The sequence below is a fragment of the Microtus pennsylvanicus genome, chromosome 1 (genome assembly GCF_037038515.1).
Source record: "Microtus pennsylvanicus isolate mMicPen1 chromosome 1, mMicPen1.hap1, whole genome shotgun sequence".
Taxonomy (NCBI): Eukaryota; Metazoa; Chordata; class Mammalia; order Rodentia; family Cricetidae; genus Microtus; species Microtus pennsylvanicus.
In genome coordinates this window covers 131833745-131956169 of record NC_134579.1, presented here as the reverse complement: position 1 = coordinate 131956169, position 122425 = coordinate 131833745, and the positions used below count along the sequence as shown (strand labels likewise).

Below are 122425 nucleotides of genomic sequence, written 5' to 3'. Positions count from 1 at the left end.
TGCAGAAACCGAAAGTATTCGTTTGGGGAGATGCTTGAGTTTTTCTGTGTTTTCTTGTTCTTGCCATTCTTTCGTAATTATTCCAAAACAGACTTCTTCAGGGAGTGTTAAAGGGGTTGAAAATCGGATAATGAAGCAATGTTGGAGAGACAGCTCCGTGGTTAAGAGCTCTTGTTGAACTTCCAGATGACTGTGGTTGGGTTCCCAGTACCCACATTGGTTCACAACTCAATCACAGGGGATCTGAGACCCTTTTCCGGCTTCCTTGGGCACCAGGTACATGCGTGGCACACATAGACACGTGCAGGCAAAATCCGTGGTGGCACATGCCAGCTCTGCACGTTCTTCAATCCCGTGACCCGGGAAGAGGCAGAAGGAATCTCTGTACGTTTGAGGTTAGGTCCTGCACCACCCCTGAGAGCAAACAGTATGGTGTGGAGCCTCAAAAGACTTAATGAAACGACCATGTAACCCAGGAATTCCATTTCTGGGTACATACTGAAAAGCGTTTAAATGAGGGGCTTGAGTAGAGACCTGTACACCATTACTGATAACTGAGCTATTAACAGTAGCTAAAACATGGACGCAGCCCAAGTATCCGTTGGCAGACGAATGAGCAGATGGGACGTGGCGCACATACTGTGTGACGGGACTTTAGAGAGACGGACATTCTGACCTAAGGTGCCTCACGGATGAACCTTGAGAGCGTTATGGAAGTAAAACAAATCCATCACGAAAGGACAGACTGAATATGACTCCGCTCAAATGGGGAACCTGGAGTAGTCGAAATCACACAGACTGAAAGCCGAGCAGTGGCTGGGAGGAAGAAAAACACCTCTTTACGGGAGGCAGCGTTTCAGTTTGGGAAAATCAAGAGGTCTATAAATGGACAGGGACAGTGGCTGTGTGACAGTATGAATCCATCTACACAGTCTGTTTTGTGGTTTTTAAATGGTTAATGGAGCTATGGGGCTACAGTTCAGTGGCAGAGGCCCTGCCTAGAATCCCCCAGTGAGAGGCTGGGGTGTGGCTCAGTGGTAGAGCCCCTGCCTAGAATCCCTCAGTGAGGGGCTGGGGTGTGGCTCAGTGGTAGAGCCCCTGCCTAGCATGTGTAACCCTGGACTTGATCACCAATACTTTTTATTTTTTATTAAATATTTATTTATTTATTATGTATACAATATTCTGTCTGTATGCCTGAAGGCCAGAAGAGGGCACCAGACCTCTTTACAGATGGTTGTGAGCCACCATGTGGTTGCTTGGAATTGAACTCAGGACCTTTGGAAGAGCATGCCTGCTCTTAACCACTGAGCCATCTCTCCAGCCCCACCAATACTTTTTAAAAAGGAGTTTAAGATGGCAAATGTATTATGTGTCTCTTACCATTACAAAAATAAAATTATTAAAAGCAAACTATCAGGGTACTTACTTGGTTGTAACAATATGAGTTACGGCTGGAGAGATGGCTCAGAGGTTGAGAGCACTGGCTGTTCTTCCAGAGGTCCTGAGTTCAATTCCCAGCAACCACATGGTGGCTCACAACCATCTGTAATGAGATCTGGTGGGTGCTGTCTTCTGGCCTGCAGGCATGCGTGTGGGCAGGGCACTGTATATATAATAAATAAGTAAATCTTTTTTAAAAAGTTTAGTAAATTATCCTGTATGTTTTCCTTGTGGAAAGATGGTGTAAATTTCTTTAATTGGTATAAAAAATATTAACAATATGAGTTACGTGTGAATTCTAGGAGTAGGGTAGCCTTGGGTGGCTGTTGATGACTGCGGTCAGGTTCCCAGTGTCTCTGTCGTCTAAGAGCCTTGGTCTTGCAGGGTGGGGAGGGCAAGGCTCAGAACACAGTTGTGGTTACCATGTGAGGTGCCCTGGCCGTGGTCACCTATCGAGCCCTGCTCCTCTGCAGGAACCTTCATAGCCCAGTGTGTCTAGCCACACTCTTAAAGCCATTGCCATCTGTTTACATCTTTAGCACATTTGTATATTTTGTGTGCATGTCGTGGTGCGCGTGTTGGGGTCAGAGGACAACCGTGTGGGTCATCAGTCTCTTGGTGAGCACCTTTACCCAAGGAGCTGTCTCCCCAGGCACCATTTGTAGTTGGTTGTTTTTTACTCTTTACTCTTTTCGGGGACCTGCCACCCAGCTCCCAAATAAATCAATCCCACACAGAGGCTTATTCTTTCTTATAAATGTCCTGCCTTAGCTGCCTTGCTTCTAGCCAGCTTTCCTAACTTACCCCATCTCTCCTTCGCCTCTGGGCTTGTACCTTTCTCTGTTTCTGTATATCTTTTCTTTCCTTCTTATTCCATGTTTGGCTATGTAGCTGGGTGGCTGGCCCCTGGCTCCTCTCCTCTTTTTCTTGTTCCTTGATCCCCTTTTCTCTCTCTTTCTTCTTCTATTTATTCTCTCTGCCCACCAGAGCCCTGCCTATCCTTTCCCCTGCACCGATGTCTGGGGGCAGCCTCCAGCAGTGCCAGGGCTTTGACAGGAATCCACGGAGTCGGGGAAGCTAATCTTTTCTATCTGAGGGAGGTGAGGGGAAAGACACTTACAACTCTCTTGATGGTTTCCTTCCTTATTCTTCTCTTTATTTTCTTTCTCTCCAGGCAATGCAAGAGTAAGAACAGTTGCATTCCATGTTTTAAGCGAATGATTATAGGTAAAAACATGTTTTTTTTATCTCCTCACATGATTAAACATTTTATGTATTGCAGGTGTAAAACAAATTATCCCAGGAACCCACACACATTCATACCCAAGCAACTTGTTATAGATTAACCATGCGAGCAAACAAGGTGTTCTTGTTGGGTCTTTTACTGGCAGGGTACATTTTGCAGTTACAAAGAAAGGGCCAATTACTTTATTATGTATCTTGAGAGATAATCTTATAAGGAATCTTAAATCATAAACCTAAACTTTTATATATGAAAAGGCTCTACATTAAATCTTTAGGGTACATATCCATTCATTAATAGTTTTTTACATCAGGAGATTGAGGGCATAAATGGGCATAAGGAACTAATCATCTTTGGTCATCAACCAAACCTAGCAAGGAGAGTCCATCAACCAGTAATGACTGGGCTGCTTTGTTCTTGTTCCCTGACCCTAAAGAGTCCCACATCTAACTCTGTGCCTTTCTACAACTTTAGATTGTCTTCTTGGGTTTTTCACCTCAAAGTTATTTAACAAAAACATCTTAGTCTAACTTCATTGTTTTCAAAATTTTGTTTCAGCTTTGATGAACTCTGAGATCTGTGAATATTAAGGTTAAAAGAATTTAAACTAGCTGGGCATTGGGGCACAATTGTTAGTCATTAACTTGAGCTACAATCCATGCAGCTCCTTAGCTGAGACACACAGGCCCTGGCTGTGAAATTTATCCTGGTATTTATTTTTATTCATCAAAATTCTGCATAAGCTGTCATTATTATTATCAAATTAGACAATACAGCTTAGGGAGGGGATGTTTCCAAGAGATAAACACACTACACTACGGTAGTGGGGCTCTCCCTGCGTCCACTCACACCATGCTAGATACCAGAGAAAGAGAGTCGTAGCAAACATGTAAAGGCACAGCAGAAGCAAAAAACATTCTGAGGCCTGTAGTCCCATGGCCTTGCCTAAATGAGATTGGCCCATCAGAGGATTCCCTTCTGGTGAACTGACACCTGAACTTCAATTGCCACTCGCCGCTCCTCTGACATGGCTGACGGCACTCCAGCCTTGCTATTGGCTGTTCAGCTCTTTACTAGACCAATCAGGTGCTTTAGACAGGCAAACTAACACAGCTTCACAGAGTTAAACAAATGCAATATAAAAGAATGCAGTCCTTCTTTGCATCATCAAACAAATATTTCACAACATAAACAAATGTAATACATCCTCAACTAGTATTCTACAATGCTCACTACTATAGACCAGAAGCAATAAAATCAGTTTTCCTTCAATACTGAGCAGTAATTTTTAAAAATAGGCTTGGCTAACGAGAGGAAGTGTATTATAAAAGCACCATTCAGAGACACTCACATACGTGCATGAACACATATGCATGCACATGCACACACATGCACGCACACACAGAGGCCTTTATTGTCATAGAATGTAGGCACCAGCACACCTTGGGCTGTGTAGCCTTCTGAGTGCAGCTCCAGACTCCAATCAAGAACCTCCCGCTAGGCTTGCTGGAGCACTGGGAAGTGTGTTGAAACACTGGTGGCTGAGGTGCTGACTTGGGGCGGGGGAGTCCATCCAAATCCAGTGTACCTGGATTAATGGTGAAGAATCTCCTAGATGAGTTAACCCTGCTGTCTCCATGGGAATGAAGATTGTGTGTGGAGGCAAGGACACAAATAAAGATCCTGGGGAGCTGAGACTGGCAAGATGGGTAAGGGACCTGTGGGGAAAGGCTCCTCCACCTCCTGAATAGGACCCTTTGGCACTTTGGCATGGCTTAATGGTAGAGCACCCACCTAGAGCCCACTAGTGAGGGACTGGGAGCATGGCTCAGTGGCAAAGTGGGGCTTAGCAGAGGCTGTTTGTTACTTGGGTTTAATTCTCAGTACTGAAAAAAAAAAAGCATGTATACCCATGTATGAGTCTTCCATCTTAGCCCGCCCTCTCTTGCTCTCTTCTTGCCCACCCTGAGGAAAGCCACATTGCAAACTGTCTTAAGTCTCTCTGTCTCTGCCTGTCTGCCTGGCTACCTGTTTGTGTCCACCCCTTCGTGTGTGTGTGTGTGTGTGTGTGTGTCCACAAAGGCCAGAAGAGGGTGTCAGACCCCTTGGAGCTGGAGTTTCAAGCATCTGTGAACCACTCACTGTGCGTGGATGCTGGGAACTGAACTCAGGTCCTTTGCAAGAGCAGTCGACACTTTAACGGCTAAGCCATCTCTCCAACTCCATCCATTACTTCTATTTTTTTAAGGCACTAAGCATGGGGGTGCTTTGTTTGGTGTGCAGTGGTAGGCAACTTGTCTATACACGGATGCACTCACACATCAGCCTGGATCTCTCTATCCCCGGTGTTGAATACTGAGCTTTTCCTTGGTCACATCCCCAGTCTCAGAGAAGCCTTAGCTCATGACTCTACTCGAGTCTTTACTCATTCTTTCTTTACACTGCGTGCTATTGGAACCCTCTGCCGGTCAGACGCAGTCTGCGGTCTGGTGGCCCTGGAGGAGAGAACCGGGGCTCTAGCAAACAAGCACACCACGGGCACAGAGAAAGTGCACCGGAGAAAATAAAACTAAAGATATGGGAGTTTGTCCCCCTCCCCCGCCACCACCACCTGGCAACCCTGGGAGAAAAGCCTTTGATAGAGATCCCTGCTCCCGCTGAGAGGTAAATAAAGGGTCTGTCAGTCTCTGCTCCAGCAGGTGGCGCCTGCACCAACCGTGTCTCTCTTTAGAGGTGGAGCCGAAAAGTTGGGAATGCAAAGGTGAGAAGCAGCTGCAGGGAGCTGAGGTGTCCCAGTCCTTGCCAGTGCCCAGCTGGTGCCTGTTTTGCAGTAAAGGCTTCCATCACCACCGCAGAGCCTCTCTCTTCTCCCCCAAATGCGCACATACGTCCCCTGGTGGTCAGTAGCATCACCGTGGGTAGAAATGGCCTCCAGTCGCTTGGGAAGTTAGAATCTACAGGAGTAGGGATCAGGGAAAGGATGGGGATTAGACATTTGCTTCTGAGTTACACTTGCCAGACAGAAATGCTTGGCAGCATCTGGGAGGCAGGTTCCAAACCGAGAAGACACCGGTTTTTGAATTTTAAATGGGGACGGGATACCCACTGATTCTAAGGCTCACAGATTGGCTAGAATGAGCTCGCTGGATATAGAAGTGACATATGTTTGTTGTAAAGTAAACAAAAGGACCACCCAAGAGCAACGCTGTTATTTTTGCTAATTTCAGCAATCCTCTTTTGTTATTTCAGCAATCTTTCCTCTCTCCTATTTAGATGAGTTTTCATCCCGATTTCTAATTTTTTTAGTTGGTATACAAATTGATGGATTACATCATGACATTTCCATATGTGTGTGCCTCTGTACTCTGCTCATAGCCACCGTCTAGTGTTTGTCTCCTGCCCCCACCTCTCACTGATCCCCATTCTCTTTCAAACAACCCTGTATATGTATGTAGATATGAATATATACATATATGTATGTATGTACATATATACATACATTTCAGAGAGAGAATGCGTATGTATGAGAAAACATGCCACGTGTGTTTTTCCTTTTGTGCCATCACCTCCTCTTGTTCTGTTTGCCTCCCCCTCTAGACCTCTTTCTGTCCACCACTCAGTCCCTCTGTCTACCTTCATGCTTCACCTGAAACATACATAGGTACTGGAGAGATGGTTCGTCTGCTGTCATCGTGGACCAGGCTCAGAGGATCTGATGCCGTCCTCTGGCCTCCTTGGGCACTGTGTGCATATGGTGCACATACACACACATGCATACATACATGCGTGCAAACACTCATACCTATAAAGTAAAAATAAATACATCTTTTTAAATCACAGGACTGGAGAAATGGCTCAGTAGTTAAGAACACTTATTTGGGTCCCAGCATCCATGTCAAGTGGCTCACACTGTCTGGAACTCCAGCCCCACAGGATCTGATGTCTCTGGCCTTCTTAAGCACCCGCATCCACAGGCATGTATCCACATGTACACATATACACATAATTGGAAATAATAAAAATTATTTTTAGAAATTTGACCACATTATGAGACGTCTCACCACCATCCACCTCCAGAACTTTCCCTATCTTCTTTAAACTTCTTTTAAACAAGTTATCCCCCCCCTCACTTCCCCTTAGCCCCTGGCACATCCCAGTGTCGGTGGCTCACCTAACTGGAATCATGTGGCATCTGTCCTTCTGGGACTGGCCCGATTGCTTTTGAAAATGCTTATAAACGTATTATTTACAGAAATGGACTCACAGGAAGCAGTTCCATGACTTGATATTTTTGCAGTACCCCTCCACATTCCCATACAAAAGTCGGTAGCCTCAATTTTTAACTTCTGCCCCGCAAGACAGCAATGCATTCATGGACCCAACCCGTTCCTAAAGGTTTCCTTTGAGGGAAAAAAAAAAACCTCACCTTTCAGTACGACACACATCATCAAGATGCGCTTAGAGAGTGGGCCTATTCTCACTCCTCTCACCCCCGGAGCTCAAAGCATTCTTGCTTTCTCAGTGACTTATACCAGCATCACTACAAGAAACTTCAAGCTCCATTGCCCAAACAACGCACTGAAACAGTTATCACGACAAGGCGAGTCACACAGGCTTTCTGGCATGGGGCTGTGTTTCAGTAACTGCAAGAACAGTAGATGTTTAAAATCCGAGGTGCACGCCTTAATCAAACATCACTTTATTGCCGCCACAGACCATATGCACCATTGGGAACATGGCCCTAATAAACTTCCTCACTGCCAGGTTACACAGACCTTCAACTTGGAAAGACCACGGTCATCTACAAAGCACAGTGCGGGGGGCGGGGGGAATGGGATAGAAAGGACAGGGACTAGAAGACTGGTGGCTTATGTGATTTTTAAAAAAAAGCTGGTTCAATTTGCATGTACTTGATTGGGCACATTTCCATATATTTCCACTTGCCTTTCAGTGTGGTTTGGGGAAGAAACAAATCCTTAGAAACTGGAAGAGAACGTGGGGGAACACGTGTACCTTTAACCCCGGGATCTAGTGAGCGGAAAGCAGGTCGGTCTCTATGAGTTTGAGGCCAGCTTGGTCTATATAGAAAGTTCCCTGACAGTCAGGTCTGCATAGCAGAACAATGCCTCAAAAACAAACAAACCACAACAATAACAAACCCCACGGAGGGCTGGAGAGATGGCTCAGAGGGTAAGAGCATTGCCTGCTCTTCCAAAGGTCCTGAGTTCAATTCCCAGCAACCACATGGTGGCTCACAACCATCTGTAATGAGGTCTGGTGCCCTCTTCTGGCCTGCAGGCACACACACAGACAGACTATTGTATACATAATAAATAAATAAATATTTTTTTAAAAAAAAAACAAAACAAAAAACAAACCCCACGGAAACAGAAAGACGTTGTGCCTCCTTAGGGTGTCTTAGAATAGCACGGTTGTCCCCTGGATTGACTCACTCCCTCAGCAAAGGGCTTCCAGGGTATTTTATTTTTCAATTAGTGAATCATTAATATCACAGCAGCTGAAATAATCATGCCAGAAAGCTTCTTGGTGTCCTTCCAGCTCCTAAATCTAAAATAACAACCAAAAAAAAAAAAAAAGGAAAGGTATTCCTCAATGGAGAGGCAAATTTACATTACCATAGACAGCTCATGCCAAGTCCCTGGCGTTGGCCCTGAGGGGACAGAGTGCAGGCCATGGTCACCAAGTCCACCCACTGAGTGTGGACTTCCTTCCTCCTCACTCGAATCCTTCTATCTTTCGTGAATTAAAAATAAACAAACAAAAATCCCAACAACAACAAGGGAGTAAGCCAGGCATGGTGGCTTACTCCTTTAATCCCAGCGTTCTGGAGGCAGAGCCAGATGGATCTCCGTGAGTTCAAAACCAGCCTAGTCAACATAATGAGTTCCAGGACAGTCAGGACTACATAGAGATCCTGCCTTTAAAAAAAAACTGGAGGGAGAGTAATTGTCGCTGTTGTGTATCCATTTCCTCCAAGATTGAAACATCACATTCTGTTGGGAAGCTCCTTAAACAGAAAGGTAAACAACTCAGGTAACTTCAGGAAGTCCCTGAAGCTGACCAGATTCTCTAGGTGGCCCCCATCTTCCCAAGAGTAATAGAGTAATCAAATCAAACTACAAAGAAGACTCTGAGATTACACCTGCTGCCCTGAAGAAGCAGAAACCAGTCCAACTGCCTGGAAGATTCTCAGACCAGCTGAGGTATCTGGAAAGGACACCCTCCAGCCTTGTGAGCTGCCTGCAGGCTGGGCAGTGTACTCCAGGTTCCCAGCTTTTGTGTGCTGGCTAGGATTTGGCGATACAACTGTCTTTGAGTCATTTCTGTTCCTGTAAGTAACCTCTCACTCATATTTCTGTAAGTAACCCCAGTACCAACCCATTGATTCCCCAAGCTGGACTTTGGTGGTATCCACACTTTGGTCTCTCGTAGCTCCCTATCTGGACTGAATAGATGTGTGTTGCATCTCCCCCACAGGAAGTTTTGATGTGTTACAGACCACCCACCTCAACTCCAGACAATGGGCCTTGGACACACTCATCTCCAACATTCATTCATTCAATTCATATTTAGACAGCATCCTGTGCTGTTTACAAAGCGAAGAGAGTTCCCTGTATTTTTCTTTAACGTTTTTTTTTCATTTTTTTTATCACCAAAGAGAAGTAATCCTGTTTATCTTAATTTTGTTGGCAAGAGCCAACGTTTAATTCGATTGTGTGTGATGTATGGCCCAAGGTGGCCATGAAGCTGTAAAGTTCACGTGATGGGCAGAGAATGAGCCCACCAAGAACAATTGTGAGCTCTTGGGACCCAGGCAGAAGGGGGGAGGGGGCTAACAGTTCATTTTCCTGATTCTGAGAAGGCTCACTGATTCTGATATATTTATACATAGAGAGAGATAAAACCCCAAATTCAGAAGCTCTCTGGAGTCTTGTGTCTGCTCTTATGCCATCACTGCGCCTGTCATCCAAGCACCTGCCCAGGTGAGAATCTTACACTGGTGAAATCAAAGAGAATTCCCATAAGCATTAGGGCTCTGAGAGCAAAAGTATCTAAAAGGCTCTATATAGGCCTAAGCATGGCAAACACACCACTGGAAGCCTGCCTCTTTCCCCTTCTTCCCTCTTTCTTGCTAAACTGTTAGATTACATTCCTAAAGCTAGCTGCTAAGGTCTATCCCCTTATTTGGCCACTTCATTGTGTCTGACTAAAATTCCAAAGTCCACCTATCAAAACACCAAGGTCCGGCAATCAAGATTCACTGTCTAACAGGTCCAACCAAAATGTACCAACTCATCCTCACACAGACTCCCCTTCCTTCTTAAAATCCACTTCTTCAGATACACCTGTTGCTGCCCTTGTCAGTTCCAGAGGCAGCCTCACCCCCACCCCCACCCCCAATCCCCACCCTGCTTGTCCCTCCCGGTTGGTTGATAAATCTCCCTTGTGCCAAGAATTTGGTGTCTGGCTGTGCTCTGTGCCAACTCCGAGGCCCCTTACGGTTTCCCTTATGCCAGTGTTACAGCTCTGAAGGGAACAGCATCCTGACAGTTGGGAGTCAAGGAAGACCACAAAGTCACACCATACAAAAAAACCTCACACAAGAGATTTATCGGGAAAGACACAGAGTGGGGCCTTCCGCTCAAGTGAGAAGCAGCAGGGAACTGAGCGGGAGACAGGCTGATACAGAGTTTCTTGGGAGAGGAGCTTTCCAGGGGAAATTTCCAGGGTGGTGAGATTTCAAGGCAAGCCCAGGGATTGGTGGACTTGGTAGGTTTTCAAACCTCAGAGTTGGCTCAGACCTTTTTACTTTACAGTTCCCCTCACCCATCAAAGACCACAGTGAGGACAGTGTGGTTTGCCCCGGCCACAACAGCTTCAACGGTTAGTATCGATTACCTACTGGACAGTGTTGTGGGGTATCCACAAGAGAAGACCACACAGACATTAGGTTAAGCCAGTAGATAGTCTTCATGAGCTGGCTGGCCACTACACTGGGTGTTTAGGATCCCAGTGTAACACTGACCCTTTCCCAGGATGAACTTCTAAACACAAAAACCACGACCTGGGTTGGCACTTGTTGTTAGAACGGTTACTCAGGAGCAGAGCAACAAAAGCCAAAATGCAAGATTAGTTCATTTAGAGACTTTTCTAGAACTATGGACGTTGATGGCTTTGGTTTTTGCAGGTGGTGCTGTCTACACACTGAGTGCTATGGCCTGAATGGAGTCAGTTGTGTTAAGGTCTGGGGGCCTGGAATCACGCTCCTGCCTGGGAAAATTCCTATTTTCTTTAGAAACTCATCTTTAAAGAGATCTGCCGTTCTTCCGTGTCACATGTCACCGCTGTTGGTTGTGACACAGTCTCACTTTGTAGCCCAGGCTAGCCTAGAACTCACTAGCCAGACTGTTTCAGCCTCCTGAGTGATAGAATCAGGAGTGTCCACACCCAGGTGAGTCAGACAGGGCCAGGTGATGGGATTTTAATGGGATGGTCAGTCCAGGCCTGCCTAGGCTGTGGCTTGAATTTTGTATGCAAGGGACAGGTAGCTTATAAAAAAAATGAGATGCTGGACTGGGCATGGTTACTCACACCTGTAAAACCAGCCCTTTAGAAGTGAAGGCAGGAGAATCAGGTGTTCAAGGCCAGCCTTGGCTATAGACTACAGCTTTGAGGCCAGCCTGAACTACATGAAACCCTGTACTAAAAGAGAAAGGAGAGAAAAAAGAAAGGAAGGAAGGAAGGAAGGAAGGAAGGAAGGAAGGAAGGAAGGAAGGAAGGAAGAAAGGAAGGAAAAGAAAAAGACATGAGAAGAAGCAGGTGGGGTGAGGTGGACGGGTAGCTTAGCAGTTAAAAGCACTTCCTATACTTGCAGAGGACCAGAGTCCAGTCCCTGACACCCATGTCACGTAGCTAGCTCCAGGGCATCTGACGCCTCTGACTGCTGTCCACAGTCATATGCACGTCTCTATACATGGACAAACACACACGCACACAACTAATGATAATTGCAACTAAATAAATCAGCTTCCAAGCCCACTTGTTCTGAAGGGGCTGAGCATGAGCCTTGCCGAGCCTCCTGGCGTGTTGCCGAAGGGGTCTGCACGGTGGTCTATGTTTGCATTGTCATTATTTTTGCTTTTTACACAATGCGTATTCGCTACATAGAACAGCCAAGCTCACAGTCAAGAAACAGAAGAGTAACATAGTAGCCGTAAATAGCCCAGCAACCTGCACAGTCCTGGTAGACACACTGTACCTCAGCCCCTTTAATGTCTTCTCCAGCCAGGGCTTTCTCATAGGTGGCATGGGAACCCCATGGGAGGCTTTGGGGAAATATTTAAAGCACAAGCGGGGCTATTGTAGTCCTGGGGCACAGTATGTGCTTAGCATGTGTGAGACCCTACATTTGAACACCAATACCAAAACAAACAAACAAAAACAATGAAAAGAATTGGGACTGGAGAGAAGGCCCACCAGATAAGAGTGGGAACCTGAGGTCGGAACCCAGCAGCCACATTGGAAGGTTCACAGACACTTCATCTCCAGCTCCAGGGGATCTGACATTCTCTTTTGGCCTCTGTGGGCACTTGTACACACTTCCATACACTCACACACATGCTTAGACTTAATAAATCTTTACAAAATTAATCAATTAGACTTAATGATACACTTAAAATATTATTAAAATAGTATCATTTCAACACGTAACCAGTATTTTTCTGAACTAATAATTTAATTTAACATTCTTATAAAAAGCCTCCCAAATCTAGTATTTCCCCTCTGTTCAAATGAGCACAGCTTCACTGTGTAGAACTACACTTGCTAAATATGACATCATAGACTTATAATCTTAGCTCTGGAAAGACTGAGCCAGGAGAGTTTTAAGTTCATGACCAGCCTCAGTTACAGGGTGAGTTCAAGACTACCCTGAGATGCATTGTAGGACCCTGTCTCAAAACACCTGAGCTATAGCTCAGTGGTAGATCCCCTGCCTAGAATCCCCCAGTGAGGGGCTGGGGTATGTGGCTCAGTGGTAGAGCCTCTGCCTAGGATTCTATCTCCAGTACTGCTTGCCCCTACCTAAAAATGTTTGTAAGAAAATGTTTTGTCTCAAACAGATGGACGGGGGGGGGGGGGGGTTGGGGATTGTGGCCCAGCCCTGGGGGTTAATATCACCTGGTTTTCTTAAATTAACTCTTCCCATTTGCCCAGCATTTCTTGCTCACACCGGTAGACTCATAAAGCCCCAGCACTGTACCCCACGCTATCCTATCAGGCTGTGCTTGATCTTAACGGTGGTTTCTGAGCCTAGACGGAAATATCTCTGTGAATTCTTTGTAGCGTTCCCACTTCCTTAGGCAGCCAAACAGGGCCTATGCTGCCTTGAACCTCCACAAAAGTGCCAACAGCCTGAGTGGGGGAGCCCCTGCTTCAACATGCACCTGGCAGCCTGTGTCCAGAAGAGGGCACAAGTGAGCTCAGCTCCGCAGGCCAGGGTATGTGAGCAGCAACAAGATGCTATCTGTGGCATCCAGGGAGGCAATCAAGGGTCAACCTCAGGAGTGCTCACACCCAGAAAGAAGAGTCGAGCCCCGGTACTCCTAGCTGGGATTCTCAGCTGCAGCTGGAGCCTGTTTCATTTCATAACTGACTTCAATCGTTGATATCTGCTGGTAGGTATTTGTATTCCCCAAAATATGACTATAGGCACACACAAACACACACACACACACACACACACACACAGAGAGAGAGAGAGAGAGAGAGAGAGAGAGAGAGAGAGAGAGAGAGAAAGAGAGAGAGAGAGAGAGAGATTATCCCTGTAGTCTGTACTGGTTATAGATGAAACCCAGGACCTTATAGGAACATACTCAGTAAATGCTGTACCACTGAGACACACCCCAGCCCCTCACTGGGGGATTCTAGGCAGGGGCTCTGCCCCTGAGTCACACCCCAGCCAGTCTTCTTTTGAGTACATCTGTAGAACTTGGCTCAGCCCCTGTACATACAGGGACAGAGGGCTGCAGGCAGGGGCTGTTAAACAGGTCCTGGGTTCCACATGTCAACTCCACTCACTCTAGAGAGAGCAGAAGAAAGACATGGTTAATAGGTGTAAAGGAACTTAATGAGAAATTCTGGGTCGGGAAGGAGAGAAGCAAGTACCCTGTCCATCCTCAGAGGCGCTGACATGGGCCTTAGGTTTCAGCAGAGCACGACCAAGAGTAGAGGGTGAGAGGCCCACCCTTTCTTTCTTTATCTCTGTCTGTCTCCCTTACACACACACACTCTCTCTCTCCCTGCTGTCTGAGGAGCAGGATGTAGCTCTCAGTTACTTCTCCAGCACCATGTCTTCATGTCTCCATGTTCTCTGATGATAGGGGTCTAACTTTCTGAGACTATAAGCTCCCAATTAAATGTTTTTTTTAAAAAGTGTTACCATGGTCATGGTGTCTAGACCTGCTTAGAATCCCCCAGTGAGGGGCTGGGGTGTGGCTCAGTGGTAGAGCACCTGCCTAGAATCCCCCAGTGAGGGGCTGGGGTGTGGCTCAGTGGTAGAGCCCCTGCCTAGAATCCCCCAGTGAGGGGCTGGGGTGTGGCTCAATGGTAGAGCCCCTGCCTAGAATCCTCCAGTGAGGGGCTGGGGTGTGACTCAGGGGCAGAGCCCCTGCCTAGAATCCCCCAGTGAGGGGCTGAGGCGTGGCTCAGTCAGTGGTGGAGCCCCTGGGCTATAATGGCCCAGGGATGGTGTGGTTCTGTGACTTCTTATCTAGCATTTGATTCCCAGCAAGGACAGAGTGGGAAAAGATGGTTAAAATAGTAAATTTCATGTTATATGTCTTTTACCACACACACACACACACACACACACACACACACACACACACACACAACAAACAAACAAACAAACAAAAACCACCTAAAATTCTAGATCTTAAAGGGTGGCTGAGAGATGTGCCTGCTGGTTTCCATATGTTCAACCTCCACAGCTCCCGGATCTCTTGGACCATCATGCTGTCGTACTGCTTCCCCTATCCTGGTCCTGACGTCATCTTGAGGATGTACTGAAATGATTATAAAGTCTTGAGACTTTATTTGTCAGAAGTCTATGGTCTAATCGAGAAAATTCCCTCAACCATATCAAAAGGATTATCAACCAATCAGAACAGTTGGTCTCACAATCAGTCCACGGGCACACTAATTCAACGTTCTCACCGCAATCCCCACATGCCTCCAGTACCTTTACTTAGCTGCTTCTTTTAAGACCCTATGAGGTGGTTCAATAAGTAAAGGCATTTGCTACACACTGGCAGAGTGGTGAGCATGTGTATACACACCACACACACACACACACACACACACACACACACACACACACAAATGCAATAAACCCATTTTTTTAAGCCTTTACATCTAAAGAGTGATTTTCAAATGTTTTATTGCAAGTCTTAACGTTTTCTGAGGGGGTGCTGGAAATAGGGCTCAGTAGTTAAGAGCAGCTCCTGCCTTTGGAGGGGATCAGGGTTCCGTTTTCACCACCCACAGGTCAGCTCACAACCATTTATTAATTCCAGTTCCAGGGAACTGGTGCCATCTTCTGGCCTCCATGGGTACTGCATACACATGGTGCACAAACATAATAGGAACATACATAAAAGAAATTTTAAGATTTTTTTTTAATTACTGGGGGCTCCAAGTTACTGTTTATTTCATTTAGATCTTGTGTGTGTGCAGTATTATATGTGTGTGTGTGTGTATTATATATATATAATCTCAACAGTGAAAGCCTAGAAGATAAATCTGAGGAAAAATATCTATCGATTTAAAAAATAATGGTGATTTGCCAATTACATGTTGACACAAATGGCACTTTTCAAAACTATTTACAACATAAAATAAAGCTCAGTGTAAAGAAAAAATGTCGTTTTACATGGTCTCACGGAAGGACTGTCAATAGCTGTTCCCACTCGGTGTGCTGTGCTGTGTTATTTTGGGTGATGGATAGGAAGAGATTCTGTAAAAGGAAGAAGCAATGGGAGCCTGGGAGAGGCTGGGCCAAGGATGGTGCCAGGTGCTCTCCCTTAGAGATGACTCACTGGCACCAGCACACGCCTTTAATCCCAGCACTCAGGAGGCAGAGGCCATCAGACCTCTGTGAGTTCGAGGCCAGCCTGGTCTACAGAGCAAGTTCCGGAACAGCCAGAGATACACAGAGAAACCCTGTCTTGAAAAATCAAAAAACAAAAACAAAGAGAGAGGTGGGGCAGGTGGGAGGGAGGGGGTGGGGAGATGACACACTACCTAAAGTCTCATTGATGACGTGGACTTTTCCCACGGAGGACCCTGGAAACAGCTTCCCACCCACCTACCCCCACTACCACCACACTAAATGCAGAGACCCTGAGGCAGGGGAGGCCTCGGTAGTTTTAAAGGGACAGAAACAGATTGGTTAAAGCAGGCCTGTTCCTCTTCTGGCTTTGCTTACTGCTTGGGGATGCTCACCCAATCAGATGGCTCCCAACTCACAGCTGTCGCTCACAAATGCTTTTCCTCGGAGCTGAGAGCCCCTTCTGAGAGCCCCTCCTAACCCAGACTCCCAAGCCAGCTAGTATTTCCGCCTGGTCCCCTGAATTAGCTAGCTTTCCACTACTGTAGAAAAACACCTGTAATTACTTAAAAAGAGGATTAGGGACACAGTTTCAGCCATTTCAGTCCATGGTTGGCAGGGAGAGGGGAGGAGGAGAGAGAGGGAGAGATAAGGATGAGATCACTTCTGAGGAACTGACACCATCCCCTCAACCAACCCCCACCCATCTGTTGGGCCTCACCTCCCAAAGTCTCTGCAACCTCCCAAAGAGCACCACCAGCGTTATGGTTATTCAAAGAGTAACAGCATCTAAAAGACAGCACCCCAAACCCCAGGACCCAAGATGAGCTAGAACTAAGTCAGCCCTAGAAAGGCTTGAGTGCAGTTTCCAATAAACCTTCACTAATTGGATTCAGCTGAACGCCCCTGTTAGCTCTGCCAAGTTTGGACATATCCCCCACAGTTTCCTTGGCAATGACCAGCCAAAACAACGAAGTTGCAAAGGGCAGGAACTGACCGAAACAAACAAACAAATAAACATAAACTCACACAATAAACCAGACCTGTGGGGAAGCAGAGACAATTGCCTCTGGGACAAGTGAATTTTCTTGTTCATCCCAGCTTACAATAATAATTCAACTCAGTATTGTCAACTTGACCATAGTGCTCAGGTAAAAACTTGTTTTTAAATCTCAGTCTTTTCCCCAGCTACAGAGGTGTCCCGCAATCCCCTCCCAGGAGTCCCACGGCAGCAGCACTGACGTGCTTTTCTGGGCGTTGTGTGTTTTCATATGCTGCCCTGTCTAAGCAAAGGCCCATGCGCTTTTGCTATGTGTGGGTTAACGCAATTACTTTGTCGCTTTTTAACTTATTAATTTATTTGTTGTGGGGGTACACATGAGCTGCAGCATGCGTGTGGACTCACAGACCAGAAGACAATTTTCAGGGGTCAGTTCTCGCCTTTCACCCCGTTAGACCCAGAGATTGAACTCGAGGAATCAGGGTGAGCAGCAAAGCATCTTTACCCACTCAGCCATCTCACCAGACCAGTCCTTAAGACGGTTTAAAATGATTTATGGGGTTGTAACCTCAATTGTCAAAGAAAGAGTATCCGCGTTGGAATAGCATCAGGTCACACTTGCATTTTCTAAAGTTCGCTGGGCCTATCATGCTGGGTTTGTTTGGACTTAAGTGTATCCCCCGTGAACATTCTTTAAACTTCAAACTCTCCCCAACCTCCAAATCTCTGGTCGCAAAGGCTCTCAAAGAAGTTCCATGTGCCTGTGGCATCCTGGTATTTGGCAATCACAGCCCAGGCCTTAGGGTCAGGCCCCACACTAAGGACCTAGAGACATTCGGGACCATCCTCCACCCGTAGTTGTTTTGTTTTGATGTGTTCTGCAGATGCAGATCGACTGGTCGGATCTGATGCCACAAGGGCCACTTTGGGGACTCACTTGGTCTCACCAAACTGTCCTTAGTAAGCAGAGCGCTGGTACCCACTGTGCGGCTGCAGGAAGAAGAAACCAGCATTCTTTGCAAGGTTGAGAAGCCAAAAGACTGCGGAGGATCGCCACCCCTGTGGGAGAACTTCGTGGACAGCTATCTCGCGACCTCCTCAAGAGGGAGGAGCTAGCAGGCAACACGACAACGTCTTCAGCTAAAAGTCTTTCCAGACTCTCTTTCGCTGACAGAGAAGCGGTCCCGTGAGAAGTCTTGCAAAACTGAAAGGTGAGACACAAAAATGGAGGCACCGCTGGGATTCGAACCCAGGATCTCCTGTTTACTAGACAGGCGCTTTAACCAACTAAGCCACGGCGCCACCCGCACGAGCAGTGCGAGAAACCAGTTCCCATTTCTAGTGACCTCACGAGCTTCGCGCATGCGTACGCATTCCTGGGCTGGCAGTGGCGCGCATGCGCCTTGGGATTCCTCGTTTTTTGGCCATCTAAAGGAACTGGGAAAATTGTAATTAGCTTCACCGAGCGAGCAGGAAGGGACGAGCCTAGTTTCCGGGTCTGTCACAGTAGCATCCCTTTTTGTGCTCTATCTTCTGCAGATCGTTTCCTGGGAATCTCAGCGGAGCCCGCAACTGCCCCAGAGAAACCCCAGGACCGGCTGCTTAGTTCCTTGGATGTCAAGTGAGCTGCGACCATCCTTGTCACCCCAGGCCCATAACTTCTGGACCGCTTCTCCTTGAGCCAGACACAGGATCCTGAGCTGACTCCGGGCGATTCGAAGTCCCCACACGATGTGTGTGGGAGTTTCAGTTGTATGACCAAGTCAAGGCCCTCCCCATGCATGCTTCACGGTCTCTCTGGGGTCTCCATGCCAGTCTTACCTTCGGTAACAAAGCCAAGCACTGCTGATGCATCCTGCTGGCCTTACAGCAGTGGGAGGTTCGTTCGCTGAACTGATCTATGCAAAAGTGAATACAATGTGCCCAGAAACGCTTGGCTAGCGTTATTTGCAATAACCTAGGTGCCCATCGTTGGGGATGGTGTGGGTGCGAGCGTTCTAACCAACTCCAGTCTAACGTGATGAATACACTCATCGTGGTTTTCATGATGAAAGCGACGTCAAAACTATCTGGAGGTGGGCTGGAGAGAGAGAGCTCAGTGCCCAGGAGGACCCAGGTTCAATTCCCAGAACCCACAAGGTAGCTCACAGCCGTCTTTTCCAGGGAATCTACCCCGTCTTTTGGGCTCTGTGGGCACTGAATACAAATGAGGCACATACATACGTAGAGGCAAAACACCCATACACACAAGGAGAGAAGCTACTACCTGACAAGTCCCACTGACCCCTTGACACCATTACACAGACTACCAAGCTCCTAGCTCTTGAACCTGGAAGGGAGAAACCATACCCAAACCAAAACAATCACAGGGCCTTGCCATCCTCGTCCACAGAGCGGGCCCCACACATCATAGTCTCCTGACATGTTCAAGACGTGCACACGCCAGTCCCAGGGCCACGTTATGGGGCGGCTCCAGATTCCAGAATATTAGCCCATAAGGTGTTCCAAGAATGAGATGGCTGGACAGTGGGATTCAGAGCTCGGAAGTAGCCAACTGCTTCTCCGCTTTCCCCACACGCTTGTTTTCCAAAGGAATCTAGATTTATTCTATATTCAAACCGAAGTGCTCACTGTTAAACGGTTCTGGGGTGGGGCGGGGTCAAAGAGGCAGCACCATGCTGAGAAGTCTAGTGAGGGCCCGGCCCCTGCCTCAGTTTGATAGGTCCACTCAGCTGGGAGAGGAACTCGGGTCCCCGCAGAATGCCACAAACTTCTTAGCAGGTGCTTTGTGCACGCGCAGCCATCAGCTCTCCTTAATCTCCTCCAATGATGACGACGAAGAAAACTGCCCTAAGTTCTCGTTTCTCCGGCAGAAGAGACACTGGCTGTGTAGTTTAGAAGAGGTGTCACTTTCAAAGACGGGGAAAATCTGGTCACAAGTTTTGCACTGCAGTGGGACATTTTCCAGAAAACAGAAACGTTGTGCAGGTCAGAGCAGAGGAAGCTGTGAGGGCAGAGTCTCGCAACCCACCACCCAGCTAGCCTGGGCTGAGCCAAGGCAAGGCCTGCCTGCCGTTTCCGGAGTCTCTCACCCCATAAACTACCCAGGGGCAGGCTGGGAGCAGAAGACCAGACAGGTTTCTGCCCAACCTTTCCTCTAAAGCTGGGAGGGCAGCGAGGGCTGGCCCTCACACAGCCGCATGCTTAGGAAGAGGAAGACAGGCTTGTGTCCAGTGCTTGTCCAGTGCTCCCTGGCCAAAGTGGTCCAGAGAGAAACTGTGGGACCCAAGGAGTGGCCCGACTCTTTGGTATGCCAGAGATGCTGACTTGCAGAACAGAGTTAGGAGGAAGCAAGGCAACCGCGGAAGGATTTGTTTTTGCTTGTTTTTCCGACAGGAGGAAATAAACCCAGGGCCTTGTGTGTGTTAGGCCACTGAGCTATGTTCCCAGCCCCACCCCCACCGTGTGTGTGTGTGTGTGTGTGTGTGTGTGTGTGTGTGTTTATGTTTGATTTTGAGATGGGGCCTCAATATATATCTCAAGCAGGCCTTAAACATAAATCCTCCTGCCTCAGCCTTCTAAAGAGCTAGTGTTATAGGTACATCCCACCTGGCTAGCATTAGAGATTTCCAAACTAAATAGGGCTTTGATCTATTTGTTTGTTTGTAAAGGGCATCGGGTCCCCCAGAACTGAACCCATCACGTGGGTGACAGAATCGAATCCGGGTCTTCTGTAGGAGCAGCAGGTGCTCTGAGTCACTAGGTCATCTCTCTACACCCTGTTTATTGTTTAGTTCATTTGGAGACAATGCCTCACTGAGTCTCATAGGCTGACCTCCAACAACTAGTGATCTTCCTGCCTCAAACTCCTAAGCATGGGGCTTACAAGAGGCAGCCACCTCATGCAGCTCCAGACAAGGATTTCAACCAACTGAAGTGGGAGCTGAGGCTTCTCCTCCACAAAGATTCTCTTTCTGGCCAAAACACTGCCCTGCAGATACAGATGCTCACCTGTCTCATTTGCTACCCACCATCATCAAACCAGCGATTGAGGTAGTGACTCTCAGCCTACATCAGAGGACTCTCAGGGGATCCCAGCATTCCAATGCATTTGTGTGTGTGCGTGCACACACATACACACACACCTTACACAGAAAAACTAGGGACCACACTTTCAATAGTAGAGTTCAGGAGACTGAAGCAGGGGATCTCTGTAAGTTCAAGGTCAGCCTGGTCTATATTGCAGGGTTGCAATGAGATATCTCAAAACAATGATGATGATGATGATGATGATGATGATGATGATGATGATAGAGTTTCATTTCAATGACAGAGTGCTCACTTAGCCCATGCCATGAAAGGCTCTGTCTCTAACCCTAACCCAATAAATAAACAAACAAATCACAAGCTGTGTGTACACTTACAACCCAGTATTTAGAAGAGTAAGGGAGGAGAATCAAGAGTTCCAGGCTAGCCTAGGATATATATCAAGCATGTGTCTCAGAAAACCAAATGAATATAAATAAATAACAGCCCCAACACACACCCCTTCCCTCCCACGTTACTTTTTCTAAAAGGTACTGCTTACCACGTCGGCAGGTATTTCCCTTGGGTCTGTACTCCTGTCTCACCTTTGGAAATTTAGCACCCGCAAGACTGGGATTCCACTGTTTGTCTATGGTTGTGTCGCCAGGGGTCCAGGAAATGTTTGCTCAGGGAAGAAACTGAATTGGTGAAGGTTAACAGATGACTTCACTGGCCTTAATTTTACCTGATACCAACCTGCTGGACATTGCAGCCCATAGTCCTTTTGTTCTCAATGACCAAAGGGATTGTGTCAATCTCTTCAATATTCCACAGTCTCAAGGAGTTATCCTAGAACAAGTCAAACAGCAGGCCAGGGGTCACAAAAACAAACAAGCAAACAGACAAGCAAGCAAAACCACTACAGAGGCTACGGCTATAGCTCAGCCTTCAGCGGCACATAAAACAACTGTGATGGCCCTGTAATCCCAGCACGTGGGAAGCCGAGGCAGGAGGGCCAGCCTGGGCTACACTAGGACCTGTGGTACAGCCATGCAATGGAATAGCATTCCGTGTTCAGAATAAATGGGTTGTCAATCCCCCGCCCCCGCAAAAGACATAGAGATGGAAAATGCAAAAACACATTTTGTGGAGTGAAAGAAGCCAGTCTGAAGAGGCTACATACAGGCTGCAAATTTCATCTCTCCAGCATTCTAGAAAAACAATTATACAGATTGAGTATGAACACAAGTTCCTGGAGGAAAACAAAGCAAAAACTGCCACCCCTTCCACTAAGCCTGCTGCAAGGCTCATCAACAGATTGGAGCTCAAAGGACGCGGAGAGGCTGGAATGTTGCAAGTCCAAAGCCAGAGTGGCACAAGCCAGCTCTTCTAGCATCTTTAACATTCCTTCACGACCCACCTCTGCTGTCATCTAAGGTCGCTGTGACTGTGAAGTAAGTCCTTTGGGATGTACAGACAGACCCCTCACTTCTGTGGACCAAAAGGCTAAGATAGTACCTGAGGCCTGGAGACGAGCCGTCCCAGGGTATCTGTGACCTTCCACCCATTTATTTGGACCTGACTTTGTTCTGTTATTATGGAAACTGTTGCCATGGTAGAGCATAGAATGTGTGCTGACCTGAATCTGTGCTCCTGTGCCGCGGTCACTCATGTTTGACTTCAGAATAAACAATCTGATGGGAGTTTGAGATGAGAGTTACATTTGAGTGTGTATTGTGTGTTGTGCATGTTATGTGTAATATGCATAGTGTGTTCTGTGTGATATGTGTGCTGTGTTATAGTGTGTGTTCTGTGTGATATGTGTGCTGTGTTATAGTGTGTGTTCTGTGTGATGTGTGTGTTGTGTTATAGTATGTGTTCTGTGTGTTGTATGTGATGTGTGGTATGTGCATGTTGTAAGTGTTGTATGTTGTGTGTTTTGTGTATAGTCTGAGTTGTGTAGAGTAGTGTGTGTTCTGTGTGATGTGTGATATAGGTGATAAGTGTGTGTGATATGTATTCTTTGTGATGTGTGATATGTGTTGTTGTGTGGTATGTGTCCTGTATTGTTTTTCTTTTCTTTTCTTTTTTTTTTTTTGGTTTTTCGAGACAGGGTTTCTCTGTGGTTTTGGAGCCTGTCCTGGAACTAGCTCTTGTAGACCATGCTGGTCTCGAACTCACAGAGATCCGCCTGCCTCTGCCTCCCAAGTGCTGGGATTAAAGGCGTGCGCCACCACCGCCCGGCGATGTGTCCTGTATTGTGTGTGCTGTGTAGGATGTGTGTGTTGTGGGCATTGTGTGTTGTGTATTGTATTGTGTGTAGGATGTGTAGTATGTGTTCTGTGTGATGTGTGCGATGTATGTATGGTATGTGTTCTGTGTGTTGTGTGTGTGCTATGTTTTATGCTGTATTTGTTGTTTGGTGTGTGTGCATGTGTGTAATAACAGACAGTAAAGAAGAAACAGCACTGACAGGGATTCTGGGGCTGAGGAGGCTGAGAGAGTAGAACATGAGGGGTTTTCAGGCAGTAAAACCCTACAGTTAGTTCTGTAGGCTGCTGTAGCGACGGCATGTATTTGACTAATCTCATAGAAGGTACAAAATAACAACAACAACAACAAAAACCCAAGGTGATACACACTAACCCCAGCACCCAGGAGGATGAGGCAGGAGACTTAGAAGCTTCCGGCCAACCTGGCTGAGTGATAAGCAAGCCTGAGGTGGGGAGAAGAGAACATAACATCATGAGCTCTGGACTTTTTTTTTTAAGGTTTATTTATTTATTATGTATACAACATTCTGCCTCCATGTATGCCCGCACGCCAGAGGATGGCGTCAGATCTCATTACAGATGGTTGTGAGCCACCATGTTGTTGCTGGGAATTGAACTCAGGACCTCTGGAAGAGCTGCCAGTGCTCTTAACCACTGAACCATCTCTCCAGCCCCCCCCCCTTTTTTTTAACTAACAAAAATAAATCCCAGGCTGGAGAGATGGCTCAGTGGCTAAGAGCACATGCTGTTCTTGCAGAGGACCTGAGTTCAGTTCCCAGTGCCCACATCAGGCAGCTCGCAACTGCCTGTAACTCCAGCTCCACATGATTTGATTTCCCCCATAAATAATAAATAAAATAAAATTCCAGAAAGAAATGCAATTTTCTTGATTTTACCCCAGCAAGATTTACTTTTGTGGACTGCCATACTTTGGAATTATAAGGTACTGAATTTATATTTGTAAATTGTGTCCATTTATTCATTTATTAACTTTTTTTTTGAGACAGGATTTCTCTGTAGCTTTGAAGCCTGTCCTGGAACTCACTCCGTGGATCAGGCTGACCTTGAACTCACAGAGATCCACCTGCCTCTGCCTCCAAGTGCTGGTATTAAAGGCGCGCGCCACCACCTCCCAACTGTGTCTCTAAAAATCGTATGGAGTATGTTGTGTTCCATTTCCTAATTAGGCAGTTGAGACTACATGTCTTATGAGAGTCAGAAGCTGAAATTCGGGACACAGTCATACTGGTCCCTACACAGGAGAAGCCACAGGCTTTACCAGTAGTCAGTTCCTACCATGCATCAGGAAGTCCTGGCAACATGGCCAGTCCAGGCTACAGGACCCCACAATGAGACCTCTCAGAAAACCAAACACAAGCAAACGTCAGGGCTGGAGGGATGGCTCATTGGTTAAGAGCACTGACTACTCTTGCAGAGGACTGGAGTTCACTTTCCAGCACCCACATGGAACCCATCACCACAGATAACTCCCCTTTCTGGCCTCTGAGGGAGGGCATACACATGATGCCTGTGCATGCGTGCACACACACGGATTATATATATGTCAGCCCTTCAGCATTTAGATACTTTGACTAACACACTGGAGTTTCAAATCCTTTTCTGGCTTCCTGTGAAGATTTTAATAAAAATGCAGGAGACATAAAGCAGACGCTTGCTGGCAGCTAATTCAATCCAGACTTTTTTCTTGTTGTTGTCGGGTTTGGGTTTTTGTTTTGTTTTTCTTTTTGAGGCAGGGTTTTACTGTGCAACCCTAGCTGCTCTGGAACTCACTCTGTAGACCAGGCTGGCCTCGAACTCACAGAGATCCACCTGCCTCTGGCTCCTGAGTGCTGAGATCAAAGGTGTGGGCCAGCACTTCCAGTTGAATGGGGACCGCCACTTTGACATTCCAGAGCTGGGGTTACAGACATAGCACCTTGCTTTTATGTGGGCTCCGGGATCCGAACCTGGGCCCTCACACTTGTCAGATTTATGCTTTGTGGACTGAGCCATCTCTCTAGTTCCTTGATGAATTTTTGCTCTGGAAATGGAAGGTGACATCTTCCTTGAACACGTGTCTACAGGCTGGCTATCACTTCTGGATTTTGAAATGATGCTAAATGTTAGCTTGTCAGAAATTTGTGTTTTTAAGGTATGGGACAAGAGCATCCCTAACTTTATAATGTATTGAGGGTGAGGATGGAAAATGAGCAATAAAGCTGAGCGTGGCAACACACACCTGTAATCCCAGCACACGGGAGGCAGAGGTTGGAGGAGCAGGAGTTCTAGGTCATCCCGAGCTACATACTAAATTTGAGACCAAGTGGGATAGATGAGAGCCTATCTTTAAAAAGCAAAGCAGACAAAATGAATAATAACACCAATTTATATACTGTTTACCCCCAAACTAGTGTCATCTTGCTTGTTTTTTTTGAAAAAAGATCTCCCTGTGCAGCCCAGGCTGGTCTGAATCTCTCCATTTTGCCTGGGCCTCCCAGGACCTGGGATTACAGATATGTTCCACTGTGTCCCATGTGCCCCACTGTGCCTAGCCTTTTGACACAAAAGAAGTTATTAATTTTGATAAAATCCAATTTTTCTATTTTTAGTTGTTTTCTTGCTTTAAATATTTTTAGTTATTCTTACATAAACATGTGTGTGCTTGTGACTTTATACGCATCGTGTGCCTGCAGAAGCCTATGGGGGGCACCAGGTGCCCTGGAACTGGAATTACAGATGGTGGTGACTGCTGCCATGTTAGTGCTGGGAATTGAGCTCAGGATCTCTGGAAGTGCAGCTAATGCTTTTAACCACTGAGCCATCTCTCCAAGTACATGTTTCCCTGTGCTCCTGAACTCACTGCAAACTCAGAGTTATGCAGTTTCTGGCCAACATTTCCTTTATTTTGTACAGTGGTCCCTCAGTGTCTATGAGGAATTGTTCCCAGACCTCCCACTGTGAAGGACACCAACAACAACGAACAACAGAAAATGCTCCGGTCCCCTGCATGAACGGTGTCGTAGTTGCATGTAATTTACATCCATACTCCTGTATTCTTTACGTCATCTCTAAGTTGTATACAATGCGTGAGAGGCTGCAAGTGGATGTTAGACTACTGTTTAGGAAACAAGGTCTGTGTGTGTCGGGTATAGATACAATTATGTTGTGTGTGTGTGTGCACGCGTGTGTGTCAGGTATAGATACAGTTATGTGTGTGTGCATGTGTGTGCGTGTGTGTGCACGTGTGTATGGGTGTGCATGTGCATGTGTACACGTGTATGTGTCAGGTATAGATACAGTTATGTGTGTGCATGTGTGTCGGGGTGTGGGTGTGTGCGTGTGGGTGTGCATGTGTATGTGCATGCGTGTGTGTGCATGTGTGTGTGTGTGGCCAGGCAGTGGTGGCACATACCTTTACTCCCAGCCCTCGGGATTTGTTTTAAGGCAGGGTCTCTCTACTAGCCCAGGCTGTCCTTGAACTCACAGAAATCTGCCAGCCTCTGCCTCCCGAGTGTAGGATTAAAGATGTGCACCACTCTGCCCTATCTCAAGTCCCGACAAACACAATCAACATTTTAAGTCTGCCAAAGCTTGCTCGCTTTTACCTTCGAAGCGGAGAGGATCCATTTCTTGTTGTTGCTAACGGCAACATCCGTCACCCAGTCATCATGGCCCTGAGCAAAAAAAAAAAAAAATAGTTTAACAAAGACCTAGGAGAAATGCTTTATAAAAACGACAGAAACAAAAGTCAGCAAGCCTTTGCTTATAATAACTTGGTTCCATGAACACTGAAGAAGGAATACAAGCCATGAAGATGGGGCCTATGTGCCTCTATCAGGTTACTGTAAATGTGTTTTGTTTTGTTTTGTTTTAAATCATACCACAGGGCTCAGAAGAAGAAGGAAATAAAAGACTATATTCTCCTCTGTCCCAGGTCTTTGCTTGCCCGTGTTGCTCGAGAAAGTGCCTCTTGAAGGCTCTCCCAGGGAGGGACTCTGAGCTTCCAGGGACTGTAGGATCATCCACAGCTACTTAAGCAAATGAGGGGCTGTGTTCCTCAGGTCAAAATAAAGCCTGAGTCAAGCTGGTGGTGGTGGCGGTGTTGGCACACACCTTTGATCCTAGCACTTGGGAAGCAGAGGCGGGTGGATCTCTGTGAGTTGAAGACCAGTCTGGTCGATTTACAGAGTGAGCTTCAGGACAGCCAGGGCAACACAGAGAAACCCTGTCTTGAAAAAACATCGTCATCATCCTAATAATAATAAATAAAATCAGAGGAGACAGGTGTCACTGCTCTGTGACTTCTGTGATGTTTGGCTCTCCCTCAGCATCTTTCTGTCTCTGTGAGGCAGCAGAGTGGCGTAAGAAGAAAAGGAGCAGGAGAGGTTGGGTTGCCGTGCTCAGCAAAAGGGCAAGGGAGCTAGCTGACTCAGTGGGTAAAGCGCTTACCACACAAGCCGGGGGATCCAAGTTCGATTCCTGCAACTTATGTAAAAGTAGGAGGAGAGGGCTCACCCAACAAAGCTCTCCTTGGACCTCCACGTGTGCACTGTGCCATGGGTGTGTCTTCACACACTCCGCAGGTGCACGTGATGATGAAATTGATAAGGGTGGGAGGATAAAAAGCAGAGAAGAGAGGCTGGAACAACCCAAGTGGGGACAATGGCGTTTTAAGCCCAGTAGGGCTAGTGTTCAGCATGGGGCTGTTTGTTTGCGAACATGGAAACTCCCTTTGTCCTGGCACTCTAGAGACATTGGTTTAGACGGCCTAGCCTTAGGTGTATGGGGTATGGGTGGGATGAACATGGGCTACTCAAGAAGTACAGACATAGGGACCCTGGAGACACGGAGGCTGAAAATCAAAGATGACTGGGTGACGGTATCAAGGGTAAGGACTCCAGCACTAGATCCTTGCTGGGTTGGATTACACCCCGCTTACTGTGGAGACCACTGGATGCAGAAGACCACTGGCTGTGGCAAGTCCTCATGGTGGCCTCTGAGTCTCTACACAGGGGTCTCCGGTTCTTCCCTACCTATCCAGTGTCTTTCCCCCAGGTCTCTCTATTGCCATCCAGATCTCAAATCATGAGCTTCCTCTATGTAGCCTGCCCCTCACCCACTGCGGGTTAGTCCCTAAGTCCCTTTCTGTCACATGGCTCGATTATTTCTCTCTCCCCCTCATCACCATTGGTGGTTAATTTGCTGATGTCTTTGTCCTTCCTCACAAAGGTGTCAGGACACTGGGGAAGTGTCTAGGTCTGTCCCATTGCCTGAGCCTCACTACCAGGAGTGACAGACCACACCCATAATCCCAGCACCAGGGAGGCTGAGACAGATCATAAATTTGAGGTTAAGCTGGGCTACATAGCAAGATCCTACCCCTTCCCCCTCCTTTCCCCCACCAAAAAAGAAAATTAGACCTGAGCGATGGTGGCACAGGCCTTTAATCCCTGCACTCAGGAGGCAGAGGCAGGCGGATCTCTGAGTTCAAGGCCAGCCTGGTCAACAAAGTGAGTTTCAGGACAGGCCCCAAAGCTACAGAGAAACCCTGTCTCAAAAATCGAAAAAAGAAAGGAAGGAAGCAAGGAAGGAAGGAAGGAAGGAAGGAGAGAAGGAAGGAAGGAGAGAAGGAAGGAAGGAAGGAAGGAGAGAAGGAAGGAAGGAAGGAGAGAAGGAAGGAAGGAAGGAGAGAAGGAAGGGAGGAAGGAGAGAAGGAAGGAAGGAGAGAAGGAGGGAGGGAGGGAAGGAAGGAAGGAGAGAAGGAAGGAAGGAAGGAAGGAAGGAAGGAGAGAAGGAAGGAAGGAGAGAAGGAAGGAAGGAAGGAAGGAAGGAAGGAAGGAAGGAAAGAGAGAAGGAAGGAAGGAAGGAAGGAAGGAGAGAAGGAAGGAAGGAGGGAAGGAAGGAAGGAGAGAAGGAAGGAAGGAAGGAGAGAAGGAAGGAAGGAAGGAAGGAGAGAAGGAAGGAAGGAAGGAGAGAAGGAAGGAAGGAAGGAGAGAAGGAAGGAAGGAAGGAAGGAAGGGGAGAAGGAAGGAAGGAGAGAAGGAAGGAGAGAAGGAAGGAAGGAAGGAAGGAGGGAGGGAAGGAAGGAGGGAAGGAAGGAGGGAGAGAAGGAAGGAAGGAAGGAGAGAAGGAAGGAAGGAGAGAAGGAAGGAAGGAGAGAAGGAAGGAAGGAAGGAAGGAAGGAAGGAAGGAAGGAGAGAAGGAAGGAAGGAGGGAAGGAAGGAGAGAAGGAAGGAAGGAGGGAAGGAAGGAGAGAAGGAAGGAAGGAGGGAAGGAAGGAGAGAAGGAAGGAAGGAGAGAAGGAAGGAAGGAGGGAAGGAAGGAGAGAAGGAGGGAGGGAGGGAAGGAAGGAAGAAAGGAGAGAAGGAAGGAAGGAGAGAAGGAAGGAAGGAAGAAAGGAGGGAAGGAAGGAGGGAAGGAAGGAGAGAAGGAAGGAAGGAGAGAAGGAAGGAGAAAAAGAAAGGAAGGGAGGGAGGGAGAAAGAAAGCTAGATTCATCGCTGTGCAGGCACGGTACCTTCAGTGACAGCTTCCGGTAGCCATCTCCTACATCCCAAATAGCCACAGTATTGTCAAATCCACCAGAAACGAGAAAAGAGCCTGCAATACAAAAGGAGGGAGTGGGAACAGAGTTGTCTTCCTCCTCCATGCTGTGGTAAGGCTAAAGCAGGCCCCGGTGGCACTGCCGTGGCTCATGCTGAAAACATTGGGGCCCTTTCCTGGCGCTACTCGGTGATGCCCAGTCAGCTATAGCCCTTCCTTTGTTACTCAGGGTAGTCAGCCAACCCCGAGAATCAGCCAGCCACTGAGCGCCCCTGCTCCTAGGAGTTGTGCAGGCTTAAGTTCCTGTCAGTGTGTGCTAATGTTAGATATGGTGGTGAGTGCTTACAATTCCAGTACTTGGAGTTGGGAGGGGGGGTCTGAGGCCAACCTGGGCTACAGAACAGGCCTTGCTTTGTTTCGTTAATTGTTTGTGTGTGTGTGTGTGTGTGTGTGTGTGTGTGTGTGTGTGTGTACATGTTCGCACAGTACCAAAAGACGATTTTTGAGACTCCTTCTCTCTCTCTTATCATATGGGGCTCAGGGATTGAACTCAGGTCATCAGACCTGGCAATAAGTGACTTTACTCATTTCAAATACCCCAAGACCTTATTTTTTAAAAAAAAAACACAAACAGGGCTGGAGAGATGGCTCAGTGGTAAAGAGCATTGCCTGCTCTTCCAAAGGTCCTGAGTTCAATTCCCAGCAACCACATGATGGCTCACAACCATCTGTAATAAGGTCTGGTGCCCTCTTCTGGCCTGCAGGCATACACGCAGACAGAATATTGTATACATAATAAATAAATAAATAAATAAATAAATATTTTTTAAAAAAATCCAAGAGGAAAAGCAACCCCAAAGCAAGCAAACAGACAAAAAACAGGGAGCTGGGGAGACGGCTCAGTGGTTCAAACACTTGCCACACAAGCTTGGGGTCTGGAGCTTGGGTCCCCAGGAACCCATGTAAGTGCTGGGCAAGCATGTCGGCCCGCCTGTAATTCCAGCCCCAGCAGATGAATACAGGCCATCCCTAGAAGAAGGTGGCCAGCAAGACTAACCCCATCCGTGAGCTCTGGGTTTGATTGAGAGACCCTGCCTCAGAAAATGAGACAGAGAGTGATGGAGACCTGAAGCACATGTACACCCACACATTTACACATAAAAGATTGAAAAAGAACAACAATAAAAAAAACCGAGCCTCTTCACAACATCTTCATAAATTGATTGATTGTATTTCCGGGGAAGGCATCCTTTCTAATACATGTTGTTGATGGTCACTATATCTCAGGCCTCAGCGAAACTCAGTATACTGTGTGTTTTCTCCATAAAGCCGACCACAAATGCTCCTGCGTTCAGAGGCATTTAACAGCATTTCACCCCGCGGCTTGAGTTTAAAACAGTAAAAATATCTGCAAAAGTGGGTGAGTATGGAGCTGCAGGAAACAGTCCGGTGGTTAGGCATGCATGGTGCTTTTGCAGAGGACCTGGGTTCAGCAGGCAGCTCACAACTGCCTGTAACTCCAGCTCAGAGGAATAGGATCTCCCTGGCTTCCACAGGCCACACATGTACAAACCCAAACATGCACGCACACAATTTTCTATTTATTTATTTAGAGACAGGATTTTTTGTGCAGTCCTGACTGTCCTGGAACTAGCTCTGTAGACAAGGCTGGCCTTGAGCTCCCATAGATCTGCCTACCTCTGCCTCCCGAGTATTAAGATCAGAGGATTGCACTACCACCGCCTGGCTTGACATGCACATAATGCACATAATTTAAAAGAAAATTATGTGCAGGAGCATACGTGTGTGTGTGTGTGTGTGTGTGTACATGCGTGCGTGCACGCTAAGAATTGGGCACTCCTAAACAGCTGCTTCCCTCAAAGGGCCCTGGCTGCACCTTCATTACTGAAGACGGCTTCTTGTCATTGTTCCCCTTCACCCCCATGTCACTTCACCAGGCAGCAACACCTCAACTTCCTGTAAAGAAAGAGCCCCCTCTTGTTCTCAGTACCTCTGGTTTACAGGGTACTAACCCCCACCTCTAACTCTGGAGGCAGACCCGTCTCCCAATTCTGGCCAATCAGAGCCTGTCATCCACTGCTATGTGATTGGCTCAGAGATGGGTGTGTCCCAAGCTGAGTCAAAGCAAGCCTTCCCTGGGACTTGGTGCTGACATCATCAGGCAGAAAAGCGCTTCTTGAGGAATGCCGCTGGCCAGAACCAGTGTGGCTTGGAAACCCGCGAGGCCATCCTTTCCTCCCAAAGGGGAAAGCTGAATAAGGGAGAAGCAGAAGGGGCCGGAGGAAGAAGACTGGTTGGTGTGCGAGACCGGGGTAGGAAGCATCCTTCCCATAGAGGATATTCCGTACTCAGGATTAAAACCTGACGGAATCGCAGACATTGACAAGTGTTTCCTTTAAGGCAATGGGTCTTGTTATTTATATACACCTGGAGGAGCTTATTAAAATACAGAATCTTGCAGCCCCCCTCCAAGGACTGGAATTCTGTTCGTCTGGTTTGAAAGTCAGATAACTGTATTTCAGCAAGCAAATTGTTTAAAGACCAACCACACTTTGAGAAACACCACTTTAAGGCAATCTGTATAATAGTTTATACTCAAAACATTAAAGGTTTCTTTTGTGGTTTAAGCCACTTTGGGCTGGGGTTCCTGCCACTGGAAAGCATGTGTCCATGAATTCCTCCCCTGGCTTGGGGTGCTTGGGGAGGGATGAGGGGAGCACCACCCTTCCTGCTAGAATCCTCGGAAGTCACCTCTTTTCTGCACCCTGGAAAGTGACTCTGACGGAGCCAGCTGAGTTCCCTCTTCCAGCGTATGTGTGTGTGTGTGGTAAAGGAGGGTGAATCTGGCTTCACTGTACTTCACATTTCCATTCCAACCCTCAGGATGCAACATGCAAGGAAGTGGGGAGGAGAAAGCAAGAAAGCAAAGGGGAGAAAAGAGGGAGAGGTGGGCGAGGTTCCCAGTGCATGCTGGTCACTTACTGTCTCTGGCAATGCAGCAGGAACTCACGCAGCCCTCGTGGCCCTTCATCAGAGTCATGCAGGCGCCACTGTTTCGAAACTCCCCCGTGTGAATATTCCATATTTTTATGTTTTTATCCCAGGAGCTGGTGCATAGGAAGTGGCCACTGAAGGTGAAGCAGCAGTCTGAGATGGTATTGGTGTGCGCCCTGAAACAAAGGTGGGGTGCATGCTAGCATACCATGTCAGGAAACCCAAGAACACTCCTGATGAGACCCTGGGTGGAGAGGGGGATGTCACCTCCCAAAAAAAAAAAAAACCTCTTGAAAACAGCAGGAGATAAATGAAATTCTGCAGAAAGGCACTTGCAATGACTAATTCCTCATCAAAACCCTGGAGGGACTGGGGAGCTGACCCCAGTGGTTGAGAGTGCTGGCTGTACTTCCAAAAGACGTGGGTTCAATTCTTAGCACCCACATGGTGGTGCAAAACTCCTTTCCAGAGACCCTCCTATCCCCCCCCATAGGTGCCAAGCACATAGTGCACACATAAAATAATTAAAAAAAATATTGCTGGGTGGTGATGGCATGTGCCTTTAATCCCAGCAATTGGAAAGCAGAGGTAGGTGGATCTCTGTGAGTTCGAGGCCAGCCTGTTCTACAAAGCTAGTTACAGGTCACCCAGGGCTACAGAGAAACCCTGTCTTGATGAACCAAATTTAAAAAAGAAGAAGAAATCCTGGAGCCAGAAGAAAGTGACCCAACAGTTTATTGTAGAAAAGCACCATCAGCAGTGTGATGCCCCACGCCTGCAATCCCAGTCTCCAAGAGGCAGAGGCAGGAGCCAGCAACGCTGCAACTTTGAAGCCAGACTGGTCTGTGAGCTCGAAGTCAGCATGGGACAACACAGTGAGACCAGACTTTTAAAAAGGGGAGGGGGGAATGTTAACCAAGAAAACACCCAGCCAGGTATACTTCAGAAGTGAAAGATACATCGAGGCTTTGTCAGATGAAAATTCTTCCCATATGGTCTCACTGTGTAGCTCTGACTGCTTTGGGATTTGCTGTGTAGACCAGAGTTGCCTTGAAGATCCTCCTACCTCTGCCTCCTGAGTGCTGGGATGAAATATGGGAGCCACCTAGCCCCCCACGATAGAAGGTATTAAGAATCTATTGCTCTCAAAACAGTGGTGGGCCAGCAAGATACTCGTGAGCAGAGGCTATGGCTCAGCCTCTGAAGGCACTGGTAACCATGGTGGAGGCCATGGCTCAGCCTCTGAAGGTACAGCCATGAATGGAGGCCGTGGCTCAGCCTCTGAAGGTGCAGCCAAACTCCAACAGCCCATGACCTGAGTTTGGTTCCCAGGACTCACATGGAGGGAGGAAAGAACCAACTTCTACATTTCTTTCCTCACTGTGACATGAGTGTAGCACAGGAACACACAACTCTGTGTGTGTGTGTGTGTGTGTGTCTGTGTGTGTCTGTGTGTGTCTGTGTGTGTGTGTGTGTGTCTTCCTACCCCCTTTCTCTCTCCGTCTCTCCTCTCTCTCTCTCATGCACTAAGATAAATAATTGTTTTTTTAAAATGTTTTTGTTTTTTAAATGGCTCAAGAGAAGCCGATTACTGGTGGTGGATCTCTGAGTTCAAGGCCAGCCTGGTCTACAGAGTGAGTTCCAGGACAGCCTGCTACACAGAGAAACACTGTTTTTTTTTTTTTAAAAAAAAAAAGGAAAAAATAAATAAAAAGCTCAAGAGTCTTTTTCTTTCCTTTTTTTTTTTTAAATGATGTATACAGTGTTCTGCCTGTATGTCTGCTTGCACGCCAGAAGAGGACACCAGATCTTGTTACAGATGGTTGTGAGCCACCATATGGTTGCTTGGAATCAAACTCAGGTCCCCTGGAAGAGCAAGCAGCCAGTGCTCTAAACCTGGGTCATCTCTCCAGCCCCTCAAAAGTTGTTTTCTAAGTAGAAATGACTAATGAACACAGAGAACTTAGAACATTAGACAAGAAGCTAGACACGAAAGAAATGACACGCAAATCTAGATTTCCCTTGCCTTGAATTTTCTAGTGACGGTTGATGGCTGCTCATAACTGTCTGTAACTCCAATTCCAGAGGGTCCAACGCCCTCTTATGGCCTCCATAGGCACCACACACTTGGGGTGCACAGAGAGAAGTGCAAATCAAACATCCATTCACATAAAATAGTAAATAAAATTTTAAAAAGATTAAAAGAGCTAAACATAGCATAGTACTGCCATTTGACCCACCATTCCCACTGTTAGCTCTCTTCCAGCAGAGCTGAAAACAGGGACTCAAAACAGATGCATAAAAAACTAATACCCATAGCAAGATATCTGAGAGGCATTTCTGTGAGGACCCAGAGCTGATGAGGCTGATTGGACAAAAGGCTATACTGTGTGACACACCACAGCTCCCAGTGCCACCAGGACCAATGAAGAGGTGTCCAGTGATGGGAAGGATAAAGGAGTGAGGTGGTTTGTTTGTTCTGTTTTGTTTTCAATTAATTTGGGGGGGATTTTCTTTTAATGGAGGATACAGAAGGGGGGAGGCAGATATGGAGTTATGATATATTTTTATATATTTATATATAAAGCAAGAAACCATCAACAAACCAATAAACAAATGGTATATATTAATATCAATATGTATGTGTATGTATGCATATTCATATATATAATGGAGTAATATGCAGTTAGCAAGAAATGAAGGGATGAACCTTGAAGACCTTAAGTGAAAGGAGTCAGTTACTTGAGGACAAATATGATTTCATTTATATAAATATCTGAACTAGGCAAATTTATAGAGGCAGAAAGTGGAATAAAGGCTCCCAGGGGCTTCAGGGAGCGGGAAGTCATTGCTTAACGGATACGGTTTCCCTTTGGTGTGGCGAAACATTTTGGAAATAGATATTGAAGGTTGCAAAACACTGTGAAATGTAATTCATCCACTGCACTGTGCACCAAAAGAATGGTCAAAATTTATGTTGCATGCATTTCGTCATAAATAATGAAAACGCCATCTCCCCCAAACTGCTTGGTTAATTTTTGTTTTTTGTTACATTTATTATTGTGTGTGTGTGTGTGTGTGTGTGTGTGTGTGTGTGTGTGTGTGTATGTGTGTATGAGGGTGTGCATGTGTAACCCAATGAGTGTTGCTGATCAGAGCTCAACTTACAGGACTCGGTCTTCTCCTTCTACTTGTGGGTCCTAGGGATCGAACGCAAATCATTGGTGTTGGCAGCAAGCCCCTCCAGCAGCTGAACCATTTCACTGACCCCTAAATGGATGGGTGGTATAGTGTGACAGATAGGTAAGGAGGGGGTGGGGTAGTAACTGCTGGGGAAGGAAACTGAACGCCTACAAGAGCAGAGACATTCTTCACCGTGCAGCTTCTTCCCTTGTACCTTCCAAACGTGCTGTGTTCTGTCTCACATTCTCATACATTTATACATTTATTTTAAAAAATAAAAAGCCAGCCGGGCGGTGGTGGCGCACGCCTTTAATCCCAGCACTCGGGAGGCAGAGGCAGGCGGATCTCTGTGAGTTCGAGACCAGCCTGGTCTACAGAGCTAGTTCCAGGACAGGCTCCAAAACCACAGAGAAACCCTGTCTCGAAAAACCAAAAAATAAAAAAATAAAAAGCCACATACTCTTGTCAAAAGTTGCTAGGAATTTAGCTACGTCAACAGCAACACGTGAAATTAAGCATAGTCTCTTGCATGACTCCAGAAGCCTCATCCCGGAAAGCAAACCCCAGCGCTGAGATTCTGAGACCCTCACTCACCTCTCCTTTTGCCTGCTAAAAGCTTCACTTCCAGGCCTGCATTTAACCTGGCTTTAAACTACCTGCTGCCTCTGTTGGGTTCATTAGCGCAACTGAGCAAAATGGATCAGAGCTTCCACCCACAGCCTGTTCTCCCGGGCAGCCTTTGTTATCCCATGCCTTTGGTGTCAGCACAGAGTGGCTCTAAGGAGCAGTGGAAGAGGGGAGCACAGCCTCCTGCCTCAGTGTCCCCCTAAACATCCATGCGACATGGCACACGCTGAGGACCGTTCTTCCTCTGCCGTACTTCTGCTCATTTCAAAAGGCGAGGAAACCCAGGTCCATGCTCACAGTCGCTAACCCAGGAAGGAGGAGCTGAGCAGGGCAGGCAGGTTGACAGGTGTGTACATGGTCTGCGATCTGGACACCAGAACCCGCTACAGAGGGCTCCCCCGCTAGACAGTGGCCACCAGCAAGGGTCACCCGGATCCGGGTCTTTCCAGTTTAGAGTCGAGTCTCACTGTGGAGTCTAGACCGATCTTGAATTTTCAGTCCTCCACCTCCCCATCTCTAGTGATGGAATCAGAGGTAGTGCCACTGTGCCCGGCTGAACTCCACTGTGTGGTTGTTTGGAGACAGTGTTTTCACTGTGTAGCTCTGGCTGTCGGGATGTAGACCAGGCTAAACTCTCAAACTCAGCAGAAATCTGCCTGCCTCTGCACCCTCGGCACTGCCATTAGAGACGTGCATCACCACTCCTGGCCCTGAGCTGCGTATTTTCATGGAGACCCTGGGTATGTTTCCTAGTAAGAGTTCACACAGGAACAAATGCATCTGAGACCCTGCCTGGCTCAGCCCCTAAGCTACAGTGATGGCTTCTCTCTGGTCTCCTGGGACCCCTCTCCCCCATCTTGGGATCACCCTGAAGATGCCTCTATTGGGACACTGGCTTGTATGTGGAATCCAGGAAGGCAGAGAGACATCTCTCCCACATTCCTGCTGCAGAATACTGCTGCCCACACCAACACCACCCCCCACACCCACCAGAACCCTTCTCACTTGGGTATGGTAAACAGCGTGGCTTGGGATGTGATATCCCAGATCTTGATGCACCTGTCCATGGAGACAGAGGCCACCTTCTGGCTGTCATGGTCAAAGCAGCATGCTGTGATGGACCTTTTGTGATGATCTACACATAAGCAAAGTGACATATGACCTCAAGGGAAAGACCCGGGGAACCCTTCCACCCGGGGATGCTATAGGAACAATCCCAGTTTTCATAAGGGACTGTCCACCTGCGCGAGCATTTCCTGCTGGCCTACTGTGTGCCGGGCTTTCAGCCCAGCTGACCGGCTACATGCAACCACACAGCTCCCAGTTCAATGGGAGAGAAACCCCTTGTTGTGACCTGCTGCATGCCAAGGGCCACGAGAGGAGTGTGTGGTAGTTCCTGGCTGGAAGGAACCTCTAAGTCATCCACGGTGCTATTTCTGGAGATGGGGTGGAGTGTAAAGAAGGTGGGTATGTAACTAGGACTTGGGAGTGTGAAGGCAGGGGAGGCTAGGAAGAGATCCATTAATAGGAAAGTGCGAAATGCTAAAAGGTAATACGATAAAAATCAAAGATGTATGGGAGATACATATGCACAAGTCAAAAAGGTCACCTAGCAATGCACTATTAATAATACCTCTGGGCTGGGGTGTGACTCAGTGGTAGAGCCCCTGCCTAGAATCCCCCAGTGAGGGGCTGGGGTGTGACTCAGTGGTAGAGCCCCTGCCTAGAATCACCCAGTGAGGGGCTAGGGGTGTGACTCAGTGGAATAGCTCCTACCTAGAATCCCCAGTGAGGGGCTGGGGTGTGGCTCAGTGGTAGAGCACTTGCTTGGGATGTGCCAAACCCTGATTCCATCCCCTCAACACATACATACTAAATAGCAATAAATACTACCAAGAAGAATACAAAACAGGTTCTGCCACCTTTTACTTATTGAGTTTTGGTTTTGTTTTGTTTTAAATATTTATTTATTTATTTATTATGTATACAATATTCTGTCTGTGTGTATGTCTGCAGGCCAGAAGAGGACACCAGGCCTCATTACAAATGGTTGTGAGCCACCATGTGGTTGCCGGGAATTGAACTCAGGACCCCTGAAAGAGCAGGCAGCACTCCCAACCACTAAGCCATCTCTCCAGCCCTGTTTTTTTTTTTAACAATGAAAGGTTTTCTTAATTTTCATTTTGAGACAACTGCAAAGTTACCATATAAATATAAGAAACAACATAGAGAAATTCTGCATGCTTCCCCCCCATAGTTACATCCTACATCACAATAGCATGGTGTCACCCAGGAAAATGTTGCGTGGTGACAGTTGTTTTTATATCTTAAAGATGTAGGTGTGCGTTTTAAGAGATCATCTCAAACTCCTCACCCTCCTGCCTCCACAGGGTGCAATTTTTTATGTGCATGCGTGGCTCATAGCGTGGCCCTCAGCCCTGGCAGTCTCTGTGTATGAACCCGCCGAAGATCCTTGCTGCTGTGTGTAGGGAACCCGACCACCTCACCTTTGATCTGGATCACGGTGGTGATGTTTTCTGGATCCATCAAGCAGATGCCGCGATCCACATCCAAGGCTGAGAGCACGTACTTTCCGTCAGGAGAGAATTTACAGCACACTACGAAGGTGTCATGCCTGACTCTCCACTGGAATGAGGCAAAGCCCAAAGAGGACAGCGCAGCTGCTCAGCCATCTCCAGCTTCAAAGGGTGCTCTCAGAGTTCTTTCAATGGACTGAACCCAACTGTGCCCTTATTAAATGGGGCCAGACCCAGAGCTCACTTCTGCTGAACAGAATATGGCAGAAGGGACCACGTGGCACTACATTAAGAAAGAAATCGGTGACGCTGGGTGTGTTGGAGCACATCTGTAATCTCAGTTTGGGGAGGCTGAAGCGGGAGGATGGCAACTTCAAAGTCAAGCTGGGCTACAAGTGAGATCCTATCTCAAAGAGACAGGAAGGGAGGAAAGGAGAGGGGGAAGAAAGTGGAAGGGGAGGGAAGAGAGAGAGAGACAGAGACAGAGAGAGACACAGAGAGAGAAAGAGACAGAGAGAGACAGACAGAGACAGAGACAGACAGACAGACAGAGACAGAGAGACAAGAGAGAGACAGAGACAGAGAGAGACAAGAGAGACAGAGAGAGAGAGATTAGGGTGCAGGAGAGCTGTGGGGCAGTTCCGTGGTATGGTATGTTGTGTGTTTAGCATCTTGGGGCTCTGGATTATATTCCCAGCATCCAAAAAGAAAAAAGAAAAAGAAAATAAAAAGAAGTTGGGCATGGTGCAGTATGCCTGTAATCCCAGGATATGGCAGACTGAGACAGGAGGATTCTGAGTTCAAGGCCAACCTGAATCTCAGAAGGAAAGAGAGAGCAGGATGGGGAAAGAAGGAGAGAGGTCAAGGATACTTGTGGCTTGTTCTTTGTTCTTTCTTGGATCACACGCTCCATGAGCGTTAACTGTCATGTCCTAAAGACACACACACAGCTCCACGTGGCCCTGGGGACCCACAAGGATATGAGCAGAGGATTCTTGCCAACAGCTGTGGGATGAGCCATCTTGGAAGGGGATCCTTCTGCCCCAATGGGGCCTTAGTGCAACTGTAGCCCCAGATGACACCATCACTGGGACTTAGGAAGGGACTGAAGCCAGAACCACCCGGGTAAGCTGCTTCTAGATTTCCAGAAACTGTGTGAGACTGGAAAAAAGAAAAGTTGGCTGTTTAAGACAACCAAGTTTTGCAGCCATTTGTCAAGGAGCCTTCGCTCACTAAGTCATCCCAAATGCTGGCCAGGGTCATGGGTGATTTGTGCAATAAAAATAAATAAAAGGACTTTTTAAAAAGAAAGGTGCTTGAAATAGAAATGCTAGCCAAAGACGGCAGCGGGAAAATCGCAGCAGAAAAAAATAGACACTTGGAAAAAATGCTCAAAGTCAGGAATAATACATAAAACTTTGTTTGTTTTTTTAACCGACCACATCGGCTAATTCTTTGAAGTTTATGACACCTGGCCTGTGGGATGGGAGAGAGTACCCCCTTCTTGAATGCCTAGGCTGTGAGTTGGTACAGCTGTCTGGAAAGATTAAATTAAGGTTTGTATTTCTATACTGCTTACATTAGCAATGAAATCTAGCCATATATACCTGAAGAGATTTTATATATATATATGTATATATATATATATACACATATATATTATATACACACACACACACATACATATGCAGGGCTGGGGAGATAGCTCAGTGGTTATGCACGCCTGCTACTTTTACAGGGGACTGGGTTCAGTTTCAGCATCCATACCAAGCAGATTACAATTTCCTGTAACTTCAGCTCCAGGGGATATACCGCCCTCTTCTGGCTGTTAGAGGTACCTGTACTCATGGGGTGCACGTATATACACTCAAGTACACATGCCTACACATGTAATCAATCAATCATATCCATACATATGTGCGTATCTATCTAGGCAGAGCTAGGGAGATGGCTCAGGAGGTAAGGCATATTCCAGGAAAATGTGAGGACCAGAGTCTGGATTCCCCAGAATGCAAGTAAAAATCAGAAGAGGTAGCAAGCCTCTGTAATCCCAGCTCTTCAACAGGGAGATTGGGGCAGAGACAGGAATCCCAGAGGCTTAAGAGAAGCTATCCTGGTGTATTGAGAGAGAGAGAGAGAGAGAGAGAGAGAGAGAGAGAGAGAGAGAGAGAGAGGAAGAGAGAGACAGAGACAAAGAGAGAGAGAAACCAACCTTGTGTCAAGAATGGTGGAACATAAGGACCAACACCCAGTGTTTTCCTCTGACTGCACAAGTGCAGCTTGGCATGCATGTGATCACACATGAGCGCGTGCGCGTGTGCACACACACACACAAAAACACACACAGAGATTTAAAATAACAACAACAATAATAATAAATACATGCTTACTTTGCTTAGCAGTAGTTGTGTCAGCCAGGCAAGAGCAGTGGCTCAGGAGGGAAAGGCTGACAAGCCTGGAAACCTGAGTCGGATTCTCAGAACCCACATGGTGGCAGGAGAGAACCAACTTTGACAAGCTGTCCTGTGACCTCCATCTATATGCCATGGCGTGTGCACAGGCACACACACATAGTCCTTATTGTAGGGGACAGAGAGGCAGGGCCTACCCCATCTATACTAAGTCCTGTGCATTAATCAGAAAGGGTGACAGAAGTCAGCCATGGTGGTCATGCTGGAATCCCAGCCCTTGAAGGCTGAGGCAGAAAGATCAAGAGTTCTAGGCTAGCCTGGGGTGCATAGCAAGTCAAAAACAAACAAAAGCGCAAATGTGTACAGAAAAAGACACACCAAGATGTTTAGTCCATGAATAATACTTAAATTTTCACAATGGGGAAAAGTTGAATATTCAGGGTTTTGTTCCTCCTTCTCACTCTTAAGATTTATTTATTTTTTGTGTTTGAGTGGTTTGCCTGCATGTATGCATATGCACCACGTGTGTGCAGTACCCATGAAGTTCAGAAGAGGGAGCCACATCCCCTGGAACTGGAGCTACAGGAGGCTGTGAGCCACCAGGTGGGTGCTAAGAACCAAATCTGGGTCCTCTGAAAGAGTCATAAGTACCATTTCTCCAGTCCTTTAGTGATGTGGGATCCCCCTCGGTATGCTGTGAATACCATTGACTAATGAAGAAGCTGCTCTGGGCCTGTTGATAGGGCAGAACTTAGGTAGGCAGGGAAGACTAAACTGAATGCTGGGAGAAAGAAGGGCAGAATCAGAGAGAAGCCATGTAGCCCTGCCGGAGACAGTCACCAGAACTTTAGCCAGTAAGCCACAGCTTATTAATACATAGATTAATAGAAATGGGTTAAATTAAGAGCTAGCCAATAAAAAGCTAGAGCTAATGGGCCAAGCAGTGTTAATTAATAGAGTTTCTGTGTGGTTATTTTGGTTCTGGGCGGCCTTCCTCCAATACACTATTACTCAGTTTTTCTATGCAGCCCAGGCTAGTCTTGAAGATGGGCTCTTCCTGCTTCTGTCTTGCCAGTGCTGGGATTATAGGTGTACACCACCACTGCACCAATGTAGAAACCTGTGTGTCTGTTTTAGAGAGAAGGTCTCACTCTGTAGACCAGGCTGGTCTTGAACTCACAGAGGTTCACCTGCCTCTGACTCCTGAGTGCTGGGATTAAAGGTGTGCACTACCAGTGCCTGGCTAGAAAGGTTGTCTTTTAAAAAATATTGGAGAGAGAGAGGGAGGTGATGAAGACTGACTGAGAGAGAAGCAGGGGAAGTGAGGTGTGGGATAGGAGGGCCAGAAGACCCCTGAGCAGGGCTGAGACAGTCCAGGGCTGTGGAGAACGGGAGAGAGGCCTGTGGGGAGAGGTGGTTAGTGGCCCCATCTGTGACACAGAGAGAAGAGACTGGAAAAAAGTCTAAAGCTTTGGCACATCAGCTGCCTAGCCTTTGCTCTGTGGCCTCAGCCCCACTTCCTGCTCCAAATGACTCACAGGGGAACTTGGGGTGCTATGGCCAACCCATTCTTGGTGTCTTCCTGCGATTCTGAGAGCAGCCCTTGACTTGCCTGGGGTGGAGGCCGTTCTTGCCCAATACCCACCCTTCTGTCAATGCATCCTCTAACCCTGCAGATAAGAACATGTCCTCCCGGAAGCTGGGGCTTCTGTCATTGTTCCCGATCCTAGGTCTAGCCCACAGCCCCCAAAGCCAAGTCATGATCTGGTACTGTGGCACCCTCACTGAGACAGGGCATACGTACCAGAAGCTGACCCGTCTCGACGTCCCAAACCCTCACGCTTTTATCATACGATGATGCAACGATCCTGGAAAAATCAAACACACATTACACCTTAACAAGAGCATCACTGGAGCCTGTGGTTCCTATGAGGGCTCTTTCCCCCTTTTATGATTTAGGAACAAGATTGATCTTTCTTTGCAAACTACACTGGGGACTTGAGCATCCCCCCTGAAAAATGGTACCTAATAGCACCAAAGACAGTCTGGCACCATTATCTTCCTTACCTTCCAGACACTCCACGATAGTCTTCTATATTTAGGGTTATAAAAAGAACATTTTAGGGGCTGGAGAGATGGCTCAGTTGGTAAGAGCACTGGCTGCTCTTCCAGAGGGCCTGGGTTCAATTCCCAGCACCTCCATGGTGGCCCACAGCATCTGACTGGAGATCCAACATTCGCTTCTGACCTCCACAGGCACCACACACGACACACCGCGGGCAACACACACACATACCCTCAAACCTTTAAAACAAAAAAAAATATATGGATAGGTACAAAATTTCTCCTGTCATTTGCTATTTTCCTTTAAGGTCATCTTTCTAGCTCGTAAGGATCGCACAGATCCCCCTCTACTCACGTATGTCTTTGTACAGGAAGATGCTATCCCAGACAGCTTGCTATGTTCTGAAATTCTCTCACACAGTCAGAGACATGCATGTAAATGTCCCGTTGGGTTTTGGATGGGAGGAGCTGCCTTCCAAGAGTGGAAGGCCTGGTGGCCAGCTGGTGGTGCAGCCGGGGGTCCGTCTTTACTCAGGGTTAATTCACAGATGGATTTATATTTTGGGGGCATTATTGGGAGGTGGTGAGAACTAGGGTGTGGGACAGGTTTACAGGAAGTGACCACTGGGGTCATGTTTTGGAAGGGCAGATCTTGTCCCTGGCTTAGTTCTGTGTGTCCACTTCTGGCCTGCTGTGAAGTGAGGGCCTTTGCCACCCTGGGTCCTCCTGCTGTGACATCACGCTCTACCTCTGGTCAAATGGTGGTGTCCCCTGAAAAATCATGGGCTTGAACAAACCTTTCTTTCCCAAGGTTTTTTGTCTCAGGATTTGTCCCAGCGACAAAAATTCTGACTAGTATGCATACCTTTGTCTAATCTGTGGCATATGGCCAAGATTTTCCTCTTATAAAAGTCTCCAGGGGGCTAAAGAGATAGCTCAGAGGTTAAGAACACTGTTTGCTCTTCCAGAGGTTCTGAGTTCAATTCCCAGCAACCACATGGTGGCTCACAACCAAAGGTCTGGTGCCCTCTTCTGGTGTGCAGGCGTACATGCAGGCAGAACACTATACATTATAAATAAATCTAAAAACAAAACAAAAAAAACTCCAACTGGCTGGTGGTAGCACATGCCTTTAATCCCAGCACTCAGGGGGTAGAGGCAGGTGGACTCTGTGAGTTTGAGGCTAGCCTGGTCTACAGAGCAAGTTCCAGGACAGCCAAGACTACACAGAGAAACCCTGTCTCAGGAAAAGAAAAAGATCCCCATGAAGCCTGAATGTGCCACACTAACCTTAAGATGCATTGTCTAAAGAATTGCGTATAGGTGTGTGTCTGTGTACAGGCGTGTGCACGTGAGTTCAGGTGGCTGCAGAAGCCAGAGGAGTCAGGGACCCTTGGAGCTGGAGTTCCAGCAGGTTAGGAGAGGCACCTGGCAGGTTCCAAGCCATCCCTCCAGCCCAGTGAATCCCTTTACAGTCACGTCTGTTAAAGGCCCATCTCCTACCTGTGTGAATGGATTTAAGGATTAACTAAAATAAACCCAGCCCGAAGTGTGTGCACTGCCTCCCAAGCCCTGAGCTGTCCCAGACGGCAGCGTGGGCATCCACCTGCACTTAAATACATGCAGGCAAAACATGCACACACATAAAGTAAAAATAAATAAATCCAAGCCAAAAAAACCACAAGGCTAATTTTATATCAACTTGTCACAAGCTAGAGTAATCTGAAAGGAGGAATCTCAACTGAGAAAACACCTTGATAAGTTTGGGTTGTAGGGCCCAGCCCATTGTAGATGGTTCCATCCCTGGGTGCTGTAAGAAAGCAGGCTGAACAAGCCATGAGGAGCAAGCCAGTAAGCAGCTCCCCCCCCCCCCACTCCGCCCCGCCATAGCCTCTACATCAGCTCCTGCCTCGGGTTCCTGACCTGTTTGAGTTCCTGTCCCGACCTCCTTCAATGACAGGTTGCAATGTGTAAACCCAACAAACCCTCCCCTTCCCAACTTGCTTTTTGGTCATAGTGTCTCATCACAGCAATAGTGATTCTGACTAAGACAAGGGCCCAGGCTAAACCAAGGAGCTCTGGTGTAGCCGCCACGGGCTTCGTGTGACCATAGAAAAGACCCTTTTGTGAGGGAAATTCAAGCAAAGTTTCATGGGCCATGCCTGTCATCCCAGCACCTGGAGGGGCTGAGGCAGGAGGACGGCTCCAAGTTTGAGGCAGGCTGGGTTACATAGTGAGTTTCAGGCTTGGCTGTTCTGTAGAGTGAGGAGACCCTGTCTCAAAGAAGCAGAAGAAGGGGTTGAGGAGGAGAGGGAGAGTGAGGAGAAGGGAAAAGAAGAGGACGAGGGGGATAGGGGAAGAAGGGGGAGGAGCGTAAGGAGAAAAAGGAAGGAAAGAAAAGGAAGCCTGGGTACTTAACTACAGTAAGTATTCTATAACATTGCTACCTTGTTCTACCCACTTGTTGTTCAGAGACCACGGAAACACTGAGGCCCACACCTGGAAATGTGGTTGGTGTATTTGCTTAAACAAACAAACAGAAACCTGTCACTGCTCTGCAGGTACCTTGGCCTGCCCGCTGACTCTCACTTTTCCCTACCAGTGTAAAAGAGACCGGATGTCACCTTCTGTTGTCAGCCGTGATACTGCATTCTAGAACAGGAGCTTTGGGGCGTGGCTGAAAGTCCCACATCACCGTTCCATCCTCAGAGTCCTCCAGTGAGTCGGGGGAGAGAGGAGAGACAGGGTCAAGGCTCAGGTGTGAAAGTCACGAACTTGGCTCAGCCGGAGTTCCTAGCTAGCCTGTAGCCAAACTCTGGAGCTTTCCCACATCCCAAGTGTGAGCGACACCCCATCACCCACAGTATCCTTAATAAATACCCTCCCCCCCACACACACACACAGTTCCACAGGCACTGATGGACCCTGGCCATGCTGAGAGTTGATTTGTGATCATTTTCTCATTTTGTACTGGCCAAAGAGGCTCTACACTGTCAGTACCCTCAAGAATTTTACATATAATTCCATGCCCTTTGACCCAGTAATTCTACTCCGAAGGTCCCTCCTAAGGAAATAATAACCAGATTTGTGATTAAAGACATGTAAGTATACGAGCCCGTGAGATGGCTCGGAGGGTAAAGGCACTTGCCACCAAGCCTGAGGACCTGTTCAGTCCATGGGACCCACGTGGTGAAAGGAGAGCACCCACTCCAGAAATTTGTGGTTCAACTTAACATACACATGCTTGACACACTCACACTTGTGTACACACACACACACACACTCACACTTGTGTACACACACACACACACACATACACACACTCACACTTGTGTACACACACACACACACATACACACACTCACACTTGTGTACACACACACACACACACATACACACACTCACACTTGTGTACACACACACACACACACACACACACACACACAATGTAACTTTTTTAAAGTAAAGATTTATGTAGGCCTGGAGAGATGGCTCAGTGGTTTCAAGCACTCCTGCCCAGAGGACCCAGGTCAGTTCCCAGCCCCACTGTTATCTGTAACTCCAGTTCCAGGGCTTTGACTCCCTCTTCTGGCCTCTGCAGGCCCAGGCATGCACATGGCGCGCATACGTTCACACAAATAAAACCCTAAAGTCCCTTGCACTAACAGTGACAGTGAAGAGCAGCAAAAAATAAGGTTCCAGGGCCAAAGTCCAGAGGATGCCGGACCAGTCTTCTCACGGGCAAGCTTGGGGACCGGCCTCTCCAGCAATAGCCTGCAGCAACGCCTGTGAAATGGTGTCTACCAAAAAGGTGTGTGCCAGAGCCCAGAACTTGAGAGCATGGGGGAAGGGAGACCAGTCCCACGGACATTGCATAATTAGCGCCCCAATTCCGGGAAGGTAGTTTTCACAAGCTGGCTTATCGGTGACTTTTACAAACCAGGTGGCCCCAGGACTGCTATGAATGGCCCTCTGCACACACCCAGCCCCACCACGCCGTGCCACAGGGTGCACGGTTGCATTCAGGCAATCCTGATAGGTCCTTTTCCAAACTCAGTGAAAGATAAGGGCCGCCCTGAGTTCCCCAAATGGAACTCAGCGGAGCAGGGCATTTAGGCTGGTGTCCTGGGTTCGGGAAGAAGAGTTAGTACTAACCACTTGGGATCTAGTCTCCCTGACTGGTGTGTTTCTCTAGGGGAAAACAAAAACCCAAGGAATTCTAAGCTTCAAGGCCTCATGAGGTTGAGCTGATTAAGTATTCAATAGTGCCCCCACGTGGTCAAAAGCCGGAACAGCAGCCACGGACGGGGCTCCAACAGGCTCTCTTTCCACTAGGCTGTCGGAAAAGCCAAGCTTCCAAAGTGAGATAGTTTGAAGGGCAAATACTGATCAGGTTCTGGTTAATTTTCTAGGAAGTTTTAAATCTTGTTTTCTCTTCGTGATGGGGCCTTGTGCATGTTAGACAAATTCTCTACCTCTGAGCTATAGCCCCCACGACACTAGGCAGGTTTTGAATGAGGGAGGGAGGAAAGATGATTAACTCTCAGGAAAACCGGGAGGGGGTGGTGGTGACAAATTGATGGAGTCAAAATTTATTATATCATCGTCAGTATTTCTGGGTGGTCTCGGTTCTTTAAATGTACAGTACGTGTGTGTGTGTGTGTGTGTGTGTGTGTGTGTGTGTGTGTAACAAAAAACAAAAGTCAAGCAGTTACGCACGGATGGAGAGACAAGAACCTTTCAGCCCAAACGTGCAGAAGCCCCACGAATCCCTCTGCTGGGTCAACAGATGAGGGGAACAGGAAATGTACACAGTGACAGTCCCCTGTCCCTGGCCTTGGGAACCCCTGCTGGCTGCTGAGGGCCGGGAAAGGCTTTAAGGGACCCGGAGAAAGCTGCAGTCTTCCAAATGGTGACACCCTGGGCTCTGAGGACAAAGATGTCTGCAGCAGAGAGGGTGTGAGGAGCCCGTGGGTGCGGGGGTGGGGGGCCATGGGGTCGGAGGTGGGCGAGGCAAGCCCTGGCACTGTCCCGGCACACAGCTGGTGCTTTGAGCCTGGGGCCGTTCAGAAGATCTCAGGAGGTCCTAGAAACCACCCAGGGTCCCCAGTACAGGGTGTGAGCTAATGTGGAATAGTCCCAAACCCTGATCCGATCAGCCTGGGCCTTAGCAACCACAGATGACAAGATATCCCTCCGCGGTCATTAGTAGGATCTGTCCAGTTACTCAACCCAGAAGTTGAACCAGCCTTGACAGTCTTTCACCCTGCCCTCTTCTCGACTCAAACCAGAAGACAGCAAACTCCAGAAGGGAGCACCCTCCCCTACAGCTCCAGCCCCACAGTCCCCTTCAGCCAAGCTCGGGCACAAACAGGAAGTCCTAGAAGCAGTCTAGAGGCTGCCCCTCTGTAGCCCTGCCTGAACATCACCTTTATCCCTTGGCCTGCTGCTGCTCGGCCAGGCATTCATTACCTCACGCTTGCCTCCCTCACCCATCCCTCTCGGGCAGGTCCCAGACCTGAAACCCCATCTGTCCTCTGTGAGCACACAAGGTCTGGACATCACGGAAGCAGCAGGAATTCACAATGGCTTAAGCCCCCTAGGAATTTTATATAGGACCTAAAATACCAAGGCACTGAAGAGATTGCTCCATGGTTAAAAACACCTTCTGTTCTTCCAGAGGACCTAAGGTCAATTCTCAACACCCATGCTGGGCAGGTCAAACACCTCTAGCTCTGATTCCAGAAAGCCCAGGGCCTTCTCTGGCCAGCGAGAACACCTGCCTGCACTTGGCATGCACGCATACAGACACACATACACACAAATAAAAATGAAATGAAAACAGGGTAGACAACAACAGTTGAGCATGACCGTAGGATACAAGATCAGCATACTGAAACTGAGCTTTCTGGATGCAAAGGAGACCCAGAGAAGTAACAGTCCACCCAAGGGTGGGATTCCACAGGTCTGTAATTCCTGTGTGTGGGAGGCAGGAGGACCATGAGTTCAAAGCCAATCTGAGTTACATTAGCAAAACCCTGCCTCCAAAAAAAGAAATCAACTTGGGACTGGAGAGATGGCTCAGCAGTTAAAAGCACTGGCTGCTCTTCCAGAGGACCCAAGTTCAATTCCCAGCACCCACATGGAGGCTCACAACTCCAGTTCCAGGAGAAAATATAATGCCCCCTCTGGCCCCCGTAGGTACTACACACATGTGATAGGCAAAATAGCCACGCATATACAAGAAATACATCTAAAAATAAAACATAAATCAGTGACTCCCAAGCAGAGCCCAGAACAACCAGGACCCCTTCCCAAAGCTGGGGGCTGTCAGTCTTACAGTCTCCACCCCCTCCCCTACTGCGTCCAGAAGCCACGGGCTGCCTGTCCCTGCATTAAGCTCTTTCTGAGGACTTGACACTGGGGTGGGCTCCTCTATCTTGCACCTAAGCCTTGGAAAACCTGGGGGTCTTAGTGAGGGGACTCAATGCTGGAGAATTCTCCGGAGAGGCGCCTGAGCATATGAGAAATGTTCGCGGTGGGAAAGCCTGTCACCCGGCCACCTACCCACAGCTTCACCGAGCAGTCATAGGAGCTACTGAGGAGCCTTGTGTCATCCATACAGAAGTGGCAGGAGCTCACGGTGTGGTTGTGCCCGCTCAGAATTTTATACGGGATCTAAACACAAGGATGGATACAGACAGTTCAGCAGTGTTGCAGGACTCAAGGAAGATATGCAAAAAAAAAAAAAAAAAAAACCCAACAGTGCTTCTAAACACGTGACCTGGAAAAAAATGTGTGGAAGCCTGGTGTGGGAGGGAGATCCTTCTGTCTATGTGCTGCTTTTATTGGCTAATGAATAAAGAAGCTGCTTTGGGCCTGCTGATAGGGCAGAACTTAGGTAGGCGGGGAAGGCTAAGCTGAATGCTGGGAGAAAGAAGGGTGGAGAGAGAGAAGCCACGTAGCTCGCCACACACACACACACACACACACACATACATACACACACACACACAAACAAATAAATGGGGAGAACGATCTCAACTACCAAAACAGTCTTTGAAAAGGACAAAGACGCATGGATGGCAGACAGGGAAGCCCTGGGACTCGTTGGTCACCCAGCCTAGCCTAACTGGAGAGCTGGTGAGCCCCAGGTCCAGCTAGAAATCTTGTCTCAAAAAAACAAACAGAAAACACCCAGGTAGCGACTGCTGAGCAGCTCAGTGGGCAGAACTGATCCCATCCTGAGCCCAATCACCAGTACCCAGAGGGTGGAAAGAGAGAACCCAGTCCCCCAAAAGTGTCCTTTGTCATTCATATGTGCACACCCCTCCTCTACACGCTAATAATAAGTAAATAAATAAATAACAACAAAAACATCCAAGGCGGATGAGGTGTGAGGAGTGATACTTGAGGTTGATCTCTGGCCTATACGCGCACGCGCGCACGCGCACACACACACGCACACAAACACATACATGTTATCATTCATGGCACACGCACACACAAAGAGGAGAGAATAAACCTTTTAAGCACTTTTTTTTTTTTTTGGCTGGGAAAACTGGTTACTTACACATAAGAAAACCGGTCGGATACATACCTCACACCGCGCACGGAAATAAGATCAAACTGGACCAAAGGCTTAAATGCCACATACTGAAACTCCAAGGCTCTTGGAAGAGAGCCAGGGTGTAAATGCTCACACTCTTGCCTTAGGGGTGGCCTCTTAGATCTGACACCAAGAGTGCAAAGGACAACAACAAAAACAGATGACATCACCACAACGGAACACATCTGTGCCTGTGTTCTCGGCACGGGGAGCAACAACAGGGAGGTGGCAAGTCTTAAAACTCTACATCAGAAACCAAAGGACCGGAGACCCTATCGCAGAAAGATAGATGAATTCAATTCAATTAAGAACACTTGTGCTACAAAGGATCCCATCAAGAAATTAAATATTTGCTATGGAGCCTGAGTTTAAAATGCTAAAGGACTCAGAACTCGATGATTAAGAACAAACAAATTCTAATTGTATTATTTTCTTCTTTGTGTGTGTGTGTGTGTGTTGCACTAGCGTATATACAAATTCACCCGTGTGGAGGTACACTGTGTATGTGTACGTGTGGAGACCCCAGCTGATAATCAGGAAATCTTCTACCCTATTTTTTTTAATATTTATTTATTTATTATCTATATAGTGTTCTGTCTGTATGTATGCTTGCAGGCCAGGAGACGGCACCAGATCTCATTACAGATGGTTGTGAGCCACCATGTGGTTGCTGGGAATTGAACTCAGGACATCTGGAAGAGCAGTCAGTTCTCTTAACCTCTGAGTCATCGCTCCAGCCCCTTCTACCCTATTTTTTGAGGCAAGGTCTCTCACCAAACACAAAGCTTACAGGAAGCGTTAGTGTGGCTAGCCAGCTTGATCTAGGTGTGCTGAGACCGAGATTGCAGTTGGGCTACCACCTTCTCTCAGGGTTCACATGTGTTCTAGGGCTCCAGACTCCAGCCCTTGAACTACTGAGTCATCCCCATAGCCCCAGTTTCCTTCCTTCCTTCCTTTCTTTTTGAATTGAGATGTCTCATGTAGCCCAAGCTAGCCCTGGACTTGCTACACAGTCAATGATAACCTTGAATTCCCTTCTTCTATTTATTCCATTTATTTAGCATGTGTGAGGGAGCACCGTGCAAGGGTACACATGCGGCCCTCAGAGCACAAGTGACGGGCCTGATTCTCTCCTCCCATCATGTGGGGCTGGGGATTGAACTCAGGCCAACAGGCTCGGTAGCCTTTACCTGCTGCACCGTCTTGCACACGCAACCTTCAACGTCTGACCTTCCTGCCTCGACCTCCTGAATGCGGAGATTACTGCCATGTACCACGTGCCTGTCATATGACACGCTGAGGATTGAACACAGCGTCTTGAGCATGGCAGGCAGATAGACCAACAAGTGAGCTGAGGACCTGAATAGATGTTTCTCCAAAGACACCCCAGTGATTGGTGAGACTGTCAGCATCAGTCGTCAACCAGGAAATGCAAACACGAGCCCTAGAGTGATAGCATGTCATGTGCATTATGATTGCTTAATAAATGTCGGCAAGTTTGTGGACAAATTAGAGCCACACACATTGCTGGTAGGGATGTAAAAATGGGTAGTCGCTTCAGAAAACAGTTGAACAGTTCTTTAGAAAGTTACACATGGGGACCAGAGAGACATCTCAACAGTTAAGAGGGCTTCTTGTGCCAGGCACGGTGGCATAGGTCTTTAAACTCAGCACTAGAGAGGCAGAGGCAGGCAGATCTCTGTGATTTGGAGGTTAACTTGCTCTACACCGTGAGTTCCAGGACAGCCAGGGATGCACAGTGAGACCTGTTGTGTGGTATTTTGATTGTGTTCTGACAATAAAGGTTCCTTGGAGTCAAAGGGTGGAGCTAGCCACTAGCTGACCAAAATTAACCACAGAAGTTTCGAAAAACTGAGCCTAGAAGTAGTAAGGCAGGCCGAAAGGGGATATGGCTCTCTGTTTGGAGGAAGGAACGGAGCAGGTAGGGAAGGCTGGTGGCTTCTCTGCTCCTGATCTTTCAGGCTCCTACCCCAATATCTGACTTTCAAATTTTGTTGTTTTTTTTTTGTTTTTCGAGACAGGGTTTCTCTGTAGCTTTGGTGCCTGTCCTGGAACTAGCTCTTGTAGACCAGGCTGGCCTCGAACTCCCAGAGATCCGCCTGCCTCTGTCTCCCGAGTGCTGGGATTAAAGGCGTGCGCCACCACCGCCCGGCCTGACTTTCAAATTTTTATTGATAAAAAATAATTAGACGGCTGGAGAGATGGCTCAGAGGTTAAGAGCATTGCCTGCTCTTCCAAAGGTCCTGAGTTCAATTCCCAGCAACCACATGGTGGCCCACAACCATCTGTAATGAGGTCTGGTGCCCACTTCTGGCCTTCAGGCATACACGCCAATAGAATATTGTATACATAATAAATAAATATTTAAAAAAATAATTAGAATAATTAGAATATCACTTCACTGGTGCCCAATGTGGAGCTCGAACCCATGACCATGAGATTAAGTCTCATGCTCTATTGACTGAGATAACTTGTAACTGTAATTCTTACTTAATAACTGTTCTGTTATATACATAGCTTTACTATGTTAAAAAAAACTTTTTTAATTAGACAAAAAGGAGGAAATGCTGTGGAATAATCCTTCTGTACACTGTGAATATGTATTACTCTTATTGGTTAATAAAAAGCTGACAGGCTAGTAGTCAGACAGGAAGTATAGGTGGGACAGTCAGACACAGAGGACTCTGGGAGAAGGAAGGGCAGAATCAAGAGATGCCAGCTGGCCTGAGGGAGCAGGACATATAGAAAATGAGGTAACAAGCTATGAGCCACATGGTAAAGCATAGATAAGAAACATGAGTTAATTTAAGTGTAAGAGTTAGCCAGTATTAAGCCTGTGCTATTGGCCAAGCATTTATACATAATATTAAGCTTCTGTGTGTTAATTTGAAAGCCATTCCTGGGACAGGAAAACTCCACCTACAGAAACCGTCTTGAGAAAACCAAAACAAAGAGTGCTTCTTGCTCGTGCAGAGGACCCAAATTCAGTTCCCAGCACCTGCATCAGGTGGTTCACAACTAGACTTTCAGGTCTTGTCAGGTATGTAGGCACATGGCATGCATTCATACAGACACACATGTAAGTTAAACATGTGGGGGCTGGAGAAATGGCTCATTGTTAACAGCACTGGCTGCTCTTGCAGAGGACCCAGGTTCGATTCCCAGCACCCACATGAAAACTCACAACTGTCTATAACTATCTATAACTCCCATTCTAGAGTCTATAATTGTCTATAACACCCTTTTCTGGCGTCTGCAGGCACTGCCACACATGGGGCACACACATATATACAGGTAAACACTCATACACATAACATAAATTTTTATAACAATGTTCCAAAGCTGTGAGTTATACATACAATGTGAAAATGTTTTTAAAAAAGAATTTTTTTTCAATGTATGCCTTGCTCAGTGGGACTGTATGATTCAAAAATTATAACAATAAAGATGAAAATCAAAGATAGGGGGAGTAAGATGAAAACAGCCCACCCCTTACCCTGTTCCTCTCATAGCTAAGAATCATGGGGTACCCATGTGCCGGGATTCGGGGTGCTGAGTTGATGGAGCACAAACAAATGGAGGGAAGGAGACAAAAGGCTTTGTTCTCTGCTTCCAGGAAGGTGGGGATGGATGAAGTCACCAGAGTTGCAGGGGCCTCTGGGATGTGAAGGGGTGCATAGGGCTGGGAATGTAGGGTGAGACACTGGCTACCAGAAGCCTCCAGGAGTCCCCAGGTTTCACTACCAGAGGGAGCAAGTGGCATATGGCATAGGTAGCCTCACGTACACCCTCAGGGGTGCTGCACCTCTGCCCTCCACAGAGGCTGGCAGTGGGAGGGTGCAGAGTGGACCCAGGGGCACTCAAGTGGTGGGAAGGTCATCTGGGTCCTCTGACCTTGGCGGGTGGTTCTGACCTTGGCGAGAGGCTGGTGGTTGCCCCAGAACCTCCTCACCACCTTGTGGTACTTCACACGTGGCCCAAGTTCCTTGTCCACAGCCAGGGGGTCGCGAGAGGACAGCATATAGTCCCGACGGATATCCGGGAGTGACAGCTTGAAGCGACCCAAGGCTCTCATCAGAGTGGCCCATGGCAACTTGCTGGGTCGCACACTGGCAGGGATGGACAAGCTGTCCCTGTCCTCGCTTGAACCCATCCTGCCCTCACCGGAACCCCGCCTGTTCTCGTTAGAGCCCCTCCTGCTATCGACCGAAACCGTCCTATCGACTGAAACCCTCTTGCTATCCACTGAACCCCTCCTGTCCTCGCCAAAACTCCACTTCTTGGACCCCGTGTATCCCCTCCGTGGAGAACTCCTCCTGGCCTTGCCAGAATCCTTCTGGGCCTCGTCAGGGTCTTTTTTCAACTCAATAGATTTCTTCCTGTCTCTAGAACCCTTTCTAGTTTCTGCTGAACCCTTCCAGTTATCTGCAGAACCTTTCCTGGCGTCCCCCGAGGTTTTCCGGGGGGCTGGTGGTGAGGCCATCTTGGAGCCGATCACAGGCACAGCGGGGAACGGTGGCACCACGTGCTCACACTCGCGCTGAGCCCTTCGGATTCACATGCTGCATCGGGTTCTGCCATTTACCTGCCCCGTTCCTGACTCAGGCAGGACTGCTCCTTTCCAGGCTAGCCTGGGCTACATAGCAAGACCCAATCTCGATAGAGAGAAGGGAGGGAAAGCCAGGAGGAAAGTGGGGGCGAGGGGCAGGAATAGAAGATGCCTCCCAATGCAGAGTACCCCTAAAAAATGATCTCTGGTCACATGAGGAAGGAGACTGAAGGTCAAAACCAGGGACCTTACCCTTGAGCCCTCCTGGAGCCTGGCTTCCAGTCGCAGGTCAATCTCTGTCCTTCGCCTGTGTAGGAACCCACAACACACCCACTTTGTGTCTGGTAGTGACTAGCAAATGGTCCATAAGCTATGATAGAATGACCTGCATGGAACAGGACACAGCTTCTGGGGACAGGGTTACACCATTGGGGTATTTACAAGGGAAAGATTCATTACAATTCCAATGACAACTACAGGCAGAGAGAGAGAGAGAGAGAGAGAGAGAGAGAGAGAGAGAGAGAGAGAGAGAGAGAGAGAGAGAGAGAGAATTCTCATGTGGTTAAACAAAGCATGGATTTTCTTGCTTCTTTTGAAGTTGTTCTGTTTGATTGTGTAAAGTCCTCTGAACTTTGGTCCCCCCCCACACACACATACAAGGTGCTGGGATGAAATTGGAGCCTGGTTCAGGGAAATTCTACCACCCGCGCCTCCCCAGCAGGACCAGGCCTGCTCCGTCTGCCCACTGGGCTCCAGGCACCACCCACTGGAGGGGCCCACGCCATCTTGGCGAGCTCCTCCTCCACCCCTCCTCTTCCAAGACCCAGCTGCCCTCAGTGGACTCAGTCATTTTAACACCGAAACCAGAGGAAAAGCCTTCACGCTTCTCTCCTTTTTAGGACCTCCAGAAAATCCCAAGAGAAATCAAGAAGCACATAGAAAAAAAGCCACTTTAATTAAACTGTTCAGTCTTCTCGCCCCATAACAGGGACTGAAGTTAAAAATAGGAATCAATTTCTGCAACCTTTCAGGGCAGCCTGTGAAATGTCAAGGTTTAAAAACTTATTTTACAGCAAGATTTACATATAAATACATTCTGTACAATGTGTGAGCTGGGAAATCAAGGGACTTCAGCATGGAGGCAATTCCAGGCTGAGGCGGGCCAGGGCAGGACTCCATTACTGCCTCCTTAGCGGGAGATTCTTCAGTCTGCAGAAGGAAACAGGAGAGACAGAGGGGATGAGACACCACTGTGCCACACCCCAACCCTTAATACAGGCTTAGACTAGAGCCCAGGCTAGCCCCACATGCACAGAAATCCTCCTGTCTCAGCTCCCAAGTGCTGTGATTCCAAGTATGAATCACCACGGCTGGCTTTAATCCTTAGTTTATTTGTTCAGATTTATTATAATTTTTATATTATGTGTCTGTGTGTGTGCATGCGTGCGTGTGTGCGTGTTTTGTGTGTGTGTGTGTGTGTGTGTGTGCGCGTGCACGTGAGTGCAGGTACTCAGAGTTCGGAGGAGGGCATCAGCTCCCCTAGAATTGGAGTTACAGGCAGCAATGAGCTGCTTGCTCTGGGTTCTGGGAACAAAACTAGGATTCTCTGTAAGAGCAGAGCTGATGAGCTGCCTCTCTAGCTCTTCAGTCCTCAACTTCAAAATACAAGAAAGTAGGTGCTGGGCATGGTGGTGCACACCTATAGTCCCAGCACTCAGGGTCCAAGAAGATCAAAAGTTAGAGGTCAAAATAGGCTACATAGCAAGACCTTCTCCCAAAAAGAAAGAAAAGGAAGATGATCTCAAAGGAAGTCCATGGCCCCTTGACTCAACACAGAGTAGGGCTTCACTCTAGAGAGAAAACCAAGAACAGAACAGGCAACACTCTATTTTTCATTTACATAAAGGAACTCTACAGAGTCAAGGACCAACCAGCTACCGTTGCCTAGATAACACAGAAGCATCTCCTAAACCAGCCACTGAGAGCTTATATAACATAATCCCATTAGGACTTGAGGAGCTAGAGCAGTGTACAGCACTAAGGTGCATAAAATCCTGGATCTAATCCTCAGCACTGTAAATACAACAAGGGAAAAAGCTCATACAACTAAATTGCACATGGTTCCTTTAAATAAAATTAAACTTTAGTAGGAGCTGGGCATGCTGTGCCCACTGATAATCCTAGCACTCAGAGGGCTGATGGAGGAGGCTGATCCAGGCCAGCCTGGGCTAAATAATGAGATACTATCTCTTTTGTTTGATTGGTTTTTGAGACAGGGTTTCTCTGTGTAGCTTTGGCTGTCCTGGAACTCACTCTGTAGATGACCAGGCTGGCCTCAAACTCAGAGATCCGCCTACCTCTGCTTTCTGGAATGCTGAGATTAATGGTGTGCTCCACCACGGCCTGGCTGAGATACTATTTTGGAAAAGGACAAAAGAAGAAGGCAGGCAAGATGATTCCAAAGGTGAGGGCACCTGCCCCAAGCCTCATGACCTGAGTTTGATCTCTGGAACCCACAAGTAAGTCCCACTGTTGGCTGGTGGAACACTGGGTCATTGGAGGACTCTCTTTTGCCCTTAAAGCAGACAGTGGGACTCCAGCTTCTTCCTTTTCACTCTGCTCCACATTCCCACTCCAGTTTGCTGTCTCATCTCAGGTCCAAATCAACAGGGACATCTGAGCATCAGCTGGACCCTCCAAAACTGAGAGCCCAGGCTTCTTTTCTCACTACAAGTTGTTGCCTTGGGTATTTGTTACAGTGATTGAAAAGAAAGCACAGGGGTGTCTAGAGCAATCTGAAGGCCGAAGACCAACAGCACACACCACATCCCTGCCCCTCGGGCTCTGTCCCTTGTGTTTGTCTCCTTGGTTTTGTTTTTCTTTGTTTTTTTTTTTTTTTTGAGAAAAGATCTCCTGTAGCCCAGGTTGACCCCAAACTTGCTATGCAGGTCAGGATGACTTTGAACTCCTGATCCTCTTGCCTCCCCCTCTCAGGTGCTGGGAATACAGGCACCACCACACCCTTAGGTTTTACACAAGTTTTACATGTCAAGCAGCACACAGCCACCTGCCTGGGTGTTTGGGTGTTCTGCCTGTGTGACCCCTTGTACAGGGGTGAGTCTCCGGCAGCAGTGTCCTGCCCATGGAAGCCTTGCTCATCTGAAGATGTCAGGGCTCACATCTGCAAACCCAGCATTCTACAGGGAAAAGCAGAGTCACCATGGCTTTCAGGCCAACCTGGGCGACATAGTGAATTCCAGACTGGATGAGCTTAGAGAGTGAGATCTGTCTCAAACAAGGAGGGCAGGATGGAGTGTGAGTGGAGCTAACTAATGGGTGTATGGTTAATTTGCATTGTTAACATGACTGGGTTTGGCATTACCTAGAAGATGCATCCTCGGCCTTCTGTGAGGGTAATCCTAGAGTTATTTAACTGGGAAGATTCACCCTGGATGTAGGTGGCAACATCCCAAGGGCTGGGGTCCCAGACTGAAGAAAAAGGGATAGAGGAGGAAGCTGGCTGAGTGCCAGCCTTCGTCTCTCTGCTACCAGATCCAGGCAAGTGTGATCAGCTGGTCATCCCACACGATGGACCACACCATCAGACTGTGAGCCAAAAAGCCCCCTCAATTTGCTCTCTGTCCCTTATTTTATCACAGCATAGAAAAGAGACAGAGAATAGCTGCCAAGGGGGCTCCCAACCATGGGGTTCACAGGTCTTTAGAACTGGTTTGTGGGAGGAATGTGTTAGGAGCTGCAAGATAGGAAACCCTAGAAGGCTGTAGTAGACCTTCCTAGACCGTCTGGTGGGAGTGTGGAAGACCAGAATGCAGACAGGAAGGCAGGACTGCAGAGACGATGCATGAGCTATCAGAGGGGAACAAGGCCTCTCTTGGGAACTGGGCTGGAGGTCATTAGTGTTATAGTCTGGAAAAGGAGGCTGGGGTGGGCTGGAGAGACGGCTCTGAGGTTAGGAACACTGGCTTCTCTTGCAGAGGACCTGGGTCCAGGTCGAGGTGCCAGCATAGCAGCTAATCACTGTAAGTCTAGCTCCAAGGGATCCAACACCCGCTCCTGGCCCCTGGGTGCACTGCATGCAGGGAAACGTTCATGTACATAAAATAAATCAATCTTGAAATACATATCTTAAACATGCACAGCAATGTGTATATGATGTGTGTTTATAACTGCATGTATGACTGTGTATATGACTGTGCCCATGTGAGTATGAATGTGTTTATATGATTATGTGTGTGCATCTGCATGCATGTATATGATTGTGTGTGTATGATTGTTCATATGTATATAGTTATTGGTGATTGTGTGTATATGATTGCATGTATGTGTGTATGATTGCGTGTGTGCATGTGTGTTCATACAGAAGTCTTAAGAGTTACCAGGAAAACACACACAGGAGACCAACAGAGGAGGGTAATGTGAGGCAGGAGCTTTTTCTGTTGGCCTGAATTTTCTTCTCTCTCTGTTTCTACTTCACTCCCATGTTGAGGTTTTGAGACACAATATCACACCATGTGGCCCATATTGTCCTCAAACTTGAGATCCTCCTGACTCAGCTTCCCAAAAGATGGGGTGACAGGTGAGGGCCACCACCCCTCAGCCAAAGCCTCTGAGAGCTTTCCGACCACCCCGCCGGCCCCTGGCTACCGTCTCAGCAGCTCCTGGGGGCACAGGTCCGCCATGGCCCCCTCATCACTCCCGCAGTCACTGCTGTCGCTCTCGGAACTGCTGCTTTTCTCCGACTTCTTGTTCCTTTGCTTACTTTTGTGCTTGTGCTTCTTGTGTTTCTTTTTCTAGGAAAAAAGAAAATATAAACGCGGATTAAGACATGAGAGAAACAAACAGGGGCTTCCCTGGATGACTCAGGGAAATAAAGAAGCTGAGCAAGCAGGGGCCGGGGAGTGGCTCAGACAGCAAAGTTCTTGTTGACCAAGCTCGGGCACGTACTGTCCCAGCAGTGGCTGGTTCCAGGTTCAGTCAGAGACCCTATCTCAAATATGTGGAGGGGGCTGGGCAAGGTGGCATGTACCTTTAATCCCAGCACTTGGGAGACAAAGGCAGGTAGAGCTCTGTGAGTTCAAGGCCAGCCTGGTCTACACAGTGAATTCTAGAATAGCCAGGGCTACATTAAAAAACCCAGTCTAAAAAAAAAAAAAACCCAAAAAATCCACTTCCAGCACACACACAAAAGGTGTAGAATGATTGTGACGCTTAATGCTGACCTCCGGCCTCCAGATGCACATTTGAACTCACAAATTTTCAAACACACACACACTAACCGAGGAGCATGGGGTAAGCTGCCAGTGGGGTTGGGGTTATTGTTTAGTGTAGAACATTTGCCTAGAACCCACCAGTAAGGGGCTGGCAGCATAGCTCAGCAGTTAAAGGCTTAGAATTCCCCTGAGAGGGGCTGGGAACTGGGCTCAAAGGTAGAACTCTGTCATATAAAATGGCCTGGACTGAAAAGAAAGAGAAAAACAACAACCGTACCAGGCATGTAAAAAATTAAAATTCTCCTTTGGAGTGCACTTTGTCAGACACTAACAGCTGTGACGTGTTAAACTGTGCACATGCTGGTCTCCCCAACACGTCCACAAAGGACACGGCAGAATCACACAGATGCAGGCGGGATCCTTGTCACTCCACCTCCATCCTCCTATCACCTGACTAGTTGACTGGACGAGCACTGGGCAAGGCAGAGAGAGAAGGAAGTGGTCACTGAAGAGCAGGGGTAAGAACACATGGGTTTGGTTTCCAACACTGCGTGAATTCTCACTCCGTGTGGTTTGGCTTCTCACTGACTGTACTCTGAATGGGCCGCACAGGTACCCGCCATGCACCAACCAGACTGTAGGTTATGAGCCATAAAGAGCACATGGATGACAAGAGAGGGGATGTGACAGTGGACGCCATTGCCCTTCCTTCTTCTCAAGTTTCCTTCCCTTCAAATGACCACTAAGGACCAAGAGCTCAGTCCTTAGTAACAATGAGGTGGCTGGGAGCAGTGTTATTAATTAATGTCTAGTATAAAGTACCTCAAATCCTTTCTTAACTTTATTTTTACGTATATGGATCTTCTGCCTGTATATACATTGGTACACCGCATGCATGTGGTGCCAGCAGAGGCCAGAGGAGGGCATCAGATCCCCTGGAACTGGAGCTATGGTGAGCCATCCTGAGGGTGCCAGAACACAAACTCTGGTCCTCTGCACAGGCAGCTGGTATGCTTACCACTGGGCATCTCTACCTACCTACATATCTATCTCTCTATAGCCATCCATCCATCCATCCATCCACTTTTTAGTCTTTAGTATTTATAATTTTCTGCTCTAAAACAAAAAAACAAGGTTTCTGAAAAAATAAAGAGTTATCCCTGGATGTGAACAAGTCTGTCAAGGCACTGAGGGACCCATGTCCGTCCTGGGCCAGGAGCTGCTCTGGGCGGCTCAGGACACTCCCAGGGAGGCACTCACCTTCTCTTTCTTTCGTCTGTGCTCTTTCTTGGTCTTTTGTTTTTCTTTGCTCTTCTTAGGTTTCTCTTTCTGAGGTGTCTCAAGTTTCTGACGAGTATCTGGGGGTGGTAATGAACACGTGAGCAGCAGGGAGAACGTGAAGATTACCATTAAAAGGCTCTGCAGTTTTCTATCCACACGGTCAGTCAGATATTTCAAAATTTTACCTCCCCAGGGTTTTTTTTTTTTTAATCCTACTTTTTGAAAATCCTATCCCCGAAGTTACCCATGGACCAAGTTATTATTCACTGTATAATGGATGGCGAGGGCATTCTGGGAAATGTGCCTCAACAAGCCACAGAGCACTCCAGCCAGCAAGTCCTAACATCAACCTGGACCAAGGATCCGTGGACCAAAGCCAAGAGAAACAGGCCTGCTGGCATTCTTTGAAAGTTGGGGTTGACAGTTGCGCCAGTATCTAGGTGGGAATACCACAGGAAGCTTTGTGGTGGGCAGTGGAATCATGGGCCACGCTATCCTACTTGCTAGCCTGGCCTTCAGAGCCACGGCAGAAACCCGTCTGAACATTTTCACAGGGATGTTAGCATGTGACCCCTGCACAGAAGCTGCTGAAGACGCTGGGGAGGAGGGCTGGCCTTGTCTACAGCCGAATGAACAGGCTGATTTTATTTGCTCTGTTAGCCAAAGTCCAACAGAACCAGAAATACTCTTCTGTCCACAGTGCCCCATCCATCATCCTTTCTGGATTTGTTTGTTTGTTTGTTTGTTTTTGAGACAAGGTCTCACTTGTAGCCCTGGCTGTCTTGGTACTCACTCTGTAGACCAGGCTGGCCTTGAACTCACAGAGATTCACCTGCCTCTTGGAAGTAAAAGTGTGTACATCACCACAACTGACTCTTCCTTTCCAAAAGTGATTTTTTTATTTTTAAGGCAGGGGCTAACTAGCCTCCAACTTGTGATCCTCCTGCCTCAGTGTCCCGAGTGCTTGGGTTATAGCACCATATCAGCCCTGTAAAATGACAATACTTAAGATGCTTCCAACATCTCAAGGCTGAGAAGAAAAGGCACGTTGAGCTTTGATACTTAAAGAAACAACCATGGCTCGGACACTTGGTGGGGGCACTGAGTGTCCATGGTGATTGTAATCGGAAACACATGTGAACACTTGGTGTGGAGTCAGAGGGACGGGTGGGGGGACATTATTGGCACTAGAGGGGTGGCACATGGGGCCTGGACTCACTGGGGCAGAAGACGGGAGGCAGCCGTGGTCCGAACTCTTCTCGCTCATCCAGCTGTACCTTCTGGATGGGGAAGGGCACTGGGGGCGCACAGGGCTCTGGCTCAGCAGCTGAGGAAGAGCAGTGTATTAGTTTCATCCCTGCCAGCACTAATGCATTTGAGTCTTGGCGCCTTTGCTACTGGACACTGCACTTTGTTTGCTCTGCTGAAGCAGCCAGTGTGGAGCACACAGTGATGGACAGTGGAGGCCACCTCTGCCTGTGGACACTGGAGCTGGGAGGTCAGCATACTAGGCCACACAGAACAAAGAGTGTGGCAGGTTGTCCACAGGAAGCCACTGTAGCTAGGGACATGAACTCCAGATCTTTTTTTTTCTTGAGGCAATCTTACGTAGCCCTAGGCTAAGTTGGGAAAACAATGTCAAACACAACTATCTTGAAAGCATACATCAGCGATGTGAACTGATTTTAAAAAGAGCCAGTGCCCAAGACTCCGCTCATGCAAATTAAAATATAATGATGAGAGGGATGGAGATGGAGGGATGCTGGAGAGAAGGCTCAGTCCCCAAAATGATTGCCACCCAAGCATGAGCCCAGAACCCACATAAAAGTCCAGTACGATGGCATACATTTGTAATTTCAGAGCTAGGATCTTGGGGCTTGATAGCCAGTGAGCCCCAGGTACCCATGAGACCTAATCTCAAAAAGCAAAGTAGTTGTTTATGGAGGCATGACACCCAAAAGCAAGGCTCAGGAAGCACACTTATGGCTGATCTCTGGCCCCAGTGTGCATGCACGCACACAGGCACACCTGTATACATTAACACATGCATACATATGCACACAGTATCTGTGTGTGCACACGCGTGTGTATTATGAGGTATCACTGATTACTAGCTGTCAATTGTCCTAGTTTCAGGCTGCAAAGCCAAATGTGGTGTAAACCTGTAGTCCTAGGACCTGGAGGCAGAGAAAGGAGATCAGAGGTCCCAGCCTGGACTCAGAAGGTTTAAGGCCAGACGGGGCTTCCTGCCAGCCTGTCTCACCACATACAAACATGACTGCACCTCAACCTCTCAGTGCTCCAGTCAGGGAGGTGACCGTACCATGCGTCACAGGGGTCTCCCCAGCAGCAGCCTCCTGGGAACTTTTAAAGCTGGCCTCCTCAGTGTGCTCTTCATTGTCTTCACTGTCCTCTGGCTCCTCCTCTGAGGATGAAGACTGTTCGTCAGAAGAACTGGCAAAGATGGCCTTGAATATATCCATGGAAGGGCGGCTATGTTCCCCTTCCATCTGCGTATCCACACCTTTGTCTACAGTCTGCATTAACAGAAAAACAAGAGTCAGGAATAAAGGAACTCAATGCCTTGAAATACACAGGCACACACGAACACACAGTTAAGATCGGCCTTAGGGGGATGGACAGATGGCTCAGCAGTTAAGAGCACTCGCTCTTCTAGAGAACCTGGTTCGACTGACAGCTCACATCCACCTGTCACTCCATCCAGGGATCAGACGTCCTCTTCTGGCCTCGGCAGGTCCTGCACGCACATGATGCACAGGTGCGCATGCAGGCAAAACACTCATACACATTTTTAAAAATGGTTTAGGGTATCCACTACCACCACCTAACCGAGCATGTCGCATTTCCCTCTCTCTCTGTGGGGCTTGTCTAGAATACGCTCAGGAAGCATAAGCGACAGGCCCTTTCTGCAGACTGGCCATTAACAGACCTATGTAGGACCCAGACAGATGAAGCTGAGATAATGCCTCTGCGTGGTCTTAAGACTCCATCCAGGCCTTTGATGTCCAATATTAAATTAATCAAGAAACCAGCTGAAGTGGTACGTCCTGCAGTCCCAGCACTGGGGAGACAGAGGCAGGGGGATTGGCTTCTAAGCCAGCCTGAGCTACAGAGTGCAATTCTGTCTCAGAAAAGCAAATAAAAGCCGTGTGGAAAATGTTTAAGAGAAATCTGGAGACTCCTCTCTTTCCACACAGCAAGAAGGAAGCCAGGACATGGGTTAAAATGGCCACACACCTCCTTGGCAATTGCTGAGGGCCCTTCCTAAACAAGGCTGAGAGATGAGCACTGAGGCCGACAGAAGGAAGAGGCGGTGACTTTGTATGAGCCTGATTCCGTAAGCAAGGAGCAGAGGAGTGAAGGAGACAGTAGGCTCTCACATAGCTAGCTTGTCATGAGGATAACACAAGTCTGCCTTTTCCCTAACTGCGTAGGGGGCCCAGCCCAGAGTGGGTTTTGCCAGTCCCTAGTTTAGGGCCTGGACTGTGTAAGAGCAGAGGGCAAGCCAGGATGCTTATTCTCTCTGCTCCTGACGGCAGGATGACGTGTGACTCACACTTGAGTCCCTACCCTCAACAGTGTTCTGTGACCTGGAAGTGACACCAAATAAACCCTTTCCTCCTCTCTGCTGCCTTCTGTCAGGGATTTGTCACAGCAACAGAAATGAGATCCCAGTGGGCTATGACCAACTGAGGAGAGCTGGCAGGGCTGTGGACAACCGAGGAAACTGCAGCGTGAGAAACAGATACCAAAAGGACAAACGTGCTGTCTTTACCGGACTTTAGTTTTTCTTTTTTTGAGACAGGGTCTTTCTATGTATCCCTGGATGACCTGGAACTCTCTGTGTAGATCAGACTGGCCTCAAACTCACGAAGATCTGCTTGCCTCTGCCTACTGAGTGCTGGGATTAAAGGTGTGCGAAACCACACCTGGCTTCATATTTCTTTAAGTAGTTGTTATAACTATGCTCCAAGAACAAGGTCAAATAAATGAAAAGATTTCATTTAAAGTCTTAGCAAAAAAATAAAGGAAAACTGGATATTTGTTGCGGGACGTCCTTCTGCTCCTCCAGCCTATAGCCGCTGAGATACCAGCCCATTGGGGTGTGGTCTCTCTCCCTTTAAAAAAAGTGGCTACTTCCCTTCTCGCTCTCTTAGCTTCCTGATCCGATTCCAGCGACTAGACTCCTTCCTGATTGTGCAGAGGGCTGTTGTCTGGGACGGTGATCTGTAAGTTTTTTCCCCTTTAAATAAATACCACCCTATTAATCATAATTCCAAACTGGTGTGGCATTGTTTGCGACTTACGCCTTCAGATATTTTAGAGGTAGAAAATATAAGAATCTAAAAAATTTAATCCGTTGCAGAGCTGACTGCAGAGGCATGTGCTTACGGTCTCATCTACTGGGAGCATGGGGCTGGAGAACTGGGGGAGCCCAGGCGCTACAAGCCATCTGGGCAACACAGCAAAACCCTACAGCCAATAACTGAAACAAACAAAACTCATTATCTGTATTCAAGTAGAATGGAGACACCACTGGAAAGTCTACGGAGTTGAAAACAGTTCAACAAAAATGCACCGCTTTGAATGAAGGAGAGAAAAAAGAGAGATTACAAAAATAAACAGAAACTTGTAGGATAATATCCAAAGACCTTAATGATCCTGTCATTAGAATCCCAGGATGGCCCTGGTTTGACTGTGAAACACCCCTGTAGGTGTTCAGTGCTGGGTCCCCACCTGTGATGGTTTGAAAGAAAACGGGCCCCAAAGGGAGTGGCACTATTAGGGTAAGTGTGTGACTGTGGAGGTGGGCTTTGAGGGCTCATATGTGCTCAAGCCACACCCAGTGAGGCAGACCACTTTCTGTTGTCTGCGGCTCAAGATGTAGAACTCTCAGTTCCTTCTCCAGCACCACGTCTGCCTGAACGCTGCCATGTCCCACCATGAAGATAACAGACTGAACCTCTGAACTGCAAACATGATTAAATATTTCCTTTGTAAGAGTTGCCATGGCCATAGTGCCAACACTAACTAGAACAGAGAGTGAACACAGACCAGGTGTGGTGGTCCACATTTTGGAATTCCAGCACTTGGGAGGTGGAGGTAGGAGGTTTAGAAATTCAGGGAGGTTGAAGCTAGCCTATGCTACATGGGACTGTCTTCAAAAGCAAGAATGAATATGAAAAAAGGTATAGAAACTATACATATGATATTTGGACAACTAACTCAAAAAATCAATTAATTATGTTAACATAAATATTTAAAATATAAGATTATCAAAAGATTTTAACTAACACCCAAGGGCATGCTATTTATAAGAAATCCACTTTAAATATAATGATATTGATGGGTTAAAGGTGAAACGATTGAGCTGGGCATGGTAATCACACGTCTGTCATCCCAGCACTTGGAAGTTGGAGCAGGAAGCTGAAGAATTCAGAGCTGGGCTGTCTATACAGTAAGACCTTGTCTCAAAAGGGCAAAGCAGGCTGGTGAGATGGTTCAGAGAACAAAGGTGCTTGCTGCCCAGCCTGACAATCTGAGTTCAATCCCTGAGCCCCACATGGTAGAAGGAGAGAACCCATTCTGATAGGCTGTCCTCTGACCCACATTGATGTGGATTCCCCTTTGTATGCTGTGAATACCATTGGTTAATAAAGAAACTGTTTTGAGTGTATAGCAGAGCAGGGCAGAACAGAGGCAGGCGGGGAAAACTAAACTGAATGCTGGGAGAAGGAAGGTGGAGTTGAGAGAAGACATGGAGCCTCTGCCAGAGACAGACATGCTGAAACCCTGCCAGTAAGCCACAAGCCTCACGGTAAAATATAAAATAATGGAGATGGGTTAATTCTAGATGTAAGAGCTAGCTAGCAATATGCTTAAGTAATTGGCCAAGCAGTGATTTAATTAATACAGTTTCTGTGTGATTATTTCGGGTCTGAGCTGCCGGTGGTCCTTACAACACCACATATGGCAAACAGTAAAGTAAACAAAATAAGGGAACCCAGGGATATCTTCGACACAAAACTGACCGCTTAGCATTTAGAAAGTTGTATCTTCTCATATGAATACATTAAGTCTGGTCTCGATGGTTTATGCTAAGCGAGCGCTACTCTGGCCAGAGGAAGCATGAAGCCTCTTCTCGAACAGTCAGAGCTACAATTGTGTCGCAAGTCCAGTGGGCACAAGTCAGGTACACCTAGCTAAGATGGTGTCGCAAGTCCAGTGGGCACAAGTCAGGTACACCTAGCTAAGATGGTGTCGCAAGTCCAGTGGGCACAAGTCAGGTACACCTAGCTAAGATGGTGTCGCAAGTCCAGTGGGCACAAGTCAAGTGCACCCCAGAGACACATCCATCTAAGCAAAGCTGTTCTGGAAACACGTGTCCTTAGCTACTGACACAGCTGCCTATGGTCTCCTTCACACTCACTGCAGACCTGGGGAGTTGCAGCGGAGGCTGTTCAGCTACTTAAGAGGACTCCTGCTACCGAGTAGAGAACACATCACATACAGAGGGGCCCAGGACACAGTCGCCAGCAGTGACAGCCGAGGCCCCATACCTTGTCTGGGCGTGGTTCCGGGACCTGTTCCTCCTCCTTGTTTCCTGAGGTGCTGGGTTCTTGTCTCAGAGGGCCAACTTTTGATCTGGCCTGACTTAAAAACTCACTAATGGAATCTCCCTTCTTCTCCTGTTTGGATGTGTCCCATCGAGATGGCTTCCTGGATTCTAAAAGGCAGGAACCCGAAAGAACACTGGGTTTAGTGAACAGAAGGCAAATTCTTCAAAGCTCAGAACTCGGGACACCTTAGGTGGGCCAGGCTCTGCACACAGCCCTGGGGATACAGCAAGCACAGGGCAGACCCAAGCTCTAAGGTTAAACATGGGCCTGGCCTGACTGACAGGTGCTGATGAGCAGTTACAAGCAATTCTCAAGGGGCGGGGGGAGTCTGCATTGCGATTGCACTTAGGGCTGGACCACCTCCTACTCTGCCTTGAAGCCCATGAGGGGCTGAGACCCGGGGTCAGAACCTAGGTCCCAAGGAGCTCTACTCACTGTCAGAACCCCGCTGCTGCTGCTGCTGCTGCTGTGGGGCTTTTTCACTGGGTGTCGGGGCTGTGGGCGAAGGGGTTGGCTCTGGGAGCGTCAGGAAATTGAAGACTGAGTATTTGTCCCGCTTCACTCTGGGCAGGCCGACTAATGTTGAGCTGGGGTTGGGGTAAGAATGGAAAGAGATGGAGTTTTAACAACAGCTGGGATGAAGCCCTCTTCCTGAGAGACTCGCTGTCTCTCATCAGCTCTCCAGTTAGGCCACAGGGACTCAAGACATTTCTACTTCTCAAAGCAGTTCAGGAAGGCAGAACCCATGACTTCAGGGCCCTTGAGTTTTCCCTATTAGAGTAAGGACCACTGGGCATGGTGGCGCACGCCTTTAATCCCAGCATGCAAGAGGCAGAGGCAGGCGGATCTCTGAGAGTTCAAAGCCAGGTGGGGATACACAGTGAGACTTTGTCTTAAAAAGTCTTGGGAAAAAAAGCATAAGGACTAGAGCTTTTCACCTCAAACATGGCTTTACACCAAAGGAAAGCTCCACAGCTAGAATCTACATTTTCCAGACAAGGTGTATTCTACAGGATATGCTTCCTGGGAATGTTTATATCAAATAAGAAGCTAAACTTGGGTTTTTTAATTGATTTATTCATTTTATGTGTGTGAGTGCTTACCTACATGTATATCATACATATGCCTGGTGCCCATGGAGGTCAGAAGAGGGCATCAGATACCCTGCTACTAGAGTTGCAGATGGTGTGAACCACCATGTGGCTGCTGGGAACCAAACCTGGTCCTCTGCAAGAGCAGCCAGTGCTCTAAACCACTGAGTCATTTCTAAAGTTGTATAAAGAGAATTTAAATACAAGGCGTTAGGCTGAAGAGGGGGCCCGGCGGCAGAGAGCTTGCCTAGCATGTGCAGGGCCCCGTGTTTGATCCTAGCAGGCTGCCAAGCACACAAAGAGAAAACACAAATAATGTTGTTGTTGTTTGACATAGCCTCTCTATTACACAGACCACACCTCTTCCTCCCAAGTGCTGGGATCAAAGGCAGGTACCACCATGTCCAGCTGTAAGTAACATTTTAAAAGTAAAATGTATGAGAATCATTTTTAAATGGCACAGAGCTAGGTGGTGGTAGCACACAACCTTAATCCTAGCCCTCGGGATACAGAGGTAGGTGGATCTCTGTGAGCTGGAGGCTAGCCTGATCTACAAAGTGAGTTCCAGGGTAGCCAGGGCTGTTACAGAGAAACCCTGTCCCAAAAGAAAAAAACAAACAACAAAAACAAATCCCCAAAAAACAAAAAGGGTACCTGAAGACATTAAGAAATGGAATAAAGTTTATCTTATTTTAGTAATGGATTTAGCGATCACAATATATGTGGCAAGCACAGACACATGAATCAAAATTAAAGGAGGGTGGAGCAATGGCTCAGCAGTTAAGAGCGCTTACTGCTCTTGCAGAGGACCTGGGCTGGGTTCCTAGTACCTATGTCCTGTAACTCCAGCTCCAGGGGACCTAACACTCTCTGTTGTACGCTTTGAGGCGTCACACACACACACAGAGATACATACACATCAACAAACACACACACACACACACACAATTTAAAGTTCAAGCAAATGTGCAAAATTTGCAACTCCCAATATTTAAAAGTTAAGTTTCCTCTAGAAAAGGGGAATGCAAGAGTACAAAATGAGCCTTCACAGTGCTGGAAAGCGGCTCAGTGGTTAAGAGTATTGCTGCTCTTACAGAGGACCCAGGCTAGGTTTCCAGCACCCACGTGGTGGCTCACAACCATCTGTAACTCCAGTTACAGGGGATTCAATGCCCACATGCAGGCAAAACACAAAATAAATCTAAAGAATGTTTTTCTTAAATGAGGCTTAGTGGAGTGGATACAGTTTTTACTGATGTAAACACAGGCTAATCCAACTTACCCTGGATAAGGGTCAGGGACATTAAACCTCTTACACAGAAGCTTGTCGGGGTGCCACTCAAAAGTGTCTCGGGTGAGCTTCCCAAACATCTTCATCTTCACAGCTGACTGTTTGTCACTGATGTCATTCTAGGAAGAAACGGACAGTCTGTTTGATGTAGTCAGAGCCTTCCGTGTTAGAAATATCCGCAGGTAAGATAACACAGTGCTCTTGCAGAGGACCCAAGTCCCATTCCTAACACACCAAGTCCAGCAGCTCACAACCACTCCAGCTCCAGGGCATTCAAACCCGGTCCTGGCCTCCACGGGCAACTGCATTCACACGCAAATACTCACATGTACAAACACACATATATGAAGATAATTTTTTTTTAAGTCGGGGTTTCTCTGTGCAGCCCTCGTTGCCCTAGAACTCAATCTATAGACCAGGCTGGCCTCGAACTCACAGAGATCCACCTGCCTCTGTCTCCCAAGTGCTGGGATTAAAGACGTGTGCCACCACTGCCCAGTTGAAGAATTTTTAAAACCCTTAAAAATTAATCTTAAAAATGTATGTCGGGAGACAGAGACAGGTAGATCTCTATGATATGAAGCAGACTTGTTTACATAGCAAGTTCCAAGCTAGCCTGGTCTATATAGCAAGACCATGTCTCAAACACAAACAAACAAGAAAAGGTCAGAGCCGGAGAGATGGCTCAGTAATTAAGAACAATGGCTGCTCTTCCAGAGGACCCAAGTTTGATTCCTAGCACCAGGATGGTTCAACCATCTAGAACTATACTTCAGGGAATCTAACACTGTCTAGCCTCTGAGGGCACCAAGCACGCATGTGGTACAGAGAAATACATGAAGACAAAACACTCATACATATAAAATTATATATGTGTGTATATATATATACATATATATATATATGTCACTAAATTTCATACCATTGTACTTACCAAAAATAAATAAATAAATAAATAAACTTGAACTATCAAAGAGTTTGTGTTGCTACACTGTTCACTGCTTTAATATCTCATAAGCTAAACATTAAATCATTTCTTACTCTACTATGCTATGTGCATTTTTCTCTTCTCACTGATTTAAATTATTTAGGTGCATGGTGTTTTTAATTTTAAAATTACTAGGAAGGGCTGCGCAGATGGCTTAGTCAGAAGTGCTTGCCACATTAGCATGAGGGAGCGAGTTCACATCCCCAGAACCCATGTAAAGGCTGGGTACAAGAGCCTGTGTCCAGAATCCAGCCCTGGGCAGGGGAGACAGGTGGGCCCCTGCAGCCTACTGGCTAGCCCCCCAGCTCAATCAATGAGCTCCTAGTTCAGAGCCTGCCTCAAAAAAACAAGGTGAAGTCAGATGTGGTTGGTGGCTCACACCTATAATCTCAGCAATTGGAAGGCCGAAGCAGGACGAACAGGAATTCTAGCCCAGCTGGCCTATATGAGACCCTGTCACAGAAAACTACACGAATTACAGAGTAATTGAGAAAGACATTTTAATGCTGACCTTAGGCTTCTACATGCACACATATGCACATATACATATATACATATACATCAAATTACCTAAGACACACTTGCACATCCACATAAAATTACATACACAAATTAAAACTGACTAGAGAGCTTGGGAAGGTAGCCTGGTGTTAGACTGTGGACATAACACGTATGCAAGCCTGGGTTCAATTCAATTCCTACAACTGCAAAAACACAAAATAAAATTCACCAGGTAGGCACAAGATGGCGACAGACCTCTTGGTCTCGAGGAACTTCAACCTGATCGGAGTCGTCTTCCTCCTTGGCATGAGTGAACCTGGAGGACAGGGTGGAGTGGGAGGACACGTAGAGCTGGGCTGCCCGAGCAAACTCCTCCCGCTCGCGGCTTCGCTCCCACTCTGTCATGCTAGGGTCCAGGCATCGTTCCAGAGCATCTGTGTACGGGGAATGAGGCACCATTTTACTCCCGGGAAAACATGGTCTCTGAGGGACAGCATCAGGTGGACACATTGTGCTGTGCACTTCCTCGGGGCAAATGTCCTGACTCTTGTTGGAGACAGAGTGCACTGGGAGCTACCTCCGGGCAGTATGACCCTGTCCTTCATAAGATGCTCCTCTTTTTTCAGGTTCATCTTACTATCCATGTATGAATGTTTTGCCTACAAGCATGTTTGTGCACCATGTGTGTGCCTGTTGGATCCTCTGGACCTAGAGTTATGGGTGGTTATAACGGCCTTGTGGGTGCTGGGGATCAAATTTGGGTCCTCCGCAAGAGTAGCCAATGCTCTTAACTGCTGAGTGATCTCTCCAGCCCCGATTCAGTAAGACGTTTTCATTGACTTCTACCTATTAATGGTACAGAGAGATCTAGAAAACTGATGCTTGGCCGAGGACACTGGTCCATCCAACTACGCCTGTGCTCGGGGAGAAAACCTTATCCTTTTTCTGTAATTTGTTTTGTTTTGTCTTTTACTGAAACAAGAACTTGTTACATAGCTGGGGCCAGTCTTGAACTCTTGATCCTGCTGCCTCAGACCCCCCAGTGCTGGGGTTATAGGCTTAACTGTTTCTACCACGTGTTTGCTTTTCAGGGTCAAATGTGAGGGCCCAAAACTTTTACACTGTTTGTACCAAGGCGAGCAATGCTGATGACCGATTAGGGAGCTTCAACTCTCAGTCTGTGACCAGGAGGAACACAGAGAGGCTGTCACCCCAGCCAGGCCAGCACCCACCTTTCTGACCCTTCTTCATGTGTACTAAGAACTCTTCATATCGCCTCTGCTTTTCTGGCTCTTTGGCAAAAGGCTTGAAGTTGCTGGCTCTTGTGGGGGCTGCCCCACTGCCCGGGGCCAGGAGCCATGGGCTGGCTGTGAGGTCCGGCGTGGAGGCCTGCGCTCTGCTGATTGAAGCGCTCTGGGCCAGACTCCGGGCCTTGGCTTGTGCTGCCTTCAGGTCAGTCGCCTGTTTCATTTCTTTAATTCTTTCTTTGTCTTTTTGGGATAGAAACTCCAACACTGAAGTAGCTGACCCTGGATAAAAAAAATAACAAGAGACGAAAAACAGATTTACCTCCTGCTGTACACAGTCACTATCAAGATGTACATAATCAGAGATGAGTGGGTTTTTTTGTTTTCTTTTTTAAAGATTTTATTTATTATGTATACAATACAGTGTGCTACCTCCATGTATGATTGCATGCCAGAAGAGGGCACATATCTTATTGTAGATGGTTGTGAGCCACCATGTGGTTGCTGGGAATTGAACTCAGGACCTCTGGAAGAACAGTTGGTGTCCTTAACCTCTGAGCCATCTCTCCAGATCCAGAGATGAGTGTTTATGCTTACTATTTCGTCAATATTTATATATCCCTCTGGACTATACATTCGCATAATGGGGCAGTTGACAAAAATGCAGGTGGCCATGGGTACAAACTAAGACAGAGCAAATGCCTAGACAATCAAAGCCCTGTGTTCTGTGCCCAGGACGAGGACTCTGAATCACAGGTGGCTATGGTCATGCTCCCACAGTCCTCGCCCTGAGCACTCATACCACAAAAGCTCACTACGCACCAACTCCCCAGAGACGCTGGCCCACGGCCTGGGGAACGAAGCAGGTGAGGTCCTTCCTCTCACTCAAGCTATAGAGCACCCTGCTGTGGAAAAACAGTGATGGTTCATACCTGTAATCCTGGTATTTAGGGGGCTAAAGCGGGATTATCATGAGTTCAAGGCGAACCTGAGCTACAGACTAAGGCCTTGTCTCTAAATAAATGAACAGGCTGGTGAGATGGCTCAGTGGGACAATCTGAGTTCAGTTCCCAGGACCCACATAGTGGAAGGAGAGAACTGACTCTTACAAGGTGTCCTTTGACTTCCATACACGCATGGTGGCATGCACACACACAGACACATACAGTAAAGGTGCCAGGCATGGTGATACGGACACACACACAGACACACATACACAGACACACAGATAGAGTAAAGGTGTCAGGCATAGTGATACAGACACACAGACACACACACACACACAGAGTAAAGGTGTCAGGCATAGTGATACAGACACACAGACACACACACACACAGATAGAGTAAAGGTGTCAGGCATGGCGATAGAACAAAACAAAGAATCTAGACTAGTGGAGGGTCTACATGTGAGACCATTTTCAAAAAAAAAGAACAAAGAAAACAAGAGGGGGGTGCCAGGCGCAGTGTGGCACAGGCCTTTAATCTCAGCACTCGAGAGGCAGAAGCAGGAGACCCTCTTATGAGTTTAAAGCCAGCCTGATTTACACAGCGATTTCTAGGACTGCCTAGAGAGACCCATAAAGTCTCAAAAAAATAAACAAACAAATATAAAGAGGGGTGGAGAGATGGCTTAGTAGGTGCTGCTCTTATAGATACTTGATACGCATATCAAGCGGCTCACAGCCACCTATAACTCTAGCTCCAGGAATCCAACACCCTTTCTGGCTTCCACAGGTACCGACATGGATGTGCACACACATACACACATATACATATAAATAAATTTTCATAAAACTTAAATAATTATTTTTAAAGAAAACAACTCGAGTGGCACACTTCTGTAATCTCAGCAGTGTGTGACAGAGGTTGATGTGGGATTCCCCTCTGTATGCTGTGAATATGTTTTATTACCATTGGCTAATAAAGAAGCTGCTTTGGGCCTATGGCAGTGCAGAATAGAACAAGAAGGGAATTTCAAGTAGAGATAGAGGAAAAAAGAAGGTGGAGTCAAGGAGATGCCATGTAGCTGCCGAAGGAGACAGACACTGGAACCTTACTGGTAAACCACAGCCTCGTGGCAATACATAAAATAATAGAAATGGGTTAATTTAAGATGTAAGGGTTAGTAAGTAAGAAGCCTAAGCTAATAGGCCAAGCAGTGTTGCAGTTAATACAGTTTCTGTGTGATTATTTCGGATCCGGGCGGCCAGGAAATGAACACGCAACCTCTGCCTACACAGAGGTGGCAGAACCAGAAGCTCAAAACCATCCTTGGCTACATGAGATCTTAAAAAAAGAAAGAAAAAAAAAGAGGCAGCGAAAAGAACAACTACCACCAGGTAATAATAATAATAAAGTCTGTGTACACTTTCACATGCTGTTTATAATCCATGGCACGGCTCCTACAGCCTACGGATACAGAATTCATACCAGGGATCATCGGGGGACACCTCAAACCCAACTGGATAACAAGTTCAGTCTCCTGCATCGTACGTACCTTGAACAGGCATCTCTCCTAGCAACTCCCCCCGCTTGGAGGCGTTGAGTTGATGCCTACTGTGTGTCCCCGTGTTTTGTCCTGCTTTCCCAGATGACTCTGACAACACCTGAAGTAAGTGAGCATTCTCAGACGTTGGGGCGACCACGGGCCTGAAGTAATGCACCGGTCGATAGTCTCTGGGCAGTTGAGGGGGTGGATAAATCTTAACAAAACCAGACAAAACAAAGGTCAGGAAACCCAGGCTGCAAGATCACACAGACTTCATAAAGAAAACATGGCCAGCCCGGGTACACTTGGGAAGGGGACAGCAGCGCAATAGCCTGGTCCCTGAAGGCACCAGAACCACTGTCCCGACGGTACTACCCTCCAAACATCACTGCCAATATTTATGTTTCCCATGGGGAAAATACGAAATACGAGAAGACACAAAGCACGGTGCCCTGCCCCACATACACACCCAGCCCACTATAAGACAAAACGTTACAAATGTGTGATTCAAGACTTTTTTAAAAAACCTTGAAATTAGGTAGTTTCAAATTCAAAACATTCAAAACTCTTTATTCAGGCTATGGTTCACTTCTAAAGTGAAACTTCGGACCTTCGTTTTCTAAAATTTATTTTTTGTTATTTTATTTGTGGATGTGTGTGTGTGCACAGTGTGTGTACAGGTTCCTACAAAGGCCAGATGAGGCCATGGACCCCTTGCAACTGCAGTTCCAGGTATTTGTGAGTGCTAGGGTCCAAACCCCACTCCTCAATATTAAGCAGCAAGTGCTCTTAACCACCGAGTCGTCCCGGCAGTCTCCTGCCCTGACCTTACTTCTTAGTTCAAAGTATCTTTAATTCAGACCCTGAGTGGAGCTGAGGACGTGGCTGTTACAGCATCTGTGGAGCAGGCACAAGACCTAGGTTCAGTCCCCTAGACCCACCCTCCACCATCACCAACACAAGACAGAGACAAGCTACGGTACAGCTCAGTGCTAAAGTGCTTGCCTCGCGTGCATGAGGTCTTAGGTCCAAACCTCAGCATGAACAAGAGAGGGGTAGGGAGAGAAAAGTTGACAAAAACTGAAATTTATATGTATCTGTGAAATTTCGGAATTTATAATTCTGAAAACATTGATGACTGTAGAACAGAAAAGTTAAAAAGAAAGTGGAGTTTTATTCTTTCTTTGGGGGATGATGAAACTTGCACATACAGTACACAGTCTCTGTTAATGAGCTGCAGCCCAGCCTAAGCCTTAAGAGTTTGTGTTGTTGTTTGTAAACAGAATTATACTATGTAGTTCTTCTGGGTGTCCTGTGTACCAGCTGGCCTCTCTGCCTCCTGAGTGCTAAGATTAAGGTGTGCACTACATACCCAGTCATTAGGTATTTTAAGTAACTACTAAACGGTCCTCTTGCTCTTGGTATAACAAACAGATTAACAGTTGCATGTGCATTGACTCCCAGAATTAGAAGTTCCCGAAAGTGGGAACCAAGTCAACTCTGACCTCGGCACCAGGTGGAGCACTCAGTCCCACATGCAGGCTGGTCTGAGAACTTTTCTTGTGTTGATGTCTGCACCCTGTCCTTACAGTTGGGAGTTTCTAGTTCCCTAGGGCAGAGTGGAATTACTACATTTCTAAACACTTTGTGGGGGGTATGAGGGGGGGATGTTTACTTGCACACGGTAGGCGAGCACTCTTCTCTGAGCAGTAGTCCCAAAACACAAAGCTGATCTGAAAGTAACAGAACAGCCTTCTACCACAGTGCGAGGGTGTGGGGGCTCTGTTTTGTGGTTCTGGGAATTTAACCACTGGGCCACATGCCTGGCCTCTCTGTTAATAGAAATGTCTTTTTTCTTTTTTTTAATGTGTCTTGGTGTCTTGCCTGTGTGTCTGTGCACTACAACATGTGTGTCTGGTGCTGGAGGCCAGAAGAGGGAGTCAGATTCCCAAGAACTGGAGTTGCAGACAAATGTGAGCTGCCACATGGGTTCTGGGAATCACACCTGGGTCCCCTGGCAGAGCAGCCAGTGATCTTAACTGAGGAGCCACCTCGCCAGCCCCACCTCTTTCCCTGGCATAGAGCCTGACAAGTAGGCGCTACTGCTGGCCAGGAAACCTCTGGAGTCTGTCCTTTTCTGCCTCCACACACTGGATGGCAAGGACAGCCACCACACCGGCTTTTCTGACATGGGCTTGGGAACTGAATTCATGTCTTGAGGACTTTCTGGCTGAGCTATGTGACGTGTGTCCCCTACCCACCCTTTTTTGAAACAGGATCTTGATCAGTTTCCTGGGTTGGCTCAGAACATTCTTCTGCCTCAGCTCCCATGTGCTAGGATTACAGGCGTGTACCACCACACCCCGCTTCCTTCTAAAGAGTTTTAAAGGGAGAATATGCACAAATATCAAATTCCCATAAGTACATTGATATAGCTCAATTAATTACTTAATTTCATAAATATTAAAATAAAGAATATATACATATTAAAATAAAATAAACATTATAAGCACCAAGACAGGAAAATAATGTAAAGGTTTTCTTACTTTCTTTGAAGATAGAGGTTTAGAAGCCAAGGAAAATCCTTCCAAAATTTTGCCAACATATCGAAGATCTCGCTCTGGTTCTATAAAATGATGCCACTGATTAATTCTAGAAGTTGAGGTGATTAGAGCAGACAAAAGCCTTCTTATCTTGCAGAGCATAAACAGTGCCCTGGGTGAGATCACGGGGAAGGAGCACTGAGGGACAGAATGGCATTCAAGCCCTCACGCTTCTGTTGACACAATGCCTGGAGGCTCGCCCGCTGCCCTCAACTGCCAAGACAGCACCCTCACTGTCCTCAGAGCAAGGCCCTCAAAAGAACAGCTTCTGCACAGGCGCCACCACCACAGTGTCTCGCCCCACAGGGAGCCCAAGGACTCCGGCTTGAAACCTCTAAAAACACGGCTGGCATAAACCCATCAAGCCGTCCTTTCCCTCTCCACCAAAGAAAATGACCTCGTGTCCTTCTATGGAGTTAAAGCTCTCAGAAAAAAACATCTAGAGTGCAAAAAGGAAGAATCCTAACTGTGAGGGTCATTTCTCACACCAGTGCCCCAGGGTGGCTGTCTCCCAGTTTCCTTAGCAACAGCACAAATAAGGCTCCCAGGCAACACAATCAGGTCTGATGTGATCTCACCCTAGGACAAACTGTTGTTGCAAACGAAATGCTAACAGCAGATAAAGACCACAAACTAAGGAAGCAAGCATAGTGACCAACGCCCTGGGACTGGGGCAGGGGACAGTCCACTGGCTGCGGACTACCCTGTGGCAAAGGCCCTCTGATTCACAAGATGACTCTGCAGAGTGGGTACACAGAAGATTCATTCCAGCCTCGTTCACTGCTGGAAGAAAAGAATCCTAACAGTCAACAGTGGAGGTTGGGTAAATGAGGATTCACTCAGCCAAGGAAAATCAGAGCACATGCAGTGAATATGTACAAATTAAAAAAGGAAAGACAAAATATCCCCAAACTCTTGGGAGCAGCTGAAGGAAACAGATGTGAGAGAGGTGCTTCCAGGCAGGAAGATCCAGGAACTCAGGGAACCGCAACTCGGGCTTCCTGGGGAGCCCAGCAAGACAAAGGCGCTATATTATAAGCATGAAGACTAGAATATACTACCAACTACTGAAGACAGAGAGTGAACTGATTTGCATATTGGTTTTAGTTAATTTACATACTGGTTACTGATATAATTCCAATAACTATTATCAATTTCATTCTATCAGTTTCTAGAGTATGCTCAATTAATAATTAGTATTTTACATTATTATATAATTAATTAACATATAACATATTATCAACAGCATATCAATACATTAGCTATATACCAAATAATAAATCAGCACATAACTATTAATTGTAATACAATAACACTTATAATTACAACATGTGAAATTATATATCTTTTGGGCATGGGGATGGGAGGGTGCTGGGACTGAGCCGAGGGCACTGTGCTGACTGACTCTATTAGATGCTCCCAATTCTCCATCCTGTCTACTCTCCTGCGCCATTTCTAGGCAGCAAGACTGGAATACCAGTTTAAGCACAGGATCTGAATCACCGCAGACTCCGGCTCGGGATTTCAGTTGTGTTGACAGACACTAATAATTATGATAATCACCTCTATAATTCTAGCATCTGGGAAGTGGAGGCAGGAAGAGCACAACTCTGGGACCAGCCTGGGCTACACTGCTGGACAGTAACTAAAAAGAAAAAAGGTAGGTGAGAGATGTCCGTGTCTGATGCAGACAAGAGCCCTCTAAGTGCTCAGGGAGCAGGTTAGGCCCAGCTCAGCTGTGCTACAGACTGCTGGCCTTCTGATCTGCTGTTTAAGTTGGCTGCAGTTGGCACCTGCCGGTTCCTCACTGCTGTCTGAGCACAACGCGGCACCAGTCCCTGGGCCCAGGCTGACCAGCTCCCCAGTACACCCCCTCTTCACTGCTGGCTTAACTGTGGCTTAAACCCCAACTCTTTCTTATATCCTATACACTGCAGGCCAGGTAAGTCTAGACTTCACTGTGAGACTCAGCAATCCTCCTGCCTCAATTTTCCAAGTGCTAGAATCACAAGAGCAAGCCACTATACCAGCTTCCAAAGTTTTTCACCCTGCATATTTTTAAATTATTAATTTTTAATTGATATGTGTGGGTGTTTTGCCAAAATATATGTATGTATACCATGAGTGTGCCTGGTGCCTCCCAAGAGACCCCCTGGAACTGAACTCTCAGGTGGCTGTGAGCCATTATGTGGGTGCTGGGAACCAAATCCAGGTTCTCTGCGAGAGCAGCCAGTGCCCTAACTACCGAGCCAACACTCCGGCCCCACATCGTATATCTTCGATAACTTCTACTCCAGAGTCCGGCAGTCCAGCACCAGAGAGCCCGACAATGGGTCCTACAGTCCGGACGCCAGGATTACCTTTCTGACTTTTGTACTGTTTGGGGGCTGTCCATCCATAGAGGCCATCTCCAGGCTCCTCATCCTTCAACACAGTATCATACTTGGACAGAGTTTCCGTGGCGTAGATGTCATCATCTTCCTCTTCCAGGGCACCTACACCAAAAGCCTACAAAACACAAGGTTTCAATCAGAGCTCGCAGGCTGTAGGGCCTGTCTGCACTGCAGGACCAAACTGCATTAAGGACAGACAGGACTCTGGAGACCACACGAGCACTTCCACACCCACTGAGAGACGCGAGCAGAAAGCCCAGGTTAGAGGAGTCTGGGGTCTACGGGAAGGCAATGACCAGAAGCGAATGCCACAGGCACAATCCTCCAGCCATAGCAGTAACCACTAGCACAAGCACGGGCAGAGACGTGAAGAACACCCACACAGCACTGAATAGGCAGAAATGGGCTCTGAAAGGAGAAAGGCAAACACGTCTGTCTCTCTCTGGTCAGCATGGTCAAGGTCTGAAGACACGGTGGGGAACAGCCTGAGCAAGCTCATTTTTTGCTGGAAGAATAAAGAAGGCATACAAAGAAGAAAAGGCAGTGAGACAAAATAACTAACCCTTTTTGAGATAATATCTCGCTATGTAGCCCTGGCTGGCCTGGAACTTGCTAATGTTGTCCAGGCTGGCCTGGACTACACAGATTCACCTGCCTCTGTCTCCCAAGTATACAAAGTAGAGGCATGTGCCACCACACTGACCCATTCCCTTTTAAGGGAGAACCTGTGAATCCATTTGAGAAGGTGAGCAAGTTAAAGCTCCTATCTTTGCAAAAGTAACACAACCTCCAAGTCAAAGAGACTCGGGGCGTGAAGCAGCAGAGGAGGCTGGCTCAGAACTGAGCAGCTTTATTCGTCTGCTGGGCCATCTTGGGCCCCAGATTGCAATAGACTAAAGCAGAGCATTGGAAAGGTCATTTCTGCTTGGCCCCACACGGAGGGAAAAAACAGTCCTCCAGCTGGGAATATGGGTTTCCACCAGGAACACAGCACAGGGCACCATTATTAAAATTAGGATGGCATGGTGGGGGCTGGAGGGATGGCTCAGAGGTTAAGAGTACTGACTGCCCTTCCACAGTTCAATTCCCAGCAATCACATGGTGGCTCACAACCCCTTTTCTGGCGTGCAAGGCATACATGCAGGCAGAACACTGTATATATAATAAATCTTTAAAAAACAAAAAAGCAAAAGAAGAACTGGGAAGATAAACATCACAGGTGGCCAGGAAGGACCTCCAAGGAAGTAGAAGAGGCTGGGCATATGGCTTAGTGAAAGAGTTCCTGTCTAGAGCACACAGGGCCCTGGGTTCCGGCCCCAGTCTTGAAACAGAAACAAACAGAGAAGTACAGAGAGAGAGAGAAAGAGGGGTGTGGGGAGGAGAGGACAAAGTGCCTACTATGGGGATGACTGAAGATGGGAAGTGTATTTAGTTCTCACTGCTCCTGTTGTACAATGCAGAAACCTTTACCTGGCCAGAAATTCCCAATTTTCTTCCTTTACTCAGGCCGACATCTTCAAGAAGATGGCTGGTCCCCTCAGATGCTCCACCAAAAAGATTCAGATGTTCTCCTGGCCTTCCGAAAAGTGCTTGGCGGGGGTCCAGGCCCTTGTAGGCCAGCCCATGTACATTATCTTTAGGGGTAAAATCCACAGGCATGACGTCTTTAGGAGCAAAAGTCACATTGTCAGGCAGGTAGTCATCATCTTCGTCCTGTTCACATGTGTGAGGAGGAATTACGGTGAGTCACTACGGGCGTCACAGCCTCAGAGTGCAGTGATTAACTCCAAACAGAACAGTCACCAAACTCAAGTTTCTGTTGCCAGGAATGATCAGATCCCAACCCTGAAGAAATGATACTAACAAAAGTAGCGCCATCGTGAGACCCTAAATGGGCTGGAGAGATGGCTGACTGTTAAGAGCATGCATGCTCTTGCAGAGGACCAGAGTTCAGTGCCCAGCACCTGCAGCAGGCATGTTCACAGCTGCCTGGAGCTCAGGGGATCTGATGCCCTCTTCTGATGCTGGTCGGCACCTGCACACACACAGACTAGCAGGTATACACATACACTAAATAAAAAAAGTTTTTTTAAAGAAAAGAATCTAAAACAAGGGGCAGGAGTGTAGATCAAAGTTAAGTTTCAAACCTCACCACAAGAAATAAGTAAGAACAAGGCATGGAGGTGCATAACTTTAATCCCAGCAGAGGCAGGCGTGTCTCTGTGAGCTCAAGGCCAGCCTGGTCTACAGAATGAGTTCCAGGACAGCTAGGGCTACACAGTGAGACCTTGTCTCAATCAATCAATCAATCAACCAATAAATAATAAGAGTTGAGATATTGGGCTGGAGAGATGGCTCAGAGGTTAAGAGCATTGCCTCCTCTTCCAAAGATCCTGAGTTCAATTCCCAACAACCACATGGTGGCTCACAACCATCTGTAATGGGGTCTGGTGCCCTCTTCTGGCCTGCAGGCATACACACAGACAGAATATTGTATACATAATAAATAAATAAATAAATAAATAAATTTTTAAAAAGGTAAATTAGTTAAGTTAAATTTTTAAAAAAAGAGTTGGGATATCTATGGTGCTAGCAAGTTGCTGCCTGTATCGCTGGCATGTAATGACAGCTTTAAGGTATGTATATTTCATGATAGAGGAATCTAACAGATTTTCAAAATTGCTTATGACCTTGTTATTTATTTGTTTATCTATTTTCTTGGGTATCTGGATCATTATTTGTTGTTGCATTTTATTATTTACTTTATTATTTATTATTTTACATTTACTTATTTATTTGAGAGAAATTATGTATGCACATAGGCACGGATACCATAGAATGCACATGAAGGTCAAAGAACAGCTTGTGGGAGTTGGTTCTCTCCTTATGGATCCCAGGGATCAAGCTCAGGCAGTGAACTTGGCAGCAAGCACCTTTGCCCTCTGAGCCATCTCACTGTTTTTGAGGCAAGGTTTCACTATATAGCTCAGGTTAGACCTTTCTTTCTGTTCAGCCTACCTAGGACTTAGATTATTGGTGTGCACCAGCATGCTTGATGGTTTCGTTTGTTTGTTTAGATGTTTTCTCTCAGTGACTGGGATCAAACCCAGGCTTTGTGCATGCTAGGCTCTACCGCTGAGCTACATTCCCTGCATGAGACGCTAAGATCTCAGCATCATACAAGAGCACACCGACTGTAACATACCTCAGACCCTTCAGAGCCTCCGGGCGGCAGCGCACAGCCATAGATCTTAACACCAGGGTCTACGAAAGAGATCCCAAAGGCATTCGTCATGAGCAACTAAAACAAACAAGTCACCGAAACTGTCTCAAGTGCAGAGACACACAGCTGCGCTTGTAAAGACGCTGTGGCCTCAGGGTTGCAGGTGGATGACAGGCCCACCTCGACCTGTGAGCCAAGAGTGTGCTGCATGGACCCAGAGGAAATTATTCCTGTCTCCTGAGGGTTCACTCACAGCTGGGGACAGAGCACAGGGAAAGCAGAAAACCGTGTTAAGCTGGGAGTGTAGGGTAGCGCAGCAATGTGGTACTTGCCTGGGATGTGTGAAGGCCTGGGTTCCATCCCCAGCACTAAAGTAACAAATAAAAAGGAGGAGGAGGAAATAATGATGCTGAACTATGACTGTGATTCAGGTAAGGTGTGGTTGGAAAGCAAACTTTTACACCCCTGGTGACAGTGTGAACTGTACAATCCTTCCAGAAGTTACTATGCATTATACCTAAAACCTTAAACTGTGGGCATGCCACTTGACTCAGCAAGTCTGTTTCCAGGAATATGCAGCTTTCAAAAACATGGTGTAGGGCTGGAGAGATGGCTCAGTGGTTAAGAGCATTGTCTGCTCTTCCAAAGGTCCTGAGTTCAATTCCCAGCAACCACATGGCTCACAACCATCTGTAATGAGGTCTGGTGCCGTCTTCTGACCTGCAGACATACACACAGAATATTGTATCCATAATGAATAAATAAATATTTTAAAAAAAAACATGGTGTAGAGATGGAGAGAGGGCACTTGTTACCCATGCGGGGACGTGGGTGCAGCTCACAACTACCTGTTAACACTCTCTTCTGGCCTCCCAGGGCACTGCACACATGTGGGACACACACAGACTCACCAGGCAAATACACATGGACATAAATTAAAGAAATAACTTTTTTTCTTTAAGAAAAGGTCTCACTATATAGTTCTTGTTAGCTGGACTTCAACTCACAGAAATCTACCTACCTCTGCCTCCCAATAATACACACACACACACACACACCATTCGGGAGGCAGAGGCAGGTGGATCTTTGTGAGTTGGAGGCCAGCCTGGTCTACACAATGAGTTCCAAAACAGCCAAGGCTATTACACAGAGAAACCCTGTCTCAAGAAGAAAATGAAATGCTGTAGTCAAATGTCATGGTATATCGCTATAATACTAGCACTCAGGAGGCTGAAAGCTCCAGGCAGCCTGAACTTCATACTGCAACCCTGTCTCACAAAACAAAACTAAACAAACAAACCCAAATGAGCGCCGTACCAGTGGCCACAGCCAATAGGCTTACCTGGTTTCTGTCGGCGTGGCTTTCTCTTCACCCGAGGGCCAACTCCTTGTCCTTCCTTCCAACCCATTTTTCTTAGGAGTTCAAAGCCAACAGACAGTCTAGACAGGACAGGGAAACATTGAACTTCACCAGTAACAGGCGACTCCTGACCCAGCACCTCTGCCTGTCCTGTCCAGTTCATGCTGCAGTAACCACACAATGGCACGGGCCTGTGGGCCAGCCTGGGCTTGGGAACGTGTCTGTACTAGGAGAGACACACATCTGCCTCTGTGGACCTGTAGGAACTCTGGGCAGTCCCTGTTAAGGAAGCCTGTGGCCCAGGGATACCAGGAAAGTCTGAAGCTAGCACATTAGGCCACACACCCAGGAGCAGAAGACAAAGTATACAGAAATCAAAAGCTGGTGACAGCCATGCAGTTTCCTAAGTCTGCCCGCTCAGTCAGGAAAATGTAACTTCTCTCCTCTAGGCTTTCCCTGGACCTTGGGCTTCACCAACATGTTGGGCCTCCTTACTCTTTCTCAAAGGCTCCCCTCCCCACCGTGTGCCTGCTCTCCATGTTAGCTTTAAGAGGATGGCTTTTTCCTCATTCTCTCCTCCAGTCTCCTTCTCTAGACAGTCACTGGGACTCACACCTGGCTTGTATCTTTTAAACTCTAGTAAAATTGTCCTCAAGCTGAGGGTGAGGAGAAAGGAAGATGGGGGGGGGGGGGAATGGGAGGTGGAGAGGACGTAAGAGTAGAAAGGGGGAGGGGAGAGAAGATAGGGAAGGACAGGAAGGTACAAGGGTTGAACCCACAAGGCCTGTGAGGAAGGTGGGGAAGGGAAGCCACCCCAGCTCCTAACAGCCTTCCAGCTAGGAACCCAGCGGCTGGCTGGTAGCTGGAGCTCTAGGAGATTGTACTGCAGTGATCACGGGAGACATTCTGCGTGAAGCCCCTTCTTCACTTAGACTCCCAGGCAGACAGCATCTGCACCTGTAGCCGAGCTAGCCCTGAGATAGATCACCACATGTGTGCAAAGCACCGACGCCCAGAATGAAACCCTTCTCACTTTGCCGGAGTGATGAGATCATCGAGCAGAGTGGCTCCAGGAATAGGGGCTGCAGAGGCTGCCAGTTGCCTGGCTTTCTCCCGTATTCTGTCTTTGGTTTTGGAAGCAAAATCATCTGTGGTAACGATTGCTTTAGGTGCTATCCCAAATTCACTAAGATCCTCCAAAGAAGAAAAGTAAACAGAATTAGTTCATTTACACACATGCAACAAATGCACTTGTACTAACACACACACACACACACACAAATACAACAAAGTTTTAAAGAGATTACTTTACTATAGATATGCAAGAGAGAGAGGGAACTCTGGGGACTGGAGAGAAGATTCAATGGTTCAGAGCACTGGCTGTTCTTCAAGAGGATCTGGGTTCGATCCCAGCACCCATATAGTAACTAACAATTATCTGTAACTGCAGCCCCATGTAATCCAATGACCTACTGATGTGCATACATACATGCAGATAAAACACCTATATTCATTAAATAAATAATAAAAACTTCAAGAGACGAGAGAGAGAGAGAGAGAGAGAGAGAGAGAGAGAGAGAAGTCAGATATGGTAGCAATTGTCTGTGATCCTACAGGGGAGGCTGAAGCAGAAGGGTTGCAAGTTCAGATCCAACCTAAGCTACATAGCAAGACTCAGTTGTTCTGTTTTGAAAGGCCTCCTTTTCCTCCTGGTAGCGTATAGCTTACTGTTGCATTGTACTTGACTGTGCTCAGGGCTGAATCCATGCCTAGGTTTTAAGGTCCCGGGAGTTTGATTTACCCTAGCTCTCAGTTCTGTAAACCATGGGAAGCTTCTGGGTGACTGTGAAAAGCCACAGGCTCAGCACCATGGATGCTGTTAGGGCAACTGGAGATTATCAAGGACATTTGCCTATATATGACATTCCTGACTTCAGAGACTGTCCCGCTGCCCCCAGCATGACACGACTTGAGTGATGGAGAAGTCACTGGTGCAGAGGACACTGCACCGCGAACATCTACAAGCAAAAGCCTCAGGACGAGCAGGAAAGCTTCTGCTGCGCTTTCTGGGCAGAGGGAAGGTGCCACAACCAAGGACACTCGTGTCATTGCCTGACCCACCTCTTCATCCATAAAATCTTCAGGTCCAAGAACAGACCTGTCTGCCCTGTTCTGTCTTGAAGACACGAAGGTAGAAGGTGTCCATCCTGGAAGGAAAGGAATTCTGACCATTACGATCCTAGACAGTATTTCATCGGCTGTTTGTTTGCTTTTGTTTATTAAGATGGAGTCTGGCCAGCCAGGAGCTCACTCAGTAGACCAGACTAGCCTCAAGTTTGTGGTGTTCCTCCTTCATGACAGTTTGGGGACTAGGTATGCAGCTCAGGGATGGAATGCCTGCTTTACTCTGCAGCGAAGTCCTGGGTTCTGTACCCAGCAGTTAACTGGGTGGTGGCACAGGCCTTTAATCCCAGCACTTGGGAGGCAGAGACAGGTGGATCTCTGTGAGTTTGAGGCCAGCCTGGTCTACAGAGGGTTTTCCAGGACAGCCAGGACTACACAGAGAAACTCTGTCTCAAAAAAACAAAAATAAATAAATGGAAAAAACTCATTCAAGTTAACTGGGTGATGAAGAACACCTGTAATCTCAGCACTCAGGAGGCAGAGCAAGTGGATCTCTGTGAGTTTAAGACTAGCCTGGTTTACATAGCAAGTTCTGGGTTAACCTGCTTGATATAGTGAAACCCTGTCTCAAAAAAGAGAGAGGGAGGAAGGGAAAGGAAGGGGAGGGAGGGGAGGGGAGGGGAGGGGAGGGGAGGGGAGGGGAGGGGAGGGGAGGGAGGAAGGTGTACTACTTTAAATACAGAATTAATTAGACTATCTAGTGTGCCATTTTAATTTCTTTTTCTCCAGGTCATGAGCAGGCAGTAGCCGGTGTGTTACAGTCCTGTGGCAGGTGGTTCCTGGGTAGTCCTGATGTTACTGAGGCTCCTTAACCTCTATGACCCCCGGTTGCCTTGTCTGCAAAAATCCCTGTGACACCTGTCCTTAGTCACGGAGTCAGAGGCAGTGATTAGCTGAGAGTAGGCCTGAGGGCACTTAGAGCAAAGTCAGAAGAAATGGAAGTCACTATCTGGTTTTAGTCACCTGCTGGAATCTCCCCATTTCCCATAATGTAGAAGGAAAGCTCTTCACTTCCAACAGCACTTAGGTCAACTCTGGGAGCACCTCAGATGTTCACAGAACATTCCTGTGTTCTATGGTGTGTGCACCAGAATGCTTAAACTTTATTTTGTTTGTTTGTTTGTTTGTTTGTTTTTTTGGTTTTTCGAGACAGGGTCGAACTCACAGAGATCTGCCTGCCTCTGCCTCCCGAGTGCTGGGATTAAAGGCGTGCACCACCATCGCCCGGCTTAAACTTTATTTTGTAAAGCCGGGAGGGGATCTGGACATGGTAGGCCATGCCTGTCACCCCAGAACACGGGAGGCAGCCTGAGCTACACAAAGCAAACCTCGGAGTGGAAATCTTGAGCCCTAGCAATCATGCCTGAGAGTTCCTCTGGCTTCTGCAGCACCGTACCTTCTTTAGAGCCGACAGTATTGAAGTATCCTGCGGAGAAGCCGCCACTAAAGGCGCCGTGAAAGCGTTTATACCTTCCTTTCTCATCCCTGACAGTCTGGTCCTGAAGAGGAACGGGTTTCTTTGGTCTTTCACCTGGAAAACAAATAATGAAAAAAGAGAGGAGGCTATGCTGAGTTAGAGAGAATTTAGGGAAAATGTCACTTCTTAGACATAATGAATTGCTACTCACTTATAACTCCATGTATTACCATTTATATGAAGTTGCTCTTTCTAGACTTTATTAGTTTGTAGTCTATAAAATAAACTATTCTCTTAAGAAATATGTTGCAACAAAAATGTCCAAGTTGGGAGCTTGGAAGATGGCTCAGGGGTTAAGAGCACTGGCTGCTCTTGCAGAGGACCTAAGTTCAATTCCCAGCACCCACATGGCAGCTCCTAACCATCTGTAATTCCAGTTTCAGGGAATTTGATGCCCTCTTCTGGCCTCCGTGGCACCAGGTATATGCATAGTATATATACATACACACAGGCAAACCTTCATAAAATAAATAAATCTAAATTTAAAAAAAGGATGCATGTCCAAGCCTGGAGACGGCTTATGGGCAGGGGGCTGCCATACAAGCGTGAGAACCCCAGCTCAGGTCGCATTCCCAGAAATCACTGTGGTGGTTGGAATAAGAAATGTCCCCCACGGGCTCATGTATTTTAATATCTGGTTTCTAGCTGGTAGCAGTGTTTGTGAAGGTTTTGGCATCTTTGAGAGGTATGGCCTTGCCAAGCATAGTGGTGCATGCCTTTAATCCAGCACAAGGGAGGCAGAGGCAGATGGATCTCTGTGAGTTCAGTGCCAGCCTGGTCTACAGAGTGAGTTCCAGGACAGTCAGAGCTAAACAAGGAAACCTGGTCTTTGGGATGGGGTGGGGGAGAGGAGGAGGTTATGGTGGAGGTAGTGGTAGCAGTGGTGTGCCCTTGTGTCCCCGCTGGATGGACATCACTGGGGGGCAGGCTTTGAAAATTTATAATCTCCCCCCACTTCCTGCTCACTCCCGCAGCTGTGCTTGCTGTTGAGTCGGCTCTCTCGGCTTCAGGCTTTAGCGGTCTGCTTCCATGCCTCCCTGCCATTATGGACCCTCTCTCTAGAACCCTAAACCCAAATAAGACCTTCTACAAGTTGTTTTGGGTCATGGTTCATCACAGCAACAGATGGGCGCCTAATGCACCCACACAAAGCCAGATGTACTGTCCCGTGTGTGCAATCCCAGGATTCCTCTGCAGGCAGGAGGATCCCTGGAAGTCCACGGCCTGATGCGCACAGGAGCCCCAAACAAGGAAAGCCTGTCTCACAAGGTGGAGGGCCAAGACCTACGCCTGAGGTTATCCTGTCCACCACACTCATGCCAGGGAACACATGTGCTCACACATATAAACATGCACACACACACAGCACACCAAAGATAAAAACGTTCTGCTTCTCCTACTAAATTTCATTACAAAATCCAAATTCAGGCTGGAGAGATGGCTCAGTGGGTAGCATTTGCTGTGCAGGGCCCAGTGCCAGTGTAACAGACAAGGTGGACATCTATAAGCCAGCGCTGGGGAGGCAGAGATGGAGTGGAGAGCCACAGAGGGGGTGAGACGCTGGAGCGGCACGTGACACAAAGAGCTTTTTGACAGTAGGAGCACTGTTTGGGGCCCAGGGCCTCCTGCATGCTAAGCATGTATTTTGCGGAGATATATCCCCGATCCTGAAAAGGAACACTTCTGTGCCTTTTCTGGAACACCATCTCTGACTCTAGAACATTCTCTCCAGTTTCTACCCTTTCCCTCTAATCTTAGGAGTTTCCTTCACATCCGCAAATCTCCACTTAGTCATGAATGTGCTCTTTTTTTGTTTTTCGAGACAGGGTTTCTCTGTGGTTTTGGAGCCTGTCCTGGAACTAGCTCTTGTAGACCAGGCTGGTCTCGAACTCACAGAGATCCGCCTGCCTCTGCCTCCCGAGTGCTGGGATTAAAGGCGTGCGCCACCACCGCCCGGCTTGAATGTGCTCTTTTTAAATTGATGTGTGTGTGTGTCTGTGTGCACACATGCTATGGACTGTATGCCTGTGTGCACACTTGCTGTGATATGGTGTGTCTATGGATGCACACTTGCCATGGAGTGTGTGTGTGCCGTGAAGTATGTGTGCCTGCATATCACACATGCCATGGAGTATGATTCTGCCTGTGTGTGCACAGGCCATGGAGTGTGTGTGGAGGTCACGGCAACTTTCCGTTTTTGCTGTTTTGTTTTCAAGACAGGGTTTCTCTGTGTAGTCCTGGTCGTCTTGGAACTCAATAGACCAGGCTTGCCTTGAACTCAGAGATCTGCCTGCCTCGCTCCCAAGTGCAAGGATGAAAGGTATACACCACCATGCCTGGCAGAGGACAACTTTTAAAAGTCAATTTTCTCATTCTACCATGTGGGCAAAAGTGCCTTAGGCTTCAAATTTTAGGTGTTATGACAAACTGCTGCTTATAACTCCAAAGTTCTGAATTTATTTAAAATGTAAAAGGAATCTAGCTGTGATGGCATGTACCTGTAGGTCCACAAACATTTGGAACAGGAAGCAGGTTTGTGGTCAGTTAAGGGCATGGTCACAAAGTCCCACACTCTCAGAAGCTAACTTCACCCTTCCTCCAGCACCAAGAGTGCTGGACTTCAGTCAGCTAAACCGCTCTATGCCTTAGCTGCCCAGCTTTAAAATGTGAATGCCACTAGTACTTGGGTACAGGAGCAGGCCTGTAATCCACGTACTGCTGAAGTAAGACAGAGCACTCTGTGCTAGAGAATGTCACAGACACTGGTAGCTATTTCAAAGTCATGTATGAAATTAGATACTGCTTGTGAGGGGCTCAGCAGGAAGGACACCCAGGAAGGACTTTAAAATGCTGGCTAGCATTGCTATTGCTGTCTTGCTATTAGCATTTGTATCATGAGTGCAGTATTGCCAAAGGCTTGGTATATCCATGACTTAAGTAAAATAGCTCTGACTGTCTTAGAACTCTTTCTCGTAGACCAGGCTGCCCGCAAACTCACAGAAGTCTGTCTGCCTCTGCTTCTTAAATTCTGGGATTAAAGGCGTGCCCTACCACGGCCTAGCCAGTTCTTACTTTTTAACAAACAAACCAGTAGTTATTAATTAATTAAGATTAATTAATTAAAAAGCCAACTATAGCCTGGTGGTGGTGGCACATGCCTTTACTCCCAGCACCCAGGAAGGCAGAGGCAGGCGGATCTCTGTGAGTTTGAGGCCAGCCTGATTTATAGAGTGAGTTCCAGGACAGCCTGAGATATACAGAGAAACCCTGACTCAAAAAAAAAAAAAAAAAAAAAAAGTCAAGCATGCTGGGTGGTGGTGGTGGATGCCTTTAATCCCAACACTCTGGAAGCAGAAGCAGGTGGATTACTGTGAGCTCAAATCCAGCTTGGTCTACACAGTGAGCTCTAGGAAAGCCAGAGCTACACAGAGAAACCTTGTCTCACAAAACAAACAAAAAGTCATGCATAGAGGTGCATTTGGGAGACTGAGGTAGCAGGATTTCTGTGAGTTTGAGTTCAGCCTGGGCTAATATGAGACCCTGTCTCAAAAACCATACCACTCCATCCCAATCCCCTACCAAGAAAAAGAAAGAAAGAGAGAGAGAGGGAGAGGGAGGGAGGGAGGGAGGGAGGGAGGGAGGGAGGGAGGGAGAAAGGAAGGGAGAAAAGAAAAGAGAGAAAGGAAACTATACAAAAAGACCAGGTGGTCTGAGTTCAAATCCTCCTGCTGTACAACTATTAGTTTTGTGGTCTTGGGCAAAGGATGTAATCTCTCTAGAGCTTGGCTTTTAAAACTATAAGAGTTGAGTAATAATAGAAACCCTCCTTTTGTGGAAGCAACAAGAATTAAACATCACCAAGTAATAGATCAGAGATGGAACATTTGCCTAGGATGAAAGATGCCCTGGGCTCCATCCTCAGCACCAATAAACAAATAAATCATGTATAATGCATTGCCATAGCAAGACTCAGTTAATACTAGCTATGGTGCCTTTTTTATTTGAACTACAAGCTGGGCAGTGGTGGTGCACGCTTTAATCGCAGCACTCAGGAAGGCAGAGGCAGACGGATCTCAATGAGTTCGAGGCCATCCCAGTCTACTTTCCTCATTTGTTTTGTTTTCTTTAAAAAGCAAAACAACAACAAAAACAAAATCAGAGTCTCAAGTACCCAGGATGACCCCTAAAACTTGGCGAAGGATGACCTTGAACTTCTGACCCTTCCTCTTCCACCTCCTCAGGGTTAGGACTACGAACGTGAACCTTGCTGGCTTTATGTGGTGCTGGGGATAACTCAGGGCTTCAAGTGTGCCAGGAAAGCGCTCTGCCGCGTGAGTTATAATCCCAACAACAAATTTCTCCGTTTCTTAAAAAATTAGCGCACACATTCCTCGCCTTGTGTGCCCCTGGCATGGTTCCTGGCCCGGTCAGATTTCTCAATCTCAGCACTACTGACAGTTTGTTCTTCGTGAATCTTTGCTGTGGGGAGATGTCCCAAGTGCTATGGGATATTTAGCAGCATCTGAGGCAGACTGCCTCCCCTCCCCCACCTGGACAACAAGCAGCAGCTCAGGTGAAAGAAGGCCTTTCTGCCAGGACAGGGTGCAATTCATGCAGGCTTCTTAACCTGGAAGGGAGGATAATATCTTCAGACAGCTAAGTGGGACCCGTGGAGGCTATCATGAAAGTCAACTGGTGTGACCAACCAGGGCCCATAGAACTCCTGGGGACATGGTGCCAGCTCTAACCAGGGTGATGGGAAAACTCTAGAGAGGAGGTGATACTTTAGTCAGCCACACTGTAATCATGGCCACTAATAACAGTGACTTACTTCCTCGCTTATCAGGAGCCGATAAGTTGCTTCATTAATCATACCTGGATAAGGGTACTGATTAAGGAACTGCCCAAGGTCCACGGTTAATCAGCACAAAGCTGAGCCAGATCTCATACCACCCACATTGTTCCTTACTTATTCCTCAGCTAGATTTCCACGAGAGCCTCACAGCTGGAGGAAACCCAGTTCTTGACTCTGGTAGAAAAAGCTAAACACGGAACCCAACAGCCCTGTGCGCAGGGGTCTGACGGTGTCAAGGCCCTCAGGATGAGCGGAATGTTGTTAGCTGCAGGTAGAGACACAATTCCAACAGAAACCTTAGCTTCTATCAGCGGACAGGAGGTCTAACAGGGCAGCGCTGGACTTGGGGAGAAAGGAGCCCTAACAGAGTAATTCAGGCTTAGCATGCATAAAGGCCTGATTTCATCCACAGCATTCTCCCCCCACAAACACACACACAAAACAAGAACAAGATGTCTGGTATAAGGAGACGGTCCAGTCGCACTAGAACAGGGTGAGATGCAGCCAGAGAAAAGGCAGATGGCACAAGGTCCTTGAGCAGGGCGCCATGGGGCCTGTGATGTGCTCTGTGCTGAGGGAAGGGTGGGTGACTTTAAAGGGTGATAGTCACAGCACTGAGGAGAAGGAGAAATGCCCTAAAATGAATCCATGAATCCATCTAGGAGGGTTGAAGAGGAGAATTCTAGAATGAGGGGATAGTGTCTAAGGAAGAGTAGGTTGGTAGGTACTGATGACATCTTCCCTCCCAATACGTCACTGAACTCCCTAGCTAATACTTAGCCAATAAACCCTGCTGTCAGGACCAGAGACTTTAATTAGGGTTTAATGAAGTCAGAGGAGCCAGTTCTCCAGCAGAGTTCATCTGGCCTGTCACAGCTTCAAAGCGGGAGGAAGAGTGATTAGTGGTCTAGGTGGACTGTAAAGCACAGCCGGAACTTCAAAGTGCATCGGGGGCTGAAACGTAGCTCGGTGGGAGAGGGGGGGATCAGTGTGTGGAAGGCCTTGGGTTCCCTGGAAGGAAGGCAGAAGGCAAGGAGAGGGGTGGGCGTGCGGAGAAAGTTCTAAAGCTTCAAACACTGAGGACTTACAGAGTGTTTCCAGAGAGGCTGGAGAGATGGCTCATCAGTTAAGAGCATTTGCTGCTCTTCCCAAGGATGTAAGTTTGCATCCTAGTACCTACATCTGGCAGCTCACGACTGCCTGTAAATCAAGCTCCAAGAGATCCAATGTCCTATTGTGGCAGCCCTCCACACACACACAGATACACATATGCATAAATAATAAAATAAATCTTTTTTTAAGAAAAATGTTTCTAGATCCCCTCCCCACACAGACACACATATACATAAATAACAAAATAAAGCTTAAAAAATAAAGAAAGTAATGTTTCTAGCCAAGTAGTGGTGATGTATACCTTTAATTCCAACACTTGAGAGGCAGAGGCAGGTGGATCTCTGTGAGTTCAAGGCCAGCCTGGTCTGCACAGCAAGTTCCAGGACAGCCAAAGCTACACAAAGAAACCCTTCCTCAAAAAACCAAAAAAGAAAAGAAAAAAGAATGTTTCTAGAGAAAAGCCTACAATTCAATGTCCTTTCCTTACACCTCAAAAGCATGGTTGGAGCAGTTTTTCATTTCTAACTTCTGTTAAAAACAGGAAGAATCGGAGGGTCTGGCAAGGAGCCTCAGTGGACAAAGGCACCTGATGCCCAGGCTGACAACCTGAGTTTACTCTCGGGGACCTACACAGTAGGAAGGAACTGACTCCCCAAAGCTGTGCCCTGACCTCTGCACCCAAACTCTGGCATGTGCATACCACCCCACGGTAATAATAACACAACTTAAAATTAGGGAGAAATAGAAAAGTCAAGGTCAAACAGTTGATGGCTCAACAGCAAACCTCTTCTCAAAGAAATGCAGAAATGATATGAATGGATGTTCAACATGGCTCGAGCTGTGCGCGCATGACCCCTGCCCTCTTCTGCCATCGCTACGGCCTAAGCAACCTTCACAGGAACCATCTCTCTCCTCTCTGGCTTCTCTGTGAACTTGGGCAGGATAAGAGCCAACATCCCATATTTTAGCGCTTGCAAATCCTGGGAGCTTCTTCTTTACTAAGTCTGAAATGCCTCTAGTCAAAGATCTTTATCAACCGATTCTTTATGTTCATAGGGTGTTGTACCTGCCAGTAAAACTAATGTGACCTTAGTTGTATTGAACAGTCTAGAATTAGAGACAGGCATGATGACCCTGGTTAACTCCACAGCCTGCTCAGCTTGGGAACTCTATAATTAAGGCCAAGGGGACTTTAAACGACGTTTATTACAGAGCTGAGGGTGGTGGGTGTAAAACAGATGTCTCAGGAAACTCAAGGGCAACCTTCTAACATATAAGAACTTGTCCAGAGACTAGCCTTTTTCCTCCTTGGTCAGCAGAGCAGAGGGGGAGAGCCAGAATCCCATAAACATTTCTAATGATTGAAACTGTTGGGTCTGGAGAAGACTGCTCTTCCAGAGGTCCTGAGTTCAGTTCCCAGCAACCACATGGTGGCTCACAACCATCCGTAATGAGATCTGGCACCCTCTTCTGGCATGCAGGGCATACATGCAGACAGAACACTGTATACATAATAAGTAAATAAACCTTATAAAAATAGAACTATTTGGGCTGGGGGTGTAGCTCAGATGTAGAGAGCTTCCCTAGCATGCACAAAAGCCCGCTTTCACCCAAGCACCACATAAATCGGGCATGCAGCACATGCCTACAATCTCAGCACTTGGGAGGTGTAGCGGGGGAAGCTCAAACTACACAGCAAGTCAGGGCTAGCCCAGGCTACGTGAGACTGCCTCAGAAGAACTGTCTAAGATAGATGGGACTGTGTGATATGCACATCTGTAATCCCAGTCCTGGAAAGGCTAAGAAAGGAGTCCTGTCCTGAGTTCAAGGCCAGCCTGCTCTAAATACTTAACAAGTCCAAGGCCAGCTTGGGCTCTATGGAAAGGCCCTGTCTTATATCCACAGCTGCCAAAAAAGAACAATTAGTAAGAAAAAGTCTCAGTGAAAATATCTCAGAAGGATAACCAACAGGATGTGGTCAGTATGGAAGGCGGTGGCAGAAACCTCACCAACAAAAGTCTGCAGGTAACCTCTGGGCCCAGGACCACCACTGTGGTTCCTCTGTCTTCCCCGCAGGTCCGTCAGTGGTTGTGGACACCAAGTAGGTAAGGCCAGTCATTAAGTGGAGCTGACCAGAAATGCCAGAGAACCTGATTCATCTCACCTCCACCCCGTACCTCACCAGCAATTCCAGTCGACCCCGTTTCCAAGTCTCCCCATAGAAAGGGATACTTAACAGCTGTCCAGGCCGCACAACTACCATCTGCAGAGCTTCTTGGCTAATTTCCTGGTTTCATTCTGCACATCCCAAACCAGGCTATTCTCAAAATTGAAGCTAACAAGGTTAAAATATACATACTGCCAGGCAGGGGTAATGCACACCCTTAATTGGGAGGCAGAGGCAGGAGGATCTTTGTGAGTTCAGCCAGGTGCGGATAGCAAGACCCTGTCTCAAACAAAATAGAAAAAAAAAATACATCTCTCCTTGTGTAACTTGTGTAAACTGCACTAATGTCTTTCCCTATCCTTAATATGCTTCCCAGGAGGTGGTGGCGCACGCCTTTAATCCCAGCACTTAGGAGGCAGAGGCAGGTGGATCTCTGTGAGTTCGAGGCCAGCCTGGCCAGCGAGTTCCAGGCTCCAAAGCCACAGAGAAACTCTGTCTCGAAAACACAAATATGTGTGGTGTGTGTGTGTGTGTGTGTGTGTGTGTGTGTGTGTGTGTGTGTGTGCGCCAAACTCCTAGCTGGACGTGATAGCAAACAGTTATAAACAAAGTACGCGGAAAGCAAAGACAGAAGGGTCAAGAGTACAAGGCCACTCTCCACTATATAGTGGGTTTGAGGTAGCGCGAGCTACAGGAGACCCTGTCTGGAAAACAAACAAACAAACAAAAAAAACCCAGAGTCTAATTCTTGGGGCTGCATGTGTAACTCGGTTTTAAAGTGCAAGACTAGCGTGCACGAGGCCATGGGTTCCATCCTCAGGAACACATACACACACATACACACCTCCTTACTATCGCAAGTGACAATCACACCGGTCCTGACTGTCCCTCGATTGCTAAGCGGGCTCCCACTTAGGGAATTTCCTATCTCAAGTGTTTCTTCCCAGATCTTTCCAGGGCCGTTTCTTTTGCTTTCAAGTCTGGGTGCAAGTGTCCCCGCGCGGCAAGGGTCTGCCTGACCACCCTCCATCAAATCCAAGTTGCTTAGTCATTCTTGCACCTCCCACCCCTCCGCGTCCTCCTCTGGTCCCCGAGAACACCGCACGCGAGTGCGGAGCACACACCTCCCCACCGGGTTCCTGTGCGCACAGCGAGCAAGCCCAGGCCCAAGCCGAGCTGTTGCTGGGCTCACGTGCTGCATTCCCCGCCTGCGCCCCGCAGACTGTGCCGGCCATCGAACCCTCACCTTCCTCCAGAGGCTCCAGGCCCGTCCCATAGCTGACTAGGTCCTCCTCGCTGTCACTGTCCAGAGCCGCCATCCTGCTCCCTTCCGGGCTCCGCCCCCTCGCTACGGAAGCGTCTATGGGCCAAAAGCCTTCCGACTTTCGCCTCCGTGCGCCTGAGCACATCTTAAAGTTCAATTGTTCATTTGTGAGGGAAATGCCACCTCCGCCGGGGCCTAGTCCTATGCGAGGCAGACTCGGGTTTCAGTTACGATTGCTATCTATAACAGTCATCCTGGCCCTGTCATGTGCCTGAGTATTGGGAGAACAAGGCAGTAAAATGCTCGATGCCACCCAAATGTCAGGAGGCAGAATGTACCTGTCCCTCAGCTAGCTCCCTGGCCCCTTCACTTCCTCAGCAGCCAGCAATCAGTGCCAACCCTGATCTTCCACCCATCCTAACCGCCTCCCGGAAAAGAGCTGTGCACTCAGGCACCGCCGTCTGGTCCTCTGTACTGGAGATGAGAAAGAGCACCACAGGCAGAAGTGTATGCAGTACGCATACTATGAATGGATGGGACCACACACACATACACACACACACACGCACGCACAGTATTCTTGTCATCCTTATATTTGTAAAAGCGACTTCTGCAAGAATTCACTGACTCTGAGACTATCAGAACCCATGCTTGCAGCAGTTTGGCCAAAGATGAGACACCAGGCATGGAGAGAGAGCCGGAGGTCAGTTTAGACTACATAATCAAACACTGTCATAAGTAATCAAATAAATAGGAAGGAAGAAGAAAAGGAGATGTTGCTGAAAGGTTCCTCCCTTCCCCCTCCACTCACAGGCCGTCCAACTCCTTTCAGCGACAAGGACAACCCCTGGAGCACACCCACCTCACTTCCTCCACATCACGGCTCACTACCTCAGCTCCTTCAGGTCTGTTCTTAGAAAGGTAACTCTGTCTGAGAAGCCTTCTTTAACACTATCGAAAAGACAGTATTCTCTACCGAGGATGGAGAAGGGAGGTACATGAGCCGTCCAGCGCTCGCCCAGAGCGCACGAGATCTATCCTCCCTGAAATAAAATGCAAAGCAATCTCTATATTCTCAGCCCCTACTCCTGTTTTCTCAGTATTTCTTACCTTCTAACATATTATATAATTTAATTGTGTCATTATTTTTCTTTTTAAAGGATGGATTGTTTTTATGTTATGTATATGAGCGTTTCCCTGCTTGTGTATATGTGTACCACATGTGTGCCATGGAGGCAGGTAGACAGTGTCTGATCCCCTGGAGCTGAAGTTATAGGTAGCAGTGAGTGCTGGGAACAGAACCGAGGTCTACAAGCACAGCAAATGCTCTTAACCAAATCTATTTAGTTGTTATTTTACTGTCAGTCTCCCTCCTACGAAATGTAAGTAGTCAGTGTTATTATTAGCTCTCTCTCTAGATAGATAGATAGATAGAGATATATAGATAGCTATAGATATATATATGTTTCTCTGTGTGAGTGTGTGTGTGTGTGTGTGTGTGTACTTGATCGGTATGGAGGCCAGCCCTTGGGAAGAAGCAGAGGTAGGAGGATATGAATTTGAAGCCAGCCTGGTCTATATAGCAAAACCTCATAAAAACCAGGCCTGATGACTCACCCCTGTCATCCTAGCATGGAGAGGGGAGAGTGGGGGCAGGAAGGGCAGGAGTTCTAGGCCACCTGTGGGTATCTACCAAGTTAGACATCAGCCTAGGCTACGCGACTCCCTATCTTATAATATGTACACATAGGGGCTGGCAAGATGGCTCAGGTTTTTGTTGTTGTTTTTAATTTGGTCTATCGAGACAGGATTTCTCTGTGTAACAGCTCTAGGTGTCCTGGAACTAGACCAGGCTGGCCTCAAACTCACAGAGATTTGCCTGTCTCTGCCTCCTGAGTGCTGGGATTAAAGACGTGCGCCACCACCACCTGGCTTGATAACTTAGTTTTTAAGATTATTTGTTGTTTTAGGTTTAGTTCCCAACACCCACATGGTGGCTTACAGCTGTCTCTAGTTTCAGAGACTTCAATAACCCCTTTTGGATTCCCTAGGCATCAGACACCTAATGGTGCGGTGACATATAAGCAGACAAACACTCATACATATAAAACAAGGATAAATAAATGTTAAACACACACATAATCAATCAAGTAAATAAATATTTCTTTTTTAAACTGATACATAACCAGGTAATAGTGACATGTGACTTTAATCCCAGCACTCAGGAGGCAGAGGCAGGTGGATCTCTGAGTTTGAGACCAGCCTTGTCTACAGATTGAGTTTTGGAACCACCAGGGTTACAGAGAGAAACCCTGTCTCAAAAAACCAAAAACCAAGATAGAAAGAGAGAGAAAAAGAAAGAAAGAAAGAAAGAAAGAAAGAAAGAAAGAAAGAAAGAAAACCAACAACAAAGAAATCTGATACATAAGAATGTAAGAACTTAAGAACATAAACAGGTTGGGTGGATGATGGTGGTGCACACCTTTAATCCCATCACTTGGAAGGCAGAGGCACCCTGATCTCTGTGAGTTCAAGGCCAGCCTGGTCTACAGAACAAGTTCCAGTACAGTCAGGGCTACACAGAAAAATACTGTCTTGAAAAACAAAACAAAGCAAAAAATACAACCTAATGTGTACCATGTAATTTTAAAGGGCTTATTTATTTATTTGTGTGTATGCCTTTGTGAGTTTGTGTAGTACCACATGTGTGTCTTCTGGAAGAGCAATAAGCACTCTTAACTGCTGAACCATCTTTTCAGCTCCTACCCCACCCCATTCTGTAATGATACATGAGTATACATTGTATTTTCTGTGTCTTTGGTTTACTCACAAATATATCTAGTATTCTCCATAAATTCAGGAGTTCTACCCATTACATTGTATAATGTGTAAACCAGTACAGATATATCTATCTTCTCAAATGTTTATCCTTTGTTGTTTGTTTAGATTAGTTTTTGAAACAGAGTCTTACATAGATCAGGCAAGTTTAGAACTTCCTAAGAAGCCCTGTTCAACTTTGAACCTTTTGTTTTTGTTGTTGCTGCTGTTGTTTGAGACAGTATTTCTCTGTGTAACAGCTCTGGCTGTCCTGGAATTGACACTGTAGACCAGGCTGACTTCGAACTCATGGAGATCCACCTTCCTCTGCCTCCCCAGTGCTAGGATTAGAGGTGTGCGTCACCACCTGGCTTTTTGTGTGTGTTGGGGGGGGCATTTTAATGTATTTTACCTGTATGTATATGTGTGCACCATGTGTGTGTGTGTCTAATATCTGTGCAGCCAGAATACGACATAGAACTAGAATTAAGGATAGTTATGAAATACCATGTAGGTGTTGGGAATCAAACCTGTGTCCTATGGAAGAGCAGCCAATGTCTTAACTCCTGAGCCATCTCTCCAGGCCTTGACTTTGAACTTTTGGTTCTACTGCCTCCACTACTCCAGGCCTTCCATCAGAGGCATGTGCTACTACACTCTATTTATCATTCCTTTAAGATGAAAACTTCCAAGCTCCTTTTCCCCCTTGTTTTTGGAATGTAAAGTATATTGTTATCTATAGGGTCCTACTGTGCAATAACACAGCAGAACTTCTTGTTCCTAGTTAAGTGTTCCTTAGTGCCCCTGGACCAGCCTTTCCCCATCCTCTCTTCTCATCTCTTCCCTCCCTAACCTCTAGGAACTACTCTTCCTTCTTCTTCTTTGATGAAATCATTTGTTAGGATTTTGCATATCAGTAGATCTTGTGGTACTTGTCTTTCTATATCTGATGTGGGATTCCCCTTTGCATACTGTGATTACCACTGATTAATAAAGAAACTGCTTTGGGCCTATAGCAGTGCAGAACAGAGATAGGCAGGGAAAATGAAACTGAATTCTGGGAGAAAGAAGGTGAAGTCAGGAGAAGGTCATATTGCCCTGCCAAAGACAGACACCAGATGGAACCTTGCAGGTAAGCCACAGCCACTTGGCAATACACAGATTAATACAAATGGGTTAAATTAAGATGTAATAGCTAATAAGAAGCTAGAGCTAATAGGCCAAGTAGTGATTTAATTAATACAGTTTCTGTGTGATTATTTCAGGGCTGAGCAGCTGAAAACAAACAAGCGGCTCCTACAACATATATCAGGTTTGTTTTATTCAACATAATGAATGCTCTCTGGTTCATCCACACTGTTGAAATTGAGAGGATCTTTTATTCACCTATCTATCTATATCTATCTATCTATCTATCTATCTATCTATCTATCTATCTATCTATCTATCTATCTATCTATCTTTGAGATAAAGCCTCATATAGCCCAGGCTGTCCTTGAACTCACTATGTAGCTGAGGAGGCCCTTGAACGCCTGATCCTCCTGCCTCCACTTCCTAACTGCTCAGTAGGTTTTCAGTCTTCTATGTGGTTTGAATGAGAATATTCTGCATAGGCACAGATGTTTGAATACTTGGTGCCCAGTTGGTGGTACTGTTTGAGGGAGGTTCACGAGAGGTGGCCTTGCTAGGGAAAGTATATCACTTTCAGGTTTCAAAGCCCTGTGCAATTCCCAGTTTGTTCTCTCTGCTTCCTGTTTTCAGTTCAAGCTCTTAGCCAAGTGTGGTGTTTTACACCTATAATGTCAGCACTCAAAGGCAGTGGCTAGAGGATCGCTGAGGCCAACCTAGTCCATAGAGTAAGTTCCAGGACAGTCGGAACTATACAGAGAAACTCTGTCTCAAAAAACAAAACAGAAAAATGATGAAGGCTCTTAGGACTGGACATATACATGCCTGCAGTAAACAGACATGCAGGCAGGCAGGCAAAACATCCACACACATAAAATAAAAGAGTGTAAAAGGTGTAAGTTCTTAGCTCTGGACTATCAGTGTGGATTCCTATCCCTCTGGAATCCTAAATCCCAATAAATTCCTTTTTCTGTTGGTTGCCTTGGTGGCATGGTGTTTTATCACAGCAACAGAAAGTGACTGATACATCTATGTCCCTGGCTAACCTGGACCTCACTACGTAAACCAGGCTGGCCTCAACCTCTAGAGATCTGACTGCCTCTTCATCCAGAGGGCTAGGATCAAAGGCCTGTGCCAGCATGGCTGGAGGGATTTCACTCTCTTCCGTGTCTGGATAGCGTCTGATTCTGTACCGTATTTTCTTTTTATCCTTGAATCTGTGGATGAACACGCCCATGGCTTCCAGTTCACGCCCAGTGTGAACAGTGCTGCAATGAGACAACACAGGAGACAAGTGTTCCTGACACCCTCTTCATTTCCTCTGCTTCTGTACTCAGGAGTGGAGTTGCCGCATCATACAGTAGATCTGTGTTCAGATTGTAAACATTGGTTTGTTTTTTGGAGTAGGGTTTGCCACATCTGAACAACTTCATGGAGTCGGTTCTCTCCTTGCACTTCCATGTAGGTTCTAGGAATTGACCTCTGGTTGCCAGGCTTTGGTGACAAGCACCTTTAACCGGCTGAACCACATTGCTGGCCTTCATATAGTATTTTATGTCTGGCTTCCTCTGCTCAGCAACACCGGTATGAGATTCCTTGTGATTCTGTAGGTAAAAGCAGGATGTTCATTTTATTGTTTGTGACTTTCCATTTTGTGACCCTGCTGTGCTCCACCCATCTGTGCTACAAGTGGACGGGCTGTTAGGTAATTTCTTGTTAGGGAACTAGATGACTTCTCTCTCAAATAGGACAATTAGGAATGTTCTTTTGTTTCTTTTTTTGCGAGAGCATATGTATGTGTGTGGAATATGAAAAAGTGTGTGTGTGTGTGTGTGTGTGTGTAGGCCTGAGGCTAAGCTTACATGTTTGTAGTAATATGAAGCGGCGGGGCTGCGTCCCCAGCACCCCGACTGCCTGGCTGGCTTATGCCCCAAAATAACAACACACAAACTGTATTCATTTAAACACTGCTTGGCCCTTTAGCTCTAGCCCTTACTGGCTAATTCTGATATCCCGATCAACCCATCTCTAATAAACTGTGAGCACCGGTCTTACTGGGAAAGATTCAGCATGTCTGACCTGGCGGCTTGCTTCATCGCGTGCATCTTCCTGGGAGCGGGGAGCATGGCGTCTCTCTGAGGTGTCTGCTCCCGAGAGGAGAGCTGTGGAGTCTGAGCTCACTTCCTCTTCCTCCCAGCGTTCTATTCTGTTTACTCCTCCCACCTATCTTCTAACCAATGAGGGCCAACCAGTTTCTTTTTATTTAACCAATGACCTTCCTCCATCATTTCCCCTTTTTTGGTTTAAACAAAAAAAAAAAAGAGGGATTGTAGTGAGCCGGACAGGATCGCCATTACAAGATGGCGCCAACATCCTGTCTTGTTGGAAATAAACAACTCCATATTTGGCTATGCCTTTGAGAGCTGCGCATCCGTCCCCGCTTCCCGCATGCGTGGTGGATGAGGATCCTTGAGCCTATCCCGATGCAGTCTGGTGTCAGCTGTTGGTGGCAGCCAATCACAGGGCGACCCGTGTGCCAATTCCCTATTTAAGCGGCTGCCTAAGTGCCCTCCGCCCCTTCACTTTATGCTCTCTCTCGCTTTTCCCCTTCGCTTCCTGCTGTCTCTCCCCTTCGCTCCCTGCCCCTCCGCTTCCTGTCCCTCGTTTTCCTGCCCCTCCTTTCCTGCTCCCCATCAATCAAGGGCACTCCAGTAAAGCGTGATCTGAGTGGAATCCTGATGGTGGTCTTTCTTCCTTGCCAGTCGAGAAGTCCGCCACAAGGGATGATGGGATAATAGATTTATAATTGTGAGTTACTGTTTTTAGACAAAAATATTGGTATTGATTCTTGTATATTGATACAAAGTTAAATTATATTGACTATTGTATACATGCATGTTTCTACCTCTGTTTAAAACATTTTTTTATGTATTGACATATATTGTATTGATATATATATTGTATATATTTACCATATTGCAGTGTACATTTCTACCTCTGATTAAGATACTTATATAATGTTTGTGGATTGATATATATTTACCTACTGCAATGTATATTTGTACATTGTTTATATTTGGAGGTCATTGTCCTCATTTGTTTCACAGTCGTTTATTTTCTTAGTCTTTAAGTTAGATAGATATTGAGAATTATATAGATTAATAGTCCTCTAAGTTTGTCATTTATAATTAGACTAATCAGGTTCTTTAGATATATAGAGATTATACTCAGTATAGATAGATAATCTTCAACTTCTTCAAAGAGCTGTAGAAAATGGCCTTTAATCTAACTCAAAGTTTTGTGGTAGTGAGACACAATTGCTCCTGGCAACACCACTCTATTCCCGAGAGAATGTTGAGCACCAAAGACACTCCACCTGGAGCCTTTCTTTTTGGCAGAACTGGCCTTTGGGCAAAGAAATGCCCAAACCTCAACCACTGACAGAGATACAGAGCATTCATCAATGGATAAAACAGGACTGTCATATCCTGCCAAGACAGGGTAAGATAGTTTTGAAAAGTTGCTTGCCTTTGAAAATGGTATGTCAGTTATGTTAGGCCTTAGCCAAAGTTGGTTGCTTCAACGCTGCTAACGTGATTTTGGGTGATTGCCCAGGTAGCTAGTTGTCTCTGTGACTTGTTGCATGTTTCGGAAGTTGTTTTACTGAACTTCCTAATTACCCAGGTAACATTATTTCCCTTCTCAGATCTTCGATGGGGTTGAAGACTATATAAATATAGTTACTTTCTCTCATGACTTGGCCAAGTTATTTATTATACAAGACCTAAGCTAGTTAGAATAGGATATTTGTACTTATTGTATGTAATTTCATAGTAGGTTTAGAACTCTCTTATTTAAACAAAAGGGGGAGGTGTTACGGGAGGTCCTCCCAATCCTCCAGCCTATAGCCACTGAGATACCAGCCCCTTGGGGTGTGGTCTCTCTCCCTTTCAAAAAACGGCCACTTCCCTCTCCTCTCTCTCTTCACTTCCTGCTCTGCAGGCGACTAGACTCCCTTCCTGGTTGCATAGAGGGCTGTTGCCTGGGACAGTGATCTGTAAGTTTTTTCCCCTTTAAATAAATACCACCCTATTAATCATAATCCCAAACTGGTGTGGCATTGTTTGTGACTTACACCTTCACATGTTCTTTAGGAAGACTGCCCACTCTGTAAATTTTTGTTTTGTTTTGTTTTTGTGAGAGGGTCTCATGAAGCCTGGATTGGTCTTGAACTCGCTGTATACCCAAGGATGTAATTGAACTTCTTATCCTCTGCTTCCAATTCCGCTCCAAGATTTCAGGTACAGGGGCTGGCTGGAAAGACAGCTCAGCAGTTAAGAGCACAGGCTGCTCTTCCAGAAGTTCTGAGTTCAATTCCCAGTACCCACATGGCAGCTCACAACTGTCTGTAACTCCAGTTCCAGAGGATCTGACATACCAATGCATATAAAATAAAGTTAAATAATTTTTTTTAAATCCCAAAACACACTGCCAGGTAGTGGTGGGGCACACCTTTAATCCCAGCACTCAGGAGGCAGAGGCATGTGGATCTCTGTGAGTTTATGGCCAGTCTGATCTATAGAGCTAGTTCCAAAAGCTACAAAGAAACCTTGTCTCAGAACACAAAAAGAAAAACAAACAAACAAAAACCAAAAAAAGAAACAAAAAAATGTTTAAAAAAGAGATTTCAGGTGTTGCACTGCCCTGCCCTGTTTTATGTGGGACTGGGCATGAAACACAGGGCCTAATGCACATCGGATAAGCCCTCTGCCACAAGGTTTTTGAGACAGGGTCTCTCACTAGGTCCTGAGGCTAAGCTAGGTAGCCAGTGAGCCCTAGGGATATCATGTGTCTGTCTCCCCAGTGCTGAGATTACAAGTCTATGCCACCATTCTCAGCGTTTTTATAACGTGGGTTTAGAGCTATAAAACATGCCCTTGTGTTTGCACAGCATTCTCTTTGTGAACTGAGCCATCTCTCCACCCTTACCTCAACCTGCTCATCCTCCTGTTTCTACTTCCAGAGTGGGGATTTGAACTCTTGATACTCTTGCTTCAGTCGCCCTGGTGGGGGCCGTTACAGACCTGTGCCGGTATACACAGTTCAATGCCAGTTTTTAGTTTCAGCAGTAACAGGTCTCATTTCCTGGTCACAATGAGGTCAGAGTTATGGTAGAAGGAGACTGTGGGATGCCCTGCAGTGAGTCATGAGGCTGTCTGAAAGGTACCTGATGTTGGGTACACCTGAGGATTAAAGTTCAAATGGCTCATGTATCCTGGAGATGGATGCCCACTGAACCTCTGAAGACCCATAGAAGGGAGCTTTAGGTCAGCTGGTATGTCTTTCACGACATGCTTCCTTTTCTTTTTCTTTTCTGTCTGTATTATGCTAGGTGTTGTACACAGCACCTCATACATGCTAAGCAAGCACTCAACCACTGAGCTACATCCCCATCACTTTTCTTCCTTAACAAAGGTGGCAGCTGGAAAAAGGCAATGATGTCAGACTAGATTAAATAATCGACCTTGGTTTTTATTGTATTTGCTTTTTACAAGTCTCTCTCTATAGGGCAAAGTACAGTTGGATCTTCTCTTAGGGTGATGACATAGTTGCCTTTAAAAATAAAGGTTGAGCCGGGCGATGGTGGCGCACGCCTTTAATCCCAGCACTCGGGAGGCAGAGGCAGGCGGATCTCTGTGAGTTCGAGACCAGCCTGGTCTACAGAGCGAGTTCCAGGACAGGCTCCAAAGCTACAGAGAAACCCTGTCTCGAAAAACAAAACAAAAAAAATAAATAAAAAAAAATAAAATAAAATAAAGGTTGAGTCAGCTGTGGTGGCTCACAACTATAATTCCAGCACTTGGAGGGCTGAGACAGAAGGGTTCAAAATCTCACACAGTGAGTTTTGCAACAGCGTGAACAATAGAATGAGAACGTGGCTCAAGAAATGTGGGGTGTATATATAGCTTGTTTGTTTTGTTTTGAGAAACAGCCCTAACTGTCCTGGTACTCAATCTACAGACCAGGCTGGCCTCGAACTCACAGAAATCCACCTGCCTACACCTCTTGAGTCCTGGGATTAAATGCATGTGCCACCATTGTCTGGCATCTAAACACTTTTTTTTTAAAAAAATAAAGACTATAAAGGAGAGGTTGGAGAGATGGCTCAGTGGTTTAAGAGTACTGGCTACTCTTTCAGAGGTCCTGATTTCAATTCCCGGTACCCAAATGGCAGCTCACAACTGACTGTAACTCCAGTTCTTGGGGAACCAACATCCTCTTGTGGCCTCCACAGACATGGTGCACAGGCACACATGCAGGCAATCTATTTGCATGTACTCTATCTGCATGTACACCTACATGCCAGAAGACGGCATCAGATCCCACTACAGATGATTGTGAGCCACCATGTGGGTGTGGGATTGAACTCAGGACCTTTGGAAGCACAGCAGAGCTCTTAATTGTTGAACTATCTTTCTAATGTGGGGAATTTTTTTTTTAATTAGCTGTTTCCAAAACACTTGCCCAGATTACAGCTGCTTAGGACTCTGTAGGTTTCTTTCTTGCTTTTCTTTTCTTTCTTCCTTGGAATATGGAGACAGTGTTTTTCCACTGAGCCCAAGTGTGGTGGGTTAATTTTTTGTCAGCTTGATACTAGCTAGAGTCATCCTGGAGGAGGGAATCTCAACTGACTGCACTTCAGAGTACCTGGGTTCAATTCCCAGCAACCACATGTAGGCTCAAACCATCTGTAACTCCAGTTCCAGGGGATCGGGCACCCTTATAGGTCCTCCATGGGTACCAGGCATGCACGTTTTAATAGCGCACAAACACGTAGGCAAAATAGCTGTGGTGCTTTGAATAAAAATGGACCCAATAGACTCACAGAGAGTAGCACTATTCGGAGGTGTGGCTTTGTCAGAGTAGGGGTGGCTTTGTTGGAGGAGGTGTGTCACTAGGGGGTGGACTTTGAGGTCTCAGAAACTCAAGCCTGTCTAGTGTGTCACTGTCACTTTCTGTTGCCTGCAGATCCAGATACAGAACTCTCAGCTACCTTTCCAGCACCTGTCTGCACGTCTGTTGCATGCTGCCATGCTTCCTGCCAAGATAATGGACTAAACCCCCCCCCCCCCCGAACAGTAAGCCAATCTCAATGAAATGTTCTCCTTTATAAGAATTGCTGTGGTCATGGTGTCTCTTCACAGCAACAGAAACCCTAACTAAGACAACTACCATACACATTAAGTAATAATAATTTAAGAAAGAAAAAGCAGGCTATGCAAGCCATGGGGAGCAAGCCAGTAAGCAGTGTTCTTCACTGTCTCTTTTTCATGTCCTGCCTTGGGGTTTTTGCCTTGAGTTCCTGAATTGGTTTTGCTCAGTGATGCATTGATGCATAAGGTCTACATAAAGTCTACATAAAATCTACATAAGGTCTACATAAGGTCTACATCAAACAAACCCTTTCCTCCCCCAGGTTCTTTGGGTCAGACTGTTTATCACAGTAATGTAAAGCAAACTAAGATATCAGGTTAGCTTTGAGCCCAACAATACTGCTGTTTCAGCTTCCTGAAAGGCATTGAGATCACAGGTCTTTCTTTCTTTCTCTTTTCTTTTCTTTTTCTTTTTCGAGACAGGGTTTTTCTGCAGCTTTGGAGCCTGTCCTGAAACTAACTCAGTAGACCAGGCTGGCGACAGGATCTTTCTTAAACTGAAGTAGTCCTTTTCTCATGACCAGATGGATTTAAAATGATAACATTTGCTAAGCTGTTGTCATTGTTTAAGTAAGCACTCATTTTAAAACTCTCGAAACACCCCCGATACACTTTAAATATTTTTTTTACATTTATTTATTTTGTGTGCATTGGGGGAGGGGAGCATGTACGTGCCGCAGCGCACGTGTGGGGATCAGAGCGTGGAAGTTGGTTCTCGCCCCTTCTATCCTATGGGTCTCCGGGATGAAACTCAGGTTGTCAGGCCCGGCGGCAAGCAACCTTATCCGCTGAGCCATCTTTCCAGTCCGGCTGGTTAGTTTTGAAAGCTGATTGACTTTACCTGAGATTTACATTGCGACCTACGGACCGCCAAAGACAGAAGCAGCAGACAAAGGTGTCCCCTGGTGGTAGTAATGGGGGGGAGGCAATGCGAGGAGGAACACGGCTCTACCGGTTGGGGACTCTAGACTCCTGCAGCTAGATCATCGCCTCCTGTGGCACCAATATCCGACCGTAGAGTCTGTTTACTCTCCATTAAGAGGTAGCGCGAAGCCCGAGCTTAGGGGACCCCTCATACTCCTGTATCACACATCTGATTCAGAAACCCTGGGCCATCAGAATCACCTAGGCTCCATTCTACGGTGAGAAAACCGAGGTTTGTTTTCTCTAAGATCATTAAAAACATCCTCAGAGTTTTCGGGCACAAAGCCCCTCCAGCTCAGTAGATGGCCCCCTCTCCCGGGGACTGCTGCCATCTACCCACCATGCCTAAAACCAGCCAAAGAAGTCGGTGACCTTTCCTCCTGCAAGAAGCTTTCCTGACTTCCCTTGGCCAGCGCCAAGAGCTCCCGAGCGGAGATGGAACTGGTCCTGAATCCTCCCCGCGTGTACAAGCCCTTGGGTAGGAAAACAAGCGTGAATTGCCCTCGCACACTCTCTACAGCTACTCCTCCCAAGGGTCCCGAGAAAAGGGTGAATCCCAGTTTGGATTTCACTGCGGTAGTTGAAACCCCTATCCAATCCGCTGCACCACCTTGGCGCTCACAAGGGAGAGCTATTAACCAAGCTCAGAATAAGACCGTAGGCTCAGCAGGCAAGCGGTGCTACGCTCCAGACTCAGGGTCTGAACAAGGCGCGGAAAGGGCAGGGAGTGGCCTATGCAAATGAGGGCGGAGGCTTCAGGACTACGTCCTCAGGAGGGGCTGGAGGAGGGGGCTCGTGTACTGTGAGCGGGGCCTGAGATAAGTGGGCGTGGCTCCAGAGAGAGGTATAGGTCTCCCGTAGGAGGGGGCTGGGCCTAGATGAGATGGGGCGTGGCCCCAAAGATTAGGGGGTGTGGCTCACTTTTAGGGAGGCCGGGTAGAGCAGAGTTCCAGGCTCGGGATCCGCCTACGACTCTGCCTTTCTGGGAGGGGCGGGGCTCCAGATATCTGGCGCTCTGGGGCTCGGGAGGGGCTACACTGCAGCCACTCGTCCAGCGGGGCGGGGCGGGGCGGGGCGGGGCGGGAACGGGACAGGGGCGAGGGCGGGTCCCGGCGCCTTCTGGGGCCCTTGGTGGCCACTGCACCTCAGTTCACCCTCGGCTCCCGCGCCGCCAGCATGACCGACGCACTGCTACCCGCGGCCCCACAGCCGCTGGAGAAAGAAAACGATGACTACTTTCGGAAGGTGGGTGGCGAGCTCTCAGACCCTCTCTGTCCACTCAAACTGTGGAGCGCGCTGATGGGGCTTGCGGCAGGGGTCGGCCTGGCCCGGAGGGGGAGGGGACGGGAGGGGACATGCGGGGCTGATGCGGGAAGGGAGGGCGAAAGGGACTGCGTGAGGCTGGGCGCCTGGAGCAGATGGCAGCCGGGCTCCGGCGCACAGGTGCACGGGCGAGCCGCGCGCAGGTAGGAGCCTGGAGAGGTGATTCGGGTGGCCCTGCCAGCCTTCCCGCGCCCGTGGGGGTAAGGACCAGCCCCTGGCCACGCTGGCGAGCTCGGTCGCTCCGCACTGCGACCGACCGTAGCCCAGCTTCCACCAGAGTACTTAGTGCGTACTGAGAGTTTTGATCTTTTGCTTCCCAAATGCTTTCAGCGTTCTTTCCCTTCGACTTCTTAGTAGGTAAGGGGAGGGTGGCTGTTGCGAGGGGACCTCGAGCGCACCTCCCTCGTTTGTCCTGCGTCGCCCAAGAGGCCCCGAGAATGGCAGTCTCACCCCTTCTTCAAAGCGGATTTATCTGTATTTGGTTGTCCGAGAGACTGGGCTCTGCGCGCTTGGCACGTCCTGACGCTCCTCGGCAACTTACCCGACTGCCTTTCGCCCTGGAGCTCAGTTCCTCAAAAGCGACCCCAGCAGGCGCCCACACTGGAGCTGGCATTCCCAACAGCTGTAGGAACTGGCTTACGAAAACACTTTGGAGGTTCGAATCACAGTGACAGGCTTCTCACCTTCCTTTCAGGTCCCTAGTGAGTCTAAAAATAGCCTTTGGAGTTTGGCCAAGGTTCACCTGGTGGGTTGAGAGATTGTTGTGGATATTTTTCTAACAGATACGATCGAAGGCACAGCCAGTAACCATGAATAGGGAAGTGAAACTGCTTCCCACAGAGCAATCAATTCTTAATTGTTCAGCGCCACTTCGCCACTTCATAAATGGGCTTGGCAGCTTCCTTCTCCCGCGGGACACTGCCGACTTGGAGGTTTTGCTCACGATTGAAGTAGTTGAACAGAGGGGGGAATATGGAGACAGGTGGGGACAGTGGGAAGTTTTTTTTAAAGTTGCTTTTGGCATTTAAAAAAGTTTTAAAGTATATTTAAGTTGAAAGATGTCATCATGGAATTACAGGATTATAACTTATAATTATGTATGGCATTTGGGCCAGAGGATCACAGGCCAGCGTTGTAGGAGCTTGCTTGGCCTGGGAATCGCAAGATGTCCAACGTAAGGCCCTAGGGCCTGACTGCCACCCCCACAAAATTGCTTTACAGCCTCCAGAAAGTTGCCGCCTCTTTCTGGGACTTCAGTTCTTGCTAGATTGTTTGTCATTTGAACAGATGGTTTGGCGGACGTGTGACAGTTTCTGGGGGGGAGATGACAGGGGAAGCCGGTGAATAACGCATACCCTGGAGGGTGCCAAGCCTTTCAGAACAGGTTCTCCCTGTGGAACCTTCCAGGGAGTCTTAGGGGAAGAGAAAGGATCGGAGTCTGGGTCTTTTTTAAAGTTTTAAGAGTGTTGTATGTGTGTGTGTGTGTGTATGCGCGCGCATGTGCCTGCACCTTGAATATATGTCTATATGCACCACAAGGCCTTGGAGGCCAGAGGAAAGCACTGAATATCCTAGGACTGGAATTACAGGTCGTTGTGAGCATCCCCTTGACGTGAATGCTAGGAAGCAAACTGAGATCCTCTGCAAGAGCTGCGAGCACTCCTACCCACTGAACCCCACTGAACCGTCTCTCTAGCTCTCCTCTGATACACACAACCCACAGATTGAGAAGCTGCTGCTTTAGACCAGGTGATCCCATTGCCTTTATCTTCTTTCCTTACTCTGATACACATTGCTGATGGCTTTAGCCAGTGTGAAAGTCTCTGACGAGGTAGTTCAGTGCAGTGCTTACCTAACATGCACCAGATCCTGGGTTCTGTTCCCAGCACTGTGAAAACAAACAGGTGAATAAAGCAGACTATCAGTATCCTCTCGCTCACCCATCCTTCCCACCAGCTTCTACCCGTAACTTAGGTCGTGCATCCCGACTGAAAGTTGGGCTAGCAGGGATGCCAGCTGGGGAGGTTGGGATGAAGAGTGGGACCTGGCAACCTGCCAGCTGCAGACTGGGGATGCCACTTTGGGAGTCACTTGGGAAGGGGTGGGAGTGTGGAGGAAGCCGCGAGAGGTTAAGTCTTTTTAGCAGACAGCCAAGGTTGACTAGTCTGAAGAGTGCTAGAGAGGCCTCGATTACCCCTTCCAGGAAAGAACAGAAAGTAAGTCATGCGGAGTGGGGACAAACAAAAGCTAGGGTGGCTGGGTTGCTGGAGAAGATGCTGGAGGAAGGCAAAGTAAAGAAGACAGATGGCAAGTGTACTTGTGTGCGCGTGTGTGCGTGTGAGTGCACATATGTGTGTATGTGTGTGCATGTGTGTATACACATTTGCTATTCCAGGGAAGGTCTCTTTACACCGCCCTAGCTATCCTGGAACTCTGTAGACCAGACTGGCCTCAAATTCACAGAGATCCGCCAGTCTCTGCCTCTGGAGTACCGGGATTAAAGACACACACCACCACTGCTCAACTCTCAATATATATATATATAAATTTTTTTTTTTTGGTTTTTTCGAGGCAGGGTTTCTCTGTGGTTTTGGAGCTTGTCCTGGAACTAGCTCTGTAGACCAGGCTGGTCTTGAACGCACAGAGATCCGCCTGCCTCTGCCTCCCGAGTGCTGGGATTAAAGGCGTGCGCCACCACCGCCCGGCTGTATATATTTTTTTTTTTAAAAAATTATTTTGCTGGGGATTGAACCTGGAGCCTCTTGTATACCTCACAAATATTTTACTACTGAGCCACAATCCTCATTCCCAGTCTACAAACTTGCTTTTTTGTTGTTGTTTTTTTGTTTGTTTTGCTTTTTTTTTTTTTTGGAGAGCGAGTTTGAATTCTCTACCCTCCTATCCTACTGTCTTTGCCTCCCAAGGACTTGGTCACAGGTCTGCCTTCCCCACCCTGTTAGAGTCTTCTTAAAAATTTGTTTTTGTGTTTACAGCCCCAGGGCTTGTGTCTGCTGGGTTATTGATTCTATCTCAGCCTCCTAAAGCACTACCAGAGAGGTGAGGCTGAAGTCCCCTCAGCAAATTTGTTGCCCCTAGGCCTCGCAGTCCCTTCCTTCTGGTGGGCGGACTGAGTTTTGCTTTCTAGGATAAACCTTGATTACTCGCTCACCCGACAAAAACCAGACAGAAATGCCTGGAGCTGTGCTGGAGCTGTGGTAGCACACACCCGAGGACTCAGGAATCAGGACACCGACAGGCTGGTTGCTGGGCGCCGGGAGTTCCAGGCCAGCTCTGTCTCAAATACAAACTAACCAAAAGGTAAAAGTGAAGAAGTCAGGTGTGGGATGCTTTGAGGCCAGGAAAAGGGTAAACTGAGGAAACATTCTGGCTGGTGGGAGGGAGGTGAGGTTTGAAAGTATTGGGAGGGTGAGCTGACTAAGGGGAGGGAATAGGCACCCCAAAATTAGAAATATAGTCCGGAGCTTATACAATAGCCCTCTGGTCAGACCCCTCCGTCCCTGTACTTGCAGGATTGGATCCTTATTTGCCCAAGACAAACTTAATTTCTTATCAGTTCTCTGTCATCCCTTCCTCTTGGCTTTCAAAGGCTGGTCTGCTCTCTTTGCTATGGAAGGCCTTAGATCAGGGCCAGACTGTTGGACCCAGATTCCTTCTCTCTCTCTTGCCCCCTGGGGAATAAACCTAGAGTCTTGAGAGAGTGTGGGCCAGCGCTCTGCCTCTCTAACATCTCCAGCTCCTGGGTCCTGCTGTTTCAGTCAGGCCTCATTTCCCGGGGTGCCGAGCCCGGCTGGGAGCTGAGGCTTTGTCTGCAATGTTCAGGCTGTGCATGAAAAGGAACGAAGCTTTTTAGTGGTGTTCGGAGTGAGCAGTGGGGTGGCTCACCCGCCTAGTCAGCTGTGTTTTGTGTGACCCGCACACAAAAGGGAACCTAATTGCCCACAAGTCCCTCTGCAAGTTGGTCGTGGATCCAAAGGATGCCGAATAACAGAGAAGGGGCTCCCTGTAACCGAGAGGAGGCTCTCTGGTAAATTGGGTAAGGACTCTTTGGGATCGTGTGCGACCTGGTTGTCCATAGCTTGAGAACACAGGCTATCCCCAGGCTAGGACATCTCAGGACAAACTCTGTCCTCTCGGTCAGGCGGATACCTCGGAAGCATTTCTAAGAAGAAAAGATGAGAGAATTTTCTAGGCTGTCACAGGGTCCTGTCTTTCTCTTTCTCTGGCTTCTCACTGGACATTTTTCATTTTCTTTCTCACTAAATCGTAGATGCTTACATTAAACTATGATTCTATATAAGATTACTATAAATGCCTTGCCTGGGTTGTTTCTGTTTTTATGTATTTAAAGTTCTTTCTTAAGAGAAGGGTTGGTCCAATTTGCTGCCTCCCTTCTCCCCCTAGATTTTTTATTTTCATTCAGAAAGTCTTCAAAACAAGTGTGCTGAGACCTGCTGTTCACTGCAGAGCCCATGAATTTCTGTGTGCTGTCAGCAGACCCCTTCGGGGGGGGGGGCTCCCCTCCCCCGCACCCAGGGGCTGTAATCCTAAAATCCCTCAGAAAACCTGTTTTAGCTGGGAGAAAGAAAGAAAGAAAAATACAGAAAACCTCTCCCGAGTACTTTAGGGAGGCTCAAAGTGGGAGGTGTCAGCCCTGTCTGCGCAAAGGAGGTTGACAGACACTGGGGCTTTGTCACTTGCTATCTCTCCGCCTCCTCTTCCCCAGGGATCAGTGAATTTAGCTCCATTGTTTTTACTCAAGAGCTGTAGAGCCCTTGATTGTTTGTTCTCTAAACCTGCCTGCTGGACAGGGCCCCAAGGTCCACTGTGCCCTGGTTTATGGCCCTTGTTGACTCTCTGGCCGTCCGGGAGGCTCCAATGGGAAGGAAGGAGGAGAAATCCTTCTTTGTCTTCTAACTTTTTGAAGAAAAAAAATTGAGACAGCATCTCTTTATGTTGCCCTGGCTGTCCTGGAACTCAAACCAGGCTGACCTCAAACTCACAGAGATCCTCCTGCTTCTGTCTCCAGAGTGCTGGGATGAAAAGCGTGCACCACCAGGCTGGGCTCTTTCCTTTTTTTTTTTTTTCTTTTTTTCTTTTTTTTTTGCTTTTCGAGACAGGGTTTCTCTGTGGCTTTGGAGCCTGTCCTGGAACTAGCTCTGTAGACCAGGCTGGTCTCGAACGCATAGAGATCCACCTGCCTCTGCCTCCCGAGTGCTGGGATTAAAGGCGCGCGGGCTCTTTCCTTTTTAAGTCCAGAGTCTTTTCTTCCTCCGCAGCAGTGCAGCTAATTCCATACGAGAGGCTGTGTGTCCTGAGTGTCATGTGTGGTCTGCGGGGAAGCCTTGTTTCATTTGTTGATGATATAAGGCTGGGAATCGAACCCGGGGCTTCTGGTCGTATAAACAATCACTCTGCCACTCTGTCTTCTGTTTACTTCTCATTTTGAGCCAGGATCTCCCTAAGTTTCCGAGGCTGAACTCTTGATCAAGCTAGAGCTGAAGCCATTGCTCTGGATTTCTCAGTTACAGGATTCAACTTGTTACCTTTTCTGCCTAGGCTACTTTTAAACCAAAGTTTGATTTCCACATTATAAAACATACAAATCTTAAGTGCAGAATTCAATGCATTTGGACAATATATATGCCTATAGAATCGCCACACTATTCCAAATCTAAAAATTTCCCATCGTTCCAACACTCACAAAGGATACAAACCCAGTAACAGCCAAGAGTCCCCCACTCTTTCCTTTTAAATTAATTTATTCTTGTTTTATGTGCTTTGGTGTTTTGCCAGTGTGTATGTCTGGGTGAGGATGTTGAGTCCCCTGGAACTGGAGTTACAAAAGGTGTGAGCTGCCATGTGGGTGCTGGGAATTGAACCCAGGTCCTCTGGAAGGGCGATCAGTGTTCCTAACCGTTGAGCCATCTCTCCAGCTCCATGGTCCCCCACTGTTAATATGGGCCTAAAGGCCAGACTGAATGCAGGCTGACCATGGCCTTCATGAGGGTCCCATCTTGCAGAGGTGCACACCAACAGTCCAGAGGGCCTGCTGGCTTTCCTCTTTCTGTGGGACTGTGGCCAGGAGGAGTCCCCTGGCAGGAGCAGAGTTTTCAGGTGACTCAGAGGAGAGTCAGTGTGTTGAGCTGTGACACTGTAAATGTCCCTTGTTTCCTGGGGCTGTTTGGACAGTTGCCAAGACACCACCTGATGCTGTTGGGCATCAGCTTTCTCTGGACCAACACTTCCTCCTGACACAAAGGCTGCATTGGAAGTGGCCACAAAGACCAGGCGGTGCAGGTGCGTCTCAGTGGCCAGTGTGGGCAGCAGGGCTGACGGCAGAGCGCCGGGGACAGGGAAGGCGGTGAACCATGTGAGTTCTGGCTTTTTCAGGGAGATCTGGGAGTTCATGTGGCCCCTAAGATTTTGGAAAACTTCCCGGTTTCCGTTTGCTTCTAGGAGAATAGAGGGATCCAAACAACTTCAGAGGTGGTTTATTTTTCTTTGGTACTGTTTGCATTTCCCGGAACCAGAAGTTGTCATAAAGTGGCAATCACAGCAATGTACAGATTCAAGGTCAAACCCAAATATCAGTCCCTGCCCCCGCCCCACTGCCTTGCTGTCTAGATAAGGACCTTTCCAATGGCGTGACAATGCTATTGGTTAGAATAAGTGGGTCATAGGGTGCTTCTGGAAATTCAGTTCACTTGTGGACATCTTGGTGCTTGTGATTGACATGCAGTAGATGCTGATGTGGGTTATGGATTTCACTGGAAGTAGTGAATGGTTTAATAAGGTCTCCATTCTTCTGGTGCCTACTTCCATTCTCTTGGGAATGACTCCCCTGAGAATGGATCGGGATGTTGGAAGGAAGGCAACGGGGCCTCCACCTGGTGGGTATCCTAGAAGGGTAAGAGGGCTATTTGTTTTTTTGTGTTTTTAATATTTCTAACTTTTATTTATGTGTTTGGGTGTTTTGCCTGCATGTATGCTTGTGCATCATATGCATGTAGTGGCTTCAGAGGCCAGAAGGGGGCTCTATATCTCCTGGGACTGGAATTGTAGACCGTGTGAGCCTCTGTGTGGCTGCTGGGAATCAAACCCTGGTCCTCTGGGAGAGCAACCAGTGCTTTTAACCATCGCATCATCTCTCTAGCCTCACCAGAGTCTATTTATAAAATCAAATCCATGCTTTAAGTTTTTTATGATCAAGGTCTTGCTGTGTAGCCCAGGCTGGCCTCAAACTCCAGATAGTCTGGCCTTCCTCCCAAAGGGGGAGATCACAGGCCTGCACCATTGGTTCATTTGTTTATTTTAGGCGTGGAAATCTCTGCTCCCTCCCTTCAGTCCCCAGCGTGGCGAGAAGTGAAATGAGCTGTGTGTGTGTATTGCAGGGTATGGCTTGCTATTTCTGTACTTTCTGGCTGACAGCTCTGGCAAAATCAGCAGCAAACAATTCTTGTTTTCCAGATTCTGGTGGCTGAATGAGGGATTGTGCAAACAGAAAGGAGAGACAAATCTCCTTGCTGGAGAAGCACACCTGCCTTGTGTGACCCAGTACTGGGGTCTCTGGTCTAGTGCTGTTCCAGGGCCACCCTGTCTGTTTCTCTTGACTGCTACCTCTCAAACTTGCACATATGTGTGGGCTTTCTCTGGAGTCACTCATGTCCTTCAGATTAAATGTCCCCAGCTTTTCCCTAGGCATTGCTGTGAAATAGTGTTCCACAGGGGAACAAACCTGTTACAGTCATCCCAAAAGATGAACACACCTTAATGTTTACTTATTTCTTTATTTTAAGACTGTTCTTGCTATGTAGCCCAACCCAGTTTTGAACTCCTGATACTCCTGCCTCACCTCCTGAGCGCTGGGACCCCGGATGTGTACCATCACACTTGGCATCCTGTGATGGACGTTTACTCAGCAATAGGAAAGGAACAACCATTGGATGTAGTAGCATCATGGGCAAATCTCAAGACATGTTGTTGGGAAAACTAAAGATAGACATTGATTCTGTTTATGTAGTGTGAGAACACACAGGAGTGTAGGTGAGGAAAATCAAAGCGTTAGGACTATGAGATGGTCCGGCTGTCAAAGCGTGCTGAGTCTGAGGAGCTACATTTGCTCTGCAGAATCCACAAGGTGGAAGCAGAAAGTGACTCCCAAGAGTTCTCCTCTGACCGCCACACAAGTGCTATGATACATGTGCACCATACACGTGTATATATGCATGTCTGTGAATGCACACATTCATGTGATCTCACACACATGTGAGCACATTCATATATAAAATGTAATACGTTTTTTAAAAAAGCCTAGTATTAATTGCTTGAAATGATGGAAACTTTTTAGATTTTGAGTAGAGTGGAGATTCTATAGGCATATATGTTGTCCATATGCATTCTGCATTGAATTCTGCGCTTAAGATTTGTATGTTTTATAGTGTGGAAGTTAAACTTTGGTTTAAAAGTAGCCTAGGCAATGAAGGTAACGAGTTGGATCCTGTAACTGAGAAATCCAGAGCAATGGCTTCAGCTCCAGCTTGATCAAGAGTCCAAAAGCTGCCACTAAAGTGGTGACACATGACCTCTTTAATCCCAGACGCAGGCAGTCGTCTGTGAGTTCAAGGCCATCTTGGTCTCCAGCGTGAGCTCTAAGGCAGCCAGGGCTACACAGGGAAACCTGTTTTTTTTCTAGTCTGCTCCCTTTAGCAGATTCCATTTCCAGGGAAACACTCTCTCTCCTACTGCAGCTTAATCCCCCCACCCTGTCTTGAGGTGCAGTCTCAGTATGCAATGCATGGTGATCCTTCTGTCTCTGAAGTGCTGGGATTATAGCTGTACACTGTCACAACCAGCAAGGGCATCCTGTTGACAATCTCAAGGTGACATTCTCCACCCCTGTACTTTTCCCTGATTCAGTCTTAGTTCCAGGGACTTGATTTTCCAAGTATTGGACGGACATGAGTCCATGTTCTTCCTCTTGGGAAGGGGGTGGGAGAACAGAGGTGTAGCTCTCTAACCGTCCCAGGCTATGAGGTGAGAGATGTTCCCCCAAGCAGTGTGAGAGAAACCGGCAGCCCTCAGCCAGGAAGCACAGGGCTTGCAAGCGAGCTGCCTGAGCAGCCTCCACAGCTGTGCAGCTGCAGCCACCTTCCAGACTAGGGGTGGGAAGAACCAGCTGAAGTCCTTTCCAGCCTGCTGCCAGGGCTCCAGCTGCCCACTCTCCTTGCCTCCTAGCAGCATAGGGTCCAGGATGCTACGCCAGCATTCACATAATGGTTTGACACCTGGGAAGTGGCCCCAAAGCTTTTCCTGGGTATTAGCTGTCTGACTACCCTCCCTCCCTTCCTTCCTTCCTTCCTTCCTTCCTTCCTTCCTTCCTTCCTTCCTTCCTTCCTTTCTTTCTTTCTTAAGGCTTATTTTTGCTTTCAACTATGTGTGTGTGCTTGCTTGAGTGTAGGTTTGTGTCCATGAGAGGAGGTGCCAGTGGAGTGTGTGTGTGTGTGTGTGTGTGTGCATGTGCATGTATGTGCATGAATGTATGTGTGTGCTGGAACCAAACCTGGTCTTTTGTAAGAGCAAAAAACCCTCTTAACCACTGAGCAATTTCTCTAATACCCCCTTTCCTGTTTTAAGAGTAACTGAGCTGGGCGTGATGGCACACACCTTTAACCCCAGCACTTGGGAAGCAGAAGCAGGTGGATCTCTGTCAGTTTGAAGCCAGCCTGTGCTGGAATTAAAGGCATGCACCACCACTGTGAGACCCAATCTAATCTTTTGAGGGAACCAAATGGACCTGTGTAGTACACTTCTTTCTTTGAAAGTCTGTTTGGGGTTTATTTATTTATCTACTTTTATTTTATCTTTTAAAGAAAGTCCTGTTATATAGCTCAGGCTGACTTTGAATACATCCTCTTTCCCCAGCCTTCCA

At 47.3% G+C, this 122425-nt stretch overlaps 3 protein-coding genes, 1 long non-coding RNA gene and 1 other non-coding gene across 6 annotated transcripts in view; 1 reads left to right on the top strand and 4 right to left on the bottom strand.

Moving 5' to 3' along the window:
- Nucleotides 1-5411: 5411 nt before the first annotated feature.
- On the bottom strand, nt 5412-7218 carry LOC142841163 (uncharacterized). The gene is made up of 3 exons (XR_012909022.1): nt 7113-7218; nt 6344-6488; nt 5412-5640 (listed from the first exon to the last, which is right to left on the bottom strand). It is a non-coding gene; the product is annotated as an uncharacterized LOC142841163 (long non-coding RNA).
- Nucleotides 7219-18043: 10825 nt separating this feature from the next.
- Nucleotides 18044-18117, bottom strand: Trnat-agu (transfer RNA threonine (anticodon AGU)). The gene has a single exon. It is a non-coding gene; the product is annotated as a tRNA-Thr (tRNA).
- Nucleotides 18118-19618: 1501 nt separating this feature from the next.
- On the bottom strand, nt 19619-56457 carry Wdr88 (WD repeat domain 88). The gene is made up of 12 exons (XM_075977025.1): nt 56453-56457; nt 55037-55670; nt 50061-50171; nt 46118-46206; nt 43234-43297; nt 38989-39127; nt 37487-37616; nt 32660-32847; nt 29631-29713; nt 26720-26788; nt 21598-21690; nt 19619-19762 (listed from the first exon to the last, which is right to left on the bottom strand). The coding sequence occupies exons 1-12, from the start codon at nt 56455-56457 to the stop codon at nt 19619-19621; spliced, it is 1749 nt and encodes a 582-aa protein (XP_075833140.1).
- Nucleotides 56458-56608: 151 nt separating this feature from the next.
- Nucleotides 56609-99153, bottom strand: Gpatch1 (G-patch domain containing 1). Of its 2 annotated transcripts, none has more exons than XM_075984453.1 (20): nt 99053-99153; nt 89591-89725; nt 88132-88217; nt 87044-87196; nt 85993-86090; nt 84633-84691; nt 82898-83140; nt 81395-81542; nt 78978-79057; nt 76441-76645; nt 73929-74225; nt 72952-73130; nt 71199-71326; nt 69261-69412; nt 68766-68932; nt 64508-64721; nt 63404-63511; nt 62164-62261; nt 60338-60483; nt 56609-56881 (listed from the first exon to the last, which is right to left on the bottom strand). In XM_075984453.1, the coding sequence occupies exons 1-20, from the start codon at nt 99080-99082 to the stop codon at nt 56851-56853; spliced, it is 2757 nt and encodes a 918-aa protein (XP_075840568.1). In that variant the 5' UTR covers nt 99083-99153; the 3' UTR covers nt 56609-56850. The 2 variants fall into 2 exon arrangements, with proteins under 2 accessions (XP_075840568.1, XP_075840562.1); XM_075984447.1 differs by having other exon boundaries at nt 87044-87204; nt 99053-99147.
- A 13139-nt stretch (nt 99154-112292) lies between these two features.
- Rhpn2 (rhophilin Rho GTPase binding protein 2) overlaps nt 112293-122425 on the top strand; it is a 60004-nt gene continuing 49871 nt past the window's right edge. The window contains exon 1 of the mRNA XM_075984424.1: nt 112293-112398. Within this exon, the coding sequence (XP_075840539.1) occupies nt 112330-112398 (69 nt within the window). The 5' untranslated portion in view covers nt 112293-112329. The remainder of the gene's footprint in view (nt 112399-122425) is intronic.

Coding starts and splice junctions, on each gene's coding strand:
- Wdr88 (XM_075977025.1), bottom strand. Junction 43,298..46,117: donor ATCACGGCTGACAACAGAAG/GTGACATCCGGT, acceptor TGATTTTTCCAG/GATCGTTGCATCATCGTATG. Junction 32,848..37,486: donor ACGCTGTTTACCATACCCAA/GTGAGAAGGGTT, acceptor CCTTTGTTTCAG/GGCGCACACCAATACCATCT.
- Gpatch1 (XM_075984447.1), bottom strand. CDS start 99,125: ATGGCGGCTCTGGACAGTGACAGCGAGGAGGACCTAGTCAGCTATGGG. Junction 68,933..69,260: donor GCAGCAGCGGGGTTCTGACA/GTGAGTAGAGCT, acceptor CCTGCCTTTTAG/AATCCAGGAAGCCATCTCGA. Junction 62,262..63,403: donor GCCTCCCGTCTTCTGCCCCA/GTGAGTCCAGGC, acceptor TACCACCCCCAG/ATACTCGTCAGAAACTTGAG.